The 117,062-nt window shown below is 42.9% G+C and overlaps 2 protein-coding genes and 1 non-coding gene across 8 annotated transcripts; all 3 read right to left on the reverse strand.

The window, feature by feature from the left end:
• Positions 1–16,924: 16,924 nt before the first annotated feature.
• On the reverse strand, positions 16,925–57,314 carry LOC115194036 (protein O-GlcNAcase). 5 transcript variants are annotated; one of them, XM_029753306.1, is made up of 19 exons: positions 56,733–57,314; positions 45,091–45,275; positions 43,988–44,039; positions 43,691–43,788; positions 42,071–42,201; positions 38,048–38,219; positions 37,674–37,772; positions 37,256–37,540; positions 36,332–36,490; positions 35,897–36,075; positions 35,368–35,622; positions 33,015–33,218; positions 30,212–30,386; positions 25,468–25,553; positions 20,895–20,999; positions 20,508–20,599; positions 20,109–20,301; positions 19,624–19,783; positions 16,925–19,254 (listed from the first exon to the last, which is right to left on the reverse strand). In XM_029753306.1, exons 2-19 carry the CDS (start codon positions 45,260–45,262, stop codon positions 19,118–19,120), a joined length of 2,754 nt encoding a protein of 917 aa, XP_029609166.1. In that variant the 5' UTR covers positions 45,263–45,275; positions 56,733–57,314; the 3' UTR covers positions 16,925–19,117. The 5 variants fall into 5 exon arrangements, with proteins under 5 accessions (XP_029609166.1, XP_029609169.1, XP_029609165.1 ...); XM_029753309.1 differs by lacking the exon at positions 45,091–45,275; XM_029753305.1 differs by lacking the exon at positions 56,733–57,314 and having other exon boundaries at positions 45,091–45,789.
• A 1,828-nt stretch (positions 57,315–59,142) lies between these two features.
• Positions 59,143–104,825, reverse strand: LOC115194037 (peroxisome proliferator-activated receptor gamma coactivator-related protein 1). 2 transcript variants are annotated; one of them, XM_029753312.1, is made up of 15 exons: positions 104,712–104,825; positions 89,121–89,246; positions 88,806–88,958; positions 86,064–86,144; positions 84,119–85,803; positions 83,622–84,052; positions 83,452–83,505; positions 74,498–74,558; positions 74,128–74,195; positions 71,984–72,698; positions 71,472–71,663; positions 61,801–61,879; positions 61,421–61,542; positions 60,703–60,854; positions 59,143–60,530 (listed from the first exon to the last, which is right to left on the reverse strand). In XM_029753312.1, the coding sequence occupies exons 1-15, from the start codon at positions 104,790–104,792 to the stop codon at positions 60,430–60,432; spliced, it is 4,101 nt and encodes a 1,366-aa protein (XP_029609172.1). In that variant the 5' UTR covers positions 104,793–104,825; the 3' UTR covers positions 59,143–60,429. The 2 variants fall into 2 exon arrangements, with proteins under 2 accessions (XP_029609172.1, XP_029609171.1); XM_029753311.1 differs by having other exon boundaries at positions 83,622–85,803.
• On the reverse strand, positions 61,042–61,183 carry LOC115195062 (small nucleolar RNA SNORA50). The gene has a single exon (XR_003878600.1). It is a non-coding gene; the product is annotated as a small nucleolar RNA SNORA50 (small nucleolar RNA).
• Positions 104,826–117,062: the final 12,237 nt, after the last annotated feature.

Below are 117,062 nucleotides of genomic sequence, written 5' to 3' on the forward strand. Positions count from 1 at the left end.
GTGCAATAATAGTGTTTAATATGATTTTTGAATGACTACCTCATCTCTGTAGCCCACACATACAATTATCTGTAAGGTCCCTCAGTCGAGCAGTGAATTTCAAACAAAGATTCAACCACGAACACCAGGGAGATTTTCCAATACCTCGCAAAGAAGGGTACCTATTGATACATGGGTAAAACAAAAAAGCAGACAGAATATCCCTTTGAGCATGGTGAAGTTATTAAATACACTTTGTAATTATGGTGTATCAATACACCCAGTATCTGTAAAGATACAGGCGCCCTTACTAATGCAGTTGTCGGAGAGGAAGGAATCTGCTCAAGGATTTCACCATGAGGCCCATGGTGACTTTACAGAGTTTAATGGCTATGAAGATAAAGGTGAAATAAATAAATGCTAGGAGAAAAATGGGAATGGATCAACAACATTGTAGGTACTCCACAATACTAACCTAAATTACAGAGAAAAAAAAGAAGCCGGTACAGAATAAAAATATTCCAAAACTTGTATCCTGTTTGCAACAAGGCATTAAAGTGGTACTGCAAAAGAAATTGGCAAAGCAATTCACTTTTTGTCCTGAATACAAAGTGTTATGTTTGGGGCAAATCTAATACATTACTGAGCACCACTCTCCATATTTTCAAGCATTGTGGTGGCTGCATCATGTTATGGGAATGCTTGTAATGGTTAAAGCTGCAATGTATTCACATAGAAATATAAGTTGTAGATCTGACATTCTCATTGAAATTCTAAGAAGTGCTGTTCTATATGCACTATTTCTATGCTTCCAGACGCTAAGCACAGGTAAAATCTTAAATGAAAACCTGGTTCAGTCTGCTTTTCACCAGACACTGGAAGATGAATTCCAGTGGTGTAAAGTACTTAAGTAAAGAGACTTTAAAGTACTACTTAAGTAGTTTTGGTGGGTATCTGTACTTTACTATTTATATTTTTGCCAACTTTACTTCACCACTTTCCTAAAGAAAATAATGTAAGTTTTAATCCATACATTTGACACCCAAAAGTACTTGTTACATTTTGAATGCTTAGCAGGACACGAAAATGGTCCAATTCACACACTTATCAAGAAACTATCCCTGATCATCTCTACTGCCTCTGATCTGGCGGACTCACTAAACACAAATGCTTCGTTTGTAAATGATGATATGTCAGAGTCTTGGAGTGTGCCCCTGGCTATCTGTAATAAAACAAATGTAAACAGAAAATGGTGCCATCTGGTTTGCTTAATATAAGGAATTTGAAGTCATTTATACTTTTACTTTTGATACTTAAGCGATTACATGTACTTTTGATACTTATGTATTTAAAACCAAATACTTTTAGACTTTTACTCAAGTAGTATTTTACTGGGTGACTTTTACTTGAGTTATTTCCTTTAACTAAAGTATGACAATTTGGTACATTTTCCACCACCGATTAATTAAACTTTCAGCAGGACAATAACCTAAAACACAATGCCAAATCTTCACTGGAGTTGCTCACCAAGAAGACAGTGAATGTTCCTGAGTGTCCAAGTTACAGTTTTGACTTAAATCTGCTTGAAAATCTTTGGCAAGACCTGAAAATGGCAATGATCAACAACCAATTTCATAAAGCTTGAAGAATTCTGAAAGAATTAATGGCAAATTTTGGACAATCCAGGTGTGGAATGCTCTTAGAGACGTACACAGAAAGACTCACAGTTGAAATCACTGCCAAAGGTCATTCTAACTTGAATCAAGATACAGGACCGTCGGAAAGTTTTCAGACCCCTTGACTTTTTCCACATTTTGTTAGGTTACAGCCTTTTTCTAAACTCCATTACATGGTTTCTTCCCCATCAATCTACACACAATACCCCATAATGACAAAGAAATACAGGCTTTTAGAAATGTTTGCTAATTTATATAAAAAAATATATATAGAATCACAAGTATTCAGACTCTTTACTCAGTACTTTCTTGAAGCACCATTGGCAGCGATTACAGCATTGAGTCTTCTTTGGTGTGACTCTACAAGCTTGGCACACCTGTATTTGAGGTGTTTCTCCCATTCTTCTCTGCAGATCCTCTCATGCTCTGTCACGTTGGATGGGGAGCGTTGCTGCACAGCTATTTTCAGGTCACTAGGGAGATGTTAAATCAAAAGTCCGGGGTCTGGCTGGGCCATAAGGACATTCAGAGACTTGTCCCGAAGCCACTCTTGCGCTGTCATAACTGTGTAATTAGGGTCGTTGTCCTGTTGGAAGGTGAACCTTCGCCCCAGTCTGAGGTCCTGAGCCCTCTGGAGCAGATTTTCTTCAAGGATCCCTCTGTACTTTGCTCCGTTCATCTTTCCCTTAATCCTTACTAGTCTCAAAGTCACTTCTGCTGAAAAACATCCCCACAGCATGATGCTGCCACCACAATGCTTTACCGTAGGGATGGTGCCAGGTTTCCTCCAGACATGACGCTTGGCATTCAGGCCAAAGATTTCAATCTTGGTTTCATCAGACCAGAGAATCTTGTTTCTCATGGTCTGAGTCTTTAGGTGCCTTTTGGCAAACTCCAAGCGGGCTGTCATGTGCCTTTTACTGAGGAGTTGCTTCCGTCTGGCCACTCTACCATAAAGGCCTGATTGGTGGAGTGCTGCAGAGATGGTTGTCCTTCTGGAAGGTTCTCCCATCTCCACAGAGGAATTCAAGAGCTCTGTCAATGTGACCATCGGGTTCTTGGTCACCTCCCTGACCAAGGCCCTTCTCCCCGATTGCTCTGTTTGGCCGGGCGGCCAGCTCTAGGAATAGTCTTGGTGGTTCCAAACTTCTTCCATTTAAGAATGATGGAGGCCACTGTGTTCTTGCAGACCTTCAATACTGCAGACATATTTTGTTACCTTACCCCATGTCTGTGTCTCGACACAATCCTGTCCGGGGGTTTCATCGGATGGGGCCACAGTGTCTCCTGACCCCTCCTGTCACAGCCTCCAGTATTTATGCTGCAGTAGTTTATGTGTCGGGGGGCTAGGGTCAGTCTGTCACATCTGGAGTATTTCTCTTGTCTTTTCCAGTGTCCTGTGTGAATTTAAATATGCCCTCTCTAATTCTCTCTTTCTCTTTCTTTCTCTCTCTCGGAGGACCTGAGCCCTAGGACCATGCCTCAGGACTACCTGGCTTGATGACTCCTTGCTGTCCCCAGTTCACCTGGCCGTGCTGCTGCTCCAGTTCCAACTGTTCTGCCTGCAGCTATGGAACCCTGACCTGTTCGCCGGACGTGCTACCTGTCCCAGACCTGTTGTCCCAGACCTGCTGGAACCCTGACCTATTCACCGGACGTGCTACCTGTCCCAGACCTGCTGTTTTCAACTCTCTAGAGACAGCAGGAGCGGTAGAGATACTCTCAAAGATCGGCTATGAAAAAGCCAACTGACACTTACTCTTGTGTTACTGACTTGTTGCACCCTCGACAACTACTATGATTATTATTATTTGACAATGCTGGTCATTTATGAACATTTGAACATCTAGGCCATGTGCTGTTATAATCTCCTCCCGGCACAGCCAGAAGAGGACTGGCCACCCCTCATAGCCTGGTTCCTCTCTAGGTTTCTTCCTAGGTTTTGGCCTTTCTAGGGAGTTTTCCCTAGCCACCGTGCTTCTACACCTGCATTGCTTGCTGTTTGGGGTTTTAGGCTGGGTTTCTGTACAGCACTTTGTGATATCAGCTGATGTAAGAAGGGCTATATAAAAACATTTTATTTTATTTGAATCCTGTCTCGGAGCTCTATGGACAATTCCTTCAACCTCATGGCTTGGTTTTTGCTCTGACATGCCTTGTATAGACAGGTGTGTGCCTTTCCAAATTATGTCCAATCAATTGACTTTACCACAGGTGGACTCCGATCAAGTTGTAGAAACATCTCAAGGATGATCAATGGAACAGGATGCACCTGAGCTCATTGCAAAGGTTCTGAATGCTTATGTAAATAAGCTAATTCTGTTTCTTTGTTTTAATACATTTGCAAAAATGTCTTTAAACCTGTTTTCACTTTGTCATTATGGGATATTGTGTGTAGATTGCTGAGGAAATGTTTTTATTTGATCAATTTTAGAATAAGGCTGTAACGTAACAAAATGTGGAAAAAGTCAAGGGGTCTGAGTACTTTCCGAAAGCACTGTATATTAGTGTTTGTAGTATCTTAAGAGTCTTCTTAGATTGATGACACCGGACACGTAAGTACGGTTTTAGTATTTAATTGTATCTTAGAATAACATTCCCTAATGCACCTGGCGTAAGCTACCGGAGGCTTTTTCAAGCATGGTTATATATGGCAGACACAGAAAACGACTACGGATAGCGGAAAGCAAACCCCCGTCCTGAGTCAATACTGCCATATATTGGTAAAGATAAATATACCAGCTTACTACAGTGTTTTATTTTACATTTTTCCTCCTCTTTGACATCAGAGTATTTTGTGTAGATCGTTGACAAAAAAATGACAATTACATCCATTTTAATCCCACTTTATAACACAACAACATTTGGAAATAGTCAAGGGGTGTGAATACTTTCTGAATCCATTCACATGCCAGTTTATTAGGTACACCCATCTAGTTGGACCCCCTTTGCCTCCAGAACAGCCTGAATTCTTTGGGGCATGGAAACATTGCTCAATAAGTATCAAGGGACCAAATGTGTGCCAGGAAACCATTACACATACCATTACACCATCGCCTCCAGCCTGTAACATTTACACCAGGCAGGATGTTGGCATAGACTCATGCTGCTTATGTCAAATCCTGACTCTGCCGTCAGCATAACGCAACAGGAACCGGGATTCATCGGACCAGGGGACGCTCTTCTACTCCTCAATTGTCCAGCGTTGGTGATTGCACGCCCACCAACGAGTTGTGTTTTCCGAGACGCTGTTCTGCACACCACTATTGTACTGTGCCATTATTTGCCTGTTTGTGGCCTGCCTGTTAGCTTCCGCGATTCTTGCCATTCTCCTTCGACCGCTCATCAATGAGCTTTTTTGCCCACAGGCCTGCCGCTGACTGGATGTTTTTTGTTTGTCACGCAATTCTTGGTAAACCCTAGACACTTGTGCGTGACAAGCCCAGGAGCCTGGCATTTTTTAGATACTGGAACTGGCGCGCCTGGCACCGAGGATCATACAACACACTCAAAGTCTCTTAGGTCACTTGTTTTGCCCATTCTAGCATTCATTCCAAGAGTAACTTGATGCCTAACTGCCTTCTTTATATAGCACACTACAGCCACGTGACTCACTATCTGTAGGAGCGAACCGTTTTCATGAACATGGTGGTGTACTTTATAAACTGTCCACTTAGTGTATACACTGAGTGTACTAAACATTGAGGGCACCATCTCTTTCCGTGATATAGACTGACCAGGTGAATCCAGATGAAAGTTATGATCCCTTATTGATATCACACGTTAAATCCACTTCAATCAGTGTAGATGAAGGGGAGGAGACAGGTTAAAGAAGGATTTTTAAGCCTTGAGACAATTGAGACGTGGATTGTGTATGTGTGCCATTCAGAAGGTGAATGGGCAAGACAAAAGATTTAGGTGCCTTTGAACGGCGTGTGAAAGTAGGTGCCAGGCGCACTAGTTTGTGTAAAGAACTGCAGCGCTGCTGAGTTTTTCATGCTCAACAGTTTCCAGTGTTCAATGACTATGTACATAGGGGCAGCAGTCTCTAAGGTGCAGGGTAGAGTACCGGGTAGTAGCCGGCTAGTAACTGTGACTAAGGTTCAGGGCAGGGTATGACTGTTAAGCAGCCTGATGGCCTGGAGATAAATAGCTTCTATCAGTCTCTCGGTCCCAGCTTTGATTCACCTGTACTGTCTCCGCCTTCTAGATGTTAGCGGGGTGAACGGGCCGTGGCTCGAGTGGCTGAGGTCTTTGATGATCTTCTTGGCCTTCCTGTGACACCGGGTGCTGTAGATGTCCTAGAAGGCAGGCAGTGTGCCCCCGGTGATGTTTTGGGCTAAACGCACCACCCTCTGGAGAGCACTGTGGTTGTGGTCGGTGCAGTTGCCGTACCAGGCGGCGATACAGCCCGACAGAATGCTCTTGATGCTCTTGAAGTTTGCATATTTTTTATGTAAATGTCAGATCTACACCGATGCATCGAGAAGTAAAGCATACTGAGTGTGTCATTATAGTAGCGGTGGTTCGTGAAATTAGTAATCTGATATCTAAAGACTCATGTTGGTCCTCAAGCTTTAGCTCAGTGGGCTAACAAGGTCTAGAGAAACAAGTTCAATGCCGGTCGATCACATCCGTGTCTGATCAAATGCACATCCTTGTCCTCATCCGGATGAACATTATTATCATCATCAATTCAGAAACAGGTGACTACTGTCTGCTCATTTGACAAATAGGCATTTTCTCTCAATCACTTAACAAGACAGTTCTTGCTCATATCTATGTGGCATTATCTCTGGTTGGGGGGGGGGGGGGGCTGAGACAGTCAGAGGATACAACTGGACAACCTCATGTAATTTATTCCTCTGTCTTTCCTCTTCTAAACCTTACCACCCTCCATTCTTCTGACCATAGTCCTGGTAGAAGTTAATTTAACCCAACATCCAGGTTCAGCTTTACCTTCCCCGATACTAACCTTAACCATCAGGAGGGGGAAATGCAATACTGACCTTAGATCAGAGTCTATGGACATTTGTGAAAGCTTCACCCTTTTCTTCTGAGCATTGCCCCATCACCCCAGTGCCATGAGTTAGGGTTGGTGATGTCATCAGTCAAACAGGAAGTGGTGACTGTGTGTGGGTGTAGGCCTATGTAGCAACAGGATGTTATCTGGTTTATTCATGTCTGCCCCTGGACCCTCGGGACTACTCAGACTTTATGAATAAGGAAATGGGGGACAAAAGGTTGCACGCACACATACAGATACATTTTTAAGAAGGTGACACAAGTCAAGACTGCATAGCAACACTCCTCCCTCTTCTCTTTCTTTTCTTGGATTTCTACGGAAGGGAGTGTCAGTCGTCACCCCTACATCCCCCACCCCTACATCCATCTCTACATCCCTCTCCTCCTGGTTGAAGTCATAGGAATGTTGGCCCTGAACCTTGCCCTACATCCTTTGCCCATTCCTTTCTCCTTCTCATTCTCTCGCGCTCTCTGGCCAGCTGTGTAGAACAGGGGCCAGCAGTATCTCTGAGAGGAGTCTACTCCACACACACTAGCAACACCATTCAAACTTTAAAATGTGTAGACCGATCCGGATTAAGTTGCTTGTGTACAACTTTTTAATAAGTAGACAGCGCTCTACGTTTTTGCCTAACTTGTTGGGAAATTGTCAAAACGGCAGTTGTTTCAAACAAATCAAGAGATACAACTGTTAACCGCATCAAATACATTCATTAAACTTACTACCAACTGTTGAATTAACTGTCATTGACACATCAGATAATTTGATCACTTAACTCAATCAATTTAGACAAAAACAGCTCTATAGTTTAGAGATTTTCGGTCAAATGACAGTTGTGTAAAAATCAAATCAAATGTATTTGTCACATACACATGGTTAGCAGATGTTAATGCGAGTGTAGCGAAATGCTTGTGCTTCTAGTTCCGAACATGCAGTAATATCTAACAAGTAATCTAATCTAACAATTCCACAACAACTACCTTATACATACAAGTGTAAAGGAATGAATACGAATATGTACAAAAATATATGAATGAGTGATAGCCAAACGGCATAGTCAAGATGCAGTAGATGGTATAGAGTACAGTATATACATATGAGATGAGTAATGTAGGGTATGTAAACATTATATAAAGTGGCATTGTTTATGTAGCCTATTCAGTTCAGTCAGTATGTCTTTCTTTACTCCACACAAAGAATGTTTGGAATCAAAACAAAGGAGAAGCATCCAGCTGCAGATTACATGCGCTGACAGCGTTTGATATGCGAACCTCAAAGTGCATATGTCCCAAATGGTATTTTTGCGTCTGAAATGGTATGTGCGTGCACAACCTGTAGACATTTGTTGGTTTCGTGTGTATAGCATGAGTCAGTAGCTTTGTTCCAGAGCGTCAGTGTGCTATGCACATACTAGTTGGCACACAAGCTCTGGTCCAGGGCGTTATGTTAACCAATGTTGCTAGCTAGCAAACACTGTAGCTCAGGATTCCCCAACTGGCGGACGGCGGGCCGAATTTGGTCAGTGGGTGATTTTATTTGGCTCCCCAAGATATCTGACCGTTTAAAAAAAAGTGTTTTATTGTTGGACATCTTTCCATGATATAGACTGACCAGGTGAATCCAGGTAAAAGCTATGATCCCTTATTGATGTCACTTGTTAAATCCATTTCAATCAGTGTAGATGAAGGGGAGGAGACAGTTAAAGAAGGATTTTTTTGCCTTGAGACAATTGACACATTGATTGTGTATGTGTGGCATTCAGAAGGTGAATGGGCAAGACAAAAGATGTAAGTGCCTTTGAACGGGGTATGGTAGTAGGTACCAGGCGCACTGGTTTGTGTCAAGAACTGCAACGCTGCTGGGTTTTTCACACTCAGCAGTTTCCCATGTGTTTAAAGAATGGTCCACCACCCAAAGGACATCCAGCTAACTTCACACAACTGTGGGAAGCATTAAGGGTCAACATGGTCCCGCATCCCTGTGGAACGCTTTCGACACCATAGAGTCCATGCCCTGACGTATTGTGGCTATTCTGAGGGCAAAAGGTGTGGGGGGTGCAACTCAATATTAGGAATTTGTGTATAGACAGTATATGAACAGGAAATGTGTGTACAAAAGTAGTTATATAGGATGAGCCATGACTAGAATACAGTATATACTGTACATATAAAGTGGGTAAAACAGTATGTAAACATTATTAAAGTGACCAGTGCTCAATGACAATGTACATAGGGCAACAGTCTCTAAGGCACAGAGTAGATTATCGGGTGGGAGCCGGCTAGTAACCGTGACTAAGGTTCAGGGCAGGGTACACGGGGCGGAGGCCAGCTGGTGATGACTGTTTAACAGCCTGATGGCCTGGATATACAGTGAGGGAAAAAAGTATTTGATCCCCTGCTGATTCTGTACATTTGCCCACTGACAAAGAAATGATCAGTCTATAATTTTAATGGTAGGTTTATTTGAACAGTGAGAGACAGAATAACAAAAACATCCAGAAAAACACATGTCAAAAATGTTATAAATTGATTTGCATTTTAATGAGGGAAATAAGTATTTGACCCCCTCTCAATCAGAAAGATTTCTGGCTCCCAGGTGTCTTTTATACAGGTAATGAGCTGAGATTAGAGCACACTCTTAAAGGGAATGCTCCTAATCTCAGCTTGCTATCTGTTTAAAAGACACCTGTCCACAGAAGCAATCAATCAATCAGATTCCAAACTCTCCACCATGGCCAAGACCAAAGAGCTCTCCAAGGATGTCAGGGACAAGATTGTAGACCTACACAAGGCTGGAATGGGCTACAAGACCATCACCAAGCAGCTTGGAGAGAAGGTGACAACAGTTGATGCGATTATTCGCAAATGGAAGAAACACAAAAGAACTGTCAATCTCCCTCGGCCTGGGGCTCCATGCAAGATCTCACCTCGTGGAGTTGCAATGATCATGAGAACGGTGAGGAATCAGCCCAGAACTACACTGGAGGATCTTGTCAATGATCTCAAAGGCAGCTGGGACCATAGTCACCAAGAAAACAATTGGTAACACACTACGCCGTGAAGGACTGAAATCCTGCAGCGCCCGCAAGGTCCCCCTGCTCAAGAAACCACATATACATGCCCGTCTGAAGTTTACCAATGAACACTTTCCCCCAGGACAACTGGGTGAAAGTGTTGTGGTCAGATGAGACCAAAATGAAGCTCTTTGGCATCAACTCAACTCACCGTGTTTGGAGGAAGAGGAATGCTGCCTATGACCTCAAGAACACCATCCCCACCGTCAAACATGGAGGTGGAAATATTATGCTTTGGGGGTGTTTTTCTGCTAAGGGGACAGGACAACTTCACCGCATCAAATGGACGATGGACATGTACCATCAAATCTTGGGTGAGAACCTCCTTCCCTCAGCCAGGGCATTGAAAATGGGTTGTGGATGGGTATTCCAGCATGACAATGACCCAAAACACACGGCCAAGGCAACAAAGGAGTGGCTCAAGAAGAAGCACATTAAGGTCCTGGATTGGCCTAGCCAGTCTCCAGACCTTAATCCCATAGAAAATCTGTGGAGGGAGCTGAAGGTTCGAGTTGCCAAACGTCAGCCTCGAAACCTTAATGACTTGTAAAAGATCTGCAAAGAGGAGTGGGACAAAATCCCTCCTGAGATGTGTGCAAACCTGGTGGCCAACTACAAGAAACGTCTGACCTCTGTGATTGCCAACAAGGGTTTTGCCACCAAGTACTAAGTCATGTTTTGCAGAGGGGTCAAATACTTATTTCCCTCATTAAAATGCAAATCAATTTATAACATTTTTGACATGCGTTTTTCTGGATTTTTTTGTTGTTATTCTGTCTCTCACTGTTCAAATAAACCTACCATTAAAATTATAGACTGATCATTTCTTTGTCAGTGGGAAAACGTACAAAATCAGCAGGGGATCAAATACTTTTTTCCCTCACTGTAGAAGCTGTTTATCAGTCTCTCGGTCCCAGCTTTGATGCACCTGTACTGTCTCTGCTTTCTAGATATTAGTGGGGTGAATAGGCCATGGCTCTGGTGGCTGAGGTCTTTGATGATCGTCTTGGCTTTCTGGTGTCACTGGGTGCTGGACTTGTTGGACATAAAAGACTGTAAAAACACCAGCAAATCTGTTCCAAAGTATTCCCACACATAGAGATCTCTATGTGATTGCATACAAATGTGGGTATGGTTTGAAATTATTATGTTTTAGTCAAATATATCTGTTTGGGCTAATTGTCACACAACACAATGCCACAGATGTATCAAGTTTTTACAGAGCATACAATTAACATGCTGACTGCAAGAATGTCCACCAGAGCTGTTGCCAGAGAATTGAACGTTGATTTCTCTACTATTAGCCACCTCCAACATTGTTTTAGAGAATTTGGCAGTACGTCCAACCGGCCTTGCAACCACAGACCACGTGTAATCACGCCGCGTGTAAACACGCCAGCCCAGGACCTCCACATCTGGCTTCTTCACCTCCAGGATAGTTTTAGACCAGCCACCCTGATGAAACTGTGGGTGTGCTGAATAATTTCTGCACAAACTGTCAGAAACCGTTTCTGGGGCGCTCATCTGCTTGGTCGTCGTCCTCACCAGGGTCTTGAACTGACTGCAGTTCGGTGTCGTAATTCACTGCATCACAACTCCAGTGGGTCAGAAGTTTACATACACTAAGTTGACTGTGTCTTTAAACAGCTTGGAAAATTCCAGAAAATGATGTCATGGCTTTAAAGCTTCTGATAGGCTAATTGACATCATTTGAGTCAATTGGAGGTGTACCTGTGGATGTATTTCAAGGCCTACCTTCAAACTCAGTGCCTCTTTGCTTGACATCACAGGAAAATCAAAATAAATCAGCCAAGACCTCAGACAAAATTTGTAGACCTCCACATGTCTGGTTCATCCTTGGGAGCAATTTCGAAATGCTTGAAGGTACCACGTTCATCTGTACAAACAATAGTACGCAAGTATAAAACCATGGGACCACGTAGCCGTCATACCGCTCAGGAAGGAGACGCGTTCTGTCTCCTAGAGATAAACGTACTTTGGTGCGACAAGTGCAAATCAATCCCAGAACAGCAAAGGACCTTGTGAAGATGCTGGAGGAAACAGGTACAAAAGTATCTATATCCACAGTAAAACGAGTCCTATATCGACATAACCTGAAAGGCAGCTCAGCAAGGAAGAAGCCACTTCTCCATAACCGCCATAAAAAAGCCAGACTTCAGTTTACAATTGCACATGGGGACAAAGATCATACTTTTTTGGAGAAATGTCCTGTGGTCTGATGAAACAAAAATAGAACTGTTTGGCCATAATGACCATCGTTATGTTTGGAGGAATAAGGGGGAGGCTTGCAAGCCGAAGAACACCATCCCAACCGTGAAGCACGGGGGTGGCATCATGTTGTGGGGATGCTTTGCTGCAGGAGGGACTGGTGCACTTCACAAAATAGATAACTTCATGAGGATATATTGAAGCAACATCTCAAGACATCAGGAAGTTAAAGCTTGGATCGCAAATGGGTCTTCCAAATGGACAATGACCCCAAGCATTCTTCTTAAAGACAATGCTACCAAATACTAATTCAGTGCATGTAAACTTCTGGCCCACTGGGAATGTGATGAAAGAAGTAAAAGCTGAAATAAATCATTCTCTACTATTATTCTGACATTTCCCATTCTTAAAATAAAGTGGTGATCCTAACTGACCTAAGACAGGGAATTTTTACTAGGATTAACTGTAAAAAATTGTGAAAAACTGAGTTTAAATGCATTTGGCTAAGGTGTATGTAAACTTCTGACTTCAACTGTATGTGTACATTTATTTTGCAACGCTTACGCACGCGACCTGTGTGGTCAGCATGTGACACTGCATCGCAGTGCAAGCTGTGTTGCTACAGATGCTGGTTCAATACCCATGCTGGCCTCGACTGGGAGACCCATGAGATTGTAGATTTTTGGTTTCTCTCCCTCTAAAAACAGAAATAAATCATTCTAAATAACAACCTGGCTTTATTAACAAATTGGTAACAATGTCTCACCCCATGTTCAGGAATGGCCTTTTTCCTCGCTCATTTTACGTTATTTGAAAATGAAATCTCCAAAATATTGTTATTTGTTAAACAAAGCGATTATTATTAATTTTGAATTATAATTTTGGAAAAAGGTTTTCAAATACTTGTAGCCCGATTAGCAGCATAATCAAAGTGAGGACAATCGGCGATCTGCTGTATACTTATGGACTATACCTTTCCAATACTCCTCACGCCGCCTGAAACTCCACCCTTAACACAGTTACCATTCAAAAACGAGAACATTGTTGGACATTGTTTTCATCAAACCAGCTTCTTTATGGTGCTACCCATTCCAGGGTTAGGACCGTAACCACGAGAGGACTTGAAAATGAGCCGGAGCTGAGATGTATTTTGGTATGTTTATTTAGTTATGATAAACTTGGATTAGCTAGCACAACGTGCCATTGTAACACAGGAGTGACGGTTGCTGATAATGGGCCTCTGTACGCCTATATAGATATTCCATAAAAAATCAGATGTTTCCAGCTACAAAAGCCATTTACAACATTAACAATGTCTACACTGTATTTCTGATCAATTTAAGTTATTTTAATGGACAATAAATTGTGATTTTCTTTGAAAAACAGGGACATTTCTAAGTGACCCCAAACTTGTGAACAGTAGTGTATATATATAGTGTATAATATATATATATATATATATATATATATATATATATATATATATATACAGTACCAGTCAAAAGTTTGGACACACCTACTCATTTAAGGGACCTTCTTTATTTTTACATTTTTCTACATTGTAGAATAATAGTGAAGACATCAAAACTATGAAAAAACACATGGAATCATTTAGTAACCAAAAAAAGTGTTAAACGAATCAAAATATATTCTTCAAATTAGCCACCCTTTGCCTTGATGACAGCTTTGCACACTCTTGGCATTCTCTAAATCAGCTTTACCTGGAATGCTTTTCCAACAGTCTTGAAGGAGTTCCCAAATATGCTGAGCACTTGTTGGCTGCTTTTCCTTCACTCTGCTGTCCAACCCTTCGCAAACCATCTCAATTTGGTTGAGGTTGGGTGAGTGCGTTGATCATCTGACAGATCTGACACATTTCCACCGGTGTAATGTCCATTGCTTTACAGAGTTCAAGTAACAGACACATCTCAACATCAACTGTTCAGAAGGGACTGCGGGAATCAGGCCTTCGTGGTCAAAATGCTGCAAAGAAACCACTATGAAAGGACACCAATAAGAAGAAGAGACTTGCTTGGGCAAACAAACACGAGCAATGGACATTAGACCAGCGGAAATCTGTCCTTTGGTCTGATGAGACCAAATTTGAGATTTTTGGTTCCTACCGCCATGTCTTTGTGAGATGCAGAGTAGGTGAACGGATGATCTCTGCATGTGTGGTGTGTTGGTGTGGGGGTGCTTTGCTGGTGACACTGTCTGTGATTTATTTAGAATTCAAGGCACACTTAATGAGCATGGCTACCACAGCATTCTGCAGCGATACGCCATCCCATCCGGTTTGCGCTTAGTGGGACTATCATTTGTTTTTCAACAGGACAATGCCCGAAAACACACCTCCAGGCTGTGTAAGGGCTATTTAGGGATGAGTTGGACCGCAGAGTGAAGGAAAAGCAGCCAACAAGTGCTCAGCATATGTGGGAATTGAAAATCCAATCCATGAGGTCGAAAGAACTCTCCGTAGATCTCCGAGACAGGATTGTGGCGAGGCACAGATCTGGGGAAGGGTACCAACAAATTTCTGCAGAATTGAAGGTCCCCAAGAACACATTGGCCTCCATCATTCTTAAATGGAGGAAGTTTGGAACTACCAAGTGTCACGTCTGCGCCCGCTCCCCCTCTCTGGTGCTCGAGGGAAGCCAGGCGGCCCATCATTACGCACACCTGTCACCATCGTTATCCGCATCAGCGCTTCACGGGACTTACCTGGACTCTATTACTTTATTGATTGCCTCCCCTATATCTGTCACTTCCCCAGTTTCTTCCCCGTGTCTGCATTAAATATAGCAACTGGTATTATTACTGAACCTGTGGCTCACATTTGACTTGAGTCTCTTGACCAATTCCATACCCAGCATTTGGAAATCAGCTTATGTACCCCACTGGAGATCCCTCAGACGCTAATAACTATCATCCCATCTCCAAACTCCCTAACCTGTCCAAAGTCTATGAATCCCTAGTGAAATCACAGTTAAACTTCTTAATTGAAAAGAACATACTGAGTGGGGTTCAGTCTGGCTATAGATTGCCATAGCTACAGTTGTGGTGCTGTGCCCCAGTGTCAAATGACAAATACACTTGATAAAAAGCAACATTGTGCTGCTCTGTTTGTTGATTTATCAAATGCATTTGATTCATTTCACCATGAATTGTTGCTAGCTAGACTCAGTAACATTGGTCTCAGTGAATGGGCAATAGATTTGTTTAGGAACCATCTTTCTGACAGAACACAATGTGTATACAGTATGCTGACAATTACAAGTCTAGCTTTCTTGAGATTAAAAGAGGTGTGCCCCAGGGTTCCATTTTAGCTCTTGTGTTATTCTCAATTTTCATTAATGATCTGGGAAACGGAATGCAACCAGCAAAGTTGCATCTACAGTGCATTCGGAAAGTATGGATTTAAAAACAAAAATGTATCTACACACAATACTCCATATTGACAAAGTGAAAACAAGTTTAGATACGTTTGCTAATTTATTACAAATAAAAAACAAATAACTTATTTACATAAGTATTCAGGCCCTTTGTTATGAGACGCTAAATTGAGTTTAGGTGCATCCTGTTTCCATTGCTCATCCTTGAGATGTTTCTACAACTTGATTGGAGTCCACCTGTTGTACATTCAATTGATTGGACATGAATTGGAAAGGCAAACACCTGTCTATATAAGGTCCCACAGTTGACAGTGCATGTCAGAGCAAAAACCAAGCCATGAGGTTGAAGGAATTGTCCGCGGAGCTCCAAGACAGGATTGTGTTGAGGCACAGATCTGGGGATAGGTACCAAAACATTTATGCAGCATTGAAGGTCCCCAAGAACAGTGGCCTCCATCATTTTTAAATGGAGAAGCTTGGAACCACCAAGACTCTTCCAAGAGGTGGCCGCCCGGCCAAACTGAACAATCAGAGAAGGGCCTTGGTCAGGGAGAGTGACCAAGAATCTGATAGGTCACTCTGACAGAGCTCCAGAGTTCCTCTGTGGAGAAGGGAGAATCTTCCACAAGGCCAACCCTCTCTGCAGCACTCCACCAATCAGGCCTTCATAGTAAAGTGGCCAGATGGCTGTACACGACAGCCAACTTGGTCCAAAAGACACCTAAAGGGCTCTGACAATGAGAAACAAGATTCTCTGGTCTTATGAAATCAAGATTGAACTCTCTGGCCTGAACGCCAAGCGTCACGTCTGGAGGAAACCTGGCACCATCCCTACGGTGAAGCATGGTGGCAGCATTATGCTGTGGGGAAGTTTTTCAGCGGCAGGGACTGGGAGACTAGTCAGGATCGAGGGAAAGATGAACAGAGCAAAGTACAGAGAGATCCCTGATGAAAACCTGCTACAGAGCGCTCGGGATCTCAGACTGGGGCGAATGTTCACCTTCCAACAGGGCAACGACCCTAAGCACACAGCCAAGACAACGCAGGCGTGGCTTCGGGACAACTCTCTGAATGTCCTTGAGTGGCCCAGCCAGAACTCAGACTTGAACCCGATCGAACATCTCTGGAGAGACCTGAAAATAGCTGTGCAGCAACACTCCCCATCCAACCTGACAGAACTTGAGAGGATCTGCAGAGAAGAATGGGAGAAACTCCCCAAATACAGGTGTGCCAAGCTTGTAGCGTCATACCCAAGAAGACTCAAGGCTGTAATCGCTGCCAAAGGTGTTGCAAGAAAGTACTGAGTAAAGGTTCTGAACACTTAAGTAAAATGTGATTTCAGTTGTGTTTTTTTTTTTTGCAAACATTTCTAAAAAACAGATTTTTCTTTGTCATTATGGGATATTGTGTGTGGATTTTAGAATAAGGCTAACGTAACAAAATGTGGAAAAAGTCAAGGGGTCTGAATAATTTGCTAATGCACTGTAATAACTGTTACATGGTTGCAGCTGTTTCCTGATATGATTACTTAACTCGACACCCAGTCATATCACCTTTTCATGAGTTAATGTTTATTAACAACAATTTTCCTTTCACATACAAAGTGTACATTTTTAATCAATAAACTCCTCCCCACCAAAAAAAACAATGTATGTATCATCAATGTAGGCCTAGCAGATGCAGGAAGAAAAAGCAAAAAAAGTTCACAATAGCACAAGCAATGACAAAACGTCTGTTGTTATATAACACACACACTTAAGGAAAAGTAAATCATTCAATACCAGTGGAGAACTAGGATACATGTTGCTATTCTCTCTGGGAAACGTACTTACTTGTCCACCACAGAATACTAGTCCAGAGGGTGATGAGTTGGATGAATAAAGCAGACTAAAAGGACTGCAATCTAACTAGCTCAATGTTTAGACTCATTATAAACATTCAGGCTGGCAGAAGACAAAACCAGGTAACAAGGTATTCCTTTAAAAGCATGTTCGAATTGACATGTTTATGTAGGTAGTGTCCTAACCAGGAGAAGAGCAGCCTCTCAGTAGCTTGATATTCAAGTGCGTGCAATGTTGTATGATGTTGCAGATGGAAATGTGGCGTACACAGCCAACATGGTTCCTCATTTCTGCTTGGCATGGAATCACATCTGTTCTACATAGTATCTTTCTAGCTGAACGTTCTGTCCTCCTGGATAAGAAGCTGGTTAGTGGTTAATGTTCCTCACCGCATCTCGTGAAGTTGAGAAATAGAGCAGCTGTATTATAGAGGGAGTGCTGAAGTATCTAAGCGGTCTCGTCCTATTTTCACATTAGAAAATGATTGAGATGAGGCTCATCTCTCTTGGTTTAAGAGCCAGAGCACTGGATTAGTGACAAAATCTAGATGTTTTAGAGCGGATGGCTCACCTTTGAGGCAAGGTGCGTTCGTTTTAGCGTGCACCGGGAGGGTGGAGTTTGCCCATTTTAGACCATCCAGGGCACCAGGCAAGCTAAAATGAACGCACCCATTCTCATGTCCCCTTATGTATTTGTCAGGTGGATTGACAGTAGATAAGAGTGCATGATAATCCTCGGTGATCTACAGTTCAGTGCAATAGGCCCCTTGGAGATCTCCACAGGTACAAAAATCCTATTGAAAGGCAATACATAAACATAAAAAAGCACTGTAAAAAAGCATGGCCAAAAGCAAAGAGTTAAGGGAATAGACTGAGAACCACTTTTTAGTGGAAACATACATGACAAATTCCACATCTTCCTCTCTTCAAGGTTATTCATTTCTACTCAGGTGGGTTTCCAGAAAATAACTCTCTCGTTACTAAAGTCTCCTTAAGTTTCCTTGAACACTCAAACATACGCTTTCCTCTGCATGTATGTCACGTTTTAAGTAAACTATTGAGGAACCTGTAACACACCACAAAGAGACAAATGTTTTTTCACACTCGGGAGTTAAACTACAGTATAGGTGGAAGCATAAACCGCTCTTTACTCTGTAAGCTACGGGGACCACCTGTTCAAAGAGGCCCCTTTCTTCTTTTTTTTTTAAAGGCCCCCTTTTCCCTAACTTCCCCCTGTCAGCTAGGCCTATACCAAAGTGCAGTGTCAGGATATACGGCCAAGTCTCAAATCACTCCCTATTCTCTATACACTGCACTACCTTCAACCAGACAAAAATAATGTGTTACATTGAGAAGAGTGCGCAATTTGAGATGCAGTAGTATCTAAATACACCCCCTGACAGTGTCTGCGAGAGACAGACACAGACCCCCATTCGGCTGCTGACAGTCAGGTCACATGGTCTGAAAGGCTAATGGCACCTGGCCAGCTCCTACTTCATGGAGCCGCATGGGGATCAGTCACTGCCACTCCACTCTGGACACCAATGACAAGAGGGAAACCGTCCACCATAAACACACACGGCTTTACAAGGCTGCAGGCGACTACTTTGGCTCTTACAGTTTGGGATTCTGTTTCAATCCGGCAGAGCTCTGGGCCTCTAGTGGCAGCACAGTGAATCTGTACAAGCTGCTTTGTTTCTGATCACTATCTAAAAACAGGGATGCCTCTAGCCTTGTCTAGTCCAGTTGGTTGAAGTATAAAATCGTCAAGTATTGGTAAGTTTGTAAAAGTAACAGACAGTTTTCCTTAGCCCAGATGACTGAAGCTCTCTATACAGCTCCGTGGTTGCTTTGTTAGCCAGGCTGTCTCCGAAGCTGCGTCCCGTGATGTTGTCGTTGTCCTCAGAGGCTGCGGCCCATGATTATGATGTCTTTGGGGAAGCCCTCCATCTTGGCGACCTCGAAGCAGCCCAGCTTACTGTAGAAGTCTATCATCCTTTTGTCCGCCTGACGCACTTCACAGAATGCACCGATGGAACCTGGGGGGGAGAGTAAACAACAGATTAACAACATAAGTAAGTAACAGTTACGGTAACACTACTTAAAACCTGCTGATATGCTTTATGTAATGTTATAAGCATGTGTGAGCCTTAATGCACTATTAAAAGGCTAATAATGTCACGTCTCTATGTATGACTCAAAATGGCTGGCACTTACAGTTAGGACCATTACGAGATGATAATACAACATTACAATAAGTGGGTCCTACATGCTCATGATAACCATCCTTATGCATTATAATTGGGATGAAGTTTTCGATAGTAGATTCACAGATGGTTGCGAGGGACCATTCATAGATTAGCAAATGTGCTTGATTGATTGAGACAGGTTCTGTAGACACCACCTACCATTGGCCTTGAGGCAGGAAAGCAGGCATCCCATCATGCTCTTGGCCACGCTGGGATCGATGACCTTGGCATGGATGTCCATCTTAATGAGGGACGGGAAGTTGGAGAGGAACGACTCTGGGAGGCCCTCCTCCTCCTCATGGAAACTCAACATCATCTTCTACAGGAAGGAGAGAGAAATTGTGTGACATTTTAGTCATTGAGCAGACGCCCTCATCCAGAGAAACGTACAATAATACCCTTTCCAGGGGAACAATGCCCACCTGAACCGTACTGCGCTGGCTTGGTTATTTTCCTTTCACAGGCCAGTCCAGTACAGCTCTGATTGGCTCAGTTCAGTAGTGTGAAAGGGGTATTTGTGCATTTGACCAAAGTAGGTAACAGATATCATGTTCACTGCTCAGCTTATTTAAAAAAAAAAAGAAGAAGTGTCACAGTGCTAGAAAAAAAAAAGTGAAAGAAACTCAGTCAACCCAGTCTCCTACCTCAGCATCAGAGAGGTCCTTCTGGCAGTCAGGCTTGTTGTATTTCTCCTGCATGGAGGGGATCCAGCTCATCTTACACTTCTTGACGAAGGGCTTGACGTCCACGGTGCCCAGCGCGTAACCACAGATCCCCTCCTCATCCTCCAGGACAAACCCATAGTCTGGACTCAGGTTCAGGAACCCTCCTACTAACCTGGAAAAACATACTGTTAGTTAGGTATACTACAATTGAAAAGAAACTCCAGCACACCAATCATTTTGCTGCACAGATTTAATGAATATTTTTTTTTTTACCATTGTTTCAATCTCAATAGAACCTTCATTAGGGTGAATTGTCTCAGCTTCCATTTTTTTTTCAAAATAATGTTGGGCGACAACTAAAATAAAAAAAGTCCTTACCTGTCTCCTATGAGGTCTGGTTCCTCTCCACCGAAGGGCAGTTCCTCCACTCCTTCAGAGTACATCTCTCTGCAGATCTTATACACTGCATGCTGGAACACACACACACACACACACCAAGTTAGAGAGGACTAAGCACGTGGCATTTACAGGAATAGAGGAGACTGCTGACAGTCCAGGATGGATGAGCAGGCCTGCAGATGAGCCTAGAAACAGTATTTAAAAATGAGGACAGCTCAGATGGGAATACCAAAAGTGTGCCGTTACACCCAGTATGTTCAGCTAATCACTGAGTGAATACAGGAATCAGTGATCCAGAGGGGAATTTACAGTCACCCATACACACACACTGATGTAGAGGAAAAATGCTGTAAAAACTCTCCTCACCTCATCTTTAGGATAGCAGGGCCTGATGGAATAGATTTTGGATGTTGGCAGTGCGGGGGGAGGCTGGAAGAAAAGATCGTTTGCCCCGTCGATCGGCAAAAATCTCTGTCGGGGATCAAAAGAAACAGTTTCAGTCAAACTGACAACAGGCACTGGGGTCTCTGCATTCACCGTTTCAGACTCCTTTGCTACTGCTGGGACACTGTGGCACCAACAACAGCTGCATGTCAAAGGAAGGCTAAACCAGCCAATGGTCCAAGACTTACTGCTGGCTTCTGTGGCACTTTTGGCTCAACAGTGAACAGCAGCAGCAAATCATCACATCTGTTCTTATGAGAGCATAGTACATACAGCATGTTTTCTTTTTAAAAAGACAGGAATATGAGTTATAGGTGTATACTGGAAGAGCAAAGGCTTGGTCTCAGAAAAGGCGCTGCTGGCTAAAGGAGATGTTGCTGCTCCATTCCCTGTGTCTGGTCTAAGGCATCGCTTAGAGCTGTTGCGCTGCTCAGGGCCGGGCCCATGGCCCTCCTGTTGAGAAATCATGATGCTGGCGCTGACAATGAGACAAAACTCCAGGAGCAAAACACTATTCTAACATACAATGTCTAGTGAAAGTCTACGCAGCCCTTGCGCAATGTTCACATTTTGCTGCCTTAAAATAAAAAAATAAAAAACATTCAATTGGATTGAAAAGGTGGAATAGGTTGTGTACATCAGTAGGAAAACAAAGTGAAAGAAAAATAAAACATTTTCCAAATTAATAAAACCAAAAAAATGTAGATGCCAAGATTGCGTATGTTTTCACCCCCCAAGAGTTAGTACTTGGTGGAAGCACCTTAGGAAACCATTACAGCTGTGAATCATTTTTAATAAGATTCTACCAGCTTTGGACAAGTCCATTGTTTTTGTCAAAATTGCTACAGGTCAGTAAACTTGGTTGGGGATCATGGATGGACAGCAATATTCAAACCTTGTCTCTGATATCAAGCAGATTTAAGTCAGGACTGAGACTGGACCATTCAGGAACACTCAACAGCTATTGGAAAGTAATTCTGGTGTGTATTTGGCATTAAAATGTGTGTATTTTCCCACTGAAAAATCCAGGGTTAGGTATTCAGAAGACCGAGGCAGGGTTTCCTCTGACGTTTTATCTGAGCCCTTCTCCTTTTATATTTTTTTTAGATTGTGACAAACTCCCCAGTCCCTGACGGTGACAACCACACCCATAACATGATGCCACCACCACAATACTTAAGAAACACAGACGATAAACAGCATTGCATTCACTCCACATTACAGGCCTGTATGACAAAGTGAAAAGGAGGAATCCTGTGTTAAAAAAAATCCAATCCAAATCATCCATTCTGTTTGCATCAAGGCCGTTAATAAATACTGCAAGACAACACAGCAAAGACAATAACTTCTGCTCCTAAATTTAAAGAAAAACAGGTTTGGGTCAAATGCAATACAACACAGAGTGAAACCCTATATTTGGTGGCAGCATTAAGTTATGGGTATGCTTGTCATTGTCAGGGACTGGGGGAGTTTGTCAGGATCCCAAGAAATATGAATCGGACCAAAGCCCAGGTAAAAAGTTGGAGGAACACCCACCTCAGTCTTCTGAAAACCTAGCCCTGCGATTGATCTTTTTCAATGACACACCAGAATGTCTTTCCAAGAAGTGTTGAGTGTTCCAGTCTCAGTCATGACTTGCATTTGCTTGAAAATCACAGACAAGGTTTGAATATTGCTGTCCATTGTCTTTAATTTTTCTTTAACTTTGAAAATGTGTAGTAGATTGTGTAGATTGGAGAAGAAACAAAAATCTAATTTAATCCCTTTTTTGATTTCATTTTAAGGCGGCAAAATGTTAAAACTGTGCAAGGGGTGTAGATTTTCATTAGTGACAGTATATTAAACATCAGATACAGCTGAACACCAAGTCTGAAACCAACAGGACCCTGAACAACTTCTACACCCAAGCCATAAGACTGCTAAATAGTTAACCAAATAGCTACCCGGACTAACTGCATTGACCTTTCTTGCACAAACTGACTTATCACATATGCTGCTGCTATCGTTTACCATCTGTCACTTTATTCCTAGCTATATGTACATACAGCGCATTCATAAAGATAACTTTTTCCACATTTATGTTAAAGCCTTATTCTAAAATGGATTAAATCGTTTTTCTCCCTCATCAATCTACCCCATAATGACAAAAAGAAAAACAGGTTTTTAGAATTTTTTGCACATTTATAAAAATACAAAAACTGAAATATCACATTTACATAAGTATTCAGACCCTTTACTCAGTACTTTGTTGAAGAACCTTCGGCAGCAATTACAGCCTTGAGTCTTCTTGGGTATGACACTATAAGCTTGGCACACCGGTATTTGGGAGGTTTCTCCCATTCTTCTCTGCAGATCCTCTCAAGCTCTGTCAGGTTAGACGGGGAGCATCACCGCACAGCTATTTTCAGGTCTCTCCAGAGATGTTCGATCGGGTTCAAGCCCGGGCCAGTCAAGGACATTCAGAGAGTTGTCCCGAAGCCAGTCTTCTGTTGTCTTGGCTGTGTGCTTAGGGACATTGTCCTGTTGGAAGGTGAACCTTCTCCGAGGTCCTGAGGCCCTGGAGCAGGTTTTAAATCAAGGATCTCCGTACTTTGCGGCGTTCATCTTTGCCTCAAGCCTTACTAGTCTCCCAGTTCCTGCAGCTGAAAAACATCACCACAGCATGATGCTGCCACCACAATGCTTCACCGTAAGGATGGTGCCAGGTTTCCTCCAGACGTGACACTTGGTATTCAGGCCAAAGAGTTCAATCTTGGTTTCATCAGACCAGAGAATCTTGTTTCTCATGGTCTGAGAGTCCTTTAGGTGTCTTTTGGCAAACTCCAAGCGGGCTGTCATGTGCCTTTTACTGAGGAGTGGCTTCTATCTGGCCACTCTACCAAAAAGGCCTGATTGGTTGAACGCTGCAGAGATGGTTGTCCTTCTGGAATGTTCTTCCATCTCCACAGAGGAACTCTGGAGCTCTGTCAGAGTGACCATCGGGTTCTTGGTCACCACCCTGACCAAGGCCCTTATCCCCCGATTGTTCAGTTTGGCCGGGCAGCCAGCTCTAGGAATAGTCTTGGTGGTTCCAAACTTCTTCCATTTAAGAATAATGGCGGCCACTGTGTTCTTGGGGACCTTCAATGTTTTAGTACCCTGCCCCAGATCTGTGCCTCGACACAATCCTGTCTCGGCGCTCTATGGACAATTCCTTCAACCTCATGGATTGGTTTTTGCTCTGATGTGCACTGTCAACTGTGGGACCTTATATAGACAGGTGTGTGCCTTTCCAAATCATGTCTAATCAATTGAATTTACCACAGGTGGACTCCAATCAAGTTGTAGAAACATCTCAAGGACGATCAATGGAAGCAGGATGTACCAGAGCTCAATTGAGTCTCATAACAAAGGGTCTGAATACTTATGTGAATAAGGTTTCTGTTTTTTAATTTTAATACCTTTGCAAACATGTCTAAAAAACTGTTTTTGCTTTGTCATTATGGGGTATTATGTGTAGATTGAGGAAAACAATTATGTAATCAATTTAAGAATAAGTCTGTAACATAACAAAAAGTGGAAAAAGGGAAGGTGTCTGAATAATTTCCAAATGCACTGTATCTACCTACATTACCTCAGACCCCTGCACATTGATCGGTACTGGTACCCATTGTACATAGCTAAGTTATCATTAGTCATTTTTTAATCTATTATTAATTGTATCATTACACGGTTTACTTTTCTATCTCTCTCCATTTTCTTTCTCTCTGCATGGTTGGGATGGGCCCTTAAGTAAGCATTTCACTGTTTACGAAGCATGTAACAAATAACATTTGATTAGATTTTTATTTGAAGACCAACCAAGTCTTTTAAAAATCAACTACTACTACAAAAAAATAAAAAGTTTCCAACATGGGATATCTGATCTTAGTCTAGGAGTATCGTGTTTGCTCATGGAGTTTTTTTGTTGTTGAGTGGGCGGTGTCACTTGCGTTCTCGCTGGTGCTGCGATGCATACCCTTGCGTATGCAAAGGGTAGAATTTTGCACAAAGCTTTTCCTGCAAATAAATGAGATGCCATGGAAATCTAACCCTAGCAATGCCACGCGGAGAATAGGCAGAATGCGTGCCCCATGGAAAAGCATCATCTCTTCAAATTTTCTGGAACTTTAGGATTAGAAAAACACTGCCTTGGAGGGACTCCTTCAGCTTTTTATGGTGTCAGTTCACCCTTTCCCTTTTCAGACTGATCGGACCATACCAGATGCTGGTTGGACCAACGCCTCCAGAAACTCACAGGCACACTGTCGAAGACATGGACTTTTTATAAAAATTCTCATGATTCAGTGGTATAACCCTTCCTAGTCATGATCAGCCCACCTTAGACAGACCAAACCCTTTTACATCTGCTGTGCGCAACAACCACTTTCTCTTCAACACAAAACCCGTAATTCATTTTCTTTACTAGCATTACAAACAGTTTTATAATCTGTGAAGTCAGTGCGTAAGCAAATACCTGGAACTCTCCTGCTAGACCGCCCCTAAAGGCCCAAGGCTCTTGGTCTCCACTAAGGAACTGTGCAGTGGCCTGACTACGGCACCCTGTTAGGAGCACACAGCGGCGGAGGGACACAACATTACCATGGGGACCAGAGATAAAACGGGACTCACTGACAGGTCGCAGGTGGGGGGGGGGACGACGACTTTGGAAAATAATGATAACCTATCACTCCAAAGAAAAGAAAATGCTTTTTAAATTATATTTAAAAAAATATTATATTCGTATGAAAAGGGTTTGGTTGGACTTTGGGCTCGAGCAACTAAAGCTTACTTTGGTGTTTCTCAACTGGGAGGAATCATTGAGGTCATAAAGCCTGAATCAATTCGACAGTCGGATTCTGGTTCACTTGCAGTGAGAACTTCCAAGTCATTCATGCTCTAACTAGCCTAATCTGACCTTAGATCAGTGTCTAGGGGTAACTCGTCCTACCGTGTAAGCTTCAGCTGCCGTTGCCCCCCAGCACCTCATCTGAAGTCACATTCTCATCTAACCTGCCTCATCACATGACCAGGGAGCAGGACTCAAAACAGGAAGAAAGAGAGGACAACTGGGAGAGGACAGCTCTGTGCAAAGACAAAACTAAAAGGGGTGCAAAGTTCAGTGCACCTCAAGTGCTCTCTTGATTGGAGAGTACCTACTTTGGTGTTGGCACGCCCCTCCGTTCTTACAAGAGCAACCTTGAACCTACTATTGTCAGTCACACCTTTCAAACATATGAATGATTGCCATTGCCATCGTTGGTTGCTGTGCCTGTGAAGCACACAAAAAAGTGCTATAGAGTAAGATCACATTGATAGACGATCCCAAACCTGGTGATGAGGTCTCCTGTCATGTGATGAGACAGACACAGTGCGAGAAGAGGACAAGAGAGTCAACGCTCCTGCTATAACATCCAGTAACAACCTCACCCTGACACCTAGAACACTTCCTCTGATGAGGCTGGCTCCACTCAGCATACAGATGCATCCACAGGGAGGAACTCACAGCTACCTTTCAGGTGCTTGGGAGTAAAGCACCACCACATGCCATTTGTTGATACCAAATAATTATTGGAGACACATATCTATGTAAACAAAACAGTTATTTCACAGTTCTGTTTGTCTCAGTGCATCACATTGCAATGCAAGTTGCTAGTCGCTTTCGTGAACAAGCGACCAGTCACTTTCAAAATGTGGTGTGTACTATAGTTAGCACCCCCAGACTACGAGAGACTAACATTCTGAAAGCCAGATGTGAACTCCAGTGTGTAGGTGCATCCAGTGCTGGTTTAAGCCTCTTCCATGAAAAGGCCTACTTGTAAAAACAAACATGTTAGAGAGAAATGAACGCTGTCAAAGAAAATAAGACCTAAAACATTAACGTTTATCTCCCGCACCTAAAGTTCGCTGCGCAAAATGTGACTGTGCTCCATCACCCATATCAAATATCCTGATCTGATATGAAAATCAAAAACAATAACCAATCAGAAAGGTGGCCTGCGCAGACATTGGCCAGTGGTGATCCACTAGCAGTAGAAACTGGTACTGAGGATTTGTCCATCTGCAAACGGTGAAGGGAGAGAACAGTAGAAGATAGTCATTAGTAAATGTGTCTCAGTAACAACACCAGGGAGGAGGTGGTAAGACTGACTGCCGGCTGCACAGCTACAGACCAATAAGGGGACGGATACTTAGAACATAGCTCTTTGATCGGGCCTCGAGCGCGGTGTAGTTATAAAAGAGAAGCGTGACAAGTTGTCTACATACCAACTGGTTCACCGGATGTGGGAAAGCCTTTAGATTGCTTTATGTTCTGGTCTAGCTAGCCCACTGCTGGTCACGCTTTAGAAAGACAGACATCCACTAAATTCACTGAAAGACCTACAAAATGGTCCTCTAGCGTCTAAATTGTTATACTAGTTTAAGGCTTCATAACGCCGTTATAGCTTCGATTTAGCTGTAGTTCTGCCAGTGTGAGTTTGCTGCCTGCTGTGTACTGTATAGGTTAGAGGTCTCAGCTCTGGACAAAAACCTGTGAATGAAACATGGTTATTGTGTAACATACAGGCCATGCTGGTGCTTCAGGGTTGATCAAAAGAGCTTCCAATGGCTGCAGAAGACCACTCACAGAAATGTTGTTCTACCCGTATCAGGGTGCATTCAGGATCCCTGTCTGGTTGACTCATTATCAAGACATGTTACATGCAGATGAAGTGTGTCTGTGGGCACATGTGCGTGCATGCATCCTTGAGTAGTGTGTGAGTTGGAGTGATTTTAATTTCAAGGATTATGGGCTATGATACAGCTAGAAGAAAGTATTCAGTAGAGGCTAAGCACTGACACTGGTACACAGTAGGCTCTGCACTGACTTTGCTGACCTCTGCATTAGTCAGTCATTTTATGAAATAAATACAGATCAATAATAAAAAAATCAGCTCAGATATTCGATCACCATCTTTGTTCATGCACCAGAATGGCCTTTCACTGTCAGTCACCTCGCTCTCCAAGCTCACAGGCATGCTACGGGGTGGAAGTGGGGGGAGTTACCCTTGCGTCCCACCCCCCAGACACAGGCTGGCAGCAGGTTCTGTCTCTGTGTGTGTGAGAGAGAGAGAACGCAGCAGTCACCACACACAGCAAGCAGCAGTAGCCCATCTCTGGACCTGTCACTACTGATACTGACAATTCACTTAGTTGTGGTGGACCAATTCATTTAGGGTTACTGTAGGGGGGACTAGCAGTGCAAGCGGCATTCAGTTAGTCAAAGTAAAATCAACAAATCAAAAGGTGCAATAAAACAGAATAAAAACAACAATTGAAAAGCAATGTAGCAGATGTCGATATCTGTCGCTGATGGATATATAGGCTAAGCCGAAGTTATCCTAAAACTAGCTGGAAGAACTGATAATAAGAGTGAGTCTGTCTGCTCTACACTCACCTTGAACACAGGTGAAAGGCGACAGAGGTGAAATGTTGCATTGCCAAGTCCACAAATATGCTTAATCATCTGTTAAGCAGACTGGAGAGTGGGCACTATAGATACAGCACATGTTCAGATGATTCATTAATATGTGCATGACTAAACTACCAAAGACTGGATTTGGCAGATGAAAGATCATACTGTTGCAGTATGAATCTTATCATGGAGAAACTGCAATATGGCCAAACACACATCTTTAATGCTCATACAGAAGCTTACCAAAATGATATTCTTCCTTTGTGTATGTATTGAGCTTATCTAAACTAACCATGAGACTTCACCATGAAGCTTAAAGACTTGACATATTTTTCCCATACCTACAGTACCAGTCAGAAGTCTGGACACACCTATTCATTCATGGATTTTTCTTTATTTTTACTATTTTCTACATTGTAGAATAATAATGAAGACATCAAAACGATGAAATAACACACATGGAATCATGTAGTAACCAAAAAAGTGTATTTTAGATTCTTCAATGTAGTTGGCTGCTTTTCCTTCACTCTGCGGTCTAACTCATTCCAAACCATCTCAATTGGGTTGAGGTCGGGTGATTGTGGAGGCCAGGTCATCTGATGTAGCACTCCATCACTCTCCTTATTGGTAAAATAGTCCTTACACAGCCTGGAGGTGTGTTGGGTCATTGTCCTGTTGAAATACAGATCACTGCACCTGTACCTAGCCCATCTGTAAACAGCCCATCTATCTACCTCACCCCCTTACTGTATTTATTTTATTTATCTTGCTCCTTTGTACCCCAGTATCTCTACTTGCACATTCATCTTCTGCACATCTACCATTCCAGTGTTTAATTGCTATTTGTAATTACTTTGCCACCATGGCCTATTTATTGCCTTATCTTACCTCATTTGCACTCACTGTATATAGACTTTTTGTTTTCTTTTTTCAACTGTATTATTGACTGTATGTTTTGTTTATTCCATGTGTAACTGTGTCGTTGTATGTGTCAAATTGCTATGCTTTATCTTGGCCAGGTCGCAGTTGCAAATGAGAACTTGTTCTCAACTAGCCTACCTAGTTAAATAAAGGTGAAATAAATAAATAATAGACTGACTAAGCGCAAACTAGATAAGATGGCGTATCGCAACTGGACAATGACCCAACACACCTCCCGGCTGTGTAAGGGCTATTTGACCAAGAAGGAGAGTGCTGCATCAGATGACCTGGCCTCCACAAATCACCTGACCTCAACCCAATTGAGATGGTTTGAGATGAGTTGGACGGCAGAGTGAGGGAAAACCAGCCAACAAGTGCTCAACATATGTGGGAGCTCAGCATATGTGGGAACTCCTTCAAGACTGTTGGAAAAGCATTCCAGGTGAAGCTGGTTGAGAGAATGCGAAGTGTGTGCAAAGCTGTCATCAAGGTAAAGGGTGGCTACTTAGAAAGAATCTCAAATAAAATATATTTTGATTCGTTTAACACTTTTTTGGTTACTTCATGATTCGATATGTGTTATTATATAGTTTTGATGTCTTCACTATTATGATACAATGTAGAAAATAAAAATATTGTAAAAATAAAGAAAAACCCTGGAATGAGTAGGTGTGTCCAAACTTTTGACTGGTACTGTATGTGTGTTCTATGTCCTACACTTACTGTTCTGCTGCTCTGAGAAGTCGGAGTCAAGCTGTACCGTTCCAGGTGTCCATACCGTACATACCTATTCAGTGTATGTGTGTGTGTGTGTTTGTGAGAGAGTGTGTGTGTCCAAGCGTACCTAGCCACTGGACAAAGGACTTGACCATGGACATGATGCTCTTGATGTCCCAGATGTAGGGGTAGAGGTCATAGAGGATGGTGCGGTTGGCTGAGTTAGACAGCCTGGTGAACATCTGGATGACCGAGCAACACATCTCCTCAAACCTCTCCGCCCGGGACTGCCACTCCACTACCTGGGGGACAGGAAACAAGGTGGTGTTCATTAGGGCACATAACAGAAGGGGCTATGATGATTTATGTTTAACTGTGTAATCGGCGATTAGGGATGAAGACCGTCATGAAAATAAAAGAACCGTCAATTTAATTTCAAAAAGTCGATAAACTTTACCCAAACGCAGCAAAGTAAGCCCGGTTTAGGTATAACAGACGATATAGACATGACGAGGAAAAGCTAGGAAGTTTTAGAATTTTGTGTTGTGGAACGAACAGCTGACTGAAGACGGGACCGCCGGGCTTTAAAAAAGATGACACACGCAGTTGTCTCCAGTCCAGAGTGGAGATTTATCTATTATTATTATTTTTTAAGTGGGCTATTTGAAAGATTATAACTGTGACCTTGGTCACATGACTGTCATTAGTCCTACTAATGAACATGGGCCAGTTGAGACTCTTTTAAAAGACATATCCAATGGTAACATGGTCACTGACAGAACTCATCCACAGCCTTGGACAGAACTAAACGTATCGACATGACAAAACTGTCATCTCTGTGAGGTGACTTTCCAGTGTGTGTGGCCACTGCATGGATCAAGTTTCGGTGTTTTAGACAAACATCTCAATGGCTGCTTAGAGATAGTACACAACCACCTGTGGTAAACCGTGGGGTGTTGGGTTGAGCGTGCAGAGATTAACACAGAGACTGGGAGGTTTTAGTCAGCAAACAACTTTACTAGGCCATAAAATAAACATAACAAAGAAAATCCCATAGGTTTGGCTCAGTCCTTCTTCTCAGCTTTGGTTCTGTGTCGGTCTCTCCCGCGGTGTGCCACAGTGCTGCTTTTATGTGGCCTCCACAGCTGGTTGGCACTTTCCCCTAATTACCTCCACTTGGAGCCATCCGTGTGCCCAGCTCGTGTACTCCCAGCAGAGAGAGCCAACATTGCAGCACGTACCTCCCTTCTATTACCACTCCCCGGGGTAGACCTCTCAGGATACCACACACCATTTTGTACCGCAGTCATCACCACCATCAACCATGAATACTTTTCAGCTCTGAATATCAGAAAAAAATGACTAACAAGATTAACATAAAGAGAATCTCCCTCCTCTCTACCAATACCTGGGTGGCCTGGAGGTTAAAAGCGTTGGGCCAATAATTGGAAGGGCGCTGGTTCAAATCCCAGAGCCAGTGGAATGTGGAATAATCTGCTGTTCTGCGCACCCGCTGAAATCTAATTAGCATAATAATAATAATAAAGGCACACCTGTCTATACAAGGTCCCACAGTTGACAGTACATGTCAGAGCAAAAACCAAACCATGAGGTCGAAGGAATTTTCCGTAGAGCTCCGAGACAGGATTGTGTCGAGGCACAGATCTGGGGCAGGGTACCAAAACAGGTTCACAAGAACATACTGGGCTCCATCATTCTTAAATGGAAGAAGTTTGGAACCACCAAGACTATTCCTAGAGCCACTTGGCCAAACTGAGAAATCGGGGGATAAGGATTTTGGTCAGGGAGGTGACAAAGAACCCGATGGTCACTGACAGAACTCCAGAGTTTCTTTGTGGAGATGGGAGAACCTTCCAGAAGGACAACAACAATCTATGCAGCACTCCACCAATCTGGCCTATATGGTAGAGTGGCCAGACGGAAGCCACTCCTCAGTAAAAGGCACGACAGCCTGCTTGGAGTTTGCCAAAAGACACCTAAAGACTTTCAGACCATTAGAAACAAGATTCTCTAGATACCTTAGTGTTCTTGGGCACAGGGACTATGGTGGTCTGCTTGAAACATGTTGGTATTACAGACTCGGACAGGGAGAGGCTGAAAATGTCAGTGAAGACACTTGCCAATTGGTCTGCGCATGCTCGCAGTACATGTCCTGGTAATCCGTCTGGCTCTGCGGCCTTGTGAATGTTAACCTGTTTAAAGGTCTTACTCATGCCTGTCAATGCAAAATAATCATACTCCTATGCATTCTGCCTACATCAAAACCTCGTTTAGGTATGTTGCATTGAAAGTGGCTAATATTGCATTGATTCGATCACAATTTCAACAGTAAAGGGAAACATTGATATAGTTAAATAACAGGGAAAACTCTAGAAAGTTGATTGAAGTTCAATCTCGTGCTTCTCTACGTAGGCTGACATTACTTCTGCGTAGCTCCCCCGGGACTACCGCGCAGAGGGAACCATTGCCCCCGGTACCCAAAAAATGATAGATAAATAAATAACATACTGTTTAGTGCCCAAAAAATGTAATAAATAACTAATGTTTCCTGATCTTTCTTATATCTCTCAGATATAGGACAGACAGTTCAAACTTCCTACTAATTGTTTTTCCAAGTAGCGAATCTGTTATTCAATGCATTTGTACTGGCTAATAGCAGTGAGGCCAAAAATAATTTACATTTAAAAATATATATATTATTTTGATACTTCAAAGGGTCTTAAAATTCTAAATCAAATAGCAAAATGATCCTTGGTATGACACTCTTAAAACAATTCCATATAGCTTAGTAGAACCCCTCCCTCCCTCTGCTTAGACAGGGCTTAAGACTTTTATGGGTTAAATGCGGAAGACACATTTCGGTTGAATGCATTCAGTTGTGGAACTGACTAGGTATCCCCCACACCTACCTTCTCTGGCTCCTTGCCCTTGCAGTCGACACCGACGGTGCTGCAGTTAGCCCGTAGCCAATTGAACTCCTTGAGCATGTGTAGGGCCTTGGGTCCGTACTCATAGGGCAGGTAGAAGAGCTCAGCCAGCAGGGTCAGGTCCTCCAAAGAAAGGGACTCAGCAGTGTACAATACCTTCTCATTGGGACCAAGCACAAAAACATCCTGAAAGACAAACAAATGTAATTGTTTAAACATACAATTAAATTATGTAAGTCACTTTGGATAATCTGAGTAGCTTTGTATGTAATTGACGGACACACACACGGGTTAAAATACAATTTTAGGTATTTCAATTACTTTCAAAGACATTTGTATGTACAGTGCCCTCGAAAAGTATTCAGACTGATTGACTTTTTCCACATTTTGTTCCTTTACAGCATTATTCAAAAATGTATTAAATAAAAATCCTCAGCAATCTACACACAAAATGAACAGGTTTTTCATTTGGCAATTTTTTTTTTTTTTAAGAAATACTTTATTTGCATAAGTATTCAGACACTGCAATGAGACATGAAATTGAGGACAGGTGCATCCTGTTTCAATTGATCATCATTGAGATGTTTCTACAACTTGATTGGAGGCCACCTGTGGTAAATTCAATTGATTGGACATGATTTGGAAATGCACACACCTGTCTATATAATGTCCCACAATTGACAGTGCATGGCAGAGCAAAAACCAAGCCATGAGGTCGAAGGAATTGTCCTTAGAGCTCCGAGACAGGATTGTGTTAAGGCACAGATCTGGGGAAGGTCACCAAAACATTTCTGCAGCATTGAAGGTCCCCAAGAACACAGTGGCCTCCATCATTCTTAAATGGAAGAAGTTTGGAACCATCAAGACTCTTTCTAGAGCTGGCTGCCCGGCCAAACTGAACAATCAGGGGATAAGAGCCTTGGTCAGGGAGGTGACCAAGAACCCGATGGTCACTCTGACAGAGCTCTAGAGTTCCTCTGTAGAGATGGGAGAACCATCCAGAAGCAATCTCTGCAGCACTCCACCAATCAGGCCTTTATGGTAGAGTGGCCAGGCGGAAGCAACTCCTCAGTACAAAGGCACATGACAGCCTGCATGGAGTTTGCCAAAAGGCACCTAAAGGACTCTGACAATGAAAAACAAGATTCTCTGGTTTGATGAAACCAATATTCAACTCTTTAGCCTGAATGCCAAGCGTCACATCTGGAGGAAACCTGGAACCATCCCGACGGTGAAGCATGGTGGTGGCAGTATCATGTGTGGGGATGTTTTTCAGCGGCAGGAACTGGGATACTAGTCAGGATCGAGGCAAAGAGGAACGGAGCAAAGTACAGAGAAAGATCCTTGATGAAAACTTGCTACAGAGCGCTCAGGATCTCAGACTGGGGCGAAGGTTCACCTTCCAACAGGACAACAACCCTAAGCACACAGCCAAGACAATGCAGGAGTGGTTTCTGGACAAGTCTCTGAATGTCCTTGAGTGGCCCAGCCAGAGCCCGGACTTAAACCCGATCAAACATCTCTGGAGAGACCTGAAAATAGCTGTGCAGTGACAGTCATCATCCAAACTGACAGAGCTTGAGAGGATCTGCAGAAAAGAATGGGATAAACTCCCCAAATACAGGTGTGCCAAGCTTGTAGTGTCATAACCAAGAAGACTTAAGGCTGTAATTGCTGCCAAAGGTGCTTCAACAAAATACTGAGTAAAGGGTCTGAGTACTTATGCAAACGTGATATCTTTTTAAAATGAGCAAACATGTATATTGTGTGTAGATTGTTTTTCCCCCCTCATCAATGTAATCAATTTTAGAGTAAGGCTGTAACCTAATAAAATGTGGAAAAAGTCAAGAGGTCTGAATACTTTCTGAAGGCACTGTATATTCCTTCCTCCCATTCCTCCAGCCAAATCACAGGCAGGCCTTTGCAAATATGAGCAAATATGCCATTACATGCAGCATTATATTATACACTGAACAATGTGAAGTTAAATTAAAATGTGTTGAATTGAGTAGAAGTGTGAATTTCAGTGACAGGTTTTTGCATAGCACATGAGCAGAACGTTTAGAAAACAGTTTTTTTCCCCTCCGTGGTATCATTAGTAAAATGTTGGTGTCGTGACAACACTACTCCCATAATGTATTTGGAAATAGACTATTTATAGGAATTGTTTTGAAAACACTCAAATTCTAATAGAAGTAGTTGATTAGGGCCACATCATTTGAAAATAATCATTGAAAATACTCAAATACACAGAACATAAGAATTTAAATAACAAATAATCAATTAATTACACATGTATATGAACCCAGGACTGACACACACACAAACATCTTACCTGTTTGAGCTGTTCGTCTGTCTGCATGGGGGCCATGTCAATGTCCTCCTCTGGAGACTTGGACTCAGGAACTAGGACCTCCCTGTCTGTGTCCATGGGCTTCAGCTCCTCCACCATCTTGTCTAAAAGGACTAGGCTGTTCTTGGTCTCAGTTTCAGCCTCAGCTACAGGGTCTGGCTCTGGGTCCGTCTCATATGGTTTCTCCACAACCATCTCCATGGGCTCTTCGTCAGACTCCTTCTTCTCAACATCCACCTGAACAACAGAAGCGTTTAGGAAACAAGTTATCGCCTCACTATCTTCGTGATCCCATGGGGATCTTTTCATTCTATTGCGTGTTTATTGTCGATCAGTTGTAATGAAAATCCGTTTTTTTTTGTCATATGTAGACTAATGTGAGACTTCAGTGACAACACAGACAAACAAGGGGAATTAACTCAAAGCCATTGGATGTGCATTGCATACTTTATGTTCTAGCTATCTAATATCTATCTAATATTAAAATGATCTAAGTTAAATCAGTAACTACCTCCCCCACCTCTTGTTGTTGCAGACTCTTGGCCATGGGGTGGTTGTTGGGGTCGGGGGCACCTGTGGGGGCCATGATGGGCTGTTGGAACACTGTAGTACCAGCGCAGAGGGAGGAGGCGCCTAGTGATGATACGTTAATAGCTGAACTCTTAGCTCCGCTATGGGGTACCTGGCGACCTGGAGAGGAGGCAAGAACAGAGACAATGTCAACATGCTATACAAGACAAATATATAAAGGCTTTAATAACAAATATCAACATACTAGAAAAATATATAATGTCTAGCTTAAATGGATGATTGACAAGTGTTTAAAATCCAGTGGTGGACTTTTGAGACATTTACCATTGCTCCAAATGATACAGTATGAAGTAAGGCAACAGAAATACATACACAGGTGTTATATGCAAGATGATAGGTAGGTTACAGTGCTTACTGTTGTACTGGTGAGGCACTAAAAACTCTCCCAGCCACTCTGTGAGGGCCAGTTTCAGGGCCAGCTGAGGGCTGTACAACATGTCTGTCTCCAACTCCTCATCACTGCCCTCATTTTCCAGCTTGATCTGGATAGACACAGTACTGTCCTCTCCATCCGCTGAGAGAGGGATGGAGGAAGATGGAGAGAGAGAGGGAGGAAGGGAAAAGAAGGACGGGGACAGATACAGATACCATAACAAGGTGTAATGTACAGGCCTGTTTGAATACTGTGAAAGTGCCTCCTTCCCTTCCTCTATTGGAGAAATCACTAATGTGACTGGATGGAACTGAAAGCCATACAATCTGAATGGACAGAATGCTGTGCTCTTTCGAGAACATATCTTTTTGTGTCATTCAAAAAAAAAAAACTACAGACATGAGACTTGGGGGCAGCCATTGTGTGTACCTCGCGTGACACTGTCAGTGACTCTACTCTATAAATACCAAAACAAAACATTCACTGGGCCTCCAAATAGACACGTGGATTAACAATGCATAACACTGCTAAAGACCCTACACCTTTAAGACAGGGGTAACTACAAGGGTTTGTTCTGTCCTACTATTCTTGGTTTCTCTGTGGCGCATCATTGATCAATTGTTGTCATTAATTGGCAATAACACACCAGTTCAGGACAACAATAGAACAACACACACAGCAGTCCTTGAGGACCAAAGCTGCTTTAAGACATTTGCCTTTTAGGTTAAATCTGACAAATTGCAGAACATAATGCCCCTGAAAAAATACATCTATTAAAGTGAATAAATAAATAAATAAATAAATAAAGTCCATCCCAGTCAGACTAATTTCACTGTACCTGAAAGTGCCAGAACGGACAAATTAATTCAATTGTGGGATTAAAACGAAAGTCTAAATCAGACTTACTCATGGTGACATCCTTGCGCACTCCGTTCATGTTGGACTTGTACCAGGTGGCCAGGGTGTGGATGGCTACGAAGTTGGACTCGAACTCACAGTTGGGGTTGGTGAGAACCCCCTTTAGGCGGGGGATGAGCTCCGTGGAGCGCCCCTTGTACGGCCCCAGGAACAGACGCTTCTGGTCGTAGTCGTTGGCATGGATGTTGTCCCAGATTACCGGAGCTCTCTTCAGGATCTTAGAGACCTCCTCTATTGATTCCACTGTGATGTCTTTCGATACCACCTTAGGACCTGGAAACATCATCTCAGATATATGTCGGAGTCATAAAAGTTATTAAGTATGTTACAAGGTCTGTTAGTGTTTAAGGTTAATCTAATGAGTGCCAAAACATGTATAATTTGAACTTGTTCGGATCTACTGTACCTGTCCACAGTACTTCAATACCAGGCAGCAGCTTCTCCCCCACTGTGTGCAGGTAGGGGGACTGGGCAACATTGGGGTAGCAGAACGTTCCACAGTACTCTGGTTTAGTAAGACACAAAGAAAAACGTGCATAGAATCTACATCTTCCTTCAATTATGAATTCGGACCAAATTTCAGTTACATACATAAATACAGGGCACGCCGATACACAGATACAGGTTATCCAGGGTCGTGTTCAGTAGGCACGAAACCGAAGAAGCCATTCCGAAAAGGAGGGAAACCGGGAGATACTATATAAACTAAGAAATGCTTGTTTTTGTTTTCGATTGCAAAACATGTGTGTGTGTGTGTGTGTGTGTGTGTGTGTAAGTTACCTGTGGGGCAGAAGAGAAAGGTCTCAGGCTCTCCCAAGTACTGAAAGATCTCATTGGTGATGGACACCTGGGCATGGGCGAAGGAGCTGAACACTTCTTTGTCGGCGGGGCACATGTTGTGGTCAATGTCGTCAAACAGTAAGGCAAATGACTTGCAGCCAAAGTGAGTCACCTGAGCGAGAGTATTAATTATGAGACGATGTGTTAAGACTCCAGTAAATGAGTAAGTGCAGACAGTCAAGGATGTAGAGGCCATAGAATTAGGAATTAGAATGGACATGAACTGTATGATGATATAAAAGTCAGCCATTTTGGTTAAGGAGTGGGTCAATCATGGTTTGCCAGTGCTGTGATAAGATAGTGTAAAATAATGAATGTATTTGCACTGTATGTTTGTTAGCTAGCTAGCCAGTCAGTTCTAGAGGAATAATTCCATTAATGTTTCTAATTAACTGCCAATATGCTAACATTCCACTCAAACAAACCCAAAAAAAACTGGACGAAATCAGTTGATGATAGGACTTTGACAAGTTGTAAATTTGCAACAAGTACTGACATTGTATCATATAAAAAGCACTCACCGCTTTCCAAGAAAACACAAATTTAGACATTTATAAATCGGTTTACATATTTTGGAGGCAATTTATACAGAAAGTGCGCTATTAAACCTGTATTGATAATTATATATTACGCCACAGGCTGCTGTTTTACAGGCTCCTAACCAACTTTTCTCTTTTGTTAGTTTTTTTCCGCATTGTTTGTAACTTATTTTGTACATAAAGTTGCTGAGTCCTACGCGAAGGATATACTGCTTTCCGGAAACCAGGCCCAAAACCCAATCATTAGCGTGAAGAAAATGCGGCGATACAGAGGGAGAAGGTCAGGGTGCCTTGTTAGGATTCGTAGGCGAGTGAGTAAACGCCATAACCTTCAGTTCTATTGGCCAACATGCAATCACTGGAAAACAACCTCAATGATCTATAGTCGAAACTATCCTACAAACGGGACATTAAAAACGGTAATATCTTATGTTTCACCGAGTCATGGCTGAACGACGACACAGATATTATAGAACTGGCTGGGTTTTCCGTGCATCGGCAGGACAGAGCTGCTACGTCTGGTAAGACGAGGGGCGGGGGTGTGTGTCAATTTGTCAATAACTGCTGGTGCACGATGTATAATATTAAAGAAGTGTCTAAGTATTGCTCGCCTGAGGTAGAGTACCTCATGATAAGCTGTAGACCACACTATCTACCAAGAGAGCTCTCATCTATATTATTCGTAGCCATCTATTTACCACCACAAACCGATACAAGGCCATAAGCAAACAAGAAAATGCTCATCCAGAAGGGGCACTCCTAGTGGCTGGGGACGTTAATGCAGGCAAACTTAAATCCATTTTACCTCATTTCTACCAGCATGTCACATGTGCAACCAGAGTGGGGAAAAAAAACTTCAGACCACCTTTACTCAACACACAGACGTATAAAAAGCTCTCCCTCGCCCTCCATTTGACAAATCTGACCATAATTCTATCCTCCTGATTCCTGCATACAAGCAAAAACTAAAGCAGGAAGCACTTTCTCAATACGGAAGTGGTCAGATGACATGGATGCTACGGGACCTGTTTTGCTAGCACTGACTGGAATATGTCCCGTTATTAATACAATGGCATTGAGGAGTTTAGCACCTCAGTCAATGGCTTCATCAATAAGTGTATTGACGAAGTCGACCATAAGTACATATCCCAACCAGAAGCCATAGATTACAGGCAACATCTGCACCGAGCAAAAGGCTAGAGCTGCCGCTTTCAAGGAGCGGGACACTAACCGGACACTTAAGAAATCCTGCAATTCCCTCAGTTCAACAAACAAACAAGCAAAGTGTTAATACAGAACTAAGATTGAATCCTACTACACCGGCTCTGAAGCTCGTCGGACGTGGCAGCGCTTGCAAACTATTACGGACGACAAAGGGAAAACCAGCCGCGAGCTGCCCAGTGACGCAAGCCTACCGCGAGCCTACCAGACGAGCTAAATGCCTTCTATGCAACACTGAAGCATGCATGAGAGCACCAGCTGTTCCGGACAACTGTGTGATCACACTCTCCGTAGCCGATGTAAGCAAGACCTTAAAACAGGTCAACATTAACAAGGCCGCGGACCAGAACGGATTACCAGAGAGTGTACTCAGAACATGCGCAGACCAACTGGCAAGTGTCTTCACTGACATTTTCAATCATTGTCCCTGACCGAGTCTGTAATACCTAGATGTTTCAAGCAGACCACCATAGTCCCTGTGCCCAAGAATGCGAAAGTAACCTGCAAAATGACTACCGCCCAGTAGCACTCACATCGGTAGCCATGAAGAGCTTTGAAAGGCTGGTCATGGCTCACATCAACACCATCATCCCGGAAACCCTAGACCCACTCCAATTCGCATACTGCCCCAACAGATCCACATATGATGCAATCTCAATCGCACTCCCCACTGCCCTTTCCCACCTGGACAAAAGGAACACCTATGTGAGAATGCTGTTCATTGACTACAGCTCAGCATTCAACACCATAGTGCCCACAAAGCTCATCACTAAGCTAAGGACCCTAGGACTAAACACCTCCCTCTGCAACTGGATCCTGGACTTCCTGACGGGCCGCCCCAAGGTGGTAAGGGTAGGAAACAACACATCAGCCAAGCTGATCCTCAAAACCGGGGCCCCTCAGGAGTGCGTGCTAAGTTCTTTTCTGTACTCCCTGTTCACCCACGACTGCGTGGCCAAGCACGACTCCAACACCATCATTAAGTTTGCTGACGACAACAGTGGTAGGCCTGATCACCGACAACGATGAGACAGCCTATAGGAAGGAGGACAGAGACCTGGCAGTGTGGTGCCAGGACAACAACCTCTCCCTCAATGCGAGCAAGACAAAGGAGATGATCGTGGACTACAGGAAAAGGAGGGTCAAACAGGCTCCCAGTAACATTGACAGGCTGTAGGAGTGGGTCGAGAGATAAGTTCCTTGGTGTACACATCCCCAACAAACTAACATGGTCCAAACACACCAAGACAGTCGTGCTGAGGGCACGACAACAGCTTTTCCCCCTCAGGAGACTGAAAAGATTTGGCATGGGTCCCCAGATCCTCAAAAAGTTATTCAGCTGCACCATCGAGAGCATCCTGACAGGTTGCATTGCCGCCTGGTATGCCAACTGCTTGGCATCTGACAGTAAGGCACTACAGAGGGTAGTGCGTATGGCCATAGATCACTGGGGCCAAACTTCCTGCCATCCAGGACATATATAGCTATAAGACTGCTGAACAATTCAATCAAATGGCCACCCAGACTATTTACATTGGACCCCCTTGGCCTTTACACTGCTACTACTCTGTTATTTATCTATGCATAGTCACTTTACCCCTACCTACACGTACAAATTACCTCGACTAACCTGTAGCCCTACACACTGACCCTGCATATAGCCTCATTATTTAGTAAATATTTTCTTAACTATTTCTTGAACTGCATTGTTGGTTAGGGACTTGTAAGTAGGCATTTCACAGTAAGGTCTCCCTCCACCTGTTGTATTTGGCACGTGACAAATAAAAGTATGACAATATTTTAGGTTGACCATAATTATATTACACAATTTCTGATATATCACACCTTACTTCTATTTTCCTGTAGAAGAAAAATCATGATTATGCCTCTACAGCCATTCATTCCAATTTAAACTGGTTAGGATTTCTCCCTGACCAATATGGCTGGAATTTTCATCCCTTTCTGGAACTTGGAAGGTTTATGACATAGTCCCTCTAGTAATTGAATATGGTAGACTATGTACTCAGTTAAGGATGTAAGACTATAGGCCTATGTGCTTGACTGTGGTCAAAGATTATCGTTATTAGCAAGACAGTTCTCCTCTAACCCAATCCTAACATCTCAATCAGCACATTAGCAGTGGTTCTAGTGCATTGTCTGAAAGGGAAGGAGGGATGCACTTTTTAAAACAGGTTTGTGTTACCTGGTCGAGTTTCCTTTTGAGTGTGGACACTTCTTTCTGGTTAGAGAAGGTAATGTCGAGGCCAGGGGAGATGGCATAGATGAACTCAATCCCATACTCCTTTGCAGCACTGATCAGGGTAATCAGCTGTTCTATGAGAGAGAAATGCATTAGTTGTTATAGATACTATTTCACAAGAATGTATATATAGCTCAAATGGTGAAGCGTGATTCATCAATCCAGAGAACACGTTTCCACTGCTCCAGAGTCCAATGGTGGCGAGCTTTACACCCCTCCAGCCGATGCTTAGCATTGCGCTTGGTGATCTTAGGCTTGTGTGCGACTGCTCGGCCATGGAAACCCATTTCATGAAGCTCCCGAACAGTTCTTGTGCTGATGTTGCACCAGAGGCAGCTTGGAACGTGGTAGTGTGTGTTGCAACCAAGGACAGGCGATTTTTACGCCCTAAGCGCTTTTGCACTTGGCGGTCCCGTTCTTGTGTGGCCTACCACTTTGCGGCCGAGCCTTTGTTGCGCTTAGACGTTTCCACTTCAGAATAACAGCACTTACAGTTGGCCAGGGCAGCTTTAGCAAGGCAGAAATTTGACGAACTGACTTGTTTGAAAGGTGGCATCCTATGACGGTGCCACATTGAAAGTCACTGAGCTCTTCAGTAAGGCCATTCTACTGCTAATGTTTGTCAGTGGAGATTGCATGGCTGTGCGCTCGATTTTGTACACCTGTCAACAACAGGTGTGGCTTAAATAGCCGAATCCACTAATTTGAAGGGGTTTCCACATACTTTTGTATACTGTATATAGGCCAATGAAGATCAGGCAGTTCAGAAATGAGATTAATCGGATTGTTATTTGACCATTAATCTCTACAAAACGTGTAGTATTCTGTTGGAATTGTTGTTGTAGCTAACCTATTCCATCCCAAAACACCACGCTAGATCCGTGTGAGGCAAGTTAGTTTTGCATGGCCCGGGGAGCACTTAGTTAGCTGGCTATCATCATCTACTAACAACCTAACATGCCAAAACTCTTTTGGCACTTTAGTACCTACTTACTCGATTCACATCCAGCATCGAAACCGCCCACCGTGGTGCTGTAAGTAACACAGATGGTGTCAGTGGACTTGGTGCCTACATTGACTGTTGCCAAAGAACGGTTGCTTAGCATCAGCTTCATGTTGAATCTACTCTTCCACTGTTGTTAGTCTGCCCGAAGAGGTAGGACTGTCTTCCCATCTAGCGCATTTTGACCAAAAATGAATGCACGTAAACAGCGCACTGCCGCCCCTACCAGTTCTTCTCATGACGTCAAAGCTGCAATGTATTTTTGGTATATGAGTTTTTGATAAATGTAATTCAAATTTCGAAAACAGAAGTGTATAATTACTGTTAAAATACACTGTACGCGTAAAGACCGTTTAGATGGGATATCAATCTAAGTTGCTAGATTTGTGAAAATATATTGTGCAACCTTCCCTTTAATGCTGATGCATTTCAGAGTAAGCACATTCATCAGAACAGAAATCTATTGCAACAAGCACAAACAGCAACACCTGTGCACTTTTATATGTAGGTATATGTGACAGGAATCATTTCAACCCATGGCCATGATGAGACAAGCTCACCTGCTTCTTCTACTGAGTACATCTCTCTCCAGAACATCCTGTGCTTGTAGTCATCTTTAGGAGCGTAGAGGTATGTGTTCAAGCCCCATTTCTGCTGTCTGGGGAACACAACACATATTGTGATTAAGACAGGCTTTGTGTGACACGCTTTGCTTTGTTTATCACAGAACATATTGATAACGTTCATTGAAAACTATTCCAATGACATTAAAAATTACTGTGCATTCACTGATTCCATTATGATAGAGCACTAGTCAACACCATACGCCAGCCTGCTGTACACAACCATTATATTACCTCCTGAACAGCTCTTTCCTTTGTTCCATTGTCCATGGCCGGCCGTAGAAGCCTGTTGAAAACAAAAGTCAAACAGACAGTTTTAACACGCATAGCAAACATTTCAGGTCTGCAGACATCCACCCCCATCTATTACCCTGGCTTTGTACGTTCAGCTGCCACGCGATTGCCATGAAGACAGTGCCGTCGGTCCTTTTGGCGGTAGGAATGTGAGACAATATATCCACAGGAAAGCATTATTACATCAACTTTTCAAAGCGCTGGTAATGCATTCACCTGAAGCATGCGCAGAACCATGTAAACATGTGCACGAGCTCGGCAAGTATGCATGTATTTGTATCTAGTGCACATGATTCAGGTGATAGAAATCTGAAGTAACTACCGGCGCTTTGAAAAGTTTAAAATTATATACTCGACAGAAATATAAACGCAATATGTAAAGTGTTGGTCCCATGTTTTATGTGCTGAAATAAAAAAATCCCATAAATGTTCTATATGCATCTCAAATTTTGTTTACATCCCTGTTAGTAACCATTTATCCCTTTGCCAAGATAATCCATCAACCAGACTGGTGTGGCATATGAAGAAGCTGATTAAACAGCATGATCACTATACAGGTGGGGATAACAAAAGGCCACTCTAAAGTGTGCTGTTTTGTCACAACACAATGCCACAGACGTCTCAAGTTTTATGGGAGTGTGCCATTGACATGCTTGTGAGAGGAGTCTTTCCTGATTCAAACGCTAATTTCTGCCCCACATAGAATTCAATGCAATTCAAGGTAGGGTTACGAGGCAAGGGTGCTAACGTTACATCAAGCTTTTTCAGAATCCATTAACTATGCTGATCGGTTTAAACATAACGACATCCATAATTCATACAGATGGGTCATCGACCTTGAACAATTGTTGATAGTACAAGGTTAATGACACGTTGTCCTGAATAATCACAATTATTCTCAAAAACGTATCACGCTTAGCTGTAAAAGTAATGGTTAGCTGGCTGACAAATGAGTCTGCAAATCCTGTATGCATCAAAAACAAAGACAGTAACTATAACAAAACAACGTAATTTATTAAGAACGTTATACATGTTCTGCTCACCCTCCACGACTCCACTGATAAATTTCCTGCGGCCCGACAGCTCCACCTCTATGTTTATCGGTTCTTCCACGAGGCCAGATGCTTCGGAACCAGCCTTCGATGGCCCCGAACATGGGCTCGCTTCAGTCTCCGATTGAGACGTATCCACCACCGGTGTGTCTTTCTGAACCATTTCTACAGACGGTCTGTTGTCGTAGCAAGCACCAGACAGGGTTGAGAAAAAAAAGTGTTTGAACTAGAGGGGAGAGTCTGATCTGAAACTCCGGTGACAGCGAGGAATTGGAGGATATGCTCACAGGCCGCAGAACACAACAAATATTGCTCGACTTGTCTGTCCAAATTAGATTCATGCAAACACGTTTCTAGTAAAACGAAACGACAGCTAGATGTTAGCAAGCTTCAGTTACCAATCTGTCAAAATACGAATAGGTAACGTTAGCTTGCTCGTTGGCTAACGTTGCTAGCAATGCTGCCTACCGCTGTGCAAACATACTTAATTTACAATAATATGTCATATTGCATATTTGTTGACATTCTTGTGCGCTAAATAAAAAATAAATTTACGATTAATAAAGTATATATTTGTTCCTGTGAATATCTATATTAGTCTTTTAGATTAGCCCTAGTTTCCGCAGATTCTTCCTGTTTACACCGACTGCGCATGTTCAGGAGACTGGATCAAACTAGTCGCCTCCAAACATTAGTGGCAAAACACTATTCGCCTTGGAACGTCAGTGAACGCGGCGAGTTACATGCAATTGTGTTTCTATTTCCGGCAACATTCGCGCGACGCTAGCGCATGCTAGTGGCGGGAGGCGAATTGTGGTCCTTTTAGTTGAGCGCTTGATAGTTTCACTGACAGAACCGCACGAAATACTAAAATCGATCAATATAACAAGCATTATATGTTCAGTACGAGGCTGTCACAATAATTGGAGGCAGTTTTTACAACAAACAATGTTTTGAACACCAACCTCTACGACGTCGATCTGAATGTATCTGCAGTACATTTTTAACAATGTTTTTGTTCTGATAAAACCTAGTTCATTGCATCCGCCGTGGAGCCCAGTTTCATACTATTACCATATGTCCCAGCTGCCTGCCATAGTCTTGAAGGCATTTTTCACCCTGCCAGCTCCTATTAGTTCTATTGAGCACCAACTCGCCTTCCCGAACGTTCTATTCCCAGTTTACTGTTCTACGTCACAATGCCTGCTTTCCTATTGTTGGCAATGGAGACCTGCCCGCGTTGTTACTAGTTCAAATGTTTAAAAATATATATATTTCACCTTTATTTAACCAGGTAGGCTAGTTGAGAACAAGTTCTAATTTACAACTGCGACCTGGCCATGATAAAGCAAAGCAGTTCGACACATACAACAACACTGAGTTACACATGGAATAAACAAACAGTCAATAATACAGTATAAAAAAGTATACATACAGTGTGTACAAATGAGGTAAGATAAGGGAGGTAAGGCAATAAAATAAGCCATAGTGGTGGGGTAATTACGATATAGCAATTAAACACCGGAGTGATAGATGTGCAGAAGATGAATGTGCAAGTAGAGATACTGGGGTGCAAAGAAGCAAAATGCAGTATGGGGATGAGGTAGTTGGATGGGCTATTTACAGGTGCAATGATCTGTGAGCTGCTTTGACAGCTGGTGCTTGAAGTTAGTGAGGGAGATAAGAATCTCCAGCTTCAGTGATTTTTGCAGTTCATTCCAGTCATTGGCAGCAGAGAGCTGGAAGGAAAGGCGGCCAAAGGAGGAATTGAAATATACCTGCTGGAGCGTGTGCTGCGGGTGCGTGCTGCTAAGGCGGGGCTTTATCTAGCAAAGATTTGTAGATGACCTGGAGCCAGTGGGTTTGGCGACGAGTATGAAGCGAGGGCCAGCCAACGAGAGCGTACAGGTCGCAAAGGTGGATAGTATACGGGGCTTTGGTGACAAAACGGATGGCACTGTGATAGACTGCATCCAGTTTGCTGAGTAGAGTGTTGGAGGCTATTTTGTAAATGACATCATCGAATTCGAGGATCGATAGGATAGTCAGTTTTACGAGGGTATGTTTGGCAGTGTGAGTGAAGGAGGCTTTCTTGCAAAATAGGATGCAGATTCTAGATTTAATTTTGGAGTGGAGATTAATATGGGTCTGGAAGGAGAGTTTACAGTCTAACCAGACACCTAGGTATTTGAAGTTGTCCACATATTCTAGGTCAGAACCGTCCAGAGTAGTGATGCTGGACGGGCGGGCAGGTGCGGGCAGCGATCGGTTGAAGAGCATGCATTTAGTTTTACTTGCGTTTAAGAGCAGTTGGAGGCCCAGGAAGGAGAGTATGGCATTGTATGGCATTGAAGCTCGTCAGGAGGTTAGTTAACACAGTGTCCAAAGAAGGGCCAGAGGTATACAAAATGGTTTCATCTGCGTAGAGGTGGATCAAAGAATCACCAGCAGCAAGAGCGACGTCATTGATGTATACAGAGAAGAGAGTCGGCCCGAGAATTGAACCCTGTGGCACCCCCATAGAGACTGCCAGAGGTCCGGGCAACAGGCCCTCTGATTTGACACACTAAACTGTATCAGAGTAGTTGGTGAACCAGGCGAGGCAGTCATTTGAGAAACCAAGGCTGTTGAGTCTGCCGATAAGAATGTGGTCATTGACAGAGTCGAAAGCCTTGGCCAGGTCGATGAATACGGCTGCACAGTATTGTCTCTTATCGATGGCAGTTATGATATCGTTTAGGACCTTGAGGGTGGCTGAGACGCACCCATGACCAGTTCAGAAGCCAGATTGCATAGCGGAGAAGGTACGGTCGGATTCGAAATGGTTGTGATCTGTTTTAACTTGGCGTTTTATAGTTCCGGTTGATCAGTACAGAAATAGGTAAATCTGCATTCAGTTTTCTTTGCACCGTGTATGGAATGATCTGCAGAGATCTCTGCACCTTGATGCTCTGGTGCTTCTAGGGCAGTTCAAGTCGTTATTGAGGTGACTCCTTGTTTAAATAAAGGTTCAATACAATTTAATGGTGGTGTTCATCTTTTTGCAGGCAGTCTTGTTTATTTTCATTGATATATTTATTTTGAGGGTATCCTGTGGTTTTGCTGTTGATGTATTTTCTTTTTTGAAGTAGCTTTTGTTTGAGTCGTTTATAAGAAAAATACAAATATATATTTCATATTAAATTGAATACATGAATGATCACCGAACCTGTCTGAATTCCATTCATTATCTGGACCTTATTATAGAATGGTCAATGTGCTGTAATGCTATAATAGTGGATGTATTGTTTTAATTTATTAAAAAGCAATGAGTATCTTTTGCCAGTATCTAGCCGTTTATAAGAATTGTATCATATTTATAAAAGTTGACCTTTTATATAGGTTGACCTTCGATCAGTGTGACAGGCGATTTCCAGTGCAAATTGGTCAGTTACAATACATTCGCCAATGGCTTTCAGCACCCTAGGAAAATATTACAAGTCATACGAGCTTAAAAAGTGTTAACAACCTTTGGGGTCTAAGATGTTGAGATAATTGGCATTAAATAGTCTGTCATGCCTACTCCCGCTCCCCCTCTCCAGTGCTCGACGTCGCCGGTCTACTAACGCTGGTCCTGGAACCATCATTACGCACACCTTCTCCCCATCATTACGCACACCTGGACCTCATCATCATCTTGATTACTTTCCCTTTATTTATCCCTCAGTAGCCTCAGTCATCAGGCAGTATTGGTTTTGTCTCATTCAGTACGCTTCTCCTGTTTTGGTTTTTGTGCCTTTTATTATTATTATTATTAAACTCACCTTCTGCACCAGCTTCCAGACTCCCAGCGATAGCGTTACAGAATACTGCCTCACATACTATGGAAGCAGCAGAAGAAAAAGACATCTCCCAGACGGTCGGTGAACAGGGACACCTACTCCGCCAACACCACGATCCTCTGACGCAACTGGGTGCGGCTATGGATGAGGATTCACCTCCAACTAGCGGAGGGCCTCCTACCACGAGTCGTTCTAGCTAGCCAGACCGCCAGCCCACGCAGCAGTCCGCCCAGGGAGGCGATGCCTGACAGTCCTTCCCGACCCCCTTCCAAATGCCGTGGCTTCCTACTCCAGTGCTCCCTCTATTTCACCCATCAGACAAGAGCCCCCACCACCGAGAGGTCCAAGGTTGCCACGGTAATTTCCCTGCTGGCCAGGCGGGTGTTGGAGTGGGCTACAGCCGTCTGCTAAAGAGGAGAGGAAGAGCTGGGTTCCTACGAGAGGTTCATGGCTCTGTTCAAGGCAGTCTTCGACCATCCCCCGGAGAGCAGAGAGCGAGGTGAGCGACTATTCCAACTCCGGCAGGGTGCCCAGACCGTTGCTGAGTGCGCCCTCACCTTCCGAACCATGGCAGCCACCAGCGGATGGAATGAACCGGCGCTCTGCACCCTATTCCGTAGAGGACTGTGCGAGGAGGTCCAGACAGTGTTGGCGTGCGGGATGACCACCTTTCCTTGGACGCACTCATCACGATGGCTATCCGTCTGGACAACCTTCTTCTGGAGTGCCGGCACCTCCCTCACAATCCTCCTTTGGCCGTCCTGGGCAGAGCCCGAAACCATAGAGGTAGGGACCACACACCACTCCTCAGCAGAGCGGGAGACAACTGGGGCTCTGTTCCTATTGCGGCCAGCAGGGGTACCAGCTTCAGCGGTGCCCGGTGCGTCCCAACCCGGGGTCCACTGGGGCAGAGGGGCGGCCCAGTGAGTATTCCATCATCATGGTTTTTCGCCAAACCCTTCCTGGTTTCCATTTCACTGGCTGGCCCTTGCCTCCTCCCTGAATACCACCTAGTATCTGCTCTCCTTTCCCAGTCCAAGCCCTGGATAACTGACCATTGCGATCAGGCACAATCACGTACATCACAGCACCACTCACCCTCACCGTGGGACACATGCACCAAGAAAGTATTTTCTTCCTCATCATCATGGTAAAGTGTAATTCCTTACACCAGAGAGCGTGTTTGCACTGCTCCAGAGATGTGTATATTTGTAAATAACAGCTGGTGCATGAAATCTAATCGTCAGGAAGTCTCGAGGTTTTGCTCGCCTGAGGTAGAGTATCTCATGATAAGCTGTAGGCTAGACTCTCTTGGTAAATAGTGTTCATCTATATTCTTCGTAGCTGTCTAATTACCACCACAAACCGATGCTGGCACTAAGACCACACTCAATGAGCTGAATATGGCCATAAGCAAACAGGAAAATGCTCGTTCAGAGGTGGCGCTCCTATTGGCCAGGGACTTTAATGCAGGGAAACTTCAATAAGCTTTACCCAATTTCTACCAGCATGTTAATTAAATGTGCAACCAGAGGAAAAAAAACTCTAGACCACCTTAACTCCACACACAGAGACGCGTACAAAGCTCTCCCTCGCCCTCCATTTGGCAAATCTGACCATAATTCTATCCTCATTATTCCTACTTACAAGCAAAAACTAAAGCAGGAAGCACAAGTGACTTGGTCAAAAAATAAGTGGTCAGATGACGCAGATGCAAAGCTACAGAACTGTTTTGCTAGCACAGACAGGAATATGTTCCGGGATTCTTCCAATGGTATTGAGGAGTATCCCACATCAGTCACTGGCTTCATCAATAAGTGCATTGATGACGTCGTCCCCACAGTGACCGTACGTACATACCCCAACCAGAAGCCATGGATTACAGGCAACATCCGCACTAAGCTAAAGGGTAGAGCTGCTGCTTTCAAGGAGCAGGACACTAACCCGGAAGCTTATAAGAAATCCCACTATGCCCTCTGACGAACCAAACTGGCAAAGAGTCAATACAGGACTAAGATTGAATCGTAGTACACCAGCTCCGATGCTCGTCGGATGTGCAGGGCTTGCAAACTATTACAGACTACAAAGGGAAGCAAAGCCGCAAGCTGCCCAGTGACACGAGCCTACCAGACGAGCTAAATTACTTCTATGCTCGCTTCGAGGCAAGGAACACGGGCCGCCCCCAGGTGGTAAGGGTAGGTAACAACACATCTGCCACGCTAATCACCAACACGGGGGGCTCTTCAGGGGTGCGTGCTCAGTCCCCTTCTTTAGTCCCTGTTCACTTATGACTGCATGGCCAGGCATGACTCCAACACCATCATTAAGTTTGCCGACAACACAACAGTGGTAGGCCTGATCATTGACAACGATGAGATAGCCTGTAGGAAAGAGGTCAGAGACCTGGCCGTGTGGTGCCAGGATAACAACCTCTCCCACAACGTGATCAAGACAAAGGAGATGATTGTGGACTACAGGAAAAGGAGGACCGAAAACGCCCCCATTCTCATCGTCGGGGCTTTAGTGGAGCAGGTTGAAGTTCCTTGGTGTCCACATCACCAACAAACTATCATGGTCCAAACACACCAAGACAGTCGTGAAGAGGGCACGACAAAGCCTATTCCCTTCAGGAGACTGAAAAGATTGGAATAGGACCTCAGATCCTCAAAAGGTTTTACAGCTGCACCATCGAGAGCATCTTGATTGGTTGCATCACGCCCTGGTATGGGAACGGCTCGGCCTCCGACCGCAAGGCACTACAGAGGGTAGTGTGTATGGCCCAGTACATCACTGGGGCAATCCAGGACCGCTATGCCAGGCAGTGTCAGAGGAAGGCCCTAAAAATTGTCAAAGACTCCAGGCTCCCTAGTCATAGACTGTTCTCTCTGCTACCGCACGGCAAGCGGTACCGGAGCGTCAAGTCTACGTCCAAAAGGCTTCTTAACAGCTTCTACCCCCAAGCCGTAAGACTCCTGAAAAGCTAATCAAATGGCTGTCCAGACTATTTGCATTGTCCCCCCTCCCCCCTTTACACTGCTGTGCTGCTACTCTGTTTATTATCTATGCATAGTCACTTTAACCCTACATGTACATATTACCTAAATTACCTCAACTAACCTGTGCCCCTGCACATTGACTCTGTACCGGTACCCCCTTGTATATAGCCTCACGACTGTTATTTTACTGCTGCTCTTTAATTATTTGTTATTTCAATTTTTTATTTAACACTTATTTTTCTTTATACTGCATTGTTGGTTAAGGGCTTGTAAGTAAGCATTTCACTGTAAGGTCTACACCTGTTGGATTCGGCACATGTGACAAATACAATTTGATTTGATCTCAATTGGGCAAAGGTCCGTCCTCTCCTCCACTCTTTCATCCTCCTGTCCTCCGTGGCCCGGGAACAGATAAGTGGTCGAGGGTGTCAACAGAGACGGAAGAGCACGAGAGACACCTCTGGCTTTTTTTTGTTCCTGGTACAATGAAAGCCAATGAACTTAGCAGACCAGACCCAGCTGCTATTGCATTGGTGCCTATGAGAGAGCCACCCTGTTAAGCAGACCGGAACATACAATTGTTTTCAATGGTAAACGGCATTCCATTTATCCACCATCTTTGGTGTCAATTCGTTAGTAGCCAAACCTGGGGGGTGAACGTTATTTATAATAAGGGTTACATGGAGAAAATCGGACCTCTCTGAAATGAAAATGGATGCCCCTACCTTCAGTAAAATCTATTTTTCCTAAACCCCACCTAAACCCAAAATAATAATGAAAACAAAGTGGATAGCAGAGAACATGTCTACTGTTTACCCTCACTTCTTGGACAGACCAGAGCCTTAGATATGCAGTTTTAGAAACTGTTATTCATCTTGTAAGCATTACATGGCAACACAGGAATTTTGTTAGCGCACAGGGCTGCGGGCCAGAAAGTTGTTGGTTTGCAGATCACTGTGGGCAAGAGTAAGGGTAGAAAGATCTCCTTTATAGTAAAAGCATTGCATGAATCTATCATCGTATTTGCAGGTCCGAGAAAAATTGCCTTTAATAAACATTTAATGCAATTCTACATAATTTTAGCAGAATATTTCTTAATATCACACAAATACCGAAATTACAGGCTAAGAAAGGACAAAGAAATAGGCCCGTGTTCACCTTATCATATTTCTCCAATGCCAAATCAGTGTGTCTTGTTTGCAACGAAACTGTCCTTGTTTGCAAATAATTAAATCTGAGACGTCAATAGGAATCTGAGCATTGTACTTACAAAAGTTATGCCTACCTTTCCACCCCAGCATTACGACGCAGAAAAATGTAAGCTTTAACTGCTGGCTACTCTTCTTTCATGGCTTAACCCAATGACAGTCACAAGTGTTTCCCTAAAAGCTGTCTGGGTTACTTTAAACATCTTCTATTGTACAGAATAGCTTAATCAATTCATAGTGACATAATTATTACTTCCCGAGCAAAGTGGATTTTTTGTCTCCTCGGCTATAGATGGTGGTAACTCAGCCTCTGAATGTCAAAGAAACAAAACAATGATATCCCCATATGTCTTCCCTAAGTTATAGATCACTATTTCAGACCTAAGGGCTGTATCCAGGCACTCTGTGTTATGTCATGCATAAGAACAGCACTTAGCCATGATTTATTGGCCATATACCACACCTCCCCGGGCCTTATTGCTTAATTATATAATATGATCCAATATGTACCTTTAAGAGAGACTAGACCAAATTCACATAGAAATGTGTGTTATAGATATGTCATTCTCATTGAAAGCTAGTCTAAGAAGTGGTAGTTCTGTTCTATGTGCTCTATTTCTATGCTTCCCGCTCTTAAGTTACATTTTTGCATCTTTTACTTTCGGTTTTGTACACCAGCTTCAAACAGCTGAAAATACAATATTTTTGGTTATGGAAAATATATTTCACAGTGGTTTAAATGGTACAATGATTCTCTACACTATACTTGCTTTGTCACATGAACTGATATTAGGCAAACTATTAAAATTTTAGCAACCAGGAAATGGCAGAGCGATTTCTGCATAGTGCATCATTAAGCTAACAAGGGGTAGGACTGTGCTTTTTGACATTTTCTTGAATAAAAGGTAGGTCTCATACCCCCTCAATTCAAGTCTTGGATCTAACTTAACAGCCCTTCACTGACACGGGCTATTTAAAGAGTGCATGGAGGGTGGAGGAATTGACTGACAAATCTATGGATATAGCAGCCTATAGCCTAATTTCATCTGTCAAACAGGTAGGCCTAATAGGAAATTAAATAGGAAGAAATATGCTCCAACACAAAGCCATCTTGTTGTTAGTGAAGTCTAATTAAAATGGAGATGGTTGGAGTCAATTATGCCTACTTTGCTTACTTTCAGCACCATGAGCTGTCCATTTCCGAATGATTGTGCCCCCGCTGCTGCTTCAAATTTCAGCACCACAATGTAAGTTACTCAAATCTGGCTTATTGTGAGGTCAATAACTCTGTTGACCTCTAGTCCTCCTTATCATCTTTGCGCTCTCCTTCTCCAACTGAACAGAACATAGGTTATAGGCTAGTCTGTGTGGAAGATGGTGATTGTTTTGGGACTAGGCCTAATAAAAATGTATTTTCGGAAGCCTTTGACTCTCTTCCTGAATTGACACTGTAGGTCTACGCAGCACAGCCATTAGTTAGGCAGCACACAAACAAGTTTTGGATCAGCAAGAGCAGAGCAGGCCAGGGCTCAGGGTTGGAATATCCATTGCAGTGTGTAATGTAGCCTAGTTTTATTTACATCATCCCAGCATTTATTGGGGTGGCAGGTAGTCTAGCGGTTAAAGTGTTGGGGCAGTAACCGAAAGGTTGATGGATCAAATCCAAGAGCTGACAAGGTAAAAATCTGTCCTTCTGCCACTGAACAAGGCAGTTAACCCACTGTTCCCTGGTAGGCCGTCATTGTAAATAATAATTTGTTCTTAACTGACTTGCCTAGTTAAATAAATATATTTTTAGAAATATAACTTTGCTCAGTTCTTCTCCGAGCATGCACTTCGTAGCCTACAGCATATAGGTTATGGATCATTTGATTGAGACCACACTAAATAGGCTATAGGCGCACGTGATGGGGGCAGCATCGGGCACACATCGATCAGTGGGGGCTCCTCAGAGGAGGAATGGGAGGACCATCCTCTTCAGTGAATTTTGGAAAAATAAAAATAGTGAAACATTAAAAAAGTTAACCTTTTTAGATAAAACTATACTAAATATCATCGATATATAGCCTAATAAGCAACTCATTCTAAAACATATAAATATTTAAATGTCAATTACAAATTATATGACCCTCCCCTGGACTAAAATTTAAAAAGCATGACTCTCCCCCATTTTCCTCCAGGTAACCATTCTGTAAATTTCGATCCATCCCTAAGTTAGTTGTGCAAGACAATTTATAGATCAGGGATGGGCAACTCCAGTCATCGGGGTCGGAGTGCTGTCACACTTTTTCCCCCATCCCTAGCAAATACAAACTGAAGATCACAATTCATTAATTGGCGTCTAGTGTGTTAGCTGGGGCTGGGGAAAAAGTGGGACACCAATCAGGCCCCCAAGGATTGGAGTTGCCAATCCCTGTCATAGATCAAAGGAAAAGTAGCAATACTTTTTTAAATGTGTGCATGCTTTTCTACTCCAACCATAGAACAGCTGATTCAAAGGGGGTGTGGCAGATATCAAAACTCTTCTGCAGTAGGATACACTTGTGCTTCCTCGCCAAAAGGAGACTATTGAGGAGCGGAGGACAGTCTTCTATTTGCATATTAACAAATTGACACACTCCGACCGAGAAACACTATTTTCACGCCACTTTGTAGCAAGTTAGGAGAACTTATGCAGCAGGTTAGGATAATTAACATAGTAGGTTATGAAAATCACTTCTAATCGAAGTGGCATGAAAAGTGTCCCCCCTCCTTGACCATTCGACCACTTATCGGTTTCTGGATCACGGATGAGAGGACAGACTTTTGCCCAAACGAGAAAACCCCTCTGAGTATTCTCCCCTCCTCGATAACCTACTTCAGCAGAGGATGCACGAGAATATCCTCTCGGCAGCAAGCGTGGAAATGTTTTAAAGAGCAACTGCTCCTAAAAAACAACTTCTCATTTAGAAAACAGCCTGTGTCATCGATTTGAGTCAAACATTTATTCTACTGGCAAAATTGAGTACAAAGTGTAAATAGGATACGTTTTGTCATAAAGTCAGTCTTGTCCAAAACTGAGTTTTGTGAGATTGGTGGTTGTGACAGCATCACAACATAAATGAAAGTGTTTTTTCCCCCATCCTGCTCACAGTTGGCAGCACATAAGTAGTCTAATCATCAATTTGGAGTGCAGTTGCATGTGACCCAATCTCTAATACCCGTGGTCAATTTGGATTGACTTTGGATATCCATATGGGGTATTTAGGGACCATCTATAAATTACACAATGTACATGAGATAATGTTAACATTCCAATAGCTCCAAATTTCATTGACTGTAAAAGCTCAAACCAACAATAAATTGTAGAAATGTATATACACATATTGAAAAGCATTCGATGAGAACTAAAAGGTGTGCAACAGACAATATTTTTTTTATAACTTAGATTGTGTAATTTATTGACATTCCCTAACTAGCCCCGGAGATAGGCTATCCAAAGTCAAACAAACTTTGCCACAGTTGCACACCACCTGGCTAAAGCGAATCGTCAAAATAATTTGGCTAACTTTTCCCACCTTCAAACACACGAGACACCCACATCAAACCACACTCTGAAACCAACTCACGTTTGAATTCAGTCACGGCCGCTAGCATTTCTTAACATCTTTGATGTGTGGTTCTGGTACCGGTTCCAACCTACGTTTTTGCTTAAGAAATCGATCTGTGGACACCGTAGATCGAAATGGCTTGCATTGAGCGGCAGACCTGATTCACAAGGACACTGGAGTATTTGTCTTCTGCCTGTGTGAAGCAAGATGTCTGACACCACTTGAAGCTGGGTATTCCTTCCTTCCGCTCTTCCGACTGTCCATCAACTCCTGGCTGAATCCTACATCACAGCCACTGACAACGCATATGCCTGGAATCCTTACATCGTAACGCAGCAGGAGAGTAGTTTCGTTGCTGTAGCACATTCAGAGATCGATGTATAGCCAGTAATCAAAAATAACTCATAGATTTTAAACAAAAACACTTTCTGTTTGTCATAGACGGACAAGATTAATATGAGATGAAAGGCGAGTTTCTAATGAGTTCAGGGCTAGAGCTCTGTGAAATGTTCAAGTTGTAATGTCACATGCAAGGGTACAGTGAGGTGCCTTTCTTGCTAAGCAAAGTTGGGTCGAAGCTTGCAAAATGGCGGCATTCCAATACGCAAGCATCTTCACAGCGAACGGGGCAGACGTTTTGATCAAGAGACCTATAGAAAATATGCAAAAAAAATTGTAACACTAAATATACAAATGTATTTTACAGTTAAGGTGAAATTTGTCATTTTATACATTATCCTACATTTAGATTTTTTTTTTAAATTTCAAGCCTTATTCATACTTGTTGAATAGGAAATAATTTTTTGCATATTTATACTGTGTACTTCAGCTTGCACCTCAGTAATTTGAATTTTCTTTACCAGAAAGGTGAGATTTGAACCTTTCTTGGAGTATGTAGCATTACTATACTGAACAAAAATATAAAACGTAACATGCAACAATTTTACTGAGTTACAGTTCATATAAGAAAATCAGTCAATTGAAATAAATTCATTAGGCCCTAATCTATGGATTTCACAACTGGGCAATGGTGCAGCAATCAGCCAGCCAATCAGAATACGTTTTTCCCCACAAAAGGACATACAGTGGCAGCAGTGGGATGGTGCACCACAAATCAGTGAATTCCAAAAAGAGCTGTAAAGAACCGCATACAGGGTTGTGTTCTCAGCAGCACCAACAACTTTCAGAAAAGGTACCTAAAATGGAAACAGGGTGGAATACCATGGAATCGTCCGGTAAAGAGGTAAATTATGAGAAACTAGGAGCCCGACCAAGGAGCCAAACAGAACAAGAACTGCTTGAGCTGTCAACACCAGGACGACACAGCAGGAACTTCAACGCCACAGCAGGGTCCCCAAGCAGTGATGAGGCCAAACCCAGCCGCAGGAGACCAGTCTAGCAGCGCTAACGTCCACCCTCCAGCATTCCTGAGGAAGGAGCAGAAGATGCCTTCATACCAGTAGGGGGAAGACATTAAACTACCTGCTGAGGTTTGAGCGAATGGCCAAGATGTGGCGATAGCCAGAGGTAGTGGGCCTGCAGGCTAATCCCATTGCTCACAGGCCCTAGAGGTTTACACAGCAATGGATGAGGGGCTGTCCAACGTCTACAAGGACCTGAAGGAAGCGCTGCTGGTGAAGTTTGACATCTCTCCAGAGACCTGCCATCGGGTGAGTCGATGGGCTTATGGCAGGTTTAGCTGGCACTGCAGTACCTTAATGCACAAAAAGGGGAGCCAGGAGAAACGCTCCAGTTCTGTACCCGAGTCGGAAGCTCTTGACCAGAGAAACCAGGTATTCACCCGTTGAGTGCCTGGCTATAGTGGGCACAAGATTGCCTCCGGTACTACCTTCTTGGGAGAGAATTTGACCTGAACACAGACCAGAGCCCTGACGTGGATCTAGACCATGAAGGACAAGCATGCTTACGTGACCAGGTGGTATCTGGAGCTCCAGCCCTTCCGGTTCTGTCCGTCACAAGGCAGGAAAAGAAAATGTCACTGCAGGCTGCCTATCCCGGCTTCCGAAACTCGGTCGCTTTGACGTTGTACTTAATGTTCTGGATGAGCGGCTGTTTCTGTTCCCGTCTGTAGGTTCTGGGTATGCTGGAATAAGGACCCGAAATACAGCAATTGGGCTGGCTTTGTAGTGCCTGTCCCGAATGGCGCGTTCATGTGAATAGGCATATTTGAAGACACCATGTCAGTAGTGATGGGATTCTGTAAATGTGTTATATACCGATTGCAAAGGTTCAATTAAGAATTCCTATGTTTAGCTGAGTGGAAAATGAAAGCTGATGTTTGGTATTGGGGGGCCTTTTTAAATTGCACTGATGAGGCAGCGCTGTTTAGCTGTCCTCATGTATACTTTGAGGTAGTGATTCCAAAAGAAAAAATGGTACCATGTAAATGAACACCCTTGCACAGAAGTACTTGTGGCTACGCCATAGTTTTATTCGGTAGAGGTTAAGGTTTTTCTGGTTTAGCCTCCAGGCCTACTCAACACGACAGTTTCATTTAGGTGTTAATGAACAAAAATCTTAAACAATGCCAAATCTAGAAGATTCTTCACACCCCCTTTTCAATCAGCAGTTTTCTGAGAAAAGCATGCACACTTTAAAAATATGCTTCTCATCATAATCTGTAAAATGTCTTACAACTAATTTAAATGTATTATCACTTTATACTCCTTTGCCTGATGACAGGCAAGTGGAGTCATTAAATACAAGCACATTAGTTTCCTCGATTAGCTTCAACCCTTTACAAAATGAGGGGAAGACAGGACAGGTGAGCAAAACCAATTGAGTCTCCTGGTTTCCTAGCTCTGAAATCACTCTGTCAAGAATGAATGAAAAGCAAGACTGGAGCCATGTTCAAAACCAATATTGACTCAGGTCAGTCAGTGATATACTCTAGACAAAAATCAAAATGTCAACCAGTTTAAAAGGTTTGGTTTATTTAGGTTTGCAGTACATTTTAGCAATGTAGTTCCACCTTCTCCCAAATATCAGGGAATATTCACTTAAGTATCCCCCCCATTTCTAAAACATTCTCCCCCCCCATACATTGTGGAAAATCTGATTACACATTTAAATAAATTCATTCCTGTTAAAAAGTTTCCCCATGTAATTTCTTTTTTTGCTTTTAATCTTTTCATACAAATCTTCACTTCAATAGAAGGTGTAAGCTTGCAGAAACACAAAAAACCCTACCTAAGTAAAGACCGGTAGCTATGTCACAATGCAGGACAATGCGTTAGCCAGCAGTCATTTCAAAATATTCAGAAATAACATTTCATAGTTCATAAAGATACAGGCTTGAAATGAACATGGCATAAATGATTTCACACTTAAAACAAGGCAGACTTCCTGCCATCCAACCATTTTCAATTAATGACACGGATTCTGATGTATTGATTCAATTAATGACATTGATTCCATTGACTTGAACATAACTTAAATGCCCTATGAGCGTCTTACAATGCCTTACTCTCATAACCCAAAATCTAAGGTAATTTTTCAGATTGCAGCTTTGAACTGTAGCTTTTATGAACCAGAAGAGAGCCACATCTATGTTTATCAATGTTAGCTGGCTAACGTTTTGACCATTGGTTGCGATCCACCCCTAGGTCAAGGCGAAGGCAGAGTTGAAGGTGAGGGAGCCTGCCGCGGCTCTGAGGTAAGTCTTAGCATGGCGCCCCCAGTGGGCTGACCTCTGTTACCTCTTCAGACCTTTCTGGGCCTGCTTCAGTAAAGTGTCAAAGTCAAGTACATCAAACTTGCCCTTTGCAGGCGATGGGTCATACTCACGGTTAGAATCTGGAGGGAAGATGGAAAGAACATTAGTGTCACTTAACTCTCCTTGCATCACTGCAATCAATGTAAGTGTATATCAAGAAAGTTGCCAGAACAATAATAAATATCTATGATCATTTTCTGAAAACTGACAACTTGTACCAGTGTCGACAACCCCTAAAATAGTATGTTCTACCTAGATCAGCGTAGCTGGCCTTGCAGAACTGTCTCCTTCCCCCAAAGCAAAGGTCAAAGGGGAGTTCATCAGGCTTACGGAGCTTGCTGCCATTCTCGATGGCTGTGAACGCATCCTTCGTATCGTAGTACGTCACAAACCCATAGTTATCCCTATCACAGAGATGGAAAGCAAATATTAAAACATATGCATTAGTCAACAAGGGTTGTATTGATTCATTATGGTACACAATATTAATAAAATGCAGAAACAACAATTAACGTTATAGTCCAGGTAGTCCTGCTGGTCGGTTTTCTTCCGTTTGGTGACATGAACACTACCAATGACTACTATGTGTCGAGGTGTGAGTTGTTCTTAAAAGAGCCACCTGGTGGTTTAGCCAAGAGGCCCCAGTTATAAACAAGCCAGGTTGTTGCTGTAGCAGCTGTAGATTGGCCTGAGAGACCACAGAAAGGGTCAACCAGGTTCAAAGACAGTGCACTGGGGGGGTGGTTCATGTAACTGACAGGGTAAAGCCTAGGTGTTGCTCTGGGATAATATCTGTTTTCAAGTCTTGCCCAGTAAGCGTAAAACCAAAGAAAATGTTCTGTGATGAGGCAGTAAGACTCAGACTTGTTCTATAGACTTGTTTTTCAGTTTCAAAATGTTTTCCATAATCGTGCCTAGTGAACATGAGGAATTACTCGTTACAAAACATGACCTGTTTGAGAGTACTTACCCATGGTCTCTAAAGTGTAGAGTGCACTCCTCAATCTCTCCATACAGAGAGAAGCGTTCCCTCAGCTCTTTCTGTGTCATTGTCCCACGGATTCGCCCTACATAAACAACCCTACGCTCCTCCTGAGGGGTGAGTGAGAATGACAGTCAGATGACATCTTATTCTGCGCACGATTGGCTTAAAAGCACACAATTCCCCCCCCCCCCGACACTTCTCAGACAAATGCCAGTCTTCAACTGAAGAGGACACACTGCTCTGGGGAACTGAACCCAGAGAGACTGTCCCGTTCCTCTTATGGCGGTTACTGATGGACACAGATAGCAGCAATTCTTTAAAAAAGGCACAAATCGTCAACTTCACTTGGATAGAAATGTACTCACGATCGCTTTTTCTTTGAGTCTCTTCACCTCCTGGCTGTTCTCTCTAGATTCAGGCCGGTAGCCTGGTCTGAGAGAGGGGCTGTGGGAAGAAACGGAATGAGGTGGTCAATGTTGTAGATTGTTTTTTAAAAAAAATCTGTATCCATAAAGCCAAGTACATTATCCCAAGTAGTCAGGACATAGTGCCTTCAGAAAGTATTCATACCCCTTGACATATTTCACATTGTCGTTACAGCCACTGTTCCGACCAACAAAATAAAGTTCTGAATCGGTTTCAAACCCCCAAAAAACAGTTTATCGTTCCTTTCTCTGTAAACCTGAAATATTATATATTTTTTATTTAGCTAGACAAATGTAAACAAATCAGTGAGGACAGAGCAGCTTGCTGTGGAGCGGGAAAGCAATTTAATCTGTATAGAGAAATGTATATTTTGCCATAATAGCATGGTTTAATGATAATGAAAGACAAGATTCAGAAATTGAGGGTGAAAAAGCTTTCCTTGAAGGGCATCTTGTTAGGACAGGCATTATCTGAATTAGGCCCACAGAATTATACCTACGGAGAAGCAGCGTTGATGGAGGAACTTTGAATGTCTTTGAACTTCCGAGTTGGTTTAGCGTTGGACCAGAACAAACCTTATCTAGCTAAAACACTTGTGTGCAGAGCAGCACTAGAATTAACGTATTACCTTTTTGTAGTTAATAAAGCCATCATGAAACCTATAGTATCCTTAAAAATCACTCCCTAATTGTCAGAGGGGGAGGGGCAGGTAGCCTACACACTTACACCCACTGGTAAAGACTCCCAGCTGGCAGGCAGATGCTGGAATAAGTTTGAGTGACAGTGAGGGCTTTGCATAGGCGCTTTGATTTGTGGGACTGGAAAATAGCTCCTGAAAATATAAAGTAATGCTATTAACCGGTTCCAATGCTTTTAAAATAATGGTTCTTTTCCGGAATAGTATAGATCACTTTTGGTTCATGGTTCTGTTTCCCAAATAATAAAAAAAAAAGCCCCAGTTTTCAGTTCTGTCCCTGAAACAGTTACAACCCTTGATTTGCACATGAAAAATTCAACTTTTGTCAAGTTGGTTGAGCATTGCTAGACACCCATAGATTTAAGTCAAAACTCACTATGCCACTCAAGAACTCCAGTGTATATTTCATATTGTGTTTTAAGTTATTGTACTGCTGAAAGGTGAATTCGTCTCCCAGTGTCTGTTGGAAAGCAGACCAGGTTTTCCCGCTAGAATTTTGCCTGTGCTTCGCTATATTCCGTTTCTAATTTGTAGCGACTGGGTGTATCGATACACCATCCAAAGTGCTTTTTTTTTTAACCCACCTACCAACAGGTGCCCTTTGCGAGGCATTGGAAAACCTCCCTGGTCTTCGTGGTTGGAAACCACTGCTCATCTGAGGGACCTGACAGTTGTATGTGTGGGGTAAAGACATGTGACAAAATCCTGCACGGAGCCTTCACCGTGCACTGCCACTTTAAGAGCGCATCAGCAGTCAGGAAGGAGGAAGTAAATACAGCTCTCGGTTGGCCCGGCAGCTTGACAGTGTCCAACGCTGCAGAAGTCATTTAACTTGTTATGGATAGGGGGCAGTATTTTCACAGCCGGATAGCTTTGGATAGAAACACTCAAGTTTCTAAAACTGTTTGAATGGTGTCTGTGAGTATAACAGAACTCAAATGGCAGGCCAAAACCTGAGAAGATTCTGTACAGGAAGTACCCTGTCTGACCATTTCTTGGCCTTTTTTGCCATCTCTATCCAAAACAAAGGATCTCTGCTGTAACGTGACACTTTCTAATGCTCCCATAGGCTCTCAGAAGGCGGCAGAACGTTGAATGATGACTCTGCTGTCTGGCTGAAAAACAGTAGCGCATTTGGTAAGTGGTTGATCTGAGAACAATGAGACGGGGGTGCGCGTGCACGAGACGACTCCATGTTTACATTTTCAGTCTTTGAACGAAAACAATGACTCCCGGTCGGAATATTATCGCTTTTTTATGAGAAAAATCGCATAAAAATAGATTTTAAACAGCGTTTGACATGTATTTTGAAATTTTGTCACGATACGCGCCGGGCGCGTCACCCTTCGGATAGTGTCTTGAACGCACAACAAAACACCGCTATTTGGATATAACTATGGAGTATTTGGAACCAAAACAACATTGGGTGATGAAGTAGAAGTCCTGGGAGTGCATTCTGACGAAGAACAGCAAAGGTAATCCAATTTTTCTTATAGTAAATCTGACTTGTGATTACCAAACTTGGTGGGTGTCAAAATAGCTAGCCTGTGATGGCCGGGCTATCTACTCAGAATATTGCAAAATGTGCTTTCACCGAAAAGCTATTTTAAAATCGGACACCGCGATTGCATAAAGGAGTTCGGTATCTATAATTCTTAAAATAATTGTTATGTTTTTTGTGAACGTTTATCGTGAGTAATTTAGTAAATTCGGCAGAAGTGTTCGGTGGGAATGCTAGTTCTGAACGTCACATGCTAATGTAAAAAGCTGTTTTTTGATATAAATATGAACTTGATTGAACAAAACATGCATGTATTGTATAACAATGTCTTAGGAGTGTCATCTGATGAAGATCATCAGAGGTTAGTGCTGCATTTAGCTGTGGTTTTGTTTTTTCTGACATTATAGGCTAGCTTGAAAAATGGGTGTCTGATTATTTCTGGCTGGGTACTCTGCTGACATAATCTAATGTTTTGCTTTCGCTGTAAAGCCTTTTTGAAATCGGACAGTGTGGTTAGATTAACGAGAGTCTTGTCTTTAAAATGGTGTAAAATAGTCATATGTTTGAAAAATTGAAGTTTTCGGATTTTCGAGGAGTTTGTATTTCGCGCCACGCCCACCATTGGATATTGGAGCAGGTGTTCCGCTAGCGGAACGTCTAGATGTAAGAGGTTTTAAGTCAAGTCAATCGCCGGTGTTACCGCTCTAGGTCGTGGCTGTAATCTTTTGGGACCGCTCCTGTCAATGTTCGCATGGAGTAGAAGCAACATTGTTGCGAAGCTTTGAAAAACAAACCATCAGGTGTAACAGACAGTTAGTGCAACTGCAGGCCTGAAGTCAACAGCTAAGACCCCCCCCTCTTTCTCTCATGTCCCCTCTATTGCTCCAGTGTTTTTCACTGCAGACTTTCCTACGTGCTCCTTTTGATGTTCAGTGTCAGACTATTAGTCCCCAGCCAGTCGTATTTGGTGTGGCATTTTAAAGTTAAAGGGCGTTTGCTTGAGTTATTGCTTGAACTATTGATTTTGTGTGGGACTATTTACATTTGGCAGAGAAGACTGACATTAAGGCCTTTTGTTTTGTCTATGATCACGCCCACACCCCCCCCCCCCCAGGAAGTAATACAGAATATTGCAAATACTCTGACTGGGTTCTTTGCCAATTGCTCCAATGAAGTTGCCTATAAATTGCTCTGCCATTAGTATTGTATGAGGTAATATTGGTTGGGTTACCTCTGTGCTGTGATGTGTTTTATATGGTGTGCCTCAGCCAGGAGAGAAAAGATAACTGGCAGGCAGTCTTCTGCTAGTGTGTGCTGGTAGGGGTACTCTATCCTACTCTTCCTTTCGGCAGGGTTAATACATTTTTACATTTGACATTTTAGTCATTTAGCAGACGCTCTTATCCAGAGCGACTTACAGTAGTGAACGCATACATTTTTCCCCCATACTGGTCCCCCGTGGGAATCGAACCCACAACCCTGGCGTTGCAAACACCATGCTCTACCAACAGCCTAGCACCCGTACAAAATCTTTATCCCTCTATCAATACTTTTATAGAATTGGCGCCCAGAGACTTGAAGAGAAAAGCACCCATGGCACCACCCACACATAGCATGTATTTTGTTGGAACCCCATACTGTATCAATGTGGACACCTACTGGAAATTATGACCGGGATTCTTTCATTGTGTAAGGACTTACTGTTTAATGGAGTTGGAGTGCACTGGCCCTTATCCCCAGGCTTCTGGCTCAACTATACCAGAGGTGTCTGTGCTCAATGGAACAATGGACACACCAACCATAGTTTGACAATGTAGGACAATGCCATTCGCAAACTCAGTGAAAGTGTGGAGGCTCATAAGAAAGACATGCAGGTTGGCTCACCTATTCAGAGAAATATTTGCAAGAGTCTCTGAAGCAGGTTGTTCAAGGGGAAATGGAAAGTTCAACACTTCATCTAGTCACGAGGACCAAAAACAGAGCAGAGGAGTCAGCCTCTTGTGGAGTGTTCGTAACTTAAAAATGTTAACCTCTACAGGATCGGTGCCACCCCATGGGACGGTTGAGCTAACGTAGGCTAAAGTGATTTGCATGAGGTTGTAAGTAACCAAAAAATTCCCTGGACATATTTCCAATATGGGCAGAAAGCTTATTCTTGTTAATCTAACTGCACTGTGCAATTTACAGTAGCTATTACAGTGAAAGAATACCATGCTATTGTTTGGAGTGCGCACAGTTATGAACTTAAATGTATTAAACCAATAGGCACATTTGGGCAGTCTTGATACAACATTTTGAACAGAAATGCAATGGATCAGTCTAAAACTTCACACATACACTGCTTCCATCTATTTCCAAAACCTAATTTGTGCCTAGATTCGTAAGTCATATTAGCCTCTTGCATTTCAAAAGAAAAAGTTTTTTCTTTGCATTATCCTTTACCAGATCTCGTGGTATATTCAACTACATTAATATCACATTTCCAAACGTAAGTGCATCAAGAACATGCATATCCTTGCTTCAGGTCCTGAGCTACAGGCAATTAGATTTGGGTGTCATTTTTAAGCGAAAATTTAACAAAAAAGGGTCCGATCCTTAAGAGGAATTATGGAGGACATGAACTCCCAAGGAAACTACAATTTTTGATTGAACAGACAAAAAGGAGACCTCTAATGAGATGGAAAAAGCACAAAAAGGCCACAGACCTTTAACTGGGGGAGCTGCACCAGGAGATAATGCAGTTCTTTCCCTTTCTAGACAAATCCTCTTCCGCTGGCTCTGCCATTAAGGGCCTGTCAGGGCGATGAGATTGAGACTCACCTCACATCTTGTAATTTTAATTGATGACGGCCTCTTATATTGCATATTCAACATTTACAAAACAATTGAAGCTGAAGTTGGGATTTTATTTAGGAATAAGGCACGTTTTTCTTTTAAAGCCAGAAGGAGGCTACTATCAGCTACATTTGCACCTTTAGACTACGGGGATATTTTATATGAATACTTCCACTCAGTGTTTGAGAGCAACTGACACCCTTTACCATGGCGCATTGAGATACATTTTAAACTCCAAAACCCTTACGCACCACTGCACTTTGTATATCAGGGTTGGCTGGCTTTCTCTAGTCACTCGTAGGCTCAGTCACTGGTATAATTTTATTTACAAAGCCATTTTGGGTTTACTACCATTTTATTTGGCCATTTTTATTGTTCAGAAATGTGGTGGGTACTCTTCGCTCGCTAACTGTTCCAAATGTCCAAACTGAATTTGGTAAAAGGGCTTATGTACTCTGCGCCGTTGGCTTGGAACTCCTTCCAAAATACTTTTAAACTGGAAGAACTTGTCCCGATTGGCGTTTTTAAATCACTGATGAAGGATTGAGACCGATTTCCTGATCTGTCAATGGTTTTAATTTACTGTTTTATGATTGTTATACTCTTGTAAATTCTATGGTTTTTACTAGATTACTTGTCGTTTCATGTTGTCTGTCTAATTGTGTAATGACTTGGTGCTGCCTATCTTGGCGAGGACGCTCTTGAAAAAGATTTCAAATCTCAATGCGCCCTTCCTGGTTAAATAGGAATTATGAACAGGTAGCAGTACAAAAAACCCTATGAAGATACTGTTAAACAGAATTCCTGTTTTCCCAAGACCCCTGACACAGTTAGAGCTCCCTCCCCATCAAACTACTTTCCCCCACTTTTGGCAGCCCAGATGATGTTGAGCTGCTGTTTTTCCTAAGTGTAATGATACTTTCTATCCGGTCCCTCACTGACTTGGAGGTTCTTGCCACCCTCCAGTGTTCTCCATGGTACAGCAAGAGACTGGTGGGATATAGCCCATGAACATGTCAACCTGGAAGGAGTTTCAAAACTATTCCTCTGAGGACTATGAGGCTGAACGGATTCACAACAGAGTCCAGGGTGAAGCAGAGACAATATGGGACGTTGCCTAATCCTATCAAGTTTTATTCAGAAGATGGAAGGCTGACATTACTGAGCAGGAGATGGACAAACTCTTAACATGGTTCCCGGCCTTGCCAGTCAACATCAGGAACGTGCGCAGAATGTGCATGATCTGGTACGTCTTGAGACTTAGGTGGTTCCAGTCCTTCTCAAACTCAAAACCCTGTTCCCTCATGGCTGTATGCAAACAACTCTCCTGGGGCTAACCCGGCTGAGCCGTACATGCCCAAGATCCAAGACAAAAGTCCAGTGACGTGCTGGAGGTGTAAAGTCAAACACCCTCCAGGTTCTTGCCCCCTCTATGGCCAGTGTCAGAATTCAGAAAAAGTCAGAAAGGATTGAAGACAGTCCTGCGTACAATTGAGTCAACCTCAATGTCCACCATAAAGCCTTCAGACAGCACAACTAGCTGTCTGTCTTGTATTTCGCAACTATTGGTTACTCTGGCTGTTAGTAACTAGGGAGGGAAGGCCATACACAATACAACTTACACCCTGATGCAGGACGTCCCTGGAGCAAAATATGGCATTACCCCATGAGGAGCTTCAAACCTTGGAGGAAGGACCATTGTACTTGGCCAATGGAGAACCTACCACTCCCTCAGGCTGGATTTATATGAAAATAAAGCTACGTGAGATTAACCTTCCTGTGGCTATTCTTGCAGATACGAGTCTTGCATTTGCGGTAGTCCTTGGCCTGGACTTAAATGCACTTCAGTGGACTGACCATCTCGATGTCCGAACCGTCATATCAGCTGTGCTCTGAGCATTCCTGGTCTCATCCATTTCAACCTGGAAATGCACGGAATTCAGGCTGGAGCCTGCTACCTTATCCAGAGTACTGGCTAGGTCAAGACAGACAAAAACAAGTTCTACCAGTGAAGCAAGAGAACCATGCTATCATCCAGTTTACAGCCGTACCCCTCTTACCCGAGAGCAAAAGCGAACTTGATGCTGATTTCTACATCAAACAAGCATGTCTGTCAGATAACGAGAGGTGGCAGCTCTCCCAGATGTTGGAGAGGAACAGTGAGGTCTGTACTCTTACACCCAGACTAAACTAAATCAACACCCAGCATGAAGTCCATAAAGCAGCGTCCCTACAGGCTAGCCCCCGCCAATCTGGCAAATCTCAAAAAGCTAGAGAGCATATTGGATAATTGAGTTGTGGAACCTTTTTATGGATGGGCTTCGCCAGTTGTCCCGATTCCAAAGAAAGATGGTGGATATCGATTCTGTGTAGACAGGAAGCCGAATGCCATAAAGCGAAACCTACCCTCCACCGAGCATTAATGACATACTGGAATCTCTGGCAGGAGCATCCATCTTCAATAACCTGGATCTGAACAGCGGATATTGGCAGTTGGCAATGGATCCCGCCAGTCAGGACAAGACTGCCTTTGTCACCTCTCCTTCAAAGTCATGCCTTTTGGTTTGAAGAACGCTCCAGCAACCTTCCAAAGGCTTCCAGCAACCTTCCAAAGGCTGTTGGAGACCACCCTGGGTGATCTGAGAGGAAAGTCTTGTGTATCAAGATGGAATCATAATCTACTCCTGTCACTGACCATCTGCAAGACACTGTCCGTCTTTGACATTTATTTCTGCTTGCCAGAATTCAAGTTCCTTGGTCATGTGATTAATGCTGAGGGTATCCATGTAGATCCAGCCAAAGTTGCAGCAGTGCAGGAGTTCCCAATTCCCAGATCCCTCAAGGGTTTTCAGCGCTTCCTGGGTATGGCACCACGCATTTGTGACTGACTTTTCAAAGGCAGCCGAAGCACTCGAACACAGCCGAAGCACTCAAACACAGTCATATGTTTGAAAAATGGACGTTTTTGGATTTGAGGTATTTGTAATTCGTGCCACGCTCTACCATTGGATATTGGTGAGGCGTTCCGCTAGCGGAACATCTAGATGTAAGAGGTTATTAAGGGAGTGAAATTCCACCAAGTGTCTGGATGATTCTTCCCTCTGGATGATGTGTGTGGAGAGCACAGCAGAATGATACCGCCATCATGGCGATCCACAAGAGTCTGTACCACGAAGACTGTCTCGCTTCAATGAGAAGTTCAATACTTTATCCTGAACTAAGCTGAAAAACTCCAAGAGGAGAGGAAACACAGCACCCATTAGCGTGTAGTCATCCCCTCTACATAAACTGACCAGATATCCAAGCTTATCATGCCAACCCCCATGAGTAGCCATCTTGGTGTTTAAGCCCTACCAAAAATTACAGGAGGCCGCTTATTGGCCAGGCATGTGGGTTGATACAAAGAAGTTTGTACAGCAGTGTGAAGTCTGCAGTTTTGCATTTCTGGCAGCAGACTGAGGTGAACCATCCAAATGAAATGCTGGGAATTGACCTCATGGGACCTTTTCCTCCCAGCCAGGGGACTCAGAATGAATGTTTATTGGTGGTAGTGGACATCTACACACTGTGTGGAGTCATTTCCCCCCCACAAAGCCACTGCATCCGCCATTGCTCCAATTCTATGAAGGGAGGTCTTTACCAGAGTCAGGATTCCAGACCAAAATCTGACCGAGGTCCGCAGTTAATCTCAGGAATCTTCAAAGAGCTCAGTACCATCCTCAGACAAACCTGACGAAAGGGTAAACAGCACCCTGAAGGGGATGATTGCTTCATTTGTGGAGGAACAGCACACAAGGTGGGATCAACATCTTCCTGAGTTTTGCTTTGCACTGAAATCAGTCTTGCAAAGTCCCAACATTTCACCTGACTGACCAGCGTTTGATGCAGTACAACACCACATCTTGCTAGCCAGAGTGGAGGCCAGCAGAATCAAAGCCAAACGACAGCTCAGAAACTGCATGTTGTTGACCTAAAGCCCTGCTACCCTACGGCAGAAGAGCTGGATTGCAGGAAAAAGCAACACCCACAGGAACTCTTCTTGGATGACAGAGGACTTCCCTGGTTTTGTGTAGCAGGAACATGAACCTGACTAAGCCTGCATCCTCTGAAGAAACACTTTTCATGGGGGAGGATTGTGGTGAAATTCTGCACTGACATCACATCACTGTTGCAAAGCTTTGAAAAACAAACCAAATCAGGTGTATCAGACAGAGCAACTGCAGGCCAGAAATCAACAGCCAAGAACAGCAATTAATTCTTAAATTATATTAAAACAGAATTAGTCCATGCAACTTACGTGAAAGCAAATATTTACTCTTGCCATAACGGAGTTTAATAATCAAGACATTTATGCTTCATTATTATTATTAAATAATTTCTCTAAACAAAATTTCTGACATGGGGTATTGTGTGTAGGCCAGTGACATCTTAAATTCAGGCTGTAGCAACAAAATGTGGAAAAAGTCAAGAGGTGAAACATTTCTGAAGGCAATGTACACAGACTGCATGCGGTTAATTTCCATAGGTTTTTTGTTTTTTTACCCCATGGCTGTTTACAAGGAAAGTGCTTTAATTACCTGCGTGGACTACTGCCTCTGCGCCATGCCCGTCTGTGGGGAGAGCGGGAACGGGACCTACTCCAGGATCCAGATCGGGAAGAGGAGTAGGAATACCGCCGCCTGGGAGGAGAGCGGGACACGGAAGATGAGGAGGAACGAGAGGAGCAAGACGAGGAACTGGAGCTGCTCTTAGAGTGACGAGGCCTGTACCTGGGAGGAGAGGGGGGAATCTGTCAGTGATGTCAGATTAGGATGGACTAGATATTGCCATTAGTCACATGTAAACCAATGACGTCACCTTTTTGAGTGCTACATTGGTAGCAGATTGAGAACTCATACTAAATCTGTTCAAAACTGGCATTTGTGCCCATAGCATGAACCAGCCATTTTCCCCCTCACTGACTAGAGATGAATATGGACATTCTCATCATGTCAGATTTAAGACTCAGTGCCATTAGAGGACACCACCTTGCCCAGTGAGGGGACAAATAGATTTTAAGACAGAAACAAAGAAGGGATGAGCATCTCACCTCTTCCTGGGTGGAGAGCAAGAGCTAGACTGAGAAGAGGAGGAGTGAAAGTCAGACTCCGAGTCAGTAGAACAAGGGCTGGAGGAATGGTGGATTCTCCTTTTCCTCTCGCGTCCTCCCTTTCGTTCCCTGGGGCTGGGGGAGCAGGTAATGTTGTGGCCCCGGTAGGCTCTCCCTTTCTTGGGACTCCTCTCCAGGGGACCAACCTGTTGCTCCTTCCTGGTGGGAGAAGCTTCAGGGGTCCCCAGCACAGAGCTAGTCCTATCAGTCCTTACATCCAAGGGCAGGGGAGCCTGCTGGGTCTTCGTACCCAGGGCAGGGATGAGGGTCTGGAGGGAGGGGACAGGGATCCTCTGGGGTGCCCTGTTAGTGGTGCTGCCAAGCGGCTCGATGGTCCTGATGGTGATGGCTGCTTGCTGTTTGACATTCCAGCGCTTGCCTGGCTCTTCAGCAATAGCCACAGGCTCCTTCTGAGGGAGGCAGTAGTCGTGGTCTGAGAAAGCCAAGGTGAGAGCCACCGTGTTGGGGGTGGGAGTTATAGGGGGGCTGGGAGGCTTGCTTCGGAGCTTGTTGGAGGGCAGGGGCCGCGCGTTGATCTGGATGGCCTTGGAGGGCGATGATTTGGGGGTCTCAGCCGCTCGGCTCTTCCCAAGGAGTGCCACGGGGGCCAAAGGCTTCCACATCTGGTGAGGAGGAGTAGCTGGAGGGGTCAGACCTAGAAGGAGATGGGGACAGAATAGTCCACTACTGTTAAATCTGAAGCAGAATGCCTCTGGTTGTCATTTAAAGGTAGATTTTAGACCACAAGAATGGATGTCAAGCATTTTACCAGGAGATACAGGCAGGTGTTCAATTACTCCATGAGTGACAGCAATTTATCTTTAGGGTGTAAACCTCTGCCATGTTTTTAGTACGTTAGCAGTGTATAGGGCGGCAGGTAGACTAGCAGTTAGTGTTCGACCTACAACTAAAGGTCGCTGGTTCGAAGACCAGAGTAGGGCACTTAAACCCAATTTGCTCCAGGGGCACCATACTACTATGACTGACACTGTAAAACATTTCAATGCACCTATCCATTGTGAGACAAAACATGTTTTTTATTATTAGCATTAGCAGCGTACAGGCTGAATGGTGTATGATTAGCATTAGTAGCGTACAGGACCCAGTTTGCCCTTAGCAATGGAACTTAGGCTTACGAGTGTTTTAACGATGCATCGTTCCTACAATGGCCGAAGATGTAGCATGCATTTCCCAACACCATGGAAAAATAAAGTTATTTAAGTGGGTCGTTGGAGCATGCATCGATACCGATCGGATCAAAAGGCAGCGCTGCTCTCTGATCAGCTTTATCCATTCTAATCTTACCTTAATATTAGAATTAACCCAACCATACTAATGACGGATCAGCTCCTAGAGATATCGCCTATGGTTACAAATATCAACTTCGCAGTTATCGCCACTCAGACAGATAATCTTGATTCTATGTTCAGCAGAGATTTGTGCATGAAGTGACACGGTAGGGGGAAGAAAAAAAGATACACCTAACGACGCACTTAGCTGTTCCAAGAGTGGTCGAAAGAAGTTGGTAAATAGTAATTGTTTTCAAGTGCAACTTTCCTAATTGTTAAACCTCCCAAAGGTTTGCAAAACTAAGTTCCTATGAAGGTTTGAATGATGAACTTAGCCTTAAGATGTTTTGGGAAACCAGGCCCCGGCTGATCGGTGTGCGATTAGCATTAGCAGTGTACAGGGCGATTAATACACTTGGCGTTGCATAAATCATGCTCTACCAACTGAGCCATGCATGACCATATTGGTGTATGACTAGCATTAGCAATGTACAATTAGCATTAGTGTACAGACTGATTGGTGTGTGATTAGCATTGTATTGGGTGATTGGGATTCCACTAGATTTCATAGCCAAAATTGTCTATATGGGGGGAAAAAAATACAAAAAGGCTTTGGTCACAATTTAAGGTTAGTCATAAAGTTAGCAGTGTGGTTAGGTTTAAATCAGATTTTGAAAAGTTACATTTTAGAAATAGACAGGGCTTATGACCATGGCAACTGGGTGATTGGTTTATGATTAGCAGTGTACAGTTAGCATTAGCAGCTGACCGGGTGATTAGTACAGTAGTTCTTACCTGCAGTGCTTGCCAGGTCATGTGCGCTGACTCTCTCCACAACTGTCCTGTCACATGGCTGCTCCACACTACAATAGAAACAAACACACCTTCAACACTGCATCATTGAACAGGTACACTTCTAAGATGAGCCCAAGGCTAAGTCCAGATGCCACACCGACAAGGACAAAACAATTTGGCATTGCTGAAGAAAAAAAAAGGGGGGGGGGGAAATGGTTCAAATTATTTTATCCAAAAACAAACTAAATGGTGGATCTCTTGGCCCATTGTGCGGTCAGACATCAAGGTTTTCAGTGTGCAGTAGATCAAGGTAACATATACAAAGTACCCACACACACCCAGAGCAGCATGGGGCTGTAGGGTAACTCACCTAGAGTTTCCTACAGCTGCTGCTCTACCAGAGACCTCCAGAACATACTGCTCCTCTTTAGCTGGAGAGAAGAAAGAAGGAATGAGTAAAATCAAGGGATGGAGGAGAGGTCAGTAAAGTAGCATGCTCACCTTTCACCAACACATTCATAGGCACCCGTTTCATTGATAACATCTTGATTTTGGGCTAGATCTACATGTTTCAGCCATTATGCTAGGCCTGGACTATTCAGCGGCGGTGCCAACACACACACACACATCTGGACAGTTGTTCTAGCTGGGGCCTGTACATCCAGCCGGACAATGGCTGTGGTCACAGTTAAATGGATCTGCGGACAGGGCAGAATTCCAGCTCAGTGGACATGACCGCATAGCAGCCGCCCTGACTATGCAGCACCTTATTTTAAAGGCACAGTAGCATCAAATGTGAACCCAATTTCCCCCCCATGTAGGGCTGGACAATATGGCCAAAAAATATATATACAAAGATATATCTATCCCACTATATTTTTCATAGTAAGACAGAGGTTTTTGAATAATTAAAATGTAAACTCCACCCATGTAACTTGCAAAATGCATCATGAGATGCCAAATTTCTGTATTTTTAAAGTTACATGCCATCTTGAAAACTAGATTGCTGACATGCAAAACATTTGGGGAATATCAACAATTGACTAATGAAACATAGCAACAGTTTGGGTGGACTTTCTTTAAGTTCTAAATATCAGTAGTTCAGGACCCTAGGGTGGCAACAATATTTCAATGGGGCTTTTGCCACTCTGAACAGTAGAAAACAAATCTAACTTCACCCAAAAATAAACATTTCTGTTATAAATTACTGTCCCACATAGGGCTGCATGATAGATATGGGCAAACAATCTAGACGTAGTTTATTGGTGAAGTGTTGTAATTCATGGAAATGTAATTTGGAAAAATGGGCAGCACTTTGACAGATAAGCCAGAGAGGAATTGTGCCAGGGTAGGAAGCAAAGTGTTGGTCAGTGTTTAACAGGGGACCATATATACATACATACATACATACATACATACATACATACATACATACATACATACATGAGATTACTGCTACCAAGGTTTCCTTTTCCCAAAAATATACGGAGGGTGCTCTAGCAAACGAACAGCAAAGACATGAGGACACCATCCAACCTGGAACTGAGTGAGTAGTGTTGTCTAATGCTATTTTGAAATCCAAGAAAGAAAATGTAAAAAATAAAATTAATACATTACAATGATATATTTTACTTTATAGGGACTGAATGCTGAGTTAAGGCAGCCAAACTTGCTAGGACAGATCAGATACAACTTCAACAAGGGGCAGGGGTCTTTGAAGCCCCCTCCTGCTGTTCAAGAAATCTGCTTCCAGAAATAAAAGCCTCTCCCAAGTGGGTGACAACTAGTCCCGTTGCATGATGCACTGGTGCTTGGATTCCACCTGCCAATCTGTTCACCGTCTGATTTGCTGGTTTTAAGCAGTAAACTTTCAAATGGCTCTTTGTTGACTATTGGTGGGTGCTATTGTCCTCCATCAGCACCGGCCTGTACCCTACCTGCCCAAAGCTCTCTCCTGGCCCCTTACACTAGCTATGAATTTGTCCTGCTAGGTGACCTAAACTGGGACATGCTTAAACCACCTGACCAAGTCCTAAAGCAAATGGGTCCCCGTAAATCTCTGATTACCCAATCGCACATGGTATGACTCCCAACACCCAGAAAAGGCTACTCTCCTTGATGTTATCCTCAAATAATCCTGATAGGTATCAGTCTGGTGTTTTCTGTAATGACCTTAATGATCACTGTTTTACAGAGTGACTGCCTGCAGGGAGACTCCAAGGTGTTAAAAAAGCTCCTGAAACTTGACTCCCCAAAAGAAACATCTGGCTCAGATTGTTTAGACCCTTTTATAGGCCCATACACCTTTAAATTCAACCTCCAGCTGCGTACCCCTCTAGCACCATGGTCAGCACAAATGTTTTTTTGCCATCATTGTAAGCCTGCCACACATAATATGCATTTATTAAACATAAGAATGAGTGAGTTTTCCCATGAGCCAGGTTGTGACAGCTCTTATAGGACCAAGGCACAAAAATAATTATCAATAATTTCGCTCTTTATTTAACCATCTTACATAAATCCTTATTTGTTCGTCGGAAATTGTGAATAACTCCCCACAGGTTAATGAGAAGGGTGTGCTTGAAAAGGATGGACATAACTCTGCAGTGTTGGTTGTATTGGAGTGTCTTAAATCAGTTTCCAGTCTGTGCCTGTATTTAGTTTATGCTAGTGAGGGCCGAGAATCCATTCACATAGGTATGTGGTTGCAAAGGGCATCAGCGTCTTAACGCAATTTGCCAAGGCAGGATTCTCTGAGCGCAGCCCTATCCAGAAATCAGGCAGTGGCGTCTGACTAAATTCAACATTTTCACAGAACCACTTGTTGCAATTTCGATGGGGCTCTCTTGTTCAGATATCGGTAAGTGGACTAGAGGCAGGCCATGAAAGAGATAAATCCAGTTGTGTTATCCGTTTCGGGAAAGTACCTGCGTAATTGCGTACCCAACTCACTCAGGTGTTTCGCTATAATCACATTTCACATTGTCCGTAAGCGCGAGTTAATTTGCAAAAAAAAATAAAAATACAAGGATGAAAATACACATTTTTTTTTTTTTACATTTTAGTAATTTAGCAGACACTTATCCAGAGCGACTTACATTTTAAAAATGTATGCATTCACTACTGTATTTATTTTTTGCACTGGCCCCCCGTGGGAATCGAACCCACAACCCTGGCTTTGCACACACCATGCTGGCGTTGCAAACACCATGCTCTACCAACTGAGCCACAGGGAAGACCCGTGTGTTGTCCTTGTTAATGCAGACAGAAGAGCTCCAACTTCTTAATCATAGCCTCAATTTTGTGCCGCACATCGAATATAGTTGGAGTCCCTGCAATCCTAGATTCAGATCATTCAGGCAAGAAAAAAATAAACACCCAGATAGGCCAGTCGTGCTCATCATGCAAGCGGTCAGACAAATGAAAATTATGGTCAGTAAAGAAAACTAAGCTTGTCTCTGAATTTAAAAAACGTGTCAATATTTTGCCCCTTGATAACCAGCGCACTTGTGTACAGTATGTTGTAAAAGCGTTACATGGTCGCTGCCCAGTGCAGAAAATACACACGAGTTCAGGGGCCTTGCTTTAACAAAGTTACCCATTATCACTGTAGTGTCCAAATGTCTTTCAAGCTGTCAGGCATTCGTTTAGCAGCAAGAGCCTCTCGGTGGATGCTGCAGTGTACCCAAGTAGCGTCAGGAGCAACTGCTTGCCCGCACATTACCACCATGTCTCCCTGTCATGGCTTTTGTGCCATCAGTACAGATACCAACACATCTTGACCACCAAAGTCCAGTTGATGTCACAAAGCTGTCCAGTACTTTAAAAATATCCTCTCCTGTTGCCCAGGTTTCCAGAAAAGGATGTCTTTCTTAATTGACCACCCATAAATGTAACGGACATGTACGAGGAGCTGTGTCAGGCCCGCCACGCCTGTTGACTCATCCAGCTTTAACACATCTAAATCACTAGCTTGTATGTGACGCAGCAATTGTTTCAAGACATCTCCTATGTCACTGATGAATCATGAAACTTGTTTGAGGAGGCCTTTCCCCTAGCATTATCTCAGCCATATCCGCGGCAGGAGGGAAAATTAAGTCAACAATAGTACGGGGCTTTCCTGTCCTAGCCACTCGGTAGCTCACCATATAAGACACTTCTAGCCCCTTAAATGGTATGTGTTGCTTTTATACACGTCTTACTCGAAAGTAGTCTTAATTCTCACTCAAATTCCATGGCTTATTTTCCAAATTGGCATGTTTTTTCCCCCTGCGCAAGAGTGAAGGTTTCATCGAGTTGTACTTTTGCACACAACACACTTTGGCTGAGGAATGGCACTCCTCTCAATATAAGTGAACCCCTAAATCAATGCAGTTCTCATATTTGCGCCTGATGGTCCAACGTCCCCGTCTGTTGTTCGGTGCTTTCCCGGGGAAGGGGACAGTCGCTTCTCGGCTGAATCAGATTCACAACGGTCAGTGTCCATGCTAGCTGGGCTAAAAAATTTAGAATTACTGACGCTAGCATTGGATGTGCTCGTGGAAGCAGGACTTGTGTCGTCGACAGGTGCAGTACTGCTGGTATGTCTATGGGCCTTTCTTTTTACCATTTATCAATTTAAGCAAACAGAATGAGCAGCAGCTACATATGGACAGTTAGTGGAATTCCCGCGAGAGCGTAACGGTTAATGTGATAGGATGTAAATTATTTGACTAGGCTACCTGTATGTGTTATTTCGCTGAACACTAGATGTTTCACTGCCAGAAATAAAATTAAACCGAGACTACTCAGGCAAGAGAAAAAATAAAATAAAAATGTATGGAATGGAAAATATAAATTGACTATCTGAAAATGTGAAGAACTTTATATATTTTTTAAAACGTGAATCACATTTTTATTTGCTGGACCCATGACGGCATTGCACGTACACCAGTTTGGGAATACGTGTGGTAGACCATTCCATTCTTGTGGGCCGACTAAGGAATATTGTGTCTGAGGGGTCTTTGGCCTGGTTTGCTAACTACTCATCTCAAAAGAGTGCAGTGTATAAAGTCAGAACATCTGTCTCAGCCACTACCTGTCACCAAGGGAGTACCCCCAATGCTCGATCCTAGGCCCTACGCTCTTCTCAATTTACATCAACATAGCTCAGGCAGTAGGAAGCTCATCCATTTATACGCAGATAGTCTTATACTCAGCTGGCCCCTCCCAGGATTGTGTTAAACACTCAAAGCTTTCTTAGTGTCCAACAAGCTTTCTCTGCCCTTAATCTTGTTCTGAACACCTCCAAAATAAAAGGTCATGTGGTTTTGTAAGAATAAACCCTCAGGAGGGAGTGTTCACACCTGTGGGGAGAGGGGCAGAGCTTGAGGTAGTCACCTCATACAAGTACTTGGGAGTATGGCAAGACAGTACACCATCCACCTACAACACCCATTCTGCCAGTCACATTCTGTTTAAAGGTCCCCACAGCACACACACATCCCTGGGTCACTCTTCTCAGTTCGCTGCAGCTAGAGACTGGAACAAGCTGCAAACACTGAAACTGGACAGTTCTCCCTCATACATTTTTTGCTTGTCAGCTCGGGGATTTGATCTCGCAACCTTTCGGTTACCAACGCTCTAACCACTAGGCTACCTGTCAGCTACCTACTGACAGTTGCGGCTGCTTTGCGTGATGCATTGTCTCTACCTTCTTACCCTTTGTGCCCAATAATGTTTGTACCATGTTGTCATCTTGTGTTGCTACCATGCTGTGTCATCTTAGGTTTATGTAGTGTTGTCTCGTGGTGGTGTGTTTTGTCCTATATTCTTTTTTATTTTTAATCCCAACCCATCCCGCAGAAAGCCTTTTGGTTGGCAGTCATTGTACATAAGAGATCTTAACCAACTTGCCTAGTTAAAAAAAAAAAAAAAACATTACATATTGCTAGTTAGCTCTAACTAAACATATTCATGCTTGGCCTATTCTGCTGATTTAGAAGATACCATTGCACAATCATGCTGCTCTAGGCCTACACCAGCACTTACAAATCACACTATTAGCTAGCAACGCTTACATTTTGCTAACTAGTGGCTAACAATATTTACTTAACCACAACATGCTAAGAAAAGAAAGCCTTCTGCAGACTAAGAGCTACACAAACCCATTTTATTTTTGTTCAAAGGCAATATGAAACAATTCAAAGATTTTACCGAGTCAGTTCATAAGGTAATATGTCAATTGAAATAAATTCATTAGGCTGTAATCTATGGATTTCACATAACTGGGAATACAGATATGCATCTGTTGGTCACAGATGCTTAAAGGCAGCAGCGTGGAATGAGTACCAGTCAGTATCTGGTGTGACCACCACTTTCCTCATGTAGCGTGACACATCTTTATGCATAGAGTAGATCAGGCTGTTAATTGTGTCCTGTGGAATGTTGTCCCACTTCAACGGCTGTGCGAATTTGCTGGATATAGGTGGGAACCTTGAACATGCTGCCGTATACGTCGAGCCAGAACATCCCAAACATGCTCAATGGGGACATGCCTGGTGAGTACGCTGCCATGGAAGAACTGGGCCATTTTTCAGCTTCCAGGAATGAACAAATCCTTGCGACAGGGGGCCGTGCATTATCATGCTAAACCATGAGGTGATGGCGGCGGATAAATGGCTCAACAATGGGCTTCTGGATCGCGTCACAGTATCTGTGTATTCAAATTCCCATCGATAAAATGCAATTGTTCGTTGTCTGTAGCTTATGCCTGCCCATAACATAACCTCACCTCCACAATAGGGCACTGTTCACAACGTTGACATCAGCAAACCACTTGCCCACACGTCTGCCCAGTACAGTTGAAACAGATTCCTCCGTGAAGAGCACACTTCTCCAGCGTGCCAGTGGTTATCGAAGGTGAGCATTTGCCTGTCAATACGAGCATGGAGAGGCGCTTCAGTTTGTGCAGAAGTTCTTCGGTTGTGCAAACCCAGTTTCATCAGCTGTCCGAGTGGCTGGTCTCAGACCATCCGCAGGTAAAGCCAGATGGAGGTTCTGGGCTGGCGTGGTTACACATGGTTTGTGGTTGAGGCCAGTTGGACATACTGACAAATTCCTTAAAACGATATTGGGAGCAACTTAAGAGAAATTAACAGTACATTCTCTGCCAACAGCTCGGGTGTCAGCTTGCCAAATGCACGCTCCCTCAACTTGAGACATCAATGGCATTGTGTTACAAGTGCACATTAGTGGCCTTTTATTGTCCACAGCACAAGGTGCACCTGCGTCATGATCATGCCGTTTAATCAGCTTCTTGATATGCCACACCTGTCAAATGGATGTATTATTTTGGCAAAGGAGAAAAGCTCACTAACAGGGATGTAAACAAATGTCCCCAAACTTGAGAAATAAGCTTGTGCATATGGACAAATTAGAGTGTTATTTCAGTTCATGAAACCAACACTTTACATGTTGCATTTGTTTTTTTCTGCAGTGTAATCGTGTAATTATACAACGCTTGGAAGCAGCATCGGTGTCACTGACATCTTGTTTCTTCTGACCATGCAGACTGAATGGCAAGTGAAGTGCTCGTGACTCCATAGTCGAGCAACATGCTCCCCTTGAGTGATGGGGCAGGGCTACGACATGCAGGAGAACAGGGTGAGACTCGACTTGCAGGAAGCAAACGGTAAACTATAAAAATTGACATATGCGATGGAGTTGGGCATCACATTTAACAAACCATATTGAAATACCATTATAGAAGACAGTAAAACCCAAACCGTCAGTGTATCAATACCATTATAGTAAAATAGGTATAGCACCTAGCCCTACCCCCTTGGGGAAAATAAATAAAGGCTCATTAAAAAAGGTTAGGACATGAAAACCCATCTCCTGAAACATCCATATCGCATGTTCGCAACTGTCACCTCAATGTTTGAACTTGAATACCAATGCTTTCTAACTCGAGGTGGGCACTTAACTAGATGACTCACCATGTTCATTATTCACATGCAGAATACGTCACAAATCATGTAACCAAACATGAACTCAGAACTAGGGATGGGCGTTTGAAAGAAAAGTAACACTCAAATTTTAATGGGGGGGGGAATTGATATCCAGAAGATATAAAAGTATATATATTTTTTAAAACTTATATGTTTTTAACCTGAGCACAAAGGGAGACTACAGCTCTGCTGCTGCGGGGGAAGGGCCGGATGGTGTGTGAGAAATGCGAGTGGAGCTGACAGGAGGGAAATAGACATGCAGCCAAGCCAGCTCGTCAAAGACTAGTTAAACTGGCTAACTTGCAGCAGCCACAATGTCATTCATCATCCCACTTGACAGTGCCCATCTTGACCGTGTCAAATCGGCGTAACCTAAAGAAGCTAGCTAGCTAAACTAGCCAGGCTATATTTTGCTGTGCTTTCTCCTTAACTCTGTTCATATTAGTCACAGCCTACGTGCTGGTTGCTCGTTGTTGTAGCATACTCCTTATTTGGCCAAATTTTTATTCCATCTTTTCAATTCCACCTTGCATTGTAGTGATCACTTCATTTGAAACAAGCTACATGGATGAAGGCTGGGGCGCACATCATAGGCTACTACATTCTAAAGTCTGTTTTATTAAATAAAAAAAAGTCAAGTCATGGTATATCCTAATATGTAACATCACATGGATATTTTAATCAAAGAAATGAGTCTGTCAATCCACTATGAAGGCCCCTCGAGATAAGACAAAACATTGAAAACGCTGCTCCGCCAAGCTACTTACCTGCACCAAAAATTCACAACATTGAGCACATTCCAGATGGATCTGCAAAGTCTAATGTTTGTCAGCCATTGACTTCGTAAGGTGCCCGTTCTTAACCTCAGGAGTCTTGGGCACTCTAAAATCCTCCACCCACCCCATACAGGGCCAGAGATAGCCCTGCAACCCTACACGCCACATCCCTCCACTTCTCCATTATACAGTCCAGTGAAAGTGACCCTGGTGACAGATTTAGTCTAGTACTACTGAACTAGTGGACCCAATGAGCTGTTAGCCAACGTCTGACTTGTTGTTGGCAAACACCAAGACCATTAGGCCCACTAGCATGCTCGAGGATAAGGGCTACGTGGATTATATTTTCAGCGAGGAACAGTCAACCATTAAAGCACAATTCCTGACTGTTAGAAAACAGACTCTTATTCATTAAACAGTGGGTAATTCATTATAGATTAACTAATGAAACATGGAAATGTGAAAGAAATGTAGACTGAAGAAATTTGGCAGTAATTTGATAACTGTATCCCCTACAGGCAGAGAGAACGCCAGTGTCAATACTCAGTATCACTCACCTTGCGTCTCTTCAAACTGCTCTAGCAGGCTGGTGAGGTCAGCAGCTTCAATACCTGTGAGATAACAGAACCACTCAGTACAATACCAATAAACCACAAACTGTGGCAAGTCTAAACACATACTACTGATCCTCTGGTTGCTTAAATGTTTGTCCAGTATGTCCACTCACCAATTTCACTGGTGAAGGCCTCTATCAGCTCCTGAGTAGGGCTCTTGGCTTTGGGGGCCTCCTGGGCTGTAGTACACCTCACTGGAGGTTTGGAGGACTGGGTGGTGGAGGGTTTGGCTGGGGTAGACCCAGGAGTGACTGTAGGCAGCTCGGGCATCTTAGGTCGGGGCAGAGTAACTACTCCCTTCTGGAGAGTAGTAGCCATCTTCAAAGGAGCCGCAGGGGTAGGTTTCGGAACAAAAACAGCAGCAGCGTTGGTGGTGCGGTTTAACGTTTTCTCAAGTAGAGCAGCAGCGATGGGGGTGGGGTTTTGGGCTACACTATCAATTAGGGTGGGCCTGTTGGCATCTGTAGTGGTTTTAGATGAGGCTCCACTGGAGCTCTGAGATTTGATAAGGACCACAGTCTTAGATGGTAGCTGGGACTGGAGCAGGGGGTTCGTGAGTGCAGGATGGGGGGCCTGGGGTATATTACGCTTCACGAAAGGGTTCTGGGGTGGTACTACATTCACAGTACTGGATGCAGGCACAACGGAGATGGGGGGTTGGCTAGCTTCAGCTGGCTGTGGAGTAGGAACAGCCGCTTGCTGGGGAGGGGTGGCATTTGCACTAGAAGCCTTGCTTGGGGAAGATGATTTGGATGCCAGCATGTAAGCAGGAGGCACAAGCAGAGCTTCAGGTGTCGGAGGTGCTCCTGGTCCCATAGGCTGCCAGGCTGCTTTCACCTCCACCTCAGTTTTCCCTGGGGAGGGGTGGGGGCGACGAGGGTCTCTGGAAGAGGGGATGGGGAGGCAGGGGATGGGGAGCAACTCTGTAGGGACATCAGGGAGGCTGGGCCACTTGGTGCTCTGGTCCTCTGGTCTCTCTAAGGGGGCCGGTTTCTTCTGCTGCCGCAGCCGGTACTGCTGGAGGGACAGGGGCTTAGGCTTGGGCTCAATAGCCTGGGAGGCTATAATGGGCTTGGAGATCACCTGGGGGGCTGCTAGAGAGGCACCGTTGGACTGCATTGTTGCCTGAGGGGCCACTGACACAGGTAGTTCACTTGGGTTAAGAGCCTGGGATGCTGCAGGGTTGATTGTCATCACCTGGGGGGCTGCCATTGTCTGGGGGGCTGTTGGGTTAGCTGCAGAAGCTAGGGGACTTTGAGGCTTCTTGCAGCCTGTGGTTGGTTGGGGGACCTTCTCGGGGGTCATAGTCACTGGCAACAGGTCAGAGGCCATGACCTTTGACAAATGGTTAGAGGCGGGGATGACCTTAACGCTGGGGTGTGTGGATAGTGTTAGGGTTGTGACTTCCATATGGCTCTGCCGCTCTATGTGTTGTGTTTCGGCAGCATGTGTCGCTCTCGTCTTCTGTTTTGGGGCTTCTGGGGCGGCCATAGATATGGCAGAAGAAAACGACTCGTCCTTTTTCTTTGGTCTGGTCGTCTCCTTGATGGGCTTCCGGGGCGAGGATTCCTGGGCTGCTCCCCTATTGGAAGCGCTCCTCAGGACCCTCCCCTCTGCCTGGGCAGGTTCAGGTGTGACCTCAGCAGGTGAACTCTTCACTTTGTTTTTCCGTTTCTTTTTCCTTCGTGACAGACATCTTTCTACAGTCTCCTCCTTTGGTCTCCTGTAGATGACATTTTCACCACTTGCTTTTGCCCTCAGGGTCACGGCAGGGTCAGAAGGGCCAGCCACCTCTGCTGTGTCATTGTCAACTACGACGTCATTCGCCGACTCAGACTCTGGCGTCTCCAACATATCCGCCTCAGAAATTTCACCTGGAACCCTCTGCTCCGCTTTGAATGAGTCTCCTACTCCCGGCAAGGAGAGAGAGAGATGAGAGCAAGAGATGCCCATATCTGGGATGGCAAATATAGTCTCGCCATGCTCTCCCTGTTCGACCACTTCCAGCAGTATCCCTTCCTCCGCCAGCAGCAGTTCTTCCCCTTCATCCTCCATGCGCACTGCCATGCAATAGGGGTGCATGTGTCTGACCAGCTCTCCTAGACTCACTGACATACTCTCTCCATCCACGTGCTGCTCCAGAGCCAGAGGCAGGGACAGGCCACCCCAGTTCAGGAGCTCTTGCTCTGGGGACGAGGGTTGTCTGTCTGGGCTCAGGGAGGGAGAACAAGCCTCTGCGTCATCTTCCTCCTCGCCGTCACTCCTCTGGACAGACTCCTGTGTCCTGGGGAGACTCTGGATAAAGAGAGAGGGGAAACCTCTGGTTAACGTCTGGAGATTTCCTCTGTTCAGCTTGGAGGTTTAAAAAATGTCAGCTGGACCACCTACATATGCAGACTTTCACACCAGCTAGACTATTTGGTGTGTCTGCACTTCACCGCAATAGGTCTCATGATTTCTCTGAAGACTAATGTACATGTCAATATGAAAACGGTGCAAACGCTAGAGTGATACAGTTGAAGGCATGTACAACAGGGAGGTAATGAAGCTGCTACCTTTCCGGTGGAGAACTGTCGCGTGTTGCAGGGCGTCTCGCTCTCCGGAGGCGAGTGGGACAAGCAAAGCAGTCTCCTCAGCTACAATATCAGAAGAAAAACACAGGACAAACAGTGAAAGTTAAGCAAAAAAAAAAAGTAATTGGAACACATTGTCACTAGTTTCTTATTTGTTTAGACAGCCCTGCTTCCTAAAGCTGGGTACATCTCAACCCTATGAAGTTTACCGTCATGTATACAGTTAGAACTAGGGGTGTAACGGGTCGGGTTTGGTACGTATTGCGGTTTTAGGGTCACGGTACAGCGAGAAAATTTAATTACAAAAGTTTGTTTAAAGGCCTATTGCAGTCAAGTGATTTTCCTGTGTTTCATATACATTTCCACATTAGGTTGGAATACTTAAATTGTGAAAATGACGACAGCGCCCTTTTAGTGTATAAGCCGTTTGAAAAGTGGGATTGAGTACTGGCCTTCCATGGGGACACCACCATGCTGTTAATAAGCAAGAGAGTTGTGCGTATATCTGTGCCTATAAATCGCTCCTGTCATTTCTTTGGCCCGGTCAGAGTCAGCTACGAAAGGCTGCTTGGAGACGAAGTTGCGTTATTATCCATCTCGCTCCGGTGGTTGGAATACCGGGGATGATGACAGCGTAAATGTGTCAAGATGTTTGAGGTGTTGGCAGTGGCATAGGTTGTTCTCGTTGAGCATTGGCGACATACTGTTAATATTCTATCCAAAACTGTCCATCGGCGTCGTAATCTACTGGGAAGCCAAAATGTTCCAAACTGGAGATTTAAACGATGGAGACTACTCGTTCGTCGGCCCCACCACAGGCCATTGTACAGTACAAGTTCCTGGCTGCACCTCACAAAATGACAGTTTGAAATGCGGATTACAACGTGCCTATATGCTTTAGAGGTCGACTGATAAGGATTTTTCAAAGCCGATATCGATTGGACAAAAAAAGCCGATACCGATTTAGTCGGGCAATTTCTTTTTTATATGTCACAATTACAACAATACTGAACGAACAATTGACCCTTTTATTTTACTCAATAGTTAAAATAGATTTTATTTTAAAATAAATTAAACATGCTCAATTTGGTTTAAATAAGCCATAAAGTGTTGAAGTAAAAGTGCAATAGGTGCCATGCAAAAAAAGCTAATGTTTAAGTTCCTTGCTCAGAACATACGAAATCTGGTGGTTCAATATTCCCAGTTAAGAAGTTTTAGTTTGTAGTTATAAGAATTATGACACATCGACTATTTCTCTATACCATTTGTATTTCATATACCTTTGACTATCGGACGTTCTAATAGGCACTTTATTGCCAGCCTAATCTCAGGAGTTGATAGGCTTGAAGTCATAAACAGTGCTGTGAAGCAAGCATTGCTAAGAGCTGCTGGCAAACGCAGTAAAGTTTGAATGCTTACGAGCCTGTTGCAGCCCACCACCGCTCAGTCAGACTGCTCTATCAAATCATAGACTTAATTATAATATAATAAACAGAAATAGGAGCCGTTGGTCATTAATATGGTCGAATCCGGAAACTTTCATTTCGAAAACAGATCATTTACTCAGTGAAATACGGAACCGTTACGTATTTCATCGAACGGGCGGCAACCCTAAATATTGCTGTTTCTTTGCACAACCTTCAATATTGTCATAATTATGTAAAATTGTGGCAAATTAATTAGTCTTTGTTAGGAAGAAATGGTCTGTGCAGGTGTTCTTACACGTGGTCTGCCACTGCGAGGATAATCAGCTGTCAGTCATGTCTTCCTGTAGCACTGTCTTAGGCGTCTCAGTACAGACATTGCAATTTATTGCCCTGGCCACATATGCAGTCCTCATGCCTCCTTGCAGCATGCCTAAGGCACATTCACGCAGATGAGCAGGGACCCTGGGCATCTTTGTTTTTCCAGAGTCAGTAGAAAGGCCTCTTTAGTGTCCTAAGTTTTCATTAACGTGACCTTAATTGCATACTGTCTGTAAGCTGTTAGTGTCTTAAGAATGGTGCATGTTCATTAATTGTTTATGGTTCACTGAACAAGCATGGGAAACGGTGTTTAAACCCTTTACAATGAAGATCTGTGAAGTTAATTAGATTTTTACAAATGATCTTTGAAAGACAGGGTCCTGAAAAAGGGACGTTTCTTTTTTTGCTGAGTTTATACATCTTTTTTTATGGCAGGAGACAGTCTGATTCAACCGTCCTAGTGGACTAATACATTGCGGACGCCGCAGGGATGGCACACCAGTATAATTTACCTTTAATTCCCATAATTTCTCATCCATGTTTGTTATGGTAATTTATGTTAATGCATTTAATATGTTATTACCGTCTCACCGTTATTATTGGAGTGGACCTGGTTGCAGACCGCACAATCTAGGCTACACTTCTGCGGAACAAGTCTTGGTTTATTTCATTACATTTAGGAGTTTACAATTTATTCATCGTTATTTGTTTGTAGCGCTCCTGTCAACGTTGAGTAAGGACACGCACCTGAATATACATAGAAGTAGCCTTAGGCTACTTGGTCTCCACAAAAACGGGAGCTTATAAATGTGCCTATTTGGGGGATCTGATTATTTCTGATTGAAAATTTCGATAGCAGTGCTGAGTTAAGTCATTTCTTCTTCACCTCAAACAGCAAGTAAACAAAGTCTGTTTTTACATGTTCGGAGTTGTGCAGCATGTCAAACAGGGATAAGTTCAGTTTGTATGTGGGACTCACCGGAGAGTGTTCCCGGCCTTTCTGGCCAGTCAGTAAATCAGAGTCTGGTAGTGTGTCGAAAGGGGACAGGTTCTCGTTGTCCACGTTATCCAGGATCTCAGTCAGAGCTGTGAGCAGCGTCGCCTCGTTATCCTCATCAAGTCCAACTTTATTCTGAGAGAAATGTATTTTTAAATAAAATTTCACAATTCAGCAAATTCAGTTAAATTTGAACTATTAGCAAAAAGTTAAATTACATAAGTGGCTCAGGTCAGAAGTAAAGTAGAGCACTATATAGGAAACAGGAAGTGATTTGAGTTGTTCTCTTAGTCTTACCTCTCCTGTGGTTGTGTCCTCAAATATGGACAGTATGGAGGGGTCCAGGCAGCACAGGGCCTCCAGAGCCTCTCCCGTCTCCAGCTCCAGACTGTCATTAGACAGGCCCCCATGGAGGATCACCGCCTGATGGGGAGAAAATGGGGGGAGTATGGGTCAGTAAGCCTGAAGAACCAGAACCCAACAAGTCAAAGCGATCCGAAATCGACCACTAGCGCCAAAGCCCTGGCAAGTTACATCATATTTGATGCATTGTTTAATCAATATATCCAGTAGTGATCGATAGCATCATCTTGCCCTTTGACCGGCTGGGAATGTATTACTTTGACCCTGCGCCATTCCTCTCAAACCTACACATGGAGAGCAGGCCTACCACTAATGGCTCTAAGTTATGGACACAATTTAGGATACTGTTTTTAAACCAATTGAGATATAGCCTATATTACAGATGTGAATCTTACATTAACTATCCAATTTGCATCTGGATGCATGGGCTCCAATACGTTTTAGTTTGAAACAATTCAGTGGGATACATGCTGCATTAACAATTTTCCATTTTAAATTAATAGGAGCTGGGCCTCTGATTTTAACAGCTTAGAGAAGTCACTGCAGACAGATCCAGCTCAATTGTTAATCAGCAAAAAGCCAACAACCGTTACATGCAATAACGTTTGATAGGCTACTGAACTGGAGGAGAGGACGCGTCAATTAACCTTTAGGGTAGGGGCAGTATTTTCACATCCGGATAAAAAACGTACCCGATTTAATCTGGTTATTACTACTGCCCAGAAACTAGAATATGCATATAATTGTTTGATTTGGATAGAAAACACCCTAAAAGGTTCTAAAACTGTTTGAATGGTGTCTGAGTATAACAGAACTCATATGGCAGGCCAAAACCTGAGAAGATTCTGTACAGGAAGTGCCCTCTGACCATTTCTTGGCATTCTATACCCTCTTTATTGAAAACAGAGGATCTCTGCTGTAACGTGACACTTTCTAAGGCTTTCATAGGCTCTCAGAAGGCGCCAGAACGTTGAATGATTACTTTGCAGTCCATGGCTGAAAAACAGTAGCGCATTTGGATAGTGGTCGATCTGAGAACAATGAGACGGGTGCACGCGTGCACGTGAAGAGGCCATTTTACATTTTCAGTCTTTGAACGAAAAAGACGTCTCCCAGTCGGAATATTATCGCTATTTTACGAGAAAAATTGCATTAAAATTTATTTTAAACAGCGTTTGACATGCTTCGAAGTACGGTATTGGAATATTTTTACATTTTTGTCACGATACGTGTCCTGAGCACTGTCCTGAGCACTGCGCCAGAAAAATACGCATTGCGATACAGACTAACCGCCATGTTGGAGAGATCTAAAATCGAAAATACTCTCCAACATGGCGGTTAGTCTGTATCGCAATGCGTATTTTTCTGGGCGCAGTGCTCAGATTATTGCAAAGTGTGATTTCCCAGTAAGGTTATTTTTAAATCTGGCAAGTCGATTGCGTTCAAGAGATGTAAATCTATAATTCTTTGAATGACAATATAATATTTTACCAATGTTTTCTAATATTAATTAATTATTTTGTTGTGCTGACTTGACTGCCGGTTATTGGAGGGAAACGATTTCCTGAACATCAACGCCATAGTAAAACGCTGTTTTTGGATATAAATATGAACTTGATAGAACTAAAAATGCATGCATTGTCTAACATAATGTCCTAGGAGTGTCATCTGATGGAGATTGTAAAAGGTTAGTGCATAATTTTAGCTGATTTTATGGTTTTGGTGACGCCTGTCTTTGAATTGACAATACATTACACACAGCTATTGTCAATGTACTCTCCTAACATAACCTAACTTTATGCTTTCGCCGTAAAACCTTTTTGAAATCGGACAACGTGGTTAGATTAAGGAGATGTTTATCTTTCAAAGGGTGTGAATTAGTTGTATGTTTGAGAAATTTGAATTTTGACATTTATTTGGTTTCAAATTTGCCGCTCTTGAAATGCACCTGTTGTTGATAGGGTGCGCCACGGGTGGCACGCTAACGTCCCACATAGCCCCAAGAAGTTAATCTGACTTGCCTAGTTATTTAAAGGTGTGAGAAAAAAAAAAGTATGAAATTTTAAAAATATTTTAAACAAAGGAAAAATCGGTGGCCAAAAATAACTATTGTTATGAAAACTCGAAATCGGCCCTAATTAAATCGGCCATTCCGATTAATCGGTCGACCTCTAATATTAATGCCCATGATTTTGGAATGAGAAGTTCAACAAGCAGGTGTCGACATAATTTGTCATGTAGTGTGTAGTTTCTATATGCCTAAAGAGAAGTGGCAATGCATAGCAAAAAAAATAAAAAACTGCTTTTTCATTGTAAGCTCATTTACTTGTGGCTGCCAGCCAAATAGCGGTGCACTTCTGTTGACACTGATGAAAATGTCCCTGATCAAGCAAAGAAACACATTCGATATAAAAAGAAATTGCCCATCAATACAGAAATGGACTCGCATGCTCACACTTTCTCCCGTTGTGCCATTTACAAACACATGACTGGCTCAACTGTGCTGGGGAACTAAGTAAGCTTCATAACGTATAATGGACCAATGCCAGTGTTGCACGTTATACTGTAACCATGGAAATATCACAGTACCAAAACATGATAAACATTTTTGAATACCATAGCACCGTTTCACACGATACTTCAACATTTCTCAGCCCTACCTAAAAAAAAAAAACACACCTGTAATAAAATGTATAAAGTCATTGTCAATAAATTCAGTTAAATTTGAAGCAACAGCAATTAGTCGCTTGTATGCACCGGTCCAATAATGTCCACTTCACTTTCATACGCATATCATGTGTGGCAGCTGTAATCCACCAGCTGAATCCTCTTCCAGCCACCCCTCACCTGCTTCTCTCCGTCCGCTCTTCATGTGCATCTATTCTTCAATCATTTAAAAAATAAATGTAGCCTTGATGGCGAGGGGGGGGGTGCAGACCCTGATCGGTCTTCTGTTACTTTGAAGCAGTGCGAGCAAAGTCCATAAATCTAATTTTATCCCTGGTATGACCAAGAGCACAGGACAGACTGATAGGCTTTGCAAGTTTGCTGTCACACTGCAGTGCCAGAAAGGAAAAACAGCTTTGCGACTGTCATGCTTGAAGTGTTACAGCAAAGGAAACAGCTCCTCTAGTTCAAACAGCAGTTTTTTTTAAGGACTCAACTGGCACTACTTTCTCTTTCGGCATGATTTTACACACATTTGATATAATTTCACAAACCATGTTGCAGGCGGTTTTATACTAATCCCGGACCGCTGATTATTGTTTTGATAAACTGTTGTTCAGTCATGTTAGCAAGCTAGCCAACGACCTGGTAACTTGACAGTAGGTCTAGGCAAGTGATTGGCACAGGAAGAAAGGAAAAGGGACTGCTATTCATGTTGTGCTTAAAAAAATAAAATAAAGTAGGATTCATATAGGCCTATTTAAGACAAAACTATCAACAAAACAAAAAATAAATGAAACAAATTGAGCACTTTCTGGTACACATTCTGTTTGGTGCCTAACATTTTTAAAGTTGGGAGTGTGTGTTAAAGGAAAATTCCACCCAAAATTGCTTGATGACAAGCCAAACATCTTGGGACTCAACATTAGACTAATGAAAGAAAATACCAAAAGATTGTTTCTGGGTGGAGTTTCTTTAAATGAAGAGTAAAGGTTTCATGCAGTGTTTTCCCCTTATCGCCAATGACAGAGGTCATTGTGCACAAACTCTGCAAAAAAGAAACATCCATTTTTCAAAGATAATTCGTAAAAATGCAAATAACTTCAGATCTTCATTGTAAAGGGTTTAAACACGGGACTGAGGGCTTGCAGGCGTGTTGTAAGGCAGGTCCTCACCAGACATCACCGGCAACAACGTCTCCTGTGGGCGCAAACCCACCGTCGCTGGACCAGACAGGACTGGCAAAAAGTGCCCATCACTGACGAGTCACGGTTCTCACACCAGGAGTGACTGTTGGATTCGCGTTCAATGTCGAAGGAATGAGCGTGACACCGAGGCTGGTACTCTGGAGCGGGATTGATTTGGAGATGGTGTCCGTCATGGTCTGAGCTTGTAGGCTATCAATGCTGTGCATTACAGGGAAGACATCCCCCTCCCTCATGTGGTACCCTTCCTGCAGGCTCATCCTGACATGACCTTCCAGCATGACAATGCCACCAGCCATACTGCTCGTTCTGTGGGTGATTCCCTGCAAGACAGGAATGTCAGTGCCCGATTTCCTGCAAGACAGGAATGTCAGAGTACATCTGGGACCTGTTGGATCAGAGGGTGAGGGCTAGGGCCATTCCCCCCAGAAATGTCCGGGAATTTGCAGGTGCCTTGGTGGAAGAGCGGGGTAACATCTCACAGCAAGAACTGGCAAATCTGGTCCAGTCCATGAGGAGGAGATGCACTGCAGTACTTAACTTTGGGACAGGGGGCAGCATTTGGAATTTGATGAAAAGCATGCCCAAAGTAAACTGCCTGCTACTCAGGCCGAGAAGCTAGGATACGCATATAATTAGAAGATTTGGATAGAAAACTCTTAAGTTTCCAAAACTGTTAAAATAATGTCTGAGTATAACAGAACTGATACAGCAGGTGAAAACCTGAGGAAAATCCATCTAGGAAATGCTATTATTTTGAAATGGCTGTTTTTCCCCTTGGAAGCCTATCCACCATACAAAGACGTATGACCCAGTTCACGATCCCTATGGCTTCCACTACATGTGGCAAGTCTTTAGGCATTGATTCAGACTTTTACTCAGAAAAATGAGGGAGAAACACCACTTTCAATGAGAGGACAGTGGAAATTTCCAGACATGAGTCCTGCGCGTGACCGGGAGTGCGCCTTTATTTTATTGACGAAGCTATTGTCCGGTTGAAATATGATCGATTATTTATGACAAAAACAACCTGAGGATTGATTATAAACATCGTTTGACTTGTTTCTATGAACTTTTATGGTAGTTTAGATTTTCGTCTGCCTGCTGTGACCGCGCTTTGTTCCAATTGATTACTGAACAAAACGGTTTTTGGACATAGTGACTTTATCGAACAAAACAAACATTTATTGGTTAACTGGGAGTCTTGTGAGTGCAACCATATGAAGATCAAAGGTAAGTGATTAATTGTATTGCCATTTCTGACTGTTGTCACTCCTCTACTTGGCTGGTTACGGTTTGTAATGTTGTGTGCTGAGCGCTGTCCTCAGGTAATCGAATGGTATGCTTTCGCCATAAAGCCTTTGAAATCTGACACCTTGGCTGGATTAACAAGATAAGCTTTATTTTGATGTTTTACACTTGTGATTTTATGAAAGTTAAATATTTAGTGTAAATTAATTTGAATTTGGGGCTCTGCAATTTCACCGGATATTGTCGAGGTGGGACGCTAGCGTCCCACTGTTCCATCAGCTAACGGGTGATGATTTAACGCATTCGCAAAAAAAAGCACTATCGTTGCACCAATATGTACCTTACCATAAACAATGCCTTTCTTTAAAACCAATACACAAGTATATATTTTTAAACCTGCATATTTAGTTAATATTGCCTGCTAACATGAATTTCTTTTAACTAGGGAAATTGCGTCACTTCTCTTGTGTTCTGTGCAACAAAGTCAGGGTATATGCAGCAGTTTGGGCCTCCTGGCTCGCTGCGAACTGTGTGAAGACCATTTACTCCTAACAAAGACTAATTACATTTGCCAGAATTATACATAATTATGACATAACATTGAAGGTTGTACAATGTAACAGCAATATTTAGACTTAGGGATGCCACCCGTTAGATAAAATACGGACTGGTTCCGTATTTCACTGAGTAAACGTTTTGTTTTCGAATTGATAGTTTCCGGATTTGACCATATTAAATGACCTAAGGCTCGTATTTCTGTATTAGGTTTTAATTAAGTATGATTTGATAGAGCAGTCTGTCTGAGCAGTGGTAGGCAGCAGCATGCTCATAAGCATTCATTCAAACAACCCTTTCGTGCATTTTGCCAGCAGCTCTTCACTGTGCTTCAAGCATTGAGTTGTTTATGACTTAAAGCCTATCAACTCCCGAGATTAGGTTAGTGTAACCGATGTGAAATGGCTAGCTAGTTAGCGGGGCGCACGCTAATAGCGTTTCAAACGTCACTCGCTCTGAGACTTGGAGTAGTTGTTCCGCGGCTATTGTGGAGCAATGGGTAACGATGCTTCGAGGGTGGCTGTTGTCGATGTGTTCCTGGTTCGAGCCCAGGTAGGGGCGAGGAGAGGGACGGAAGCTATACTGTTACATTGGCAATACTAAAGTGCCTATAAGAACATCCAATAGTCAAAGGGATATGAAATACAAGTGGTATAGAGAAATAGTCCTATAATTACAACCTAAAACTTAGCTGGGAATATTGAAGACTCATGTTAAAAGGAACCACCAGCTTTCATATGTTCTGAGCAAGGAACTTAAAAGGTAGCTTTTTTTTACATGGCACATATTGCACTTTTACTTCAACACTTTGTTTTGCATTATTTAAACCAAATTGAACAGGTTTCATTATTTATTTGAAGCTAAATTGATTGATGTTAAAATAAGTATTAATTCAGTATTGTCGTCATTATTACAAATATATATAAAAATCTTCCGATTAATCGGTATAGGCTTTGTTTGGTCCTCCAATAATCGGTATCGGCGTCGAGAAAGCATAATCGGCCGACCTCTAGTGTGAAGTTAAAATCAATGTGTTGTATAGAGAAGTGTGAATCAGGTTTGTGTAGCACATGTGCATAACATTTAGAAAAAGGGAAGTGCCTGGGACAGGGTGAACAGGACGCTAGGCCACTGACATTTTCCGTATCGGGATACTTGGCCTGGTATCGTATCATTAGTATACGTTTGGTATCGTGTAGGCAATGTTCCCTCTAAGCTGACGCACCCACCGGCAGTGTGCTAAAGAAATAGCAGTAGCCACCTGCAGAGCGCAGACGAAATATCAGCCCACCAGAGGCACAAGATTTAACTTCTCAACTTTCTAGAGTTTTCCCTGTTAACACTCAACTTTTCCATTGACTGATCGAATCGACACAATATCAGCCACTTCCAATGCAACATACCAAAACTACGCAAGAGATTGTTGTAGGCAGAACACGGAGAAGGATTATATTGCACATGACTCAGCCCGTACCCTACAGACCTGTGCGCCATAAACAATCAGTGCTGCAGTAAGCCTATATGGAAATAGACCATTACCATATATGGAACTGTGCCATTTAGTTTGAACTGGACGGTGTTTACAGCTGTGGTTGAGAGCAGATGCGCTTATGTTGAGATCAAAGCAAGAGCTGAATGTAGCCATGCGTGCACATTTTGTTCACATCCTTTGCCAGCGAGTTATTAGCATAGTTCTACTACATTTGGAGTCCGCAAAAGGAAAGTGATTGCTTCCTACAAGAGCACAAAAGTGTGCATTTCTTAACATCTTTGAAAAGTCAGGTAAAGAGGTTGTCATCTTAAAGAGTAAGTGTTGTATTTTGTGACAGGCTTGAATAAGCCAAGGGGTCAATAGGCAGAGGGTAGCATATTGTCTGATTCTCTGTAGTAATGGAATGGAAATAATGCCATTTATTTTGTGGTTTCTTTCATCAAACATTTTTCTCAAAAGTCTCATGGAATGTAGGCCTACATTGATCGTCACATTGGCTGCCGCTGTTGGCCGAATGATATTACAGCTATTTCCACGTTGAAATGTTATGGGATGCATTTTCACCATTGTTTGATGGTAGGCCTACATTACGATCAAATAACCACGTAGCCTACTTGGGCACTTTAAACAAACTTAAAGCGGTATAGCCTCAGTGTTCACAGGAAACGCACGCTGGAAGCTGCACAGAATTAGGGACTTCCCAACGTTCAAGTTCACACCCAGACCTGAAATTTGCTCCGTGCCAAAATAAAGAGGGACCATCACGTGTAGCCAACATGGACATACCAAGAATGATTTAGCCATATGATTGACAATTTTAACCTGTCTGGGCTAGGGGGCAGTATTGAGAATTTTGGAAAAATATGTTCCCATTTTTAACTGCCTCCTACACCAACTCAGAAGCTAGAATATGCATATTATTGTTCAGGTTTGGATAGAAAACACTCTGAATTTTCTAAAACTGTTTGAATGGTGTCTGTGAGTATAACAGAACTCCTATGGCAGGCAAAAACCTGACAAGGTTTCAAGCAGGAAGTACCCTGTCTGACAAGGAGTCGTGCGTCTTGCATCTTTTTATTGAAAAGTAAGGATCTTAGCTGTAACGTGACAATTCCCAGGGCTCCGATAGGCTCTCAGAGCCCGGGAAATAACTGAAGGTTTACGAGGGAGCCTCAGGTTGAAACAGATTATCGCCTTTTGTAAGTGGATGCTCAGAGGACCTTTGAATGATGCGCGTGCATGAGTCGCTTCTGAGGAGAAATTTTATTCGGCTGTTTAGGCTCAATGCATACTCCCGGTCGGAATATTATCACTTCTCTACGACATAAATGGCATAAAAATTGGTTTTAAACAGCGGTTGACATGCTTCGAAGTACGGTAATGGAATATTTAGACATTTTTGACACGCCAATGCGCCATGCGCGAGACCGGGAAGAAGCATTCTAGAACTCACGAACAAAACGTCGCTGTTTGGATATAACGATGGATTATTTGGGACCAAACCTACATTTGTTATTGAAGTAGAAGTCCTGGCAGTGTATTCTGATGAAGAACAAGCAAGGTAAGAACATTTTTCTTATAGGAAATGTGATTTTGGTGGAGGCTGACCTGGGTGGGTATCTAAATAGCTAGCCCTGTAATGCCGGGCTATGTACTTAGATTATTGCAAAATGTGCTTCATCCGAAAAGCTATTTTAAAAATCGGACATATCGAGTGCATAGAGGAGTAATGTATCTATAATTCTTAAAATAATTGTTATGCTTTTTGTGAACGTTTATCGTGAGTAATTTAGCAAACTGTTAGTAAATTCAACGGAAGTTTGCCGGGGGCTATGCGTTTTCTGAACGTCACATGCTAATGCAAAAAGCTGTTTTTTGATATAAATATGAACTTGATTGAACAGACATGCATGTATTGTATAACACAATGTCCTAGGTGTGTCATCTGATGAAGATCAAAGGTTAGTGCTGCATTTAGCTGTGGTTTGGGTTTATGTGACATGATATGCTAGCTTGAAAAATGGCTGTCTGATTTTTTCTGGCTGGGCACTCTGCTGACATAATCTAATGTTTTGCTTTCGTTGTAAAGCCTTTTTGAAATCGGACAGTGGGGTTAGATTAACGAGATTCTTGTCTTTAAATAGCTGTAAAATAGTCATATGTTTGAGAAATTGAAGTAATAGTATTTCTAACGATTCAAAAATCGCGCCACTGGAATTTCAGTAGCTGTTACGTAGGTGGGACGAAATCGTCCCACATACCCCAGACAGGTTAAGAGCCCTTAACCTGTTGTGGTATAGGGGGCAGTATTTTCACGGCCGGATAAAAAAACGTACCCGATTTAAAACCTCTTACATCTAGACGTTCCGCTAGCGGAACACCTGCTCCAATATCCAATGATGGGCGTGGCGCAAAATACAAACTCCTCTAAAATCCGAAAACTTCCCTTTTTCAACAATATTACTATTTTACACCATTTTAAAGACAAGACTCCTTTATCTAACCACACTGTCCGATTTCAAAAAGGCTTTACAGCGAAAGCAAAACATTAGATTGTCAGCAGAGTACCCAGCCAGAAATAATCAGACACCCATTTTTCAAGCTAGCATATAATGTCACAAAAAACAAAACCACAGCTAAATGCAGCACTAACCTTTGATGATCTTCATCAGATGACAACCCTAGGACATTATGTTATACAATGCATGCATGTTTTGTTCAATCAAGTTCATATTTATATAAAAAAAACAGCTTTTTTTACATTAGCATGTGACGTTCAGAACTAGCATACCCCCCGCAAACTTCCGGTGAATTTACTAAATTACTCACGATAAACCTTCACAAAAAACATAATTATTTTAAGAATTATAGATACAGAACTCTATGCACTCGATATGTCCGATTTTAAAATAGCTTTTCGGTGAAAGCACATTTTGAAATATTCTCAGTAGATAGCCCGGCATCACAGGGCTAGCTATTTAGACACCCACCAAGTTTAGCCCCCCTGTATCTATAATTCTTAAAATAATGATGTTTTTTGTGAACGTTTATCGTGAGTAATTCAGTAAATAAACCGTAAGTTTGCGGTGGGTATGCTAGTTCTGAACGTCACATGCTAATGTAAAAAGCTGGTTTTTGATATAAATATGAACTTGATTGAACTGTTTTTCAGCCTGGGACACCAGAGTCATCATTCACCGTTCTGCCGCCTTCTGGGAGCCGTAGGAAGTGTCACCTTACAGCAGAGATCCTCAGTTTTCAATAAAGAGTGTAGAAGGCCAAGAAATGGTCAGAGAGGGCACTTCAGGTAAGGAATCTTCTCAGGTTTTTGCCTGCCATATGAGTTCTGTTATACACAGACACCATTCAAACAGTTTTAGAAACTTTACGGTGTTTTCTATCCAAATCAAACAATTATATGCATATTTTAGTTTCTGGGCAGTAGTAATAACCAGATTAAATCGGATACGTTTTTTTATCCGGCCGTGCAAATACTGCCCCCTACCCTAGAGGTTAACCTCTCTGGGGTATGTGGGACGAACTCGTCCCACCTACGTAACAGCTACTGAAATTCCAGTGGCGCGATTTTTGAATCGTTAGAAATACTATTACTTCAATTTCTCAAACATATGACTATTTTACAGCTATTTAAAGACAAGAATCTTGTTAATCTAACCCCACTGTCCGATTTCAAAAAGGCTTTACAACGAAAGCAAAACATTAGATTATGTCAGCAGAGTGCCCAGCCAGAAAAAAATCAGACACCCATTTTTCAAGCTAGCATATCATGTCACATAAACCCAAACCACAGCTAAATGCAGCACTAACCTTTGATGATCTTCATCAGATGACACACCTAGGACATTGTGTTATACAATACATGCATGTCTGTTCAATCAAGTTCATATTTATATCAAAAAACAGCTTTTTGCATTAGCATGTGACGTTCAGAAAAAGCATAACCCCCGCAAACTTCCGGGGAATTTACTAACAGTTTGCTAAATTACTCACGATAAACGTTCACAAAAAGCATAACAATTATTTTAAGAATTATAGATACATTACTCCTCTATGCACTCGATATGTCCGATTTTAAAATAGCTTTTCGGATGAAGCACATTTTGCAATAATCTAAGTACATAGCCCGGCATTACAGGGCTAGCTATTTAGATACCCACCCAGGTCAGCCTCCACCAAAATCACATTTCCTATAAGAAAAATTTTCTTACCTTGCTTGTTCTTCGTCAGAATACACTGCCAGGACTTCTACTTCAATAACAAATGTTGGTTTGGTCCCAAATAATCCATCGTTATATCCAAACAGCGAGGTTTTGTTCGTGAGTTCTAGACACTATCAGAATGCTTCTTCACGGTCCCGCGCATGGCGCATTGGCGTGTCAAAAATGTCTAAATATTCCATTACCGTACTTCGAAGCATGTCAACCGCTGTTTAAAACCAATTTTTATGCCATTTATGTCGTAGAGAAGTGTTAATATTCCGACCGGGAGTATGCATTGAGCCTAAACAGCCGAATAAAATTTCTCCTCAGAAGCGACTCATGCACGCGCATCATTGAAAGGTCCTCCGAGCATCCACTTACAAAAGGCGATAATATATTTCAACCTGAGGTTCCCTCGTAAACCTTCAGTTATTTCGCGGGCTCTGAGAGCCTATTGGAGCCCTGGGAATTGTCACGTTACAGCTAAGATCCTTACTTTTCAATAAAAAGAGGTAAGACGCACGACTCCTTGTCAGACAGGGTACTTCCTGCTTGAAGCCTTGTCAGGTTTTTGCCTGCCATAGGAGTTCTGTTATACTCACAGACACCATTCAAACAGTTTTAGAAAATTCAGAGTGTTTTCTATCCAAACCTGAACAATAATATGCATATTCTAGCTTCTGAGTTGGTGTAGGAGGCAGTTAAAAATGGGAACATATTTTTTCCAAAATTCTCAATACTGCCCCCTAGCCCAGACAGGTTAAAATGGTGTAAAATAGTCATATGTTTGAGAAATTGAAGTAATAGCATTTCTAAGGTATTTGAATATCGTGCCAGGGGATTCCACTGGCTGTTGAGTAGGTGGGACGTTAACTGACTTGCCTAGTTAAATAAACGTATTATAAAAGACTGAACTAAACATTGAATTTCGCATTAATGTCATTGGCCAAAATAAAGCTTTGAATAACAGATTCACTACATGGGACAAATGTCCCCTTATTTTAGGCACAAATCTCCATATATATCCATTAATTGCTGTAACTGGTACCGGGGACATTCAGACGAGTCGAGGCTTGTGGGTGTCCTAGAGCAGAATTGAGCACGCCATCGTGTTCTTGAGAGCCTAATCTTTCAATAGATCATAATAGTTTGTAGGTCAAACCAGCTGGACGCTACAGATGATTTTGTGCATTGACAGATTTTCACGTTGCCTCATGGTCACAAACACCGCTATAGCTCTGCCACCTTTCACTGCGGCTGAGGAAAGTGATAGGCAGATTGAGACACTACCCATTCTATAAAAAAATAAAAATAAACACAACTATCTTAAAACAGAGCGATTTTGATGGGGACTTTTGCATTGTTAGATTTCTGACTGAACGACGAGTAAGCAAATGGTAAATGGCTCGAGGAGTTTTATAAAGTCATGGTTTATGAATGTAAAATGCGGCCAGCCAATCCGCTTGAGCAGGGGTGTACAACTCATTCCACGGAGTGGTGAGGGTCTGCGGGTTTCCCCTTTCAATTAAGACCTAGACAACCAGGTGAGGGGAATTCTTTACTAATTAGCGACTTTAATGCATTAATCAGGTACAAAGGCAGAGCGAAATCCCGCAGACACTCAGCCCTCCACCGAATGAGTTTGACACATGCGCTATAGGAAGACAAGTTCAGCGGGTATTATGGATCATATCTTTTTAACTAATTGGGCCAGAAACCAGTTGTCGCTGGTGCAGTCAACAAAGTTACAAATCTATGCTCAGTTCTCTATGGCATTCAGAAACGGTACAGTGAAGCTTAACCATTAAAAAAAATCCGCGCAATGCTCTCAACTTAGAATTCCAGGTGGCACAGCAAAATATTTAGGAGCATATGCGACAAATGGTCACACCCTGGGACTACCTACACACTAGCACAACAAGGTAATGTTACACAACAGGACTATGAAGCAGCTTAGGGCTGATTTGATGTGAGCAGGACAAACAAACACGACACACAAGGATAGGAGCCCTGGGGAGTTACCAACTGATCCAGAATCTGTCCGGGTGGTGTGTACGAGAGGGGTATCTGTGCGTCTTTAGAACAAGGCCAGGGTGGGAAGTTTGTCTTCTACAGTGTGGCACTCTGACAAGGAATCCGTCTCAGGCAGAGGGTTCACGACATCATAGCCCAGATGTCAGAATTGCATGTTATCATAAAATCAAACCCACAAACTAAATACCACACAGCATCCAATACTCTTTAGTTCTTTCAAATCAGAAGCCAGTGAGTCACTTATGAAGCTCAGTCTCCATCTGAGCTTAATGCTGCAGCAGCACAGCTCTAATGAGGATAACTCTTTGGAAGCTTTCCAACATACATAATGTTAGATTGGGCCAAACTATCATAGCATTTGTAGCGATAAATGTAGCCTAGTATCTAGGTCCCCAGTCCAAGTGTGAAACAGAAGATGTCCCAATGAAGAAGAAAAAATATACATGTTTATCATGGTGTACAGTATGCTGTTCATGTTGTGAGGACAGCGGGAAGTCTTCAGCAGCAAACAAGATCGATTATATTCATTTAAAAAGTATTCTTATGGTAGGACCTAAACAGTTTTGTTCACTACCGTCCACTTATACAAGACCAATCGTCACGTAATGGATGCCTGGGACAGGCTTGGGCACTTTGCATTCCATTTATGGGGGTAAATAAAAAATAAATGCAAGTACAACTGCAATAAAATCATTTTACAGCACATATACCTCATTCCTAATCTATATAGCTGTCGATTATTTAGGAAGAGAATGTTTGGCTAAACTACCATCTGTCACCCACGTGTCGTTCAGTCCATGCACAATTACCTGACCCTGCGCAGTAGGAAATGTTGCTACCAGCACCTCGCCCAAAGGGATCTCCTTCCTCATTACCACGTGTTGCACTACAACAAACGCGGCTCCGTTGTAGGAAAGACCGTTGCTACCCTCGTGGAATCCTGACAGCATTGTATACACATCTGTGCTAATAATACCTCAATTACAACTCCGTTGTCTGAAATATACACAAACTGGTATGAAAGTTTCATGGTTGACCGAGAAAACGTAGCTAGTGCTGTTGGTTTGAGTGCGTCAACATCAGATTCATTCGCAAACACCACGTGTTGCTCATATTTATGAGCATGGTATTGGAAATAATATTACAATCTCATATACAACCTTGGGTTAAAAGAGAAGTGTTGCCAATCGCCCAAAGGTGTGCCATTGTCTAAAACAAGGTTGCACGTGTAGCCAGGGGTTCACTCATTACAAACCATTTCTCAAGCCAACTTACCTGCAGCCATTTAACTGTAAAACAACGTTGACGATAATGTCAACTTTGTACATTACATTGACAATCTATATACTTGCATTCACGATTATGCAGTTTCATTGAATGGTTTACGTCATACATTTACAACCACGTGGGAATGAATCATCTTGAGACCGAATTTAAAGCTAGGCCCAAAATAACATCCGTTAATATGACGCATATAGATTGCCTTCAGACGTTTATTCAATCAACACATTTGGTTATATGATGTTAAAATTGCCGGACATCGACTTGTCACGATTTTATACGGATATCCAGCTAGTTGTCAATGGCCTCATCTTAGCCAAACAAACTGGACAACTCCCTATTAGTCATCCATGTGGTTTTACGTTAACTAAATTCGTACATTCAGTAATGGCCATAGGATTACTACACTATATGCTCATTGCCTTGTTTGACCGATGTAGTAAACAATGAAATCAAAGGCTAAATTCAACACATTTAAAGCCAACATTAAAACACGTTGTCTACAGCTAACCACACATCCGGGCATTATCCCGGCTAGCAATGCGTTACTTAGCTAGCCGGCTACTTCAGATGGTTTGTATACTAACTAATACAGCAGTTAACAGACACCCATGAAAACATTCTACGTATAAATATATTTTAGTTGTAATCTTACCATCTGCTAATAATAATGCCCTGATTCGTCTGTGCAGCAGTTATTTTATCCACGTGTCACTTTTTCCAGCGCATTATTCCCAGCACACGAGACATTCACATACAGCAGAAATACACGCATGATACCAAATATGAAACACTTAAGTGTCAAATCATTGTACTTTACCTCGTCCAGTGTATTTGTTGCGAAAAAATCCATGTTGCAGGCAGTTAACATCGCCTCGCCTGCTCCCCACCGCGCCGCCATCTTAGCAACAACTCTTTCTCTTTGCGGGATTTTTTTTTTATTTTTTTTATGTGAATCGTGCACTGATGGAACGAGACTGGGCGGGGACACGTGGTATTTGGATTCCCGGCTAAATTATCTATAGGGTCAGAGTTTAACTCCGCCCTCACCGAAGTCTGGACCAATCTATGGTCTGGATCTACTGACAGTGGCATAAATCACAAAGTTTCCCATACCAAGAGATGCAACATCATGAGACTTTCGCGAACGCTTGCGTGGCAGACCAGGCCGGGGTTAGGGGTATGATATTGTTCCTTAGTTGTTCATATTCTAGAAATCCAAAGGCTAGATTCGAGCCAATGCCTTAAGTATTTGAACATGTCATTACCCCAACCTTGTGACAAACTGACACATGTGCTCCTTTGCACCCCAGTATCTCTACTTGCACACTCATCTTCTGCACATCTATCACTCAAGTGTTTAATTGCTATATTGTAATTATTTCGCCACTATGGCCTTACCGCCCGTATCCTACCTCATTTGCACACACTGTATATAGAATTTTTCTATTGTATTGTTGACTGTATGTTTGTTTATTCCATGTGTAACTCTGTGTTGCTTTGATTTTTGACGGCCTGCACATGCGCGAGACCACCCCAACGTCGCCATGACATCGCCTAAAAGCGTGATCGGGGATTTCTATATCAGAAGCAGTTTCTTCATACTCTACCGTTTTTTATTATACCTCAGTGGTCTGGACCAGGGATGGCCAACTAAACTGGCGGCCCGCAGATCAATTTCCAAAAACACCCCAGTCAATTTTTTCAATAAAAAAAGAAAATAATTTGGAACTCAGTCAGGGTCTCAACCAGTGGTGGAAAAAGTACTAAATGGTCATACTTGAATAAAAGTGAAGATACCTTAATATAAGTTATTCATGTCAAAGTGAAAGTCACCCAGTAAGATACTTAAGTAAATATACTTAAGTATCAAAAGTAAATGTAATTGCTAAAATATACTTAAGTATCAAAGTACAAGTAAAAGTATACATCATTTCTTATTCCTTATATTAAGCCAACCAGATGGCACAATTCTCTTGTTTTTATTTATTTATGGGTAGCCAGGGGCACACTCCAACAATCAGACAATTACAAAAAAAGCATGTGTGTTTATTGAGTCTGCCAGATCAGAGGCAGTAGGGATGACCATGGATGTTCCCTTGATAAGTGTGTGAATTTGACAATTTTCCTGTGATGCTAAGCATTGAAAATGTAACGAGTTATTTTGGGTGTCAGTGAAAATGTATGGAGTAAAAAGTACATCATTTTCTTTAGGAATGTAGTGAAGTAAAAGTAAAAGTTGTCAAAAATATGAATAGGTAAGTACATATACTAAAAAAACGACTTAAGTAGTACTTTAAAGTATTTTTACTTAAATACTTTGCACCACTGGTCTCAACTTACTGTTAGAATAGTAGAATACACAAGGTGCACCATGGCAAAATGTGTAGAATTGCAGGATATAACTCTCAAACTTACATTTTTCTCTCTGGGGTCAAGACTGTGGTCAGTTAAATGTTTCGCCCGTGAGGTGGGGGTTCCCCCAACCAAATCTCGGTTAGGGCCCCCAAAATGCTAGCTTACCGGTATAATGGATTTAGTTAAGAGAGGTAAGTACTCCACAAATAGATGACAAAAATCTGTCTGGTTATGGGAACACAGACCCACGAGCCACTGCGGCCGCTCATGATGAGTTCATATTTTTTTGTGGCCCCCATCAAAGTTGCCCATCCCTGGTCTGGACAGTGAAGTTGGTAGTGCTCACATGTTCTAAAGGCGTTCGCATACATAAGTTCGCATTTCATCATTTAGCAGACACTCTTATCCAGAGTGACTTACAGGAGCAACTAGGGTTAAGTGCCTTGCTCAAGGGCACATCAACACATTTTTCATTACTGGGCCAACATTCTTAACACCTATGCTAACCGTCGCCTCTTGCGCCTACAGGAAGTGAATGTTTGTTCTCGCATATACTTTTTTTGGGGGGAGGGGGTCTTTTTTGTTGAAATTTTTATTAAAATTTTTATTGAACAATAACACAAAATACAAAACATAAATATATGGACAAGAGTACATCAACTTAACGCAGACAGGGGTATTACATGTCAAAAGAACATTTACATTTGTCAAAAAGTTTTATGGTACATACTGCTTTTTAGTTTTTACATTTACTGATCATTTCTAAATAATGATTCAGTTCTATCTTAAACAATAACAATTTAAATAGGGGTTTGTTCTCTGCCCACTTCATCTTATGAATAAAGAAATCTTCCAAGAAAAATAATCAAATTAACAATGAAAAGGATATCGGGGTCCGTATCAGTTGGTTCAAAATAAAACACAATATCCGTTTTCCAAATAAACATTAGAATTAGTTTCCCTTAAAAATAAAGTATTCTAACTCAATCAAAAATCTTCTGACATGAGAGCAGTCCCAAAATAAATTGTCAATAGTTTCTGGGTCACAACCACAAAACACACATTTGTCATCAATAGCAATTTTGAGTCTGTGTACAATAAAGGTCTTTATAGGGTACACTCTGTGAATTAGTTTATATGATACTTCTTTTAATCTTTTAGATATGCAATATTTTCTAGACAACAACAATCATTTTTCCAGCTTAATTGTCCCAGGGCTGCATTCCAGTATACAGTATTTGAGCCGAAGGAATCTTAACAATTTTGTTTGTGTTTTCCCTACGATTTTTGCCACACACGCCAGTATCCACACACAACCCACCTATTAATTCATATTTGTTAGTAGTTAATACTCTGTTGGATTTAGAAGTGTGGGGTATTTTTATTTGGTTTTAGTGCTTTTTTCCCCAGGTTAGAAAGGATGCTGTACACAAATTAAAGTTTCTACAGTCAGAGTTTTGGTTGCACACATAAATTCTCTTGATTAGTAGAACTGTACTGAAAACCACAATGTAAATCTGATACAGAAAATGTTTGAATTGTTTGAAATATCTTTAAATAATGTCTGAGGTACAGGAAAACAATCACTCACTTAATAAGGCTGACTGAACTTTGACCTCTGTTCTGACTTCCTGGTGAGGCATGATCACCCTCACTAGGAAGACAGGGAGACAGTTTTTTTAATGGGCTATGTAAAAATAAATAATTAGGAAAATGTTTATAATTTATAAATAGTCCTATGTGTGATTCGGGCCACGAGAAGGACAGAGAGAGAGCTGTCACTATTCTATTTTATCCTTACCTTATGTGATACAATTATTTCCTTATGGAGTTATCAAGAGATAATTTGATTTGTTATTCTAATTTGTTTATTTTTGTTGTAGTTGTTTATTATTATTATTTTAAGTAACCATCCTTTATTTGTCTGCGCGCTGGAGAGGTTCCAGTCAACTGAATGCACCATAGTATATGTCAGTCAGAAGCTCTGCCTGGGCAGTCCCAGCAATTGTCTTATATACGGCTATATACAGAAAAGTTCTATTTGCATGATTTAGCTGTCATGTGACTTTTACTAAGGAGTGGTTTCCATCTGGCCACTCTACCAGTAAGGCCTGATTAGTAAAGTGCTGCAGAGATGGTTGTCCTTCTGTAAGGTTCTCCCATCTCCACAGAGGAACTTTGGAGCTCTGTCAGAGTGACCATCTCCGCCAATTGCTGTTTGGCCAGGCGACCAGCTCTACAAAGAGTCTTAGTGTTTCCAAACTTCTTCCATTTAAGAATGATGGAGGCCACTGTGTTCTTGGGGACCTTCAATGCTGCAAGATTTGTTTTGATACCCTTTCCCAGATCTGTGTCTCGACCCAATCCTGTCTCGGAGCTCTACGGGCAATTCCTTTGACCTCATGGCTTGGTTTTTGCTCTGACATGCACTGTCAACTGTGTGACCTTATATAGACATGTGTGTGCCTTTCCAAATCATGTCCAATCATATGAATTTGCCAAATGTGGACTCCAATCAAGTTATAGAAACATCTCAAGGCTGATCAATGGAAACAGGATGCACCTGTGCTCGTCTTCGAGTCTCATAGCAAAGGGTCTGAATACTTTTGTAAATTAGGTATTTCTGTTTTAATATTTTTAATACATCTGCAAACATTTCTAAAAAACTTTTTTCACATTGTCATTATGGGGTATTGTGTGTAGATTGATGAGGAAAAACATTTATGTAATCAATTTTAGAATAAGGCTGTACTCTAACAAAATGTGGAAAAAGTAAGCCTCTACTTTCCGAATGCACTGTATATATGGTATTACATTTTGAATTACAGCAGTATGTACCGGTATGTTAGCTAGTTATTTAATGTTAGTTGGATACTAATACATCGAACTTGCCAGGCAGTATATTAACTACCGTAATTTCCGGACTATTAAGCGCACCTGAATATAAGCCGCACCCACTGAATTTAAAAAAATATATTATTTTGAACATAAATAAGCTGCACATGTCTATAAGCCGCAGGTGCCTACCGGTACATTGAAACAAATGAACTTTACACAGGCTTTAACGAAACACGGCTTGTAACAAAAATAAATAGGCTTTAACGAAACACGGCTTGTAACAAAAATAAATAGGCTTTAACGAAACACGGCTTGTAACAAAAAATAAAAAATTAGCAGTAAGCTTTAGTTGTCTTTTTGCACTGAGTCAATTCCTCACGCTGCTGTTTCCAACGTCTTATCATCGACTCATTAAGATCAAGCTCCCATGCAGCAGCTCTATTTCCTTTTCCAACAGCCAGATCAATCGCCTTCAACTTGGAAGCTGCATCATATGCATTTCTCCGTGTCTTTGCCATGATGAGGGTGACAGAATGACTACCGTAATCAGAATGATGGGAAGTTTGAGAGTGCTCGATTTAATCTAAACAGTAAACAAAAAAGTTGTTTGACCTTAAACTGTTCGGCAATTTCATTGTTCTAATGAAAGCTTCATGCCGCCAAAAAACTGAGCACGTCACAGAATGTGTTTTTTTTGTTTTTTTTAATTGAAAGCGGGAAAAATCCATATATTAGCCGCGTCATTGTTTAAGCCGCGAGGTTCAAAGCCTGGGAAAAAAGTTGCGGCTTATAGTCCGGAATTTACGGTATCTGCTATTTAACTAACTAACTAACCAACGTTTATTGACTTGATTATTCACATCATTCTTAGCTAGGTGGTATAGTCGTTGTGCTTTCAATGGACATTGTTAATTCTGGCTGTCTACTCTGATTTCAGAGCACTCTCGCGCACCGTTAAATATGGCCGGGGTCAGTAAGCATTGGCAAAAAAAAGTGTCATAAATTGTTGCCAGCAGCACAGTTCCAGTCACCAACACTCTGGATAACATGAAAAACAGCCTAAACAGCTGTGCTGGGGCGAGTAAAGTGAGGTGTTCTCAAATAGTTTTTGGAAGTAACTAGCCACCATTAGCCAGTTAACGCACTCTGGCACTCCAGATTGAATTTACGAACACAACCAAAATTGCTAAATGTTTAGCTAGTCATTTGTTATGCTAACAAGCTAGCAAGAGGTTGCATAGCAATGGCATCAACTTCCGGTAGACAGGTGAAGCTCTAGTACTTTCAGCTGAAACGATATTGTTTGTTTACAGTATACTAAAATTAACTAATTGTATATAGTATGTAGTATATACACATTAAGTGTGTAGTATACTGTATGTTAGTATGGGTATTCGAACACAGCTCATGACTTATTCCACATTTTGTTGTTACAGCCTGAATTCAAAATGGATAAAATAGATTTCTACACACATAGTGACAAAATTACGATTTTTTGTTGTTGACCATTTTGCTAATTTATTGAAAATTAAATACAGAAATATCTAATTTACATAAATATTCACACCCCTGAGTCAATACTTTGTAGATGCACCTTTGGCAGCGATTACAGCTTTAAGTCTTTCTGGTTAAGTCTATAAGAGCTTTCCACACCTGGATTGTGCAACTTTTGCCCGTTATTCTTTAAAAAATTATTCATTCTATGTCAAATTGGTTGTTGATCATTGCTCGACAACCATTTTCAGGTCTTGCCATAGATTTTCAAACAGGATTGTAACGGGTACGCTATGAGTCAGGAAGCAAGTACAGGGAGTGAATTTAATAGTAAATGAAACATGGAACAAAACAAGAAACATGAGTATGGTACAGACATAAAACACAGGAACAGAATCAATAAAACCTGGGGAAAGAACCAAAGGGAGTGACAGATATAGGGGATGTAATCAGGAAGGTGATGGAATCCAGGTGAGTCTCTTGAAGCTCTCAACCTACTCCACTTCAGCCCCATCGATGAGAATGGGGGTGTGCTCAGTTCTCCTTTTCCTGTAGTCCACAATAATCTCCGTTGTCTTGATCACGTTGAGGGAGAGGTTGTTATCCTGGCACCACACGGCCAGGTCTCTGACCTCCTCCCTATAGGCTGTTTCATCGTTGTCAGTGATCAGGCCTACCACTGTTGTGTCATCGGCAAACTTAATGATGGTGTTGGAGTCATGCCTAGCCATGCAGTCATGAGTGAACAGGGATAACAGAAGGGGACTGAGCACGCACCTCTGAGGGGCCCCCGTGTTAAGGATCAACGTGGCGGATGTGTTGTTGCCTACCCTTATCACCTGGGGGCGGCCCATCAGGAAGTCCAGTATCCAGTTGCAGAGGGAGGTGTTTAGTCCCAGAGTTCCTTAGCTTAGGGATGAGCTTTGATGGCACTATGATGTTGAACGCTGAGCTATAGTCAATAAATAGTATTCTCATTTAGGTGTTCCTTTTGTCCAGGTGGGAAAGGGCAATGTGGAGTGCAATAGAGATTGCATCATCTCTGGATCTGTTGAGGTGGTATGCAAATTGGGGGGGTTTAGGGTTTCTGGGATAATGGTGTTGATGTGAGCCATGACCAGCCTTTCAAAGCACTTCATGGCTACAGACTTTTTGAGTGCTAGGGGTCAGTAGTAATTTAGGCAGGTTACCTTAGTGTCTTTGGGCACAGGGACTATGGTGGTCTGCTTGAAACATGTTGGTATCAGTCAGGGACAAGTTCAAAATGTCAGTGAAGACTCTTGCCAGTTGGCAGGTGTGCGTAATTAAGATGAATAAACTGGCGACAACCAGCGCCAGAGAAGGGGAGCGGGAGTAGACGTGACATGGATTTAAGTCAAAACAGTAAATCGGCCACTCAGGAACATTGACTGTCTTCTTGGTAAGCAACTCCAATGTATATTTGGACTTGTGTTTTAGGTTATTATCCTGCTGAAAGGTGAATTAATCTCCCAGTGTCTGGTGGAAAGCAGACTGAACCAAATTTCCTTCTAAGATTTTTCCTGTGCTTAGCTCCATTTCTTTTCTTTTTTATACTGAAAAACTTCCCAGTCCTTAACGATTAAAAGCAAACCAATAATATGCAGCCACCACTATGCTTGAAAATATGAAGAGTGGTACTTAGTATTTGTTTTATCCTCCTACATCTAGACGTTCCGCAAGCAGAACACCTGCTCCAATAGCCAATGATGGGCGTGGCGCGAATTACAAATTCCTCAAAAATACAAAAACTTCAATTTTTCAAACATATGACTATTTTACACCATTTTAAAGACAAGACTCTCCTTTATATAACCACACTGTCCGATTTCAAAAAGGCTTTACAACGAAAGCAAAACATTATATTATGTCAGCAGAGTACCCAGCCAGAAATAATCTGACACCCATTTTTCAAGCTAGCATATAATGTCACATAAATCCAAACCACAGCTAAATGCAGCACTAACCTTTGATGATCTTCATCAGATGACACCCCTAGGACATTATGTTATACAATACATGCATGTTTTGTTCAATCAAGTTCATATTTATATCAAAAAACACCTTTTTACATTAGCATGTGACGTTCAGAACTAGCATACCCTCCGCAAACTTCCGGTGAATTTACTAAATTACTCACGATAAACGTTCACAAAAAACATAACAATTATTTTAAGAATTATAGATCCAGAACTCCTCTATGCACTCGCTATGTCCGATTTTAAAATAGCTTTTCGGTGAAAGCACATTTTGTAATATTCTCAGTAGATAGCCCAGCCATCACGGCTAGCTATTTAGACACCCACCAAGTTTAGCACTCACCAAAGTCAGATTTACTATAAGAAAAATGTTATTACCTTTGCTGTTCTTCGTCAGAATGCACTCCCAGGACTTCTACTTCAATAACAAATGTTGGTTTGGTCCCAAATAATCCATAGTTATATCCAAACAGCGGCGTTTTGTTCGTGCGTTCAAGACACTATCCGAATGGTAAAGAAGGGTGACGAGCACGACGCATTTCGTGACAAAAAAAATCTAAATATTCCATTACCGTACTTCGAAGCATGTCAACCGCTGTTTAAAATACATTTTTATGCCATTTTTCTCGTAAAAAAGCGATAATATTCCGACCGGGAGTGGTGGTTTTCGTTCAAAGAGAGAGAGAAAGTAAACATGGAGTCGACTCGTGCACGAGCCTTAGTCTCATAGTACTCTGACCGGCCACTATCCAAACGCGCTAATGTTTTTCAGCCAGGGCCTGCAAAGCCACGATTCAGCTTTTTGCCGCCTTCTGAGAGCCCATGGGAGCCGTAGGAAGTGTCACGTAACAGCAGAGATCCCCTGTATTGGATAGCGATAATCAAGAAGGCCAAGAAATGGTCAGACAGGGTACTTCCTGTTTGGAATCTTCTCCGGTTTTGGCCTGCCAAATGAGTTCTGTTATACTCACAGACACCATTCAAACAGTTTTAGAAACTTTGGAGTGTTTTCTATCCAAAGCTAATAATTATATGCATATTCTAGTTTCTGGGCAGGAGTAATAATCAGATTAAATCGGGTATGTTTTTTATCCGGCCGTGAAAATACTGCCCCTAGTCATAACAGGTTATTGGATTTGATCCAAATTTAACACTTTATTTGTTAAGCGGAGAAACACAGGGGAACATAAGAGCAGACTCAGATGAGGAAACAGGGATGAATGAACCAAAATATTTATTGTTACAGAGGGAGATATGGCGTACAGATCCGGGGAAGCTCGGATAAGTTGCAGAAAAACCAGATGTTGCAACTGAGGTTGGATTTAGCTGAGTAGAACAGGGTAAACAGGTCCTGAGGGAATCCAAGGTAGTGGCGGGGAGTAAAATCCAGAGCAAAGTAGTTGGGCGGTGAGATGTGGAACAGGAGACAGGAGCCAGAGAGGTAACTGCAATGAGAAGATAACAGGGTCAGGCAGGGAAACAGGCACAGCAGCATAACAGGATCTTGAATAATCATAAATGGCTAGAATCATGAACTGACTGAGCAGAGATTACAATATGGCAGAGTGGAAGTGGCAGGACTGAGTATTTGTAGAGGTCTTGATTATGGAACAAGTTGCAGCTGGTAGGGATCTGCTCTGACTCCAGCAGACCTGTCTCCAACCACACAATCACACAGAGAGGGAGAGGGAGAGAGAGTGTTCAGGGGGAGTAACTGCAGGTCAAGAAGACACCGGATGAACACCAGAGGGCATAGCAAGAACAGGGCTCCGGGCAGCCGAGCGGAAATGGAGGAAAACTCGCCTCCCTGCGGACCTGGCATCCTTTCACTCACTCCTCTCTACATTTTCCTCTTCTGTCTCTGCTGCTAAAGCCACTTTCGACCACTCTAAATTCCAAGCATCTGCCTCTAACCCTAGGAAGCTCTTTGCTACCTTCTCCTCCCTCCTGAATCCTCCTCCCTCTCTGCGGATGACTTCGTCAACCATTTTGAAAAGAAGGTTGACGACATCCGATCCTCGTTTGCTAAGTCAAACGACACCGCTGGTCCTGCTCACACTGCCCTACCCTGTGCTTTGACCTCTTTCTCCCCTCTCTCTCCAGATGAAATCTCGCGTCTTGTGACGGCCGGCCGCCCAACAACCTGCCCACTTGACCCTATCCCCTCCTCTCTTCTCCAGACCATTTCCGGAGACCTTCTCCCCTACCTCACCTCGCTCATCAACTCATCCTTGACCGCTGGCTACGTCCCTTCCGTCTTCAAGAGAGTGAGAGTTGCACCCCTTCTGAAAAAACCTACACTCGATCCCTCCGATGTCAACAACTACAGACCAGTATCCCTTCTTTCTTTTCTCTCCAAAACTCTTGAATGTGCCGTCCTTGGCCAGCTCTCCTGCTATCTCTCTCAGAATGACCTTCTTGATCCTAATCAGTCAGGTTTCAAGACTGGGCATTCAACTGAGAATGCTCTTCTCTGTGTCAGGGAGGCTCTCCGCACTGCTAAAGCTAACTCTCTCTCCTCTGCTCTCATCCTTCTAGACCTATCTGCTGCCTTTGATACTGTGAACCATCAGATCCTCCTCTCATCCCTCTCCGAGCTGGGCATCTCCGGCGCGGCCCACGCTTGGATTGCGTCCTACCTGACAGGTCGCTCCTACCAGGTGGCGTGGCGAGAATCTGTCTCCGCACCACGTGCTCTCACCACTGGTGTCCCCCAGGGCTCTGTTCTAGGCCCTCTCCTATTCTCGCTATACACCAAGTCACTTGGCTCTGTCATATCCTCACATGGTCTCTCCTATCATTGCTATGCAGACGACACACAATTAATCTTCTCCTTTCCCCCTTCTGATAAACAGGTGGTGAATCGCATCTCTGCATGTCTGGCAGACATATCAGTGTGGATGACGGATCACCACCTCAAGCTGAACCTCGGCAAGACGGAGCTGCTCTTCCTCCCGGGGAAGGACTGCCCGTTCCATGATCTCGCCATCACGGTTGACAACTCCCTTGTGTCCTCCTCCCAGAGTGCTAAGAACCTTGTCGTGAACCTGGACAACACCCTGTCGTTCTCCACTAACATCAAGGCGGTGACCCGATCCTGTAGGTTCATGCTCTACAACATTCGCAGAGTACGACCCTGCCTCACACAGGAAGCGGCGCAGGTCCTAATCCAGGCACTTGTCATCTCCCGTCTGGATTACTGCAACTCGCTGTTGGCTGGGCTCCCTGCCTGTGCCATTAAACCCCTATAACTCATCCAGAACGCCGCAGCCCGTCTGGTGTTCAACCTTCCCAAGTTCTTTCACGTCACCCCGCTCCTCCGCTCTCTCCACTGGCTTCCAGTTGAAGCTCGCATACGCTACAAGACCATGGTGCTTGCCTACGGAGCTGTGAGGGGAACGGCACCTCCGTACCTTCAGGCTCTGATCAGGCCCTACACCCAAACAAGGGCACTGCGTTCATCCACCTCTGGCCTGCTCGCCTCCCTACCTCTGAGGAAGCACAGTTCCCGCTCAGCCCAGTCAAAACTGTTCGCTGCTCTGGCACCCCAATGGTGGAACAAGCTCCCTCACGACGCCAGGACAGCGGAGTCAATCACCACCTTCCGGAGACACCTGAAACCCCACCTCTTTAAGGAATACCTGGGATAGGATGAAGTAATCCTTCTACCCCCCCCCCCCTTAAAAGATTTAGATGCACTATTGTAAAGTGGTTGTTCCAATGGATATCATAAGGTGAATGCACCAATTTGTAAGTCGCTCTGGATAAGAGCGTCTGCTAAATGACTTAAATGTAAATGTAAATGTAAATGTAGATGTGACAGTATTCATGACAAAAAGTGAATTGCTTTGCCACATTTCTTTGCAGTATTACTTAGTGCCTTCTTGCAAACAAGATGCATGTTTTGGGATATTTGTATTCTGAACAGGCTTCCTTCGTTTCACTCTATCAATAAAGTTAATATTGTGGTGGAACTACAATGTTGTTGATCAATCCTCCATTTTATCCTATCACAGCCATTAAACTCTGTAACTGTTTTAAAGTCACCATTGGCCTCATGGTGTAATCCCTGATCGGTTTCCTTCCTCTTCGGCAACTGAGTTTTTTCCGGCAACTGTATCTTTGTAGTGACTGTTTAATAGTGATTTTACCCAAATCAAAATTGCATTTGACTAAAAATTCCAGACCACTGACCTGTTGGTATTAAATTAGGGAATATATTCCAAATGCAATCATTATTTCTTTGATCATTTTGGATCTCTTGATCTTAAAGATTCTGTTAGAGGTTTTAAAATCCAGAGCATTCAACACTCACTCACCTTGGGTGTTACATATTACCTATTTTCTTAAACAATGAGGTTTATTCTTCATATCAATTTAAATGATTTTGTATCAACCATTTTAGTTACTGACAAAAGAACATCTAAGGCAAGGAAGGTATAAACTAATCTGGACAAACCTTCAGATTTGGATAAAAGTACAAT

Source organism: Salmo trutta, chromosome 5 (assembly GCF_901001165.1).
Source record: "Salmo trutta chromosome 5, fSalTru1.1, whole genome shotgun sequence".
Lineage (NCBI taxonomy): Eukaryota > Metazoa > Chordata > Actinopteri > Salmoniformes > Salmonidae > Salmo > Salmo trutta.

Coding starts and splice junctions, on each gene's coding strand:
- LOC115194036 (XM_029753306.1), bottom strand. CDS start 45,262: ATGGTTCAGAAAGACACACCGGTGGTGGATACGTCTCAATCGGAGACT. Junction 42,202..43,690: donor GTACTCAGTAGAAGAAGCAG/GTGAGCTTGTCT, acceptor TCTCTCTCATAG/AACAGCTGATTACCCTGATC. Junction 35,623..35,896: donor AACAACAAGAGGTGGGGGAG/GTAGTTACTGAT, acceptor TCTGTTGTTCAG/GTGGATGTTGAGAAGAAGGA.
- LOC115194037 (XM_029753311.1), bottom strand. CDS start 104,792: ATGGCGGCGCGGTGGGGAGCAGGCGAGGCGATGTTAACTGCCTGCAAC. Junction 74,559..83,451: donor GCAGTTTGAAGAGACGCAAG/GTGAGTGATACT, acceptor TCTTCTCTCCAG/CTAAAGAGGAGCAGTATGTT. Junction 61,543..61,800: donor GACTCAAAGAAAAAGCGATC/GTGAGTACATTT, acceptor CTCACCCCTCAG/GAGGAGCGTAGGGTTGTTTA.